We start from the raw sequence: 144,179 nt of genomic DNA, 5'->3' as shown, positions 1-144,179 counted from the left end.
TATTGTGTACTTTTATATGTTTATTGATTTGGCTATGTATGTGTATGTATGTATGTTGTTGTCTTGGGTGATGTGGGATGGTATGAAGTTGCCCAGAGAATCTAGAGGATATATTGATGTTATGTGTTTCTTAGTGAATCTCGAGGATATGCTGATGTTATAATGTTTCCTGATAAAATTGGAGGATATGTTGATGTTATGTATTGCTCGGTGAATCTGGAAGATATGTTAATATTATGATGTTTCCCGGTGAATTCGGAGGATATGCTGATGTTATGATGTTGCTCGATAAATTCGAAGGATAGGTTAATGTTTTGATGCTTCTAGGTCAATCCATATGTTGATGATATGATATTTCATAGAATATGTTGATGTTATGATATTGCCTGGTGAATACGGAGGATATGTTGATGTTATGATGATACCTGGTGAATTTGGAGGATATGCTGATGTTATGATATTGCCTAGTGAATTTGGAGGATATGTTGATGTTATGATATTTCCCAGTAAATTCAGATGATATATTAATGTTATGATGATACCCGGTGAATCCAAAAGAGGTATTGATGTTATGATGTTGTGTGGGGTAAATTTACATAAATATTTGGTTATATAGTGAGGTTAGGTCATGTGGGGACAAACCACTTATATGCTTAAGACACGATGTCCCCCTTGGTAAAATGATACCCTTTCCTTATTCCTATTCACTAAATGAGAAGTGTGGCCATTGTTAACCTAATTGGTAACTGGAAGTAATTTATTCCTATCATTAGGTTAAGGCTAATTGGTATGTGTAATCTTGAATAGACCAAAGGCTCACTTAGTAAACTTACTTGACTTGAATTAATAATATGTTATGGAATTTTTCCTAGTAAAGTGGCATATGTAATTATGAGTTTTCTCTAATACATGTCCATGACTTGAGGAATAGAGGCATTGTTAACTAGTCGGTGGATCTTACTTATCTAAACTATGGAAACTAGTCCCTAGGGTTTAACATGCTTAATGATAAAAGACTTGGTATTGTATGATGAATAGTTGAATTGTCATGTAGTATGTGATGTTGTGGTGGTTTACTTAATGACTCATATCATGAGAACCCTAGCTAGAGAATGACCTTGTAATAGGTGATTCATTATTAGCCTTGGTCACTTGTAGATTTCCTAAATTAATGACTAGTGACTATAAAGATTGCAAAACTAGTTCTTATGAATTGAAGGTTAGCTAATATAGACTAATCATGGAGTTTATTGATGAATTAGAGGATAAGTAACCATATACCTATGCTATGGCAATATTAATTTCATTGCAATTAAGTTGCGGTATTGATGTTGATAGCCGACCTTGATAAGAGGATATGGTGGAGATAGGAACCCGCGGTTTTGGTTGACTTGATGTGTGTGTGGTTATGCCTTAATATATATATATTGATCGATTAATATTTTGGTGTACTCTCCGATTGTATGGGATGCCATGATGAGTTCTTGCATTGGATTCTTTTGGTGTACTCTCTGGTGGTATAGGATGTCGTGATGAGTTCTTTGTTCTGTTATTTTATGTGTGCATCCCAACGGTATGGGACATCGTGGTAAGTTCTTGTGCTTATATGCAAATAATTGTTGGTGTTGGTTATGGTAATTATATGGTTCCCATTGTATATATGTGGTTTTACATTTCCGAAACAATTATTCATTTGTATGATGGTTATGATACATGTGGATATGATACATTATGCTATTTCCAACAATACCAATTTCTACCAAATCTGGTATAGTAGTAAGAAGTTATGGATATTTTTACAGTGGACTGTTGGAACTGCTCAGAAGAGACGGTTCGACCGACAGATCGTCGAGTTAGTGATGGACCGTCGCCCAAACCATCAAAGGTGAGGCAGTAAGTCAATCTTCTAGCTAAGGTATGATGGATAGGTTGATGGACCATTGAGCTTGCGACAGACCATCTCCCAATCCGTTGAAACTAATGAACTAAGTCACTATTCTGGTCCAAGTGCGACGGTCAGGCCGATGGACCGTCGAGCCAGCGACGGACCATCGCACGAGCCATCACAGATCCCATTCAGGAATTTTTAGGCCATTTTTAAAAGTGTATTTGGGTCTTTTTCCACCCATTTTAACCCCTAATTATACCACACCATAGCTCATAACGTCATTATTCATTCACAACATCCAATTAGAGTTTCTCTCAAAGATCAATCCCCAAGAACAAGAAACCCTAGGTGCTTAATTGTAAGTAAAGAATTCAAGGTTTCCTCCACAAATCTTTAAAATAACATACACCCATGTATGTCAAGTATTTATTCATGGATTCCCTTCGTCCATGAAGTCGAAGAATCCAATTTTAAATTATAAATTGTGATGTTTAAGTTGTGGATTTATTACAATCATGTGGAGGTTGTTTATGGTACCCAAGTTGGAATCGTTAAATGTGTTTTCATTAATTTATGCTAGCATGTGGATTGAAATTTACTAAATTATGTTGATTTATTCAACCTTGATGAATTAGTTTAATGTCCAAGCCTAAGCTTATAGTTATGCATGCAAGGTGTTTGATAAAACGCCTAAGAGAATAGGAAACATTCCCTATGACTTAATTTTTAACAAAATGGTAAACCTATGTTTCACCCTTAAGTTCAAATGACTCCAATGTTATTGTTATGCTTTGTTATGGATTGATGTAATGCTCATGAGATTAGGCTTATGAAATTATGACGTGTTTACATTCACTTCTGTTCTTGTGTGAGCTTGTGGCAAGCAAATACTTCATGAATATCCCTAATGATGGTACTATGAATTATTGACTATGGTCATATGTCAAGAAGTGTAATGTCTTATCAGTTTTATGCTATCGAGTCCTGGGATACTTGTACCCGACGATTTAGCTATGTGCCTAGAGCCAGTGTCATGTTTTCAAGATACTCCCAGTCAATGCATGTTCAATAGAATTTACTTAGTCTCATGACTTAGGAAAACTCAATAATCTAAGTAGTCTCAGTAATCTCATCCAGTTATTAGATCTCAGTGATACTCCATCAGTTAATAGAACTCAATAAACTTAGTACAGTGGATCAGCTATAATGATTTATTTGGGGCATGTCGGTTAGATATCTACTTCCCACAGTTACAGTCTAAGACTCAGTAATAAAACTCAGACAGTTCAACAAAATTCAGGACTCTCAGATATAGTCAACTCAAAATAGTACGAAACTCAGCTAGTTCCATTAGAACCTAGACTGTTAGACATAATCGCTTAGTTATATCAGTTATAAGTAGCTCATGTCATCAGCATTCAGACTCAGTAGTTAATAGTTTCATGAATTTAGTTACTGTTACCTATTCATGCATGTATTCTCATGTTCATGTTATACAGTCGATTAGCATTGTTCGTACATATAAACCCCTTGTATTCAGCTTGCCTCACTTGTATATCAGTATATTCAATCGTACTAATGCATTTACGCTATGGTGTTTTATACCATAGGTTTAGAAGTACGAGCTCCAGAGCATCACTAGCATTCCAGTCTCAGCAGTCAAAGTTAGCAGTGAGTCCTCATCCTTCGAGGACATAATCAATACTTTATTATGTCATTACTTAGTTTATTTTAGTAGTTAGAGTTAGTAGGGGACATGTCCCATCAACTCCTTATTCAGACAGTTTAGAGGCTTTCAGACTAGCATGTTCAGATAGTTATTTTAGTTGTTTTGGTATTGATATACCATATCTCCAGATGTTATGTTTTATCAGATCTTTGAACCTTATGGCCTTTTATCCTTTATTTCCATATTTATACAGTATATTATGCACTGTACAGGTATAGATATTAGTCATGGGTTAGCTTATGGTCCTTCGGGGTAATGAGCATCATGTGGCATTCCGGGTTCCAGATTCAGGGCATCACAAACTTGGTATTAGAGCCTAAGGTTTAATAGTGTTCTAGGAAGTCTGAAAGCCGCATCTAGTAGAGTCTTGTACAAAGGTGTGTTGCGCGCCACATTTATGTGCAGGATGCTAGAAGATGTTTTAGAAATAATTTACCTTCTTTCAGTATTCATATCATGCGATTGAGCATAATCTCATGTCAATCTCTCAATCTATTCCATTTCTATATTTCTTCTATAGAATATGCATTCCACGAAGAGAATTGGAAATTAGTCAGCCCCTCAGCCTGAAGATCCTTTGGGCGAGCATGTTTCTTATGTGGAGTTAAGATCTGCATTCACTACTCTTGCTCAGTTAGTCGTTGCTCAAAATGAACGACTAGCTATCGTTCTGGCCAATCCAGTGGCCAAATCAGCTGCAGCCAAGATTCAGGACTTCACCCAAATAAATCCTGCATCCTTTTTCGGGTCTAAGTCAGGTGAGGACCCTCAAGAATTAATCGATCAGGTTTAGAAGGTTACTAATATTATGGGGGTTACTCCTAATAAGAGTGCTGATCTATCTATATATTAGTTGCAAGATGTTTCTCACACTTGGTTCAAATAGTGGAAGTCAGAGAGGTCAGTAGATGTCGGATCCATAGAGTGGGAGAAGTTTGTCACCACCTTCTTAAAGAGGTTATTTCCCATTGAGCTGAGAGAAACTAAGGTGTTAGAATTTATCAACCTCAGGCAGGGAAACATGATGGTGAAAGAGTATTCTCTTAAGCTTATTCAATTAGCTAGATATGCTCCTCATGTGATTGCAGATAGTAGAGAGAAGATGTGCAAGTTTGTTTTTGGGGTGAATAATAGTGTGGTCAATGAGAGCAGGTCCGCAATGTTGAATAGTGAACACAAACATAGCTAGGCTTGTGACTCATGCTCAACAGATAGAGGGGCAAGAGATTAAGATGAGGGAGAAGCAAAATAAGAGAGCAAGGACAGGTAGTTTTAGCTTTGCTTAGCCTAAGTCAGAGGGAGAAAACCATTATCAGTTTTGTCAAAAAAGTTATCACACAATCGCTTGAGAAAATCTTTTTTTTGGCCAACTAGATTCTAAAACTAGTAATTTCTATTAGGTTACACATTTTATCCTTCCACACTGCCCCATCCTTGTAGCTAGATCAAGAAAGAACCTTTGTAAGTCATCCGTTCTAGCTCCTTCCTCAGCCAGTGCTCCAGCTCCTAAGTTCAAGGATGGTAATAGAGATAGGGCGCTAGGCTCTATGTCTCAGGGCAGTGTTAGTAGTGCCGGCACCCATCCTTTTTGTTAGATATGTGGTAAGCACCATCAGGGTACTTGCATAGCTGGTAGTGATGTTTGTTTTGAATGTGGCAAGCCAGGCCACAGAGTTAAAGATTCTCTCCAGCCAGGACATTAAGGTTAGCGTAACTGTTCCCCAACTCATTTCGGCTGCCCAAATATGCAGGGTACCAATTCCAGTGCTACTAGTGGGCAACGTCCAAATAGAATTTATGCTCTCTAGTCCTGATAGGATCAGGAAAATTCTCCTGATATGGTTACTGGTATGTTATAGATCTTTTACTTTTACGTTTACACTTTTCTAGATCTAGGAGCTTATTTGTCTTTTGTTACTCCCTATATAGTAGTTAATTTCAGAGTCAGTCCCAAAATTTTAGCAGAGCCCTTCTTAATCTTTACCCCAGTGTGTAAAACCATCATAGCCCGATGGGTATACAGGAACTGTCCAATTATGGTATCTCAGAAAGTCAGCTCAGTCGACTTAGTTGAATTAGAGATGATTGATTTTGATGTCATTATCGACATGGATTGGCTTCATTCCTGCTATGCCATAGTCGACTGCAGAAATAGAGTGGTCCAATTTTAGTTTCCAAATTGAGCCTATCCTAGAGTGGAGGGATAGCACTTCAGCTTTCAGAGGTCAGCTTATTTCCTTCCTTCGGGCATGGAAAATGATATTTATATGATGTGTCTATCATCTTGTTCAAGTTAAGAACACTAGTTCAAAAACTCCCAATCTTGAATCAGTCCCAGTCGTGAATGGATATTCAGATATCTTTCCTGAAGATCTTCCAAGAATTCCTCTCAAAAGGGAAATAGACTTCAGGATCGATTTTCTTCCAGATACTCAGACTATATATATTCTTACATACATAATGTCACCAAAAGAACTTAGAGAATTGAAAAATCAGTTGAAGGATCTCTTAGATAAGGGATTCATCAGACCTAGTGTGTCTCCATGGGATGCACCAGTTTTATTGAAGTAAAAAAAAGACGGTTCTCTCAGAATGTGTATAGAATTCCACCATCTCAATAAAGTCACGGTCAATAATAAGTATCCACTTCCCAAAATTAATGACTTAATTGACCAAATTCAGGGTGCCAATTATTTTTCTAAGATAAACCACAGATTCAGCTATCATCAGCTCAGAGTCAGAGAATGTGACATTCCAAAAAAGGCCTTTCATACTCGGTATGGTAACTTCAAATTCTTGGTCATGTCCTTTAGTCTCACCAATGCCCCAACAGCTTTCATGGACTTAATGAACTGCGTGTTCAAGTAGTACTTGGACATATTCATCATAGTCTTCATAGATGATATCCTTGTTTATTCCTACAATAAACAGGATCATACAGACCATCTCAGAATTATACTTCAGACCCTCAGAGATCATCAGCTGCTCGCTAAATGTAGTAAATGCAAATTTTGGATAAGGTTAGTGGCATTCCTTGGTCATATTTTTTCTGGTAATGGCATTAGGGTTGATCCTCAAAATACTAAAGCAGTAAGAAACTTGCCCAGGCCTATCTCTCCATCAGATATCAGGAGTTTCTTAGGATTGGATGATTATTACAAATAATTTTTTGAGGGATTTTCTTCTATTGCATCCCCTATGTCCAGATTAACTTAGAAGAAATTCAAGTTTCAGTGGTTAGATCTTTGTGAGATGAGTTTTTAAGAGTTGAAGACATGACTCACCTCAGATCCAGTCTTAGCTCTTTTAGATGGTCTGGATGGGTTCGTAGTGTATTATGATGAATCCAGAGTAGGTTTGGGTTGTGTCTTCATGCAGCATGGTAAGGTCATAGGCTACGCCTCCAGACAATTTAAACCCCATGAGAAGAATTATCTGACTCATGATCTTGAGTTAGCAGCCATAGTATTTGCCTTAAAGATTTTGAGGCATTGTCTATACAAAGTTCATGTGGATGTGTTCACAGATCATAAGAGCCTTTAGTATCTCTTTTCCTAGAAAGATCTCAATCTTCAGCAGAGAAGGTGGTTAAAGCTCTTGAAAGATTACAACATGAGTGTCTTTTATCATCTGGTCAAGGACAATATAGTGGTCGATTCTCTCAGTAGACTGTCTATGGGTAGCGTTGCTCATGTTGAGGATAATAAGAAGAAGCTAGTTTAAGAAGTCCATCAGCTTACCAGACTAAGTTTTTGCTTAGTCGATACAGAAGTGGGTGACATATGGGTTCAGAGTAGTTCACAATCATCTCTAGTTTCTGAGGTAAAAGAAAAGCAAGATAGAGATCCTAGTCTGGTCAAGTTGAAAAAATCAGTCAAAGGATTAGAAAGTAGAGGTTTTCTCCCAGGGGGGAGATAATGTTATGCATTTTTAGAGTCGTCTATGTGTTCCAAGAATAGATGACTTAAGGTAGTAAATTCTTTTTGAAGCATATGTTGCGCGTTACTCTATTCATCCAGCAGCCAAAAAGATGTACCACAACTTACGGGAGGTCTATTGGTGGAGTAGGATAAAGAGATATGGTGCAGAATTTTTGGCTAAGTTCTCTACATGTCAGCAAGTTAAGATTGAGCATCAAAAGCATAGTGGGTCCATGATGGAGTTCAGTATTCCTAATTAGAAGCGGGAAGAAGTGAACATGGAATTTGTGATGGGTTTGCCTCATACTCATCACCAGCATGATTCAGTTTTGGTTATTATGGATAGGATGACCAAATCAGCTCATTTCCTTCCAGTCCATACCTCTTATTCAGCCGAGGATTATGCCAAACACTAAATTAAGGAGTTGGTCAGATGGCATGGTGTTCCATTATCTATTATCTCAGACAGAGGTACGCAGTTCACCTAGAAATCTTTCCAAAAGGGTCTTGGTACCTAATTTCATCTCAGTACAACCTTCCACCCTATGAGGACCATTTATACTTGAAAAGATATGCTAAGGGTGTGTGTAATTAATTTCAAGGGTAGTTGGGATACTACTTGCCTTCGATTGAGTTTGTATACAACAATAGCTATCATTCCAGTATTTGGATGGCTCCATTTGAAGCTCTATATGGTAGTAGATGCATATCTCCAATCAGTTAGTTTGAAGTAAGTAAGGCCTCAGTTATAGGGCCTGACTTAGTATTCGATGATTTAGAGAAAGTCTAATTGATTAGAGAAACACTTTGGGCTACTTAGAGCCAACAAAAGTCTTATGCAGATGTGCGCAGAAAGGATCTCGAGTTTGAGATTAGTGATTATGTCTATCTAAAGATCTCTCCCATGAATGGAGTGCAGAGATTCGGCAAGAAGGGAAAACTTAGCCCTCGATATGTCTGTCCCTTTAAAATTCTTAGTTGCTTTGGTAAGGTAGCTTATGAGCTTGAATTACCTTCAAATCTAGCCTCAGTTCATGTAGTGTTCCATGTCTCTTTGCTCAAGAAGTGCATAGATGACCCAGTAGTTGTAGTCCCTATTCAAAGCATATGTGTTTAGAATAGCCTCTATTATAAAGAGATTCCAGTGGAAATTCTTGACTACAAGACTCATAGACTGAGGAACAAAGAATTCCCTATAGTTAAAGTTCTTTGGCGAGATCAGTTTGTTAAGGGAGCTGCATAGGAAACAAAAGTAGACATGTGGATCAAGTATCCTCACCTCTTCTCTATAAACTCAGATCTAGCTCAAGGTAACAGTTCTCCTTAAGCTTTTCAATTTCATGTTCAGGTTTCAGTTATGAGCTTGGTATCCATTTTATGTTCAAAATTCCATTATAAACTTGGTATTAAGTACCATTGCATAGTCATTCATGCATTCATGTGTTAGTTCAGTCATGTATTCATGCATCAGATATGCATGCGAAATTTGATGAGAAACTCATCTCATCAGTAATTCAGTCATGCAGTCATAAATCAGTTACTCATACATAAGATATGCATGTTTAGTATGATATATCTTTAATTTATCAGTCATGTTAGTAATGGAGTCATGTTTCAGTCATTCATATTCAGGATGTGCTTCAGTCTACCATTTCTCCTCTCTCAGTCAGTCTCATTCAAGGATGAATGTTTCCAAGGAGGAGATATTGTAATACCCCAAACTTTCTTTAAGTCAAATCTAGTCTCCAGAAGAGTTAGTGAAAAATTCCTCAATGATTAATATTTAAATCAGAATAAATTTCCCCAATTTTGACTTTTTATCATTTGGAAAACTGAATTAGCTTTCCAACAATACCAATTTCTTACAAATCCGGTACCGGACTAAAAAGTTATGGATGTTTTACAAAGGACTGTTGGAACTGCTCAAAAGCGACGATCAGGCTGACAGACCGTCGCACAAATCATTGCAGGTGAGGCAGTAAGTCAATCTTCTAGCTATGTTGCAATGGACAGGTTGACGGACCATTGAACTTGAGGCAGACCATTGCCTAAGCCACTAAAACTAAAGCAGTAAGTCCCTATTCTGGTCCAAGTACGACGGTCGGGTAGATGGACTATCGAGCCAGCGACGGACCATCGCACGAGCCATCGTAGATCCCGTTAAGAGATTTTAAGCCCATTTTAAAATGGTATTAGGGTTTTTTTCCACCTGTTTTAACCTCTAATTATACCAGACCATAGCTTATAACTTCATTATTCATACATAATATTCAATTAGGGTTTCTCTCAAAGATCAATCCACAAGATAAGAAATCGTAGGTGCTTAATTCCAAGTCAAGAATTAAAGCTTTCCTCCACAAATCTTTAAGAAATCATCCACCCAGGTATGTGAAGTGATCATTCATGGACTCCTTTCATCCATGCATCCCAAGAATCTAATTTTAAATTATAAATTATGATGTTTATGTTGTGGATTAATTACGATCATGTTGAGGTTGTGTATGATACCCAAGTTGGAATTGTTAAATGTTTTTTCATTAATATATTTTAGCATGTGGATTGAAATCTACTAAATTGTGTTGATTTATGCAACCATGATGAATTAATTTAATGTTCAAGGCTAAGCTTATAGTTGTGCATGCAAGGTGTTTGATAAAAGGCCTAAAAGAATAGAAAACATGCCTTATGACTTAATTGTGACCAAAATTATGAACCTAGTTCAAATTACTCCCATGTTATTGTTATGCTTTGTGATGGAGTGATGTAATGCCATTGAGATTAGGCTTATGAAATTATGACATATTTATATGCAGTTCTATTAATGTATGAGCTTGTGGCATACAAATACTTCTTGGATATCCCCAATGATGGTACTATGAATTGTTGACTATGGTCATGTGTCAACAAGTATCATATCTTGTCTGTTTTATGCTATTAAGTCCTAGGGGTACTTGTACCTAACAATTTATCTATGTGCCTAGATCCAGTGTCATGATTTTATGATACTCTTAGTCAAGCCATGTTTTGTAGAATTCAGTCAGTATCATGACTCAAGAAAACTCAGTTATCTTAGTAATCTCATTAGTCTTAGTAATCTAAGTCAGTTATCAGATCTAAGTGATACTCTATTTGTTAATAAAACTTAGTAAACTCAGTCCAGTTAGTTTTGTATAATTAATTCAGTATCTAATCAGATGGGAGTAGGATTCAGCACCGAGTGAGCCCAAGGATAGGAACTTACCTACGATTAGAGGGTGTGATTCTTATAAGTAATCGTTGCACTTCAGAACTACATAGCCAGTGTAGGTTGAGACATCTAACCTATTAGATGAGGGTACCACCATTTTCTTTAGAGTACCTATTAGATAAGGGATCACTCATACCTTGTCCTTACTAGTGGCGCAGTATTTACACCCTCCCAATTGAGATTATAGATTGGACCCCAACACAGCTATAATGCTTTATTTGGGGAATATTGGTTAGATAACTACTTCCCATAGTTATAGTCTCAATCTCAGTCTTAGTAATAGAACTTAGATAGTTCTACAGAATTCAAGACTGTCAGATATAGTTAACTCAGAATAGTACAAAACTCAGCTAGTTCCATCAGAATCTAGACTATCAGACACACTCACTCAGTTATATAAGTTATCAGTAACTCATGTCATCAACATTTAGACTCAATTATTAGTAATATTATGAATTCAATTACTATTACTTATTCATCCAAGTATTCTCATGTTTATGTTATACAGTCGATTAGCATAGTTCATGCATATAAACCCCTTGCATCAACCTACCTCACTTTCATACCAGTATATTCAATAGTACTGATGCATTTGTGCTATGGTGTTTTCTACCATAGGCTCAGAAGCACGAGTACCAGAGCATCAACAATATTCTAGTCTTAACAGTCAGAGTTAGCAGTGAGTTCTCATCCTTCGAGGACATAATCATTACTTTATTATGTCATTACTTAGTTTATTTTAGTAGTTGGAGTTAGTTGGGGACATATCCCATCAACTCCTTATTGTAATAGTTTAGAGGCTTTCAGACTAGCATGATCAGAGAGTTATTTTAGTTGTTTTGGTATTGATATACAATATCTCCAGATGTTATGTTTTATTAGATCTTTTAACCTAATGGCCTTCCAACCTTTAATTCCTTAATTATATAGTATATTACGTAGTGTACAGGTATAAATATTAGTCATAGGTTAGCTTATGGTCCTTCGTGGTCATGATCACTGTGTGGTGTTTTGGGTACAAGATTCGGGGCATTATAGAATCATTCTACTTTAATCTTTAGGTGACTTGAGATCAGTTTAGTACTGTTCATATTAATGAGATTATGGTGTGCTTTGATGTGCTTTAATCAGTTTAATTTTGCTACCTCTATCTATCTTCTAAGAAAGTTTTAGTGTGCTAGGTTTTTTCTAAAATATCCATCAGAATCTGTGCTACCACCAACTCTGTATCTATATGTAATCTCCGATATAGTTTGCAATTATGGACTCCCCAGGTATGATGAAACATTCCCCTCCATATAGGAGGTAATAGCTCCTTAAATTATGGGGAAAATTTACAATGAATTACTATTATTTTAATGGTCATGGCCCTCATCTAGTTCTCTTGGTATACGATGACGCTAATAATGTTTTAATATTATTGGTGAGATGATAAAGACTATTAAGGTTATTGTTGCATTACTTGAAGCAGAAACTAATCCCACAATTTACTGCTAGTAGATTGAAGAATAAATGTGTTTTCCCAATTTTTTGTATGTATTATAATTGTATAGACATGTATAATTAACATATAACTTATGATATGCTGGCATCTTCAACATCGGGGAGAAAGGCAAGCTTATTATATAGAGCAGTTGGATTTTTTTTGTTTTTTTTTGGACAAGTGTTACCTAGTAAGTACAGTGTTTTTATAACTTTTTTATTCCAAGAGGGTTGTATCTCATTGTACCTTATCACGGAAACTCTATTCTTAATGTCGTTTGGGCCAGTTGCCCAAACTAGACTTAATAATTTGACTTCTAACAATAAGAGGAAGAGAAGTCTTTTTGAGTTAGAGTTCAAACACACCTTCTTCTATTTCATAGCCTTTTTTGTATTCTAAATTGGGGTATAGTCATTAAGGTATTATTAGGAACTAAATCAGAAGTGCTTTTAGCTAATGAAATCCAACATCTTGATAGGTCTGTGCCCTGTTTGGAGAGATAAGTTTTCGTTGGTGACTTTGAAAGTATTAAGTCTTAGTGAGTACTTGATACTGAGTTGTTGAGAATTAAAAGAAACACAAGGGTCACCAATTGTTAAAATACTTTAAATATAATAGAGTATTCAAGAGTTGTAGTCTTCTTGATAACAAAATATAAAACAATACAACTTCCAATGCTTGGTCATTATGAAATCCCAAAGACCAAATATCTCAATAGCCTAAATCAACGAGATATTGATTTCTGAGTTCATCAACATAGTTATTAACTATACCAACTTTTTGCTTGCTACTTTGGCTCATTGTTGAGATGAGTGATGTTATGATTAGGAAATTTTCTGATGTCCATCATCCATTCCTTGTATCTCTTCTTGTTAGGTTAATCCTTTCTCATTCCACATCTCATTCTATAGAACAAAATTGCTACTCTATTTTCCAGAAATATAAATTAGCTTTCTTGATTCCTTGAATTTTTAGTTTGAATTTTTGGCACCATGGTTGTATGTACTATTGGTTGAGTAGTCTATACATGTTCTAAATTGTAGTAATTCACTTGCTATTGAGATTTTTTATTATCTAATTATAGGTTACCTTCCTATGTTCTAAATGAAAATTAAATATATTGTCATTTAAGTGTTAATTGAGATTATTTATTTTCTTTTTATAGGTGTCAAAAATGAAGAAGGAGATGAAGAAAGTGACGAAGATATTTACCTTACTTGAGAAAATATTTGAATAGTTCATAGATGTTTTAGTATTGATCTTTTTGATATTGAATTTTGTGAAACTTATCGCCACTAGAACTTGAAACTATATGGGAAAACTAATGATTATTTTACCTTAACATTTTGCTTTTGTGTTTAGATTACTTGTTTGTTGAATATTTTAATTTGGATTATTATTAATGAAAGATTTTTTTATGATGTATATATATAATGAAGTATTAATATAATTATATATATATATATATATATATATATATATATATATATATATATATATATATAATTGTGCAATATATTTTTGCCATCTATTGCAACTATTTTAATTAGCCATTGCAATGGTTTTGCCACCTATTACTACAAGCACTTCAAATACTAGTTAGAGTTTATATAAAATAGTCACCCCTATATATGACTATTTCATATAAACTGTTAATGGTATCTGAAGTAGCTACAGTAATTGGTGGTAAAACCATTGTAATAGCTAATTAAAATATTTGCAATAGGTAGAAAAAAATGTTGGAAAAGATTCAAAAATCATTGCAATAGGTGTCAAAAGTTGTTGCCATAGGTAGTGAATAACAGTTGCAAAAGACCAGTAACTGTTGCAGCAGATTTTCAAAAAATTATTGCAATAAGGCTATTGTAATGCTATTCTATCGTTGCAATAGAGTATCTTGCAATGGTTATTAACCATTGCTATAGACAATATGAACCGCCTTAATAGGAGTTAAATAACTAGTTGGAATAGGTCTGTCTATTGCAACGGTTGTAGTAACCTTTGCAAAATTCATTGCGATACATCTATCGTAATTCTCATATAAGAAACACATGTAAAATAACTGTGGAACCCCTATTGCAATAGTTTCTATATCTATCGCAATGATTTTGGAATCATTATCGTGGGGGTAATTTCTAGTAGCTCTAAGTTTTCAAGCTTTAGAAATATCAAAAGTTATTACATTAAATTACTTTTTCAATTCCATTAGTCTTGCCTTATTCCAATATCGTGGAGAAAAGTTATGAAAAATTTCCTAAGGGTTAATTGCTAGTGACAACAACTCAGGAAATGACCCATTACCAGTCCTAACAAGTCGTTGTGTAGGGTCATTGCCAAGGCCATGAGGTATCCTAAAAAATTCTCCTAGTGGTTATGAGTCCATCAAATGACTCATTTTAAGTCCTAACAAGACGTTAGGTGGACCCGTCATCATAATAGAAAGAAATCCAGAAATTGAGTCTCTGACCATGACTTCTCCTAATAACCCCTGATAAGACCTAATGATTTATTATGAGTGGAGTCATTTTCTTAATAGAAAGGAATCAGAAATTCAGGACTCTATATAACAAATCTAAACACGACTCATGACCATTCATAACGAGTTGCATCCTGAGTCGTTATGAATAGCACCAATAATTTCTTGCATGATCTAAAAATAGCCTTTTCGTTAATTTCCATTCTATTAAGTCATAAACCTCACCATTTAGGCTTTCCCAAGAGTGATGTAAAAGCCTAAACATCCCCAAATTCACCATTTAATTATAAAATAAATCAAAAAAAGAAATAGAGGTGATTTTCTCATCTCTAAAAGAAAGTTAGGGTTTCTACATTTCAACTCCAATTCCAAGGATTTCTCTAAGGCTTCCACCTTTAGTATGTGGGGTTTTATCAATTGATTTCCGCCCATTGGCCTAAAAATACTTTTAACCATCATGTTTACTTTCCCATCATGTTGGGTTCTAGGCCAAATATGAAGTTTTCTTTAATTTACTCAAATTTCTTGTTAATCCTACCATGAATATATTTCCACCCACGTGATTTTCATCTTTCATGTCAAAACCATATATTTATCTATTATATATAAGTTATTATTTTGGGGTATGTTATGTAAAATGCTCTACTATGATCATCTTTAAACTATCATCATTCTCAATTAGATTAGATGAAGCTGGTGGATTATGAACACCCAATTCCTAGGAATTCTGGCATACATCAATTTACATGATTATGAGTATTTCAAATTATGCATGTATTTCTATATTTAAAATGATATCAGAATAAGCAAATTCAGTACATGATTCAGTGTCATTCAATTGTGAGACATGTAGTACTGAGTGAACATAGGGATGATGATTCACACATCAATTAGGCAGTGACAATTATTAGCAGTCCCTAAGATCCAAAACTACCACACTACCATAGGTTAAAATGGGTTACCCTCTCAGGTGTGGTATGACACATTACTCCTTCAAGATGTTAGCTTAGTTCATCCATGATAGACAGTGTTGGTACCCTTGGCAAGGTACCAAGACCCTTCCAACTAGGTCCTTGGTTGGAACCTGATTTGCATAAATTAGGGTATGTTGGTTATTGTTATCTCCTACAATCTTTTGTTTATGCTTCAATTAATGTTGTTCAGTCTTGCATTGACCTTGTATTCATATATTCAGTTTTTATTTAGTACATGATAATACTTGGTCTTGCATTCAATTTTTATATTCATGCATTCATGATCAACCTATACTAGTTAGTTTCCCATTTCCCATTCTTAGTTGATTCAAAGTACTGTTTTCACACTTTATGCACTATATTATCTAATAATGTAGGTTTATATGCTCAGTACCTAGACTTCTATTAAAACATTCCCATACCACTCTTGAAATACGCTGAGTTTTTATTCTTGGAAATTTCCTGAGTTTTGAACTGACTGTCCTTGTAAAAACTCACCATATAAGTCGTATTGTATGGGTACGGGTCAGGTTCCCGTATTTATAGGAAGTCTAATAGATGGTGGTTGGGATTATGTTATGGTTTTAATTGGGGTGGTATGAGTTGTTAGGGATGGTGATAATTCATATGGTTTGTCCCTTAATCAAATCAATAACTTGGGGACTTGACTTAGCTCTAATTATTAGTGTCTCACTAAGAGCTACGAGGATAGGGTATGAGTGGTATTGTTTAATTGTATCTTTTATAGTGTCAATCCTTTTGGATTCAGTCTTGGATATGACTAGGCCATATGAGTTGTATGGTTTGGTAATAAGTGGGATTTAGGGTATCGTATGGTGGGAAGTGTGCGGGTTTCTAACTCACTATATTGGTTTGACTCAATGGTACACGTCGTATATTTAAAGTTTTAAGCTGGGGGTATTCTAGACATTTCTCCTATTTAACTCTATTTGATACCACAACATAAAACACCTTTTGGGGCTCCATTAACCTATTATTCTCAATCAAACACTCTTAAAATCTCTCTTAAACTCTCTTCCAAGCAAAAGGCTAGGGTTTCATCATGATAATAAATTAAGGCTTTCAAGGGTGATTTCTCTTTGTCTTCTTGGTGTCTAAGGAATGTCATTCCTCCCTCATTGTTATTTTATAAAGAGTATGTATTTTAATGTATGATTTTAGTGATATTGTTATGGTTTGAAATAATGGTTGGGGGATTTGGATGTTCATGGTTGAATAATAGTTCTCATAGTTGAATTATGTTTTCTTTCATGCCTTTAGTATGATTTTGACATTATAGGATGCATGTTAATGGTAAATGGTTTTAGGGGTATTATCGATTCCTCAAATTACTTGGTTATGGTTATGTGCCCTCAACCCATTTTTAAAATGCCAATGAGAAGGATTTTGTCACATTACTTAACTATTCTTAATATATTTGCATTACATAAATACTAATGGAACATAAATTGGTTTGGTTGATTTTAAATGGTTTGCTAAGGCCTTTATGGCCTTGATTTTGGTTTAATTGGAAACTTTGGAGTTAACTTAATTTAATAGTTTTTGTATGGCATAAAAGGATAGACTTGCAAGCTCTAATTTTGGTATTATGATACCAATGGTTAGTGCCTAAGTAAAAGACTCCTTACTAAATGGTTGGAATGTTTAATTTCTTTTAATATGGGCTTAAAAAGGGTTGTGTTAGCAAATTCATGGAAGGTGGAGGTCCCAAGGGATTAATACTGGAAACTCATGTTTGCCGAAGTGATGTTTGGTTATGGTTACCGTGTGCATGATGTCACACTTTATATTTTTAAAGATATACTAGTCATCTTAGGTTTTTCTCTCTTTTGTGTGGCTAACATACACCGGTGCCCTTTCAACAGAGGAAGTTGAACCCATATAGCTCGTAGGTGAACATTTAGGATGACATAGCTACACATCCCAAGTTAAGGTTTTAAATTCATGTTAAACCCTATTACCTATCCTAACACGATATAAATATATGTATATGTGTGATTGTATATGTTTATTTGATTTACTTTTGAATAATGGAAGTATTCTATCTTTATCCCTGACTACATGCTAATGTTCACTCTGTTAACCGTCTTCAAACATTATATCCCCATTTGATGTAGGAACCGATCATACTACTATTCCTTTTCTTTAGTGACATAGATTTAGGGATAGCTTTGTTTCTTCGATTTTAATTTTGGCTATGGTCGAGGGTATGTCCTAATTGAATTTTACTTGATTCTTGTTAGAGTCTTTGCCAGAATACTATAGGTATGAACATTATCGGTATTGGTGTCAGCCTTGGTATTGGTATTGGCTTTGGGGTTGGTACCAGTTGGATATTTGACTAAGGTTGTAGGATTATGAATCTACAATTTATTTAATATCCTTGAATTATTATTGATTTATCTTATTATATGTTCAAAATTTATCTGACATAGGGTGTGGTATAGTTATGGTTCGGTATTGGGGGTAGTCTCCAATCCTGGTTGGAATTGAGATGCCCGACATGACTACACCCTGGTTTGAGTCATGTTAGATTAATATCAAAGCCCTAAGTTTATGGTCATTTGGGTGTTCGACAAAGTCGTGTTGAGTAGAGTATCTTTTAAGGGTGTGTAGTGTGCAACACTTATAAGGGAGAGTCTACGAGCCATTCAAGAATGTTTCTCCTTCTTATGTTCTATTTTTGAGCTATAGACTCTAAGTTCCTAAATTTTTCTCTAATTCCTATTTGCTCGCCTTTCAGATCATGCTGCAATGATTTAAAGCTCATGAAAAATCCTCTGTCCTACTTGGGGACAATGTTAATTGGACATACTCTACTTATGGGGTTCAGACCCAATCTAGTTGTCCAGTTCCTGATTGTCCTCCTGGAATTTCACCAATTCCCTCCACTCCTCCTTGAGCTCCATAGGAAGATATGATAAATGTTGAGTTTTGTCAATCTATCCATATGTTGGCATAGTTTGTAGCTTCTCATATCAAGCATGGCTCTTCCGTTACTCCATTTTTTAAGGCCACAAGGATTGGCCAATTTATGAGGTTGAGCCCTCCAGTGTTTATCAATGTTAAGGTTTAGTAGGATCCTCAGGGTTTTATTAATGTGATAGAAAAAATCTTCCATATTATATATGCTACTAACATGGAGGGTGTAGAGTTTGATGCCTACCAACTGATGGATGCAACATACCAATGCTATGAGGAATGGGAACAAACTAGGGGTGATAGTGCTGAGTAGCTTTATGGGATTATTTCTCTAGTGCTTTTCTAGATCTCTTCTTTCCTCAGAAGTTGAGAGAAGCAGGGGTGGTATGCTCCAGAGTTGGTTTCTATTATGAGGGTTTGAATAAGGAAGTTCACTTTCGGGTTATCCTGAGACTTGATTTTGGAGAGTAAGGTTTCATTGTTGAAAAATGATATAGACATCTCCAAGTTAGTTGTGTATATGCAACGGGCCCATTCAGGATCTATCTTGACTGCTGGTGCTCCCTACCCAAAGTGGTTTGGTGATAGATATTTTCACAGTGGCGGTAATAATAGGGCGTAGGGTGCTCAATCTCAGGATAGTAGGGCCCAATCAGTGCCATCATCCCCTTCCTGTAAATTTTATGGTTGATTGCATCGGTGTTATTGTGATAAAAAAAAAGTGCTTCAGCTATGGTCAACCACGACACATGATTAGAAATTGTCTTTTTGGTAAGGTTGCTTTTGGGAAAAAAATGTTCATTTTTCCTCTTATTTATCTCTGGCATCAAAGGGTGCACTAACTAGCTCTGGCACTTGTCAGAACTGACTCAATGTTGTCACTACTCGTCAGGATTCTGAGGCATTGCTAGGTTTCATTAGTGGTATGTTAAAAATCTTATCTCGTGATGTGTACTATTTACTTAATTCGGGGTCCACTCTTTCTTATGTCACCTATTTGTAGCTGTGCATGTTGGTTTTGATCTGGAGTGTATTCCAAACTCTTTTTCTATTACAACCCCAGTGGGTGATTCTTTGGTTTCTAGAAGAGTCTATACAGGTTGTGTGGTGTCTGTGGGTGGTCGGGAGACTCAACTGGATTGGTTTGAACTAGATATTGTTGATTTTGATATCATATTGGGGATGGATTGCTTGAAATCATGCTATAATTCTCTAGACTCTCAGACCCATACGGTTGTCTTTTAATTCCATAATGAGCTGGTTATTGAATGGTAGGTTAGTTCCCTAGCTCCCAGGGAAAAGTTTTTATCGTATCTTAATGCTCAGAGATTGATCTCTAAGGGATGTCTCTACTATCTAGTCCCGGCTAAATATTCCAACTCGAAGGGTCCTTTTCTACATTCTGTCCCGATGGTGAATGGAGTACCTGAGGTCTTCCCTATCAACCTTCTAGTGTTTCTCTTGATAGGTAGATTGATTTTGGGATTGATATTATTTTGGACAACCGAGTTGAAGGAGTTTAACAAGCAATTAAAGGATCTTTTAGAAAGGAGTTTCATCCATCCTAGTATGCCTTCATGGGGTGCACTAGTTTTGTTTGTGTGTAAGAAGGATGGTTCCCTTCTAATATGTATTGATTATGGTCAACTGAATAATGTGATAGTAAATGATAAGTACCCTCTTCTAAGGATAGATGATTTGTTTGATCAGCTTCAGGGTGCTAAGTTTTTCTCCAAGATTAATCTTCAGTCTGGGTATCATTATCTAATTATTAGGGAGGTGGATATCCTTAAGACTATTTTTTGTACCCGGTATGGGCATTTTGAGTTTCTTATTATGTCTTTTGGGTTGACCAATGCCCCAATGACATTCATGGAATTGATAAATAGACTCTTCTAGCAGTTTTTGGAATTGTTCGTCATTGTGTTCATAAATGATATTTTTCTGTACTTTATGAGTGGGGAGGAATCATGCCAATCATCTCCGCATTGTATTACTGACCCTGAAAGAGCAGTAGTAGTATTCCAAATTTTCAGAATGTGAGTTTTGGTTTAATGTTGTCACATTTTTAGCTCATGTCATTTCAAGTGAAGGGATCATGGTGGCTCCGCAAAAAGTTGCAGTGGTTTAGAAGTGTCCTAGACCCATGACTCCAATCGATATTTGGATCTTCTTGGGTTTAGCTATATATTATAGGAGGTTGGTGGAGAGTTTTTCTTCGATAGCTACCCCATTGAGTAAGTTGACTCAGAAGAAGGTAGTTCTTATGGTTTGATGCTTGTGAGGATTGTTTTGAAAACCTGAAGGATAAGATAACTTCGGCTCCATGTAACACCTTGCATTTTTGAACTAAACATTGAACTGTCGTTCTTACATATGTAAACTATAATCCCATGATTTGCTTTAGAATTAATGTGTCATGATCTTTATATTAGTATGTGTGGTGCTTTCTAGGTGAAAAATGTTCATAGGAATCACTTAGAACAAAGTTGAGCTAAGAGCCTTTGATGCGTCCAAAGTTTTATATTTGTTTCTATAAAGGTTTACTTTGAACGTGTATAACTTTCGATTGCGTTGGATTTTTCAGCTAAAGACCCATCAAATGATAGATAATTGAGTTAGCTTACCAAAGATACTAATTTTGCCTTAATCTGATACCTGAGTGAAAAGATATGGCTTTTTTCGTCAAAGGTAGTAAAGGATCGTGATAGCCCCATGCTGCAATGGTATTCATCCTGATTAGGGGTCACGTCGTAAGGACTGCTTAACCCAACTAGGGGTCACATAGCGATAGTGATTTCAAATGGAATAAAAGGCCAAGGGTAGTTTAGTCCTTTCCTTTCAACCCCAGTCGTCCAAGCATGATTTATAACTAAAAAAGGGGTATTATTTGCCCATCTTTGTAATACCCCAAAAAATGCAAATCAATATTAGTTCCATATTTCAAGATTATGCATAGTACATCATGTTTCTTTGGTAGTTTCATGATCAAGTTTGATCTTAATTAAGGTCTCAAATACGTCTTAGCTATTAGGTGAATCAAAACATTCCTTACCTATTGAATTCTTGGGAAGGATATTGGTATAGTCAACTTCAAATGAACATATGTCTTCTTATACTATGGATTTTTGAGATCATGACCCACCAACATATAGATAATTGAATTAGTTTTCCAACAATATCAATTTTGCCCAAATCCAAAATCAGAAGAAAACGTTATACCCATTTTACTCCAGCATGTTAGCCTGGCAACTAAGTGACGACATTAGCTGATGGCTTATCACATAATTGACGACTTATCAGTTAATGTCATCAGCCTTAGGCATAAAGTCATAAATTTCAGCATCAATTGACGACATGAGCTGACGGCTTATCACATATGTGACGACATCAGCCCAATGTCGTCAGCCGTAGAATTCAGCATTTTCCAAATAGATTTGGAGGGTTACTTTGGTATTTTCCCTTCACCCCAAAACTCTATGAACACGGAATTCAGCCTCCATTTCACCAAAATACATTCTTTTATCTAAATTTCTTTCAAGAACTAGAAGAGGGGTTTCCAATTCAAGATCCAAATCTCAAGGATTCTTCCATCAATCTTCCCAAATCAAGTATCAAGGTATTTTATGTGTTGATTCATGGTTCCTTTTAACCCATGAAACTAAAGAATCTCTTTTCAAAACACAAGATTTATGTATTTATGAACGTACATGATTCAAATAGAATTGAAATTCATGTTCATGATGTTGTGGGGTTTTGATTCATGTTTTAAATTACATATTCCAATGATTGACCCTAGTATATGAAGATTTGCTTAATAATCATGATAACCCCCCTTCAATTTACAACTTGATTGATGTATCCATGATTATTAGATGTGTTGATGATGGTATAACCAAAGCATGCTCCCCATGTGTTTTACTAAATGCCTATGTGAAGGAAAAGTGTCATACTAGTATAATAATACAAAATCTCTATTCATGTACAAGTTTATGCTCGTCAAGTGTTTGATGAAATTTCTTATTGAATGAAGTATGGATATATGTGTATCCATTATAGTGTTTTAGAACTTGTACTTCATGAAATCCCCAACTTATTGTATTATGGATTGTGATGTTGGTCCTGTATTCAAGAAAGTCATGCTTTGTCAGTCTCATCCCATCGATTCCTGGTGGTACTTATACCCGAAAAATATAGTTAAGGTATGTTATGTGTTGATTCATGGTTCCCTTTAACCCATGAAACTAAAGAATCTCTTTTCAAAACACAAGATTTATGTATTTATGAACGTACATGATTCAAATAGAATTGAAATTCATGTTCATGATGTTGTGGGGTTTTGATTCATGTTTTAAATTACATATTCCAATGATTGACCCTAGTATATGAAGATTTGCTTAATAATCATGATAACAACCCTTCAATTTACAACTTGATTGATGTATCCATGATTATTAGATGTGTTGATGATGGTATAACCAAAGCATGCTCCCCATGTGTTTTACTAAATGACTATGTGAAGGAAAAGTGTCATACTAGTATAATAATACAAAATCTCTATTCATGTACAAGTTTATGCTCGTCAAGTGTTTGATGAAATTTCTTATTGAATGAAGTATGGATATATGTGTATCCATTATAGTGTTTTAGAACTTGTACTTCATGAAATCCCCAACTTATTGTATTATGGATTGTGATGTTGGTCCTGTATTCAAGAAAGTCAAGCTTTGTCAGTCTCATCCCATCGATTCCTGGGGGTACTTATACCCGAAAAATATAGTTGTGTGCCTAGAGTTACTGTCATGTTTTTACAATATCCTCAGTCAAGCCATGATCCATAGAACTCAATCAGTCATGTGACTCAGGAAAAGCTTAGTAATACATTAAACTCAGTACTATTTTGTCAGTCAACAAAAACTTAGTTAATTTTATACAGTTCAGTTCAGTAATCCATGTTCAGTGTCTATTCAGATGAGAGTAGGAAATAGCACCGAGTGAACCCACGGATGGAAACACACATTGTCAGATGAGGGTGTGATTCTTAGAAATCATCCTTGTGTTCCAGAACTATGTAGTCAATATAGGTTGAGACATCAACACTGTCAAATAAGGGTTGGTGAGGTGGATAAACATAGTCAGATAAGGGTCCCACTATTCTCTTTTGGGATACGGTCAAATGAGGGTCACCTATAGCTTTTCCAGACCAGTGGTGCGATATTATCACCTTTCGAATTAGGGTTATAGATTGGACCTCAACACAACTATATTCTATTATTTGAGGCATATCGGTTAGATAACTAATTTCCACATTTTCAGATACAAATCAGGACTGTCAGATAGAGTCATTAATCTCAGTAATAGAAATCAGATAGTTCAACAGAATTCAGGACTATCAGATGCAATCACTTCAGAATAGAATGGAATTCAGCTAGTTCTATCAAAAAATAGACTGTCAGATACAGTCGCTCAGTATTAATTATTTTAATTATACGGTTATCAGTATCTCATGTTATCAGTACTTAGATTCAATAATCATGTTATCACGAACTGAATTATAGTTATTATTTATTCATACATGTATTCTCACGTTCATTTTGTTTAGTTATTCAGTATAGTTCATGCATGTGAACCCTTTGCATTCATCCTACCTCACATGCATACTAGTACATTCAATTGCACTGACGCATTTGCACTATGGTTTTTTATACCATAGGTTCAGAAACTCGAGCTCTAGAGCATCAGTAGTATTCCAATACTTAGCTGTCAGAGTCAGCAGTAAGTACTTATCCTTCAAGGACATGAGCATTATCTTATCATTTGAATATTTAGTTTATTTCAGTAGTTAGAGTTAGTTGGGGACATGTCTCATCAACTCCTTATTCAGGCAGTTAGAGTCTTTTGAGAATATCATGTTAAGTCAGTTTATTTGTTTGTTTTAGGTATTTCATACCCCACACAGATGTTATATTTTATTAGATATTGTGTATCTGTTTTGAACCTTACGGCCTTACAACCTTTATTTCTGCATTTATACAGTATATTATGTAGTGTTCAGGTACAGATATCAATCATGGGTTAGCGTATGGTCCTTCGGGGTCATAAGCATCGTGTTACATTCCTGGTACCCGATTCGGGATGTTACAAACTTATTATCAGAGCCTAAGGTTCAATAGTGTCCTAGGAAGTCTGAAAGCCGAATTCAATAGAGTTTTGTACGTGGGTGTGTTGCGCACCACATTTATGCGCAGAAGGATATAAGATGTCTTAGGAACAGTTTCCCTTATTCAGTTTTATGTCATGCCAGTGAGCATAATCTTAAGATAATCTCTCAGTCTGATCTTTTTCTCCCTTTCTTCTACAGAACATGCCTCCTAAAAGAAGAAATGAGAATTTCGAGCCCTCACCCCAAAGATCCTTTGGGAAAACATGTTTCTCATGCAAAGTTTAGAGCTACATTCACTACTCTTGCTTAGTTAGTTACTACTCAAAATGAATGACCAGCTATCGTTTTGGCCAACCTAGTGGCCAATTCAGCTACAGCCAGTATTCGGGACTTCACCCAAATAAATCCTCTGTCATTTCTCGGGTCTAAGTCAGATGAGGACCCTCAGGAATTCATTGATCAGGTTTAGAAGGTTACAAACATCATGGGGTTTACTCCTAGTGAGAATGCTAATCTAGATGCATATCAGTTGTAGGATGTTGCCCAAACTTGGTAAAAACAGTGAAAGTTAGAAAGGTTAGTTTATGTATGACCTATAGAGTAGGAGGAGTTTGTCATTACATTCTTAGAGCGGTTCTTTCTCCTAGAGATGAGAGAAGCTAAGGTGTTAGAATTCATTAACTTCAGGTAAGGCAACATGACGGTGAAAGAGTATTCTCTTAAGTTTACTCAATTAGCCAAATATGCCCCTCATATGGTTGCAGAGTGCAGGGCCAAGCCGAGTAAGTTTGTTTCTGGGTGAATGATAGTATGGTCAATGAGTGTAGGTCTGTGATGTTTAATAGTGACATGACTTCAGCCAAGCTTATGACTCATGCTCAGCAGATAGAGGAGGAAACTATTAAGATGATGAAAAAGCAAAATAAGAGAGCAAGGATAGGTAGTTTCAACTTTGCTCAGCCCAAATCAGAAGGAGGAAACCATTCTCAGTTTCATCCTAAGTCATCAGTTCACGCACCTTTTTTGGCTAGTGCTCCAGCTCCTAAGTTCAGGGATAGTAATAGAGATAGGGTGCCAGGATTTAAGTCTTATGGCAGTGTCAGTAATGCCTAAAATAATACCCTTTCTTAGAATTGTAGTAAGAACCACAAGGGTGTTTGCAAAGCTGGAAGCAATGTCTATTTCAGATGTGGCAAGCCAGGCCACATAGTCATAGATTGTCCCCAGTTAGGTTATCAGGGTCAGCAGAATCGTTCCTCAGCTCAGTCCGGTCACTCAAATCAGTAGGGTTCCACTTTAAGTGCTACTAGTGGGCAACCCCCAAACAAAATTTTTTGTCTCAAGTCCCAATAGTATAAGGAAAATTTTTTAGATGTGGTTACTGGTACATTACAAATCTTTCACTTACATGTTTACGCTTTCTAGATCTAGGTGCTTCCTTTTCTTTTGTTACTCCTTATATAGTAGGCAATTTTGGAATCAGTCCTGAAATTCTAGCAGAGCCCTTTTCAGTCTACACCCCAGTGGGTAAGACAATCATAGACCGATGGGTATACAGGAACTGTCCAGTTATAATATTTTAGAAATTTACTTCAGTAGACTTAGTCAAATTAGAGATAATTGATTTTGATGTCATTCTCGGGATGGATTGGCTTTACTCCTGCTGTGCCACAGTCGACTTAAGAAATAGAGTAGACTAGTTCTTATTTCCGAATAAACCCATCCAAGAGTGGAGAGGTAGTACTTCAGCGTTCAGAAGTCTGCTTGTTTCCTACCTTCAGGCATGGAAAATAATGTCTAAAGTATTTGTCAATCATCTTGTTTGAGTTAAGGACACTAGTTTTGAAACTCCCAGTCTTGATTTTATCCCAGTCATGAATGAATATTCTGATGTCTTTCCCAAAGATCTTCTCAAAATTTCTCCCAAAAAGGAAATAGACTTCAATATTGATCTTTTTCCAGGTACTCAGCCTATATCTATTCTTCCATATAGAATGGAACCAACAAAACTCATAGAATTGAAAAAATAGTTGAAGGATCTCTTAGCTAAGGGGTTCACAAGGCCCAGTGTGTCCCCATGGGGTGCACCAGACTTATTCGTGTGCAAGAAAGATGGTTCTCTCAGAATGTGCATTGATTACCATTAGCTCAATAAAGTCATGGTCAAGAGAAAGTATCCACTTCCCCGTATTGATGACTTGTTTGACTAACTTCAGTGTGCTAGCTATTTCTCTAAGATAGACCTTAGATCAAGCTATCATCATCTCTGAGTCAGGGAATGTGATATTTCGAAAACAACTTTCTGACCTCGGTATGGTCACTTCAAATTCCTGGTCATGTCCTATGGTCTTACTAATGCCCCATCAGATTTCATGGACTTGATAAACTGGGTGTTCAAATAGTACTTGGACATGTTTTTCATAGTTTTCTTACATGATATTCTAGTCTATTCCTGCAGTGAGTGTGATCATCCAGACCATCTCAAAATTGTACTTCAGACTCTCAGAGATCATCAGTTGTTCGCCAAATTTGGTAAGTGCGAGTTTTGGCTAACATCAGTAGCATTCCATGGTCATATAGTTTACGGTGATGGCATTAGGGTTGATCCTAAAAAGATCAAAATGATAAGAAACTTACCACACCCTGTATCTCCATCAGTTATTAGGAGTTTCTTGGGTTTGGTTGGCTATTACAGATGGTTTGGTGAGGGATTTTCTTCTATTTCATCCCCTATCTCCATATTGACTCAGAAGAAGGTCAAGATTCAGTGGTCAGATCCTTGCAAGAAGAGTTTTCAAGAGCTGAAGACTCGGCTCACTTCAGCTCCAGTCCTAGCTCTTCTAGATGGTTTAGATGGGTTTGTAGTACATTGTGATGCATCCAGAGTAGGGTTGGTTTGTGTCCTCATACAGCATGGTAAGGTCATAGCCTACGCCTCCAGACAGCTTAAACCCCATGAGAAGAATTATCCGACTTATGATCTTGAGTTAGTAGCTGTAGTATTTTCCTTAAAGATTTGGAGGCATTATCTATACAGTGCTTATGTAGATGTGTTCACATACCATAAGAGCCTTCAGTATGTATTCTCTCAGAAAGATCTTAACCTCCTCCAAAAAATGTGGTTAGATCTCTTAAAAGATGATGACATAGTGTCCTTTATCATCCAGGAAAGGACAACATAGTGGTCGACAGTCTGAGTAGACTATCTATGGGTAGTGTTACTTATGTTGAGGATAGTAAGAAAAATTCAGCTCAGGAAGTCCATCAGCTTGCCAGACTAGGTGTTCACTTAGTTGATACAAAGGGCGGTGATTTATGGGTTCAGAGTAGTTGAGAATCATCTCTAGTTTCCAAGGTGAAACAAAAGAAAGATCGAGATCCCAGTCTAGTCAAGTTGAAAGAGTAAGTCAAGGATCAGAAGGTTGAGGTTTTCTCCCAAGGGGGAGATGATGTTCTGCATTGTTAGGGCTGTCTGTGTGTTCCAGGTGTAGATCACTTAAGGTAGTGAATTATTACAGAAGTGCATGGTGCACACTACTCTATTCATCCAGGGGAAACAAAGATGTACCGGACTTGCCGGAGATCTTTAGATGGAGTGGGATAACAAGAGATGTTGCAGAGTTTGTAGCTAAGTGATCTACATGTTAGCAGGTAAAGATAGAGCATCAAAAGCCTAGTGGTCCCATGCAAAAGTTCATTATTCCCACCTAGAAATGGGAAGAAGTGAACATAGACTTTGTGTTGGGTTTGCCACGTACTCACCATCAACATGATTTAGTTTGGGTCATTTTAGATAGGATAACCAAATCAACTCATTTCCTTCTAGTTCATACTTCTTATTCATCCGAGGACTACGCCAAACTTTATATTAAGGAGTTGGTTAGAGTACACGGTATTTCATTGTCCACTATTTTAGACAGAGGTACTTAGTTCACCTCTCACTTTTAGAAAGCATTCCAAAAGGGTTTTGGTACCTAAATTCATCTCAATACTGTCTTTCATCCCTAGACAGATGGTCTAGCAGAAAGGACCATTCAAACCTTGGAGGATATGCTAAGGGCGTGTATAATTAATTTCAAGGGAAGTTGGGATGACCATTTTCCTTTGATTAAGTTTGCATGCAACAGCAACTATCATTCAAGTATTTAGATGGCTCCATTTAAAGCTCTATATGGTAGGAGATGCAGATCTCTATTTGGTTGGTTTGAAGATAGTGAGACCTTAGTCATAGGGCCTAACTTGGTATTCGATACCTTAGAAAAAGTTTAGTTGATCAGAGAGGGACGTTGGGCTTGTCAGAGCCGACAAAAGTCTTATGCAGATGTTCCCAGAAAGGATCTTGGGTTCGAAAGATGTCTCCCATAAAGGAAGTGAAGAGATTCGGCAAAAAGGGAAATCTTAGTCCCAGCTATGTCGGTCCCTTCAAAATTCACAGTCTTTTTAGCAAAGTAGCTTATGAGCTCACATTGCCTTCAAATCTAGCCTCAGTTCACCCATTCTTCTATGTCTCTTTGCTTAAGAAGTGCATAGGTGACCCAACAGATGTAGTCCCTATTTAGAGCATAGATGTTCAGATCAGTCTCTCTTATAAAGAAATTCCAGTCAAAATCCTTGACTACCAGATTCTTAGACTAAGGAACAAAGAAGTCCCTCTATTCAAAGTTCTTTGGCGGAATCAGTCCTTGACTATCAGATTCTTAGACTAAGGAATAAAGAAGTCCCTCTAGTCAAAGTTCTTTGGCGGAATCAATCCGTTGAGGGAGCAAATTGGGAAGCAGAAGCATACATGCAAACCAAGTACCCTCACATCTTCTTCAGAAACACAGACTCAGCTCAAGGTAATAATTTTCCTTAAGTTTATACAGTTTCATGTTCAGATTTCCATTATAAACTTTATACCAAGTACCATTGCATATTCAGTCATGCATTTATGTGTCAGCTCAATCATATGTTCATGCATCAGATATGTATGTTCAACATGATAGAACGAGCTTATTAGTCATGTTAGTCATGAAATCATGCTTCAGTTGAGCATGTCCAGTATGTACTTTCAATTATCATTTCTCTTAGTCTAATCAGTCTCATTTGAGGACGAATGTTCCCAAGGGGGAGATATTATAATACCCCAAAAAATGCAAATCAATTTTAGCACCATATTTCAAGCTTATGTATAGTACATCATGGTTCTTTGGTAGTTGCATAATCAAGTTTGATGTCAATTAAGGTCTCAAATACATCCTAGCTATTAGGCAAATAAAAACATTCCTTACCGATTGAATTCTTGGGAAGGTTATTGGTATAGTCAACTTCAAACAAGACTATCTCTGGTTATACAATGAATTTTTGAGATAATTACCCACCAACAGATAGATAATTGAATTATCTTTCCAATGATACAAATTTTTCCAAAATCCAATATCAAAGCAAAAAGTTATACCCATTTTACTCCAGCATGTTATCTTGGCAACTAAGTGACGACATTAGCTGATGACTTATCAAATATGTGATGAATTATCAGCTAATGTCGTCAGACTTAGGCAGAAATTCATAAATTCAAAAATTAAGTGAAGACATGAGCTGATAGTTTATCAAATATGTGATGATGTCAACCTAATGTCGTCAGCCGTAGAGTTCAGTATTTTCCAAATGGTTTCGGAGGGGTATTTTGCTATTTTCCCTTCACCCCAAAGCTCCATAAACGCTTAATTCAACTTTTATTTCACCATTATACATTAGTTTCTCTCTAATTCTCTCAAGAACAAGAAGAGGGGTTTTCAATTCAAGATCCAAATCTCAAGGATTCTTCCATCAATCTTCTCAAATCTGGTATCTAGGTATGTCATGTGTTTATTCATGGGTCCCTTTCACCCATGAATCTTAAGAGTGTCTTTTCAAAATACAAAATTTGTGTATTTATGAATATTCATGATTTAAATAGAATTAAAATTCATGTTCATGATGTTGTAGGGTTTTGATTCATGTTTTAAATTACATATTCCAATGATTGGCCCTAGTTAATCATGATAAACCCCATTCAATTTAAAAGTTGATTGATGTATCCATGATTATTTGATGTGTTGATGATTGTATAACCAAAGCATGCTCCCAATGTGTTTGACTAAATGCCTATGTGAAGGAAAAGTGTCATACTAGTATAATAATATAAAATCTCCATTATGTACAAGTTTATGCACATCAAGTGTTTGATGAAATATCTTAGTCAATGAAGTATGGATATATGTGTAGCCATTGTGGTGCTTTAGAACTTGTACTTTATGAAATCTACAACTTATTGTATTATGGATTGTGATGTTATCCATGTATTCAAGAAAATCATGTTTGTCAGTTTCTTCCCATCGAGTCCTGGGTGTACTTGTACCCAAAAATATAGCTTTGTGCCTAGAGTTAGTGTCATGTTTTTACGATATCCTCAGTAAAGCCATGATCCATAGAACTCAGTCAATCATGTGACTCAGGAAAGCTCAGTAATACAGTAATCTCAGTACTATTTTGTCAGTCTACAGAAACTTAGTTAATTCAACCCAGTTTAGTTTAGTAATCTATGTTCAGTGTCTATTCAGATGGGAGTAGAAATTAGCCTAGAGGGAACCCAAGGATGGGAACACACACTGTCAGATGAGGGTGTGATTCTTAGAAGTCACCCTTACGTTCCAAAAACTATGTAGCCAGCATAAGTTAAGACATCAACACTATCAGATGAGGGTTGTTGAGATGGATAACACTGTTAGATAAAGGTCCCACCATTTTCTTTTGGGGACACTGTCAGATAAGGGTCACCCACAACTTTTCCTTACCAGTGGCGATTTATTATCACCCTACCAATTGGGGTTACAAATTTGACCCCAATACAGCTATATTGCATTATTTAGGGCATTTTGGTTAGATGACTACTTTCCACAATTTCAGTTATAGATCAGGACTGTCAGATATAGTCATTTAGTCTCTATAATATAACTCAGATAGTTCTACAAAATTTAGGACTGTCAGATGCAGTCACCTCATAAATAGAATGGGACTCAACTAGTTTCATCAGAAACTAGACTGTTAGATACAGTCGCTCAGTATAGTTATTTTAGTTATTTGGTTCTCAGTATCTCATGTTATCAGTACTCAGATTTAGTAATCATGTTATCACAAACTCAGTCATAGTTATTATATATTCACACATGTATTCTCACATTCATGTTGTTCAGTTAGTTAGTATAGTTCTTGCATGTGAACCCTTTGCATTCAGCCTACCTCACATGCATACCAGTATATTCAATCATACTGACACATTTGTACTATGGTATTTTATACGATAGGTTTAGAAGCATGAGCTCCAGAGCATCAATAGTATTCTAGTACTCAGTAGTCAGAGTCAGTTGTGAGTCCTCATCCTTCGAGGAAGTGAGCATTATCTTATTATTTCAGTACTAAGTTTACTTTAGTAGTGGAGTTAGTTGGAGACGTATCCCATCAATTCCTTATTCAATCAGTTAGGGGCTTTTCAGACTATCATGCTCAGTCAGTTTATTAGCTTGTTTTGGGTATTTCATACCCCACACAGATGTTATATTTTATTAGATATTGTGTCTTAGTTTTGAATCTTATGGCCTTGCAACTTTTATTTCCGTATTTACACAGTATATTATGTAGTTTCAGGTACAAATATTAGTCATGGGTTAGCTTGTGGTCCTTCGAGGTCATGAGCACTGTGTAGCATTTCGGGTACCAGATTTGGGGTGTTACAATCTTCCTCACAACAACTCACATGAAAACCCTCCTCTTTCCTCAAAAATAATTTCAAGCTTTTGCCTATCAAGAACACAAGGATTCTAGGTCCAAATTTAAGATTTCTTCAAGAATCCAAGAGTTCAACTTTCCCAATTTCAAGTATATTCGAGAGATCATCTTATTAAGGCTTGTGGGAGTTCATCCATGGGTCCCTTTTCACCCATGGTGCCCAAAAATCTTTTGTTTAATTAAAGATATGAACATTTTCTTTTGTTTATGAAGTATCATGTGTTCAAGATGAATTTAATCATGATTTCCATAGTAATTTGACTAAATTTATGTCCAACGATGTTTTCATGAAAAGGTAGGTTATCTAATGCTTTATGTTTCGATTCCCATGATGTATCCAATTGAATTTCAAGTTATAATATCAAATTATGAACTTTGTTATGTCCAGAAGGGTTTCCAAGTGACTAAATCCATTCATGCTTTGAGTTTCAAGTTTCCATGTCCTAGTCCATTGATTTCATGTTAAATCCCCAACTTATGAATTTATTCATCAACCCATGTCATTTTCATATGTACATCATATTCCTATGTTCAAGTTCATGATCCCTATGTGTTTGATAAATTGCCCATGTTAGGGTCTTTGATCCATAATCACTTATTTCATTGTTTCAAGATTGATATCATATTTTGTACTCTTTCAGTGCTGATAGGTTAAGGACATCCGATAACTATGTATTTTACATGATTTTCATTGTCAAGTAAAGAGTCAGATAGAAATATGATTTTATCCCAATATTCAGATTATCACCTTTATATTGAAAGTTCCAATTTTACTTTATTTTATAGAAATTAGTTTATATCTTTACAATTATATCAAAATCTATACGCACTATTATTTTCAAAATACCATGACCTGAGTTTATCATCCCTAGTGCACACACTAGTCAGTGTCCCAGTTTCATTCAGTTAGGAGTAGGATTTAGTACCGAGCAAACCAAGGAATAGGGGATCATCTGCCAGTAGAGGGTGAATCCTTAGTAGCAGTCTTTGAGTTCTTAAACTACGTAACTAGTGAAGGTTTGATATGTCTACCTGCCAGTTGAGGGTTGAAGCATATATCACAAGAGCATCTGCTAGTAGAGAGTGACTCTTTAGTCCTCCAGGGTGCCATTTTAGTGGATCCACAAAGGCAATATTAGTACCCGTGTCATGGTAATGACACCCTTCTAACTAGGGTTGTAGTTTGAACCCTAATTAGCTCAAATGGGGCATATCAATTCCATTATACCTCCCACAGTCTCAGTATAGTATTCAGTATATTCTCAATTTAGGTTTACTTGACTATAGCATACAGACTGTCTGTTATTCAATTATCAGATTTTAGTATTTTAGTTTACAGATTATTTTAGATTCCAGTTATCTCTTTTCTTAGATTTCGATCATTCTGTTACCCATGCATCAATTATTCAGTTAATCAGATTAGCTCAGAACATATATGTTTGGTTTTGTAAGTTCCTGTATCTATGTTTTACCATAACCTAACTTCAGTTCTACTTATCCTACAAAAGTAAAGTCTTAAGAAATAAAAGGTAGTGATTCACCAGCTTATCATATTAGCTTTGTTACTTATGTTTTAAGATATTTCAGCTTTCAGTCTATTTCAGTCTCTTGGTGAGTTTACTTACACTCAGCATGCATGCTTTAAAATTTTATGTAATAATAGTTTTTCTTTACTTTCACCCTTGCTTACTCAGTACATTCCAGAAGTACTGATCCATAGATACGTCTGTGTGGCTACATTATTTTATAATGTAAGTACTAGTTATAGTCCACACATCATGGATAGATAGTTGAAGTTTCCAGCCAGCAGGTGATGAGAACTCCTACTTCGGGGACTTCTGTCAGATGTTGTTCATGTAATTAATTTATTACTCTTATGTATTAATTGTGGTAATTGAAAGCATGTCCCAACTATTTATAGTCAGTATAGTAGAGGCTTCTTAGCTGTCAGTTTGAGTCAATTACATAATTTTAGTTTTCTCTTCAATTTTTTTAGATTATAAATTATATCAATATTATAATTCTTCCCAGATTTTTTCATTATCATATTTCTACATAGTAGAACCAGTTATTTAATATATTATAAATTAGTTGCTTAATAGTATGCCAGTTTATGGGTTAGCTTAGGATCACTTGTGGTTCAAAGCACCGTATTACGATTAGAGAGTAGTCTCAGGTCATGAGAAACTTGGTATCAGAGCATAGAGTTCAAGTATCCTAGGGTGTCTATAAATCTATATCTAGTAAAGTCTTGCAAAATAGTACAAAGATGTATGTACTTTTCTTTAAGAGGATACAGGGTATTTAAGGAATATTTCCCTCTTTTCATGTCTTAGTTCATGCAGTAGAAGTGTTCTTTAAGGAACTTATGTCAATTATTACATTAATCCATTCATTTCAACTCTGCCTTATTCTTGAGGCAACAAAAATAGTCCAACTTAAATCCTTACAGATAGTGTTTTATCAAACAGACCCCACAAACAGTTATGGGATTTCACGTAGTCTTGAAAGTGCCCCATCAGTGCTTTGAAGTTCCAAAGTTTGAAATATTCATTCATTTTCATCAAAATGATGCACTAAGCCAAAGTCAAATATGCTTTCAGATCCCTTCTCTGAATTCTTTGATAGCATATGAACTAGAATTAGAAGCATGAACCCAGAAGTTTAGTAGTAGAGAAATAGAAATAGTATTATCTGAATTTGGTGGATTATGTATCCATGGGCTAGTGGTATTAAAGGTGAATCAATATTCTTGTAATTTTGTATGCAAGAATTAAAGTTTGTTGATTTGAATTTACATGTTATTGATGTTGTGTATGTTGGTGTATTAGTAATTCTCATGGTTAGGGAAAATTATAAGTTTAGAGCTGTGATATTAGTAAGCTATGATGTAAGTTAGTGTGGTCCATTAAATTTTTAGGTATATCCATGTTAAATGTTAGAATCTAAGTTTGAATCTTTAAAGTTTGAGCTAATAGAAAGTAGAGTTGAAGCACTAGATGGTTTGAACTCATAGTACGGTGATACTCCTAAAAATTCTAAGTTAGTTAGTATTTAAGTTGTTATATGATGATTGTTGGGGCTATATAAATATAAGAGTTTTATCTCAGAAGGAAGTATTGGTAGTAGGATTTACACTTTCAGGTGCAGTCTTTCAGGGCAAGTTTTGTACTTATGTGTATTGTATATCTCGGGCTCTAGAAGTAAAGTGGTTGTAGTTTATTTTAGAGTTTATTAAAGGGGTTCACAAACTTATAGTGATGGCTAAAAGCTTAGGGGGAGATGATAAAACAAGTAACAAGTCAGGCTATCAGATTCTAATAGTGATGCCAGTATGTTATAGAACAACAATAAGGGAGGAGGATGCCTCACCAATTCTTATCTTAATGCAAAGTTTTGCTCTTCAGTCATCATGATATATACTAATGCCTTATATGTTAACTCCATAATAATAGCTCATATTTATGCACTTTCCATAGAATTATGTATGCTTCTAGTTTCTAGTTTGAGGAGTTCCAGATCACTCAAAAGTACAAATCATTTTCCATGAAATTTATGAACTCAAATCTCAGGTCATGCAGCTCATGACTCATGTACTCGTTCTTTACGCTATGTTCAGTTCTGGTTACCCATGCAACACTCTTAATAATCAGTGAAATTAAGATTATGTCATATATATCCTTAGTTTTGATCTCTGTAATGAATCCATATCATTGATGCCTTATTTCTCAGTCCTCAGTTAAGTGTCCAAGTTATGCATAGTATCCTTCCATGCTTCGGGATGTCATGTTCTAATCTTTTAGTGAACTCTCCTTATGAAATAATAGGTATGATGAGTAATTTGTGTAGTTGTAAGAGAGTAAATGTTCCAAGTTAAGGAAACCTTATTTTATTTAAGGCTATAAGAGTGAAGGAAGATTGAAGATAGGCTTGAATTTTATGTTTGTATATATGTGGATAAATGCATTTGCGATAGTGATTTCCTACTAACAGATTGAATGTAGTTGTTGAAGTTTTAATAAGAATTATTCATGAGATGAGAAGTTATGAAAATACATGAGGTATTGAATTCATGGTACAGACTAGCACTATAGTGTTATGTGCAGTACCTTATGATTTCGAGTTAGGCTTGAACATAGTAAGAGTATGTAGCTCAACTTAGAATTTGACTAGAGTAGTTATATGTACCCATGCAAGTATTTATAGAGTGGTTTGAATTGGTCAGTTGCATTGCCTAAGGCATAGTAATTCTATCACGGCTTCTGTTTCATAGGCCAATGTTCCATTTTATAGAGTTGTAGCCATGTTGCAATTCTTTATTCAGATATGTCACTTAGATCATGATCAAGAATTCTTTGCTCCCTAATCTTATCAGAACCTCTTAGAAAGAGTGTTGAAGAAATACTCCATTTCAATATAAGCTTTCAATATAATTCAGTTAGAAAAGTTCTTAGGGTTTTCCATCTTTCCATCTAGTTTTACTATATGAAGTCTCATGAATATGGTTATTCAAAGAGGTAATTTTTTTGCATCCATGTAATTTGTAAATCCAGTTCAGCCTATGTATCATGTCCATGATTCAGATATTTAGTCACGATTCAGTTCATAACTGTTCAATGGATGTCCTCAGTTTTCTAAGTATTCCATCTCAGACATTGTGATCCCTTACTTTTTCTCCAGAAACCCAAATACAATTTGAGGTAGTGGTTGCTCATAAGTTAATTCTCTCTCTTCTATATTGGCCTTATAACCATTCTCATATTATTCCATGTATTAATGAAATTAGTTTAGTTCATGTATCATGCTCAAACTCAGTTATGAAATGATGTTAGAAATCATGCATGTTCAGCATATGATCCCAGCTACCTTAGTATAGTACTCTCAGTCTATCCAATCTCATTTGAGTACGAATAATTCCAAAGAGAGATTATGTAACTCTCCATATTTTTGGGCTAAACTTTGAACGTCATTCTTATGTAAATAATCTATAATCTAATGATTTACTTTTGAATTCATGTCTCATGATCTTTATCTTAGTGTGTGAAGTGTTTTCTAGGTGAAAAATGTTCATAGGAATCACTTAGAACGAAGTTGAGCTAAGAGTCTTTGATTCATCCAATGTTTTGCATTTGATTCTATAAAGGTCTACTTTGAATATGTATAACTTTTGATTATATTGTATTTTTCAGCTAACAGCCCATCAAATGATAGATAATTGAGTTAGCTTTCTAATAATACCAATTTCAGCTTAATCCGATACCCGAGTGAAAAGTTATAGATTTTTTCAAGAGAGGCAGTAAAGGGTCGCAATAGCACCACGCTGCAATGGCTATTCAACCCGACTAGGGGTCTCGTCATAAGGGTTGTTTAACAAAACAGGGGGTCGCATTGCGTTGGTGATGTCCATGGGAAAAAGAGGCCAAGGGGCAGTTTAGTTCTTTCCCTTTAACCCCAACCATTCAAGGTTGATTTATAACTCAAAAAGGGGTATTATGTGACCATCTTCCTCATAATAACTCATGTAAAAAACCCTCTTTCCCTAAGAACAATTTCAAGCTTTTTCCTCTCAAGTCAAGAAACTAAGATTTCAAGTTTCCCAAGTTCAAGAATCTTCAAGAAATCATCTTATTAAGGTATGCGGGAGATCATCCATGGGTCCCCTTTCACCCATGGAGCCAAAAAAGATTTTGTTTGATTAAAGATATGAACTTTTTCTTTCGTTTATGATTTATCATGTGATCAAGATGAATTAAATCATGATTTCCTTAGTAATTTGACAAAGTTCATGTCCATGGATGTTTTCATAAAAAGATAGGTAATCTCATGCTTTAAGTTTCGATTCCCATGACGTATTGAATTGAATTTTAGGTTATAATATAGAATTTGAACTTTGTTACACCTACAAGGGTTTCCAAGTGAATTAATCCATTCATGCTTTGATTTTCAAGTTTCCATTTCCTATTCCATTGATTTCATGTTAAATCCCCAACTTATGAATTTAGTCATGTACCCATGTTGTTTTCACATGTACATCATATTCCCATGTTCAAGTTCATAATCCCTATGTGTTTGATGAATTTCCCATGTTAGAGTCTTTGAACCATAATTACTTATTTTAGTGTTTCAAGATTGATATCTATTTTGTACTCATTTGTGCTGGTGGGTTATGAATACTTGATACCTATGTATTTTACATGACTTTCATTTTCAAGTAAAAAGTCAGATAGAATTATGATTTTATCCCCATAATCAGATTATCACCTTTATTATGAAAGTTCCAGTTTTACTTCATGTTAAAGAAATTTTCTTACATGTTTACAATTATATCAAAATCTTTATGCAGTTTTGTTTTCGAAATACCATGACCTGAGTTTATCAGCGTCAGTGCATACACTAGTTAGTGTCCCAGTGCCTTTCAGTTAGGAGTAGGATTTAGCACCGAGCAGACCCAGGGATGAGGGCTCACCTGGCAGTAGAGGGTGTATCCCTTAGTAGCAATAACTGAGTTCCAGAACTATGTAGCCAATACAGGTTCGATAGTTTTACCTGCCAGTTAAGGGTTGAAGCATATTTCATTAGAGCACCTTCTTGTTGAGGGTGACTCTTTATTCCTCCGGAATGCCATTTTAGTGTATCAACACAGCTAATATTAGAACCTGTGGTACAGTACTGACATCCTTCCAACTAGTGTTACAATTTGGACCCCAATTAGCTTAGATTAGGACATGTTAGTTACATAATACCTCCCACAGTCTATGTACAATATTCAGTATATTCTATGTCTAGGTTTGGTTGACCATAGAATACAGACTCTCAATTATTCAGTTATCTGATTTCAGTATTTTAGTTTACAACTTATTTCAGAAATATGCTCATAATTGTTCTTGCATTCTCATATTTTACAATTTTCATGCATTATGCTAAGTTATCTCATATTTTTCAGTAGTATGTATTCATATATCAGCTACTCAGTATATAGATTCTAGTTATCCCTTTCGTTAGATTTCGATCATTCTATTACCCATGCATCAGTTATTTAGGTAATCAAATCAACTCAGTACATGTATGTTTGGTTTTTTATGTTTATGTATCCATGTTTTACCATATCCTAGCATCAGTTCTACTTATCCTACAAAAGTAATATTTTAAGAAACTAAGTGTAGGGATTCACCATCTTATCTTATTATGTTTGTTACTCATGTTTTAAGATATTTTACATTTCAGTCTATTTCATTCTCTTGGTGAGTCTACTTACACTTAGCATGCATGCTTTAAGATTTTATATAATATTAGTTTTTATTATAGCATTCACCCCTGCTTAATCAGTACATTCCAAAAGTACTGATCCACATATACGTCTGTATGGCTACATTGTTTCTTAATGGAGGTATCACTTGTAGTCCATAAATCATGGCCAAATAGTTGCAGTTTCCATCCAGTAGGTGATGGGTTCTCCTCTTTCGGGGACTTCAGTCAGATGTTGTTCATGTACTTAATTTATTAGTCATATGTATTGATTGTTATAGCTGGAGGCATATCCCAATTATTTATAGTCAGTATTGTAGAGGCTTCATAAATTTTAGTTAGAATCAGTGATGTAATTTTAGTTCCCTCTTCAGATTTTATCAGACTGTAATTTATATAAATATTATAATTCTTCCCAGATTTTATCATGATTATATTTCTACACAGAAAAACAAGTTATTTAATAAATTAGTTTCTGAACAGTATGCTAGTTCATGGGTTAGCTTGGGATCACTTGTGGTTCCAAACACCGTATTATGACTAGGGGCTAGTCTCGGGTCGTGACATTATAGTTCTGACCTATTCTATAGGCACTGATGATTTTGTAGTCAATTGTGATGCATCTCATGTCGGGTTTGGGTGCATTTTGATGCATCATGGCAAGGTCACAGCTTAAGCCTCTAAATAGTTGAAGGTGAATAAGAAAATTATTCGACCTATGATTTGGAGCTATTGGTTGTGGTGTTTGAATTGAAAATTTTGCATCACTACCTATATGGCATGAATGATGATATCTTTTCCGATTATACTATCCTTCTATTTGTGTTTACTCAGAAAGAGCTGAACCTCAGGTAAAGGAGATAGCTTGAGATGCTCAACGATTACTTCACGAGTCTTCCCTATCATCCAGGTAAAGTAATGTGATTGTTTATGCTCTTAGCAGGTTATCCATGAGAAGTCTGTATCATATGGATGAAGTGAAACAGATGTTGGAGAAAGATATTTACCATTTGGCTAACCTTTGAGTTTGTCTTTTGGACTCTGAGGTTGGTGGTGTGTTTGTGTAGAAAGTGGCCCAGTCGTCTATTGGTGATGAAATAAAAGAGAAGCAAATGTTGGATCCCACCTTGATGAGGATCAAGGGTGATATAGGTGGGTAGAAAGTAATGGCCTTTGAGGTCAGTGGTGATGGTACCTTGCTGTACCAAGGGAGATTGTACGTTCTAGATGTGGAAGGATTACAATAGAGGATTTAGGCTAAGGCGCATGATTCGTGCAATGCTATTTATTCTAGTTCGACAAAAATGTATAATGACTGTAAGTAGATGTATTGGTGGAACAATATGAAGTGGGATGTGGCTAGTTTTGTGGCTAAGTGCATGGTGAGCCAACAAGTGAAAATTAAGAAGATGAGGCCCAAATAATTGTATCAAGTAAATTAGTTTCCTATTTTGAAATGGGAGTTTATCAATATAGATTTCGTTACCGGTCTTCCTTGGTCCCGGAATCAGTTTGATTCGGTTTAGCTCATTATGGATAGGATGATAAAGTCTTCTCACTTCTTGCAAGTGCTGCCAAATTTTTCGATAGAGGATTATGCGAGATTGACTCCATGAGATTGTGAAGTTGCATGGGGTACCTATTTCTATCATGTCAGATCGTGGCACACATTTTTCATCTCACTTTTGGCGGTCATTTTAGAAAGGTTTGAGGACTAGGGTGAGTCTTAGTATTGCTTCCCTCCCGTAGTCGGATGAGCAAGCAGAAAGGACTATTCTAACAGTTGAAGAGGTGCTATGTTCTTGCATTATTTACTATGGTGGTAGTTGGGTTGATAATTTTCCTCTTATAGAGTTTGTATATAACAATATCTACCACTCAATCATTGGAATGGCTCCGTTTGAGGCGCTGTATGGTAGAAGGTGTAAGTCTCCTATTAGGTGGTTCGAGGTTAGTGAAGCAGAATTTTTTTTTCAGATATGGTTCTCCAAGCCATGGAGTAGGTGAAGATTATCCGGGATAGGCTTTGACTCGACCCAAACATCGAACCAAGTCATATGGTCAACTCAAGCTCACATGAACCAGAGGTCGCTCCGATAACGCAACCCAAACACTCATTAGGCCATAGGAGTCGAAGGAACTCCAACTCACATATCAGAATAGCGGAAATAATATCATAAGTCATTATTGGATTGATTTTAATAACTAAGCCCAAGTTCACAGTTTTTCACAATACCTTTATACAAAACCATAGTTAATAAGTGCATGTCTATGGACAAGCCCCCGACTATAGCCAAACCAAGTCTAAAAAAGACTAAGTATAAATATAGAAAACCAAGAGGTGAATGCCCTCCAAAGAAAGGAGGCTTAACTATCTAGGTCAATGCACAAACTGCTTCAATCACCAAATCACTACATAGGAAAAGAAAAAGATGCTCCGGCCTCTACGTCGCATGGGGACGTAGCATCCAAGGATGGTTAACGGTTGGAACACTAGCATGTAACTTAAGTATAAGGATAAAATAGTACATTTGATCAATCTATGTCAATCTATTGTATGCAATCACATTTACATAAGAATAGGCATATTGAAGAGACATATACATTGAGTGACACAATAAGTCAAATCATGGACCAAGTTGTAACATGGATTTATAACATATTCTTTCATGAGACAAGGGTTGAAGGACTACCAACCTTCCACCCTTATATTTTAGACCCATAGAATCCTTTACGCTACAATAGGCAAGGGGACATGAGCCTCAAGCCAACACATCTTATATGGTAAGCGGACGTGGACCACAAATCAACACGCTTTGCACGGTAATCAGACTTGGACCACGAACCAAAATTCCTTATATGCTAAGAGGACTTGGACCATAAACTAACACACCTTATATAGTAATCAAACTTGGACCACAAACCAACACGCCTTATATGGTAAGCGGACTAGGACCACAAACAAAAATTCCTTATGTGGTATGCGGACTTGGACCATAAACCAACACGCTTTGTATGTTGCGCGAACTTGGATCATAGACCAACACGCTTTAATGGTAAGCGGACTTGGAAAACGAACCAACACATCTCTACACACATACTAGCACCCATTAAATTCATCACATAGGAACTCAACCCATCTCGAGGTATTCAAGCCATCAAGGCTACACTTCAACACCATAGACACTCACATGATCTCTTCCGGCCCCTTTGGTCATTGTTCACATAGTTAGGCCCAAGACCTAAGTTCATAACATAATGCAAGTTCATTCATGGTCATCAATACTTCTACCAACAATCATTCATACTTATTAATCTTATACGGACCTTTTATCAAAAACTATTCGAGTTCATACTTTAGGGACTATGACCATTTAGTCAACCAATCATCAAGGATATGCAATTAATAATCATGTGTCAAACAATGCCTTTACCTAGTATTTACCAAGAATTCACATACATTCAGTTCCACATATAAGGGCTTTAACACATTTAGCCAAATTCAACACTTTACATGATCATATGGCCCTCATGGGGGCCTTCATTGGTCAACCGCTTTCAACAGGCCAATTCGTTAATTTATTTCATCACCCATTTCAAGTTATGGTCATCATGACCCATACAAACTAGTCACTTTTTATTAAAAAACTTAGACCACCTTCATAACACATTTAGACCCAACACACATGCCAAGTCCATTGTCATGCTTTGAGTTTTAATCCCTTATTAATCATTAACCCAACAATATCATCTATTACACCATACATGGATCCCAATATTATTACAACACCATTTATCAATCAATCATACTCATTTTGGCCATTGCCCTAACTCGATATACTATCAACATGTAACTAGTCATTTCACTTTAACATTGTCTCAAACGCATACATTAAACAAGCACATTTTCTTGGTAGAAATCCTTATAACTAGGGTTCCTCAGTACTCTCATGTTAAATAACATAAAACAAGCACCCACATATGCAATCTACAATCCATAACACGTATCAACACAAATATAAGCAAGATTCATCATTATTCATTGTTAGGTAACAAAACCCTTTTCATTTGATTCAAACCCACAATGTACACTTACTAATACAAGTGTGAAATACATCGGTTTAGAGTTATTTAAATAGGAGAAGAAATACATGACTTAAACAAGATGACACACCAACAATCTTGACTGTCCTTTTTGCCACTAGATGAACACCTCCAAACCCTAGCCTATAATCTTGCTTCCAAGAGCCTTTAGAGTGTTTAGGAGCGTTTAAGTCTTGTAAAATAAAGAATTAGAAGGATATAATGCCTTATATAGTGAGAGGTTTTAGGTTTTTAGGCATGGGAAATGACCAAAACGTCCTTGATTAAAATCTGGAAAACATACATGTGCAGGGGTACGACTATCCCTCACAGTTTACTTCATAATCGTTACCTAGCGTACGAGTGGCACCCTAACTCATACCCTATCCTTATACTAGGTCAACCACAATGTTGTGGGTATAAAAGGGAACTTTGATTCATAATTAAGGGTACGACTCAGCCTCCAATCGTGAGCTCAACTCATCACTAAAACAGTCCACTCTAGGTTTGAGACTTTACTCTATATGGTTGGCTAATATACGACTCATAGGGTTGGTTACGACCAAATAATGGCCTTTTACTATGGAGGAAAGTATGTTTCCTTAATATAATTCTTAGATATGAAAGTGGAGGGTATGGTTGGTACGAGTCTTGACCTAGTGTACTACTCAGGTACCCCTAACCATATCCACTCCAGAGGTATCAAAAGTTAATGTTTTATCAATGGTTCTAAGGTATTGGTACTTCAACTCTCTTCCACTTTGATATGTAAGTAAAGATACTAGTTAACACCTCAACATACACCAAAGACATCTTTAAACTAGTTAGAAATAAAACACTACGAGGATGCAACATAACACACATATCATGATCACTACTAATCAACTAAAATTTTGCAAGGCCACATTCTCGGGTGTTTCATTCTCCCCCACTTAGGATCATTCATCCAAAAATGAAGGATAAAGAAAGAACAAACATAATTTATCACATCAACATGTATCAAACCAACCATTACAGAATTTAGAACAAGTATACAATAGTGATACAACACAACACATATCGTGACCATCATAAATTAACCTTTTAATTTTATCCACTAAGGAATCCAATCGCAATATTTGTCAACGCTACATGGCCACTTCAAACTTTAGGGACTCGAGCCCATTATCAGAGGGGACTTGAACCCAAGACGTACGTCAAATCAAAGAGATTAACATATACCTCAATCACAAGCTTCCGGAATGGGAAATAAATACGGATACTTGGACTTCAAGTCCTCCTCTTTCTCCCATGTAGCTTCATTAGACTATTGGTTCCTCTATAGAACCTTCACCGAAGATAACTCTTTCATTCGCAATCGGCAAACTTACCAGCCTAAAATTATCATTGAGATTTCCACATAAGACAAGGAAACCAAAAATACCAATGTCCTCTAAGGGAACGGCCAACAAAGAAACACCTATGCACTTCCTTAATACGATCATATGGAACACTAGACGAATGGGACTCGTGCTACAGGGTATGTTCAATTTAACTTGGACCCTTATAGGGAAAACTATCCCTTTAGCTGCTCAAGGTACCTTCTTCCTATACAATGACAATCTTTTTACGGAAGACACAACCTTAGGGCCCAACAATCTAAGGACACATATCATGATGCAATCGATTCACCCCCAATTGACATCAAACACAATTATGTCCACCTCTATCAATCACCAAGATTTTTTTTATCATTACAAGTTATCACATTCTCTCAATGGACTTCTTACTACAATAAAGTCTCTTATCAATATAGAAATAGGGAAAGAATCCCAAATAACTCAGAACCAAATTCAAATACAAAATCACAAATGAGGTTAAACATACCAAGCAAAGCATAAGAATACATAATACGGAGATGGAGTTTTCAACATAACAATAATAATAATTGGAGATGCCTCAAACCCCTGGTGAGTAGAAAGTGCATCAAGCGACTTCGTCCAGCGCCAGTACTAAAACTGGAAGCATAGATATCAACCTTTGGTGTAGGAGTAGATGAAGTAGCAATAGGGGCTCTGTGGGTTTGAGCAGCCACTCGGGAAGGGCACTTTGGTTGCATGTGTCCAATCTGGCCATAATAGAAACATATGTTCTTCCCCTTTTCTCATTCACCATGGTAATGCTAACCATAGAATCTACAAAGAGGGTAATTTGACTCTGACTGGGACCCACTGGCCTGAAAATCACCACTCACCCAGTTCTTCCTCCTAGACTACCAACCACTAGACTACTGGCCCTCACTTAGCTCAAATGGCTGGGACCTCTTACCTTGTATCGCACTAATCTCACCCTGCTTCTTTTTATCTTCTTTCACTTATTGCATATACACAACCAACGTAAAGAGGTCCATGTCTCTAATCATTAAGGTTGCCTTACTCTCAAGGATCAATTTAGGAGACAATCCCAAAACAAATTTACGCATCCTAGTTCTCATGCTAGCCATAATCGCAGGGGCATACATTGAAAATTAACGAAATCTAAAGGCATACTTCTTAACAAAAATCCTACCTTGGCTCAAATTCACAAACTCTTTTGCTTTTGCTTTCCTCACCTCTTGAGGAAAGAAGAGATCAAAAAAGGCACTAGATAAATCTTCCTACTCCGCTAGACTAGCACCCACACACTTAGACATCTCTCACTCTTCATACAATTGGTATGCTACATCTTTTAATTAGTAGCAAGTAAACTCGACACCCTCTACCTTTGACGTATGCATAATCCAAAAGATCTTTTCCATTTCATCAATGAAACTCTAGGGACATTTCTCAACTTTCACATCTATAAACTTAGGATTGTTAAACTTTATGAATTGACCAACCCTTTTGGCCTCAAATAATGGATCAAAGAGGCACCACGCTCGAATTGAGAAGCAACCAGTTGGGTTAAGAGGTTGATAGAGCAACGAAACTCTACATGAGTAGCATTCTCTTGATGTGATGATAAAGGAGCATCACACTTATAATCAGGGTTAGTGAGGATATAAGGAACCCCAAAAAGATGCTCAGATGCCATAACTCTAGCATGGGTTTGAACTCCCAAAGTTTAATGAACTTCGTCCATATTGTCCATAGCCTGGATAGAATTGTTTGCTTGAGTATTAGACTTTCTTGGTGGTATGCTCTAAAATATGGAAAATAGGAATCGGAGGAATCTAAGATCTTAGACTCTATAGCTTGACATTGAAACACGAGAAAGGGAAACATTTCTAAAATGTTTCATAGCTTCTATTTTATAAGTGTGGTATGCTTCATACCCATAAAAGAGACTCTACTCAACACAGCATGGTGAACACACAATTGACCATGATCCTAGGCACTGATACTAACTTGACATAACCCAAACTTCAGAATATATCGTATGGGCACCTCAAGCTCACATGAATCAGAGTTTACCCTAATAACCCAACCCAAACACTTATTTTGCCGTAGAAGTTGAAGGAACTCCAACTCATATATCAGAATAGCAAAAATAATATCATAAGTCAATTTAAGATTCATTTTAATAACTATGCCCAAGTTCACAGTTATTCACAATACCTCTATACAAACCATAATCATTAAGTTTATATGTCGGGATAAGCCCCCGGCTATAGCCAAACCAAGTCTATGTATAAAGATAGTAGAATAAGAGGTGAATGCCCTCCTAAGTAAGGAGGTTCACCACTCCAAGTCAATGCGCGGACTAGTTTAATCATTGAATCACTTCATAAGAAAAGAAGAAGATGCTCTGATCCCTGCGTCTCATAGGGATGCAACATCCGGGGATAGTTAGTGGTTGGAATGCAAGAATGTATCTCAAGGATAAGGATAAAATAGTATAGTTGATAAATCCATGTCTAGCTATCGTATGCAATCACATTTACATCAGAATAGGCATATTGAAAATACATACACATGTAATGACACAACAAGTCAAATCATGGAACAAGTAATAACATGCATTTATGACATAATCATTTATGAGACAAGAGATAAAGGACTACCAACCTTCCACACATATATTTTAGACACATAGAATCCTTTATGCTACAATAAGCAAGGGGACATGAGCCTCGAGCCAACATATCTTATATGGTAAGCAGACTTGGACCAAAAATTAACACGCTTTGCATGGTAAGCGAACCTAGTTCACGAACCAACACTCTATATATGGTAAGTAGACTTGGACCACAAACCAATATGCCTTATATGGTAAGTGAACTTGGACTACAAACCAACACACCTTATATAGTAAGTGGACTTGGATAACAAACCAACACTTCTTACATGGTAAGCAGACTTAGACCACAAACCAACACGCTTTGAATGATAAGCGGACTTAGACCACAAACCAATATGCCTTATATGGTAAGCGGAGTTAGACCACGAATCAACAAGTCCCTACATACATACTAGGACCCATTAAATTCATCACATAGGAACTCAACCCATCTAAGGGCATTCAAGCCATCAAGGCAACATCTCAACACCATAGAGCATCACAGGGTCTCAACCGGCCTCTTTGACCATTGCTCACATTGTTAGGCCGAAGTCCTTAGTTCATAACAAAATGCAAGTTCTTTCAAGGTCATTAAGACTCCTACGAATAATAATTCATACTTATTAATCTTATACACACCTTTTATTCAAACACAATTCGAGTTCATACTTTAGAGACTATAACCGTTTAGTCAACCAATCATCAAGGATATACTTTTAGTTATCATGTGGCCAACAAGGCCTTTATTGAATATTTAACAAGCATTCACATGCATTCAATTCCATACATAAGGTCTATACAAAATTTAGCCAAATTTAACACTTTACATGATCATATGGCCCTCATGGGGGCCTTCATTGTTCAACCCCTTTCAATAGGCCATTGCATTAATTCATTTCATCACACATTTCAAGTTATGTCCATCATGACCCACATAAACTATTCACTTTTAATTAGCAAGCTTATACCACCTTTTTACCATATTAAGGCCTAACACATATGTCAAGTCCATTTTCATGCTTAGGGTTTTAACACCTTTTTAGTCATTAACCCAACAATATCATCTATTATACTATACGTGGATCCCAATATTTTTTTCAACATCATTTATCACTTGATCATACTCATTTGGCCATTTCCCTAATTTGCTATACTATCAACATGTTTTTAGTTATTTTGCTTACATATTTTCATAAATATCTTATATGGGTCCTTTCAATAATGTTATTTTCATGGTAGAAATAATTAGAACTAGGGTTCCTTAAGACCCTCATGTTAAAAATCACACAAGCAACCACATATGCAATCTAAAATCCATTACATATATCAACTCAAATTTAGGCATGATTCATCATTATTTATTTTTAGATAACAAAAACATTTAATTCAAAACCACTATGTAAACTCACAAATACAAGTGTGAAAAAAATGGGTTTAGAGTTATTTAAAGAGGGTAAAGGTACATTCCTTAAATAGGATGACACACCAACAATCTTGACTCTCCTTCTTTCCATAAGATGAACACCTCCAGACCCTAGCCTTAAATATTTCTTCCAAGAGCCTTTAGAGTATTTAGGAGTGTTTATGTCATGTAAAATAAAGACTTAGGAGGCTGATATTCCTTATATATTGAGAGGATTTAGGGTTTTAGGCATGGAAAAAATGACCAAAAGGTCCCTGGTTAAAAGATGGAAAACACAAATGTGTAGGGGTATGACTCCCCCTCATGGTTCACTTGGCAATGGTAACCTAGGGTACGAGTAGTACCCTAAATCAAACCCTAGCCTTTTCCTAGATCAACCACACTATTGTAGGTATGAAAAGGGACCTTTGAGTTATAAACAAGGGTTTGACTCACTCTCTAATCGTGAGCTCAACTCGTCACCTAAATAGTGAACTCTAGGTTTGAGATTTTACTCTATACGGTGAGCTAGTATACGACTCATAAGCTTTTTTAAGACCAAGTAATGACCTTTTTAAATGGAGGATAGTATATTACCTTAATATACTACTGAAGATATGATAGGGGAGGGCATGGTGGGTATGACTTGTGACCTAGGGTATCAGTTGAGTACCCCCAACATTATCTACTCTAGAGGCATCAAACGTTGATGTTTTCTCAATGGTTCCAAGTTCTACATGGTTCAAATCTCTTCCAATTTGATAGGAAAGTAAATATACTAGTTAACACCTCAACATACACCAAAAAAATCTTTACACAAGTAAGAAACAACACACTATGAGGATTAAACACAACAAACATATCATGATCACTACCGATCAACCAAAACATTTCAAGGCTATATTCTTAGGTTTTTCAAGCTTATATTTACACAAAGTTGTTAAAATTTCTATGAGAATGTGAGGAGTAGGGAGTTAGAGTTTGAGGTTAAGGATAGGGTGTTTGAATGTGTCTCTCATGAAGGGAGTGATACAGTTTGGGAAGAAGGGGAAGCTTAGTCCCCCTGTATATTAGTTCATACTTGGTTTTTAAATGGGTTGGAAATGTTGTATATGTGTTGGAGTTGCCTTCTATTTTGATCTCTATTCACTCGAAATTCCATGTTTCCATGTTGAGGATGTGTGTGGGTGATCCGTCGCATATTGTACCTATAAAAAATATTGGTATTTTGAATTCTCTTTATTAAGAGAAGGTCCTTATTGAAATCTTAGATTGGCAGGTTCTTCAGTTTCATACCAAGGATGTATCTTTGGTGAAGATTCTATGAGGAACCACAAGGTGGAAGAGGCTACATGGGAAACGGAAGAGGTCATGAATTCCAAGTATCCATTCTTATTTCCCATTCCAGATAATCGTGCCTAAGGTATAAATTGATCTTAACATCTTTGTTTTCTATCTTATAGGTAAGAGTGGATTTTGAATTCCTTGGTAATCTATTTTCAATCTTAAAGGTAAGTGTAGGTGTGTTTGGGACAAGCTGATAATCCCTTCTCTAAAAGTATAGGTATTGAGACAAGATTGTTTTTGTTCCTTATTTATGTATTTATTATGAAGGTTACTAAATATGGTCCCAAAAATTTTTTGTATATGGTCCCAAATAATATACAATTGAAGGCATGAGCGGGAATGTTTTGTTTTTGTTCTTTTACCAAAAAATAAAGCGCCAATTCCATTTCTTTATCAAAAGTTAAAGCACCAATTGTGTATTTGCTGAAAGTGAATAATTAAAAAAAAATTTCTTCTGAAAATTAAACTATCGATAATTGAACCCTAATTACTCCAACACTTCCAATTTCCACTCTCGATCTGCTCTTTGTTATCTTAATGAGAGAGAATTTTTCTCACAGCTCTACCCTAAATCAAAGAATTTCAAGGTATGCCTCAACTTCCAATTGATCAATGTTGTTATTTTTCATTAATAGGATGCTCGATTTTTGTATTAATATCAAAATTTTTCTTGTTTTTCAATTCTGACTGATCAGCTCTGCCTAATCTCAACGAGAGATAGTTTTTTTCACAACTCTAACCTAAATCGACAATATAGTTTTTCTCGTAGCTCTAACCTAAATCAACAAATTTTAGGTATGCCTCGCTTTCGAATCAATTGAGTTATTGTTTTTCATTCATTGGCTGTTGAATTGTGATATTAATTTCACAATTTTGCTTATTTTCTAAATGATTGAGTTGTTGTTTTGATTATCTTTGTTACTTACTTAGTCATATAAGAAGTTCCAATCTTTAGAATCTATCTGTCTGGTTACAAATTTTGGAAATTTGGTGACATTTCTGTAGATAGTACAGGCCTATACTAGCTTTTTGGTGCAACATAGCCTTACGAAATGATGTTGATTCCATGTTAGATATGACCAAGGATTTGCACAGTTTGTAATTTAACCCTCTCTTAGTACTGTTATATCATTTTTAAAATATCATTATTTATAAAAGCAATTAGATACATAACTTTCATTTATGTTTGACTCATTTTGTTCTATTGATACACATTTGATGTGAGAATTGTTATATCTTGAGCCAGACAAGGTTGAATCATTGATATTAATAAAGTCTAGTTCATGTAAACTTGTAGTTGTTTATTATGTTGATTGAGCAGTACTTTTTGACAACATATTGAAATTGTTGATAATGTGACTTATGGAAAAAGATTAATTGCACTGACAATTGGTTATTTTGATGTTGCTGAAAAATGAAGGGGCTTCTTATTCCGGAGATTTGGAACTGTTTCTATAACCTTATTAAGACAATGTATTTGTGTGCAGTAGAACTGAATTTTGTGTCAGAAAAGAGAGCTGAGATTTTTTTAAGATTTTTTGGAGATACAAAATATTACATGCTACAATAAGCTTCCAAGATTTTAGATTCTCTATCTCTTGTCCTTGTTATCTGGAGTTGGGAGTCTATCGGAAACAACCTCTTTAGTAATAATGGTATGGACTGCGTACACTCTACCCTCTCTGTTCTATTTAGCCAACCTGCTGGATCAATGAGACTACCTAGGTACGATTGCATCACTATAGTTCTTGAATATTCTTTCCTTGGACTACCAATGTACATTTTGAATTTATTTTTAACTGATTCAACGTCTAGACTTACTATTATGTCACAGAATTGAATTGAACTCCCTGTAGCCTGATTTGGGTTCGTCCTTGTGCAGTCACCATGTTTTTTTGATTTTTATTCGGTTTTATAGCTATGATCTTGCATTTATAGAACACAACAGCTGTATTTCAAAATATAAAATTGACAGTACCTATCACATAGGAGTCTCGATAGAACTGCCTTAGAGAATGAGTGTAAAGGGTGTCTTGATAAGCATCGATACGACAACAATTTATGACAGACATGTCAGCTCCAACTCAAAGAGCCACAGCTTGGTGTTTTTCTGATCCTACTATTTTTTGTATACATATGTCCTATAGTATAAATCCTTTGCCAATTGCATCCAGAGTGGCGGAGCAGAAGGTCTTTGATCCATCCATAACATTGGGACTATCAGTTATTTTGCTGGAATAATAAATACATGCCATCACCAACAATAATCAAGTTCATTTTCTTCATAGTAACCTCAACATTCTCTTCATAAACCCCCTTCTTGACATAGATCAAATACCGCCTGTTTGATAATCCCCAATACCCTCCTGTGCAACCACTATATTTGCTTTAATGTCCTTACTCTTCACTCTCTATCAGATTACTATCTCGCAAATGGATCCAAGATGATATTCTCCCTAAATGCCGCGTAAAAAATTCCTAATTCTTCACCCTTACAGATGCGAGCATCGCCATTGCTGCCTTAGGTCTCAAGAACAACTTGTCAAGAATCATTTTGTTCTCAGTGGTTTTAGTAACCTATTGACACTATTATAGCTCGGGATGTTAATTGGTCAAGTTTTTATTGTTTAGCAAATATTGAAATTATATTTATTATACTTTGTTATTTTCAGCAATAATTTTATATTTAACAATCAAATATATACTTTTATGATATTAAGTTTAAGGACGTACCATTAGTAATAAATTATAGATACAAATATAATATTGTTTGGTCTAAACATTAATTTAGGACGAGTTAGTAGCTTATCTCTAAATGTTAATCAAGGATGGGTTAGTTTCTCGTCTCTAAAGATTAATCAAGGACAAGTTAATTACTTGTCCAAATAGAGTAATTTAGGACAAGGTAGTTACTCATCGCAGAAAGGTTTTAGCGACCATAAATAACTACTTTTAAAAAATGAAAATCATATATTTGGGATAACATATATGGTCTCTAAAAGTGTTTTTGAGACCGGATATGTTACCGTCACTAATGACATTTAACAACCAGCTAGAGCACCTTGTCGCAATTTACCTTTAGCGAAGAAGCCTATTAGGACGAGCCGCGACGAGCATTTTTCCATCCTAAAAGGTCATTTGCGACCAGAATTTAACTTTTAGGGACCAGATTTCCCTTCTCTAAAGACTATTTTTCTTGTAGTGAGGCATATCCCAGTTATTTATAGTCAGTATAGTAGAGGCTTCATAAATTTCAGTTAGAGTCAGTTATGTAATTTTTGTTCCCTCTTCAGATTTTATCAGATTGTAAATTGTATCAATATTATAATTCTTCCTAGATTTTATAATGGTTATATTTCTACACAGAAGAACCAGTTATTTAATAAATTAGTTTCTTAACAGTATGCCAGTTCATGTGTTAGCTTGGGATCACTTGTGGTTCTAAGCACCATATTATGACTAGGGGCTAGTCTCGGGTCGTGACATTATAGTTCTGACCTTCCCTATAGGCACTGATGATTTTGTAGTCAATTGTAATGCATCTCGTGTTGGGCTTGGGTGCATTTTGATGCAGCATGGCAAGGTCATAGCTTAAGCCTCTAAATAGTTGAAGGTGCATGAGACAATTATCTGACTTATGAGTTGGAGCTATTGGTTGTTATGTTTGAATTTAAAATTTGGCATCACAACCTATATGGCACGAATATTGATATCTTTTCTGATTATATGATCTTGCTACTTGTGTTTACTCAGAAAGAGCTGAACCTTAGGCAAAGAAGATAGCTTGAGATACTCAAGGATTACGTCATGAGTCTTCCTTATCATCCAGGTAAAGTAATGTGATTGTTTATGCTCTTAGAAGGTTATCCATGGGAAGTCTGTATCATATGGAAAAAGTAAAGCAGAAGTTGGTGAAAGATATTTACCATTTGGCTAACCTTAGAGTTTTTATTTTGGCCACTGAGGTTGGTGTTGTGTTTGTACAAAAGGTGGCCCAGTCGTCTCTTGGTGATGAAATAAAAGAGAAGCAAATGTTGGATCCTGCTTTTATTAGGATCAAGGGTGATATAGGTAGGTAGAAATTAATGGCCTTTGAGGTCAGTGGTGATGGTACCTTGCTGTACCAAGGGAGATTGTGTGTTCTAGATGTGGAAGGATTATGATAGAGGATTTTTGCTGAGTCACATGAGTCATGCAAGCTATTTATTCTAGTTCGACAAAAATGTATCTTAACTGTAAGGAGATGTATTGGTGGAACAATATGAAGTGAGATGTGGCTAGTTTTGTGGCTATGTGCGTGGTATGTCAACAAGTGAAAATTAAGAACATGATGCCGGAAGGATTGTATCAAGTAAATGAGTTTCCTATTTTGAAATGGGAGGTTATCAACATGGATTTTGTTACCGGTCTTCTTTGGTCTCTGAATCAGTTTGATTCGATTTAGGTCATTATGGATAGATGATAAAGTCTTCTCACTTCTTTAAAGTGCGGGAAAATTTTTTGATAGAGGATTATGCGAGATTGATTCCATGAGATTGTGAAGTTGCATGGGGTTCCTATTTCTATCATCTCTAATCTTGGCACATATTTTTCATCTCACTTTTGGCGGTTGTTTTGTAAAAGTTTGGGGACTAGGGTGAGTCTTATGAGAATGTGAGGAGTAGGGAGTTATTGTTTGAGGTTAGGGATAGGGTGTTTGAATGTACCTCTCATGAAGGGAGTGATGCAGTTTGGGAAGAAGGGAAAGCTTAGTCCCCTAGTATATTGGTTCATACTTATTTTTTAAAAGGGTTGGCAATGTTGTGTATGTGTTGGAGTTGCCTTCTATTTTGATCTTTATTCACTCAGTATTCCATGTTTCCATGTTGTGGATATGTGTGGATGATCCATCGCATATTGTACCTATCAATGATATTGGTATTTTGAATTCTCTTTCTTAAGAGGAGGTCCTTATTAAAATCTTAGATTGGCAGGCTTGTCGGTTTCATACCAAGGATGTAGCTTTCGTAAAGATTCTATGAGGAACCACAAGGTGGAATAGGCTACATTGGAATTGGAAGAGGTCATGAATTCCAAATATCCATTCCTATTTCCCATTCTAGATAATCATGCCTAAGGTATAAGTTGATCTTAACATATTTGTTTTTTATCTTATAAGTAAAATTTGATTTTGAATTCCTTGGTAATCTATTTTCTATCCTAAAGATAAGTGTAGGTGTGTTTGGGGTTTAAATCATGTAAGTTAATGCCTTATTCCATCATTCGGGGATGAATGATCAGATTGGGGGAGAATTGAAACACCCCAGGTTTTGGCCCTTGGAAATTTCTCGAGTTCTGAACCTACAGTCCTAGTAATGAATCACCATATGAGTTATATGGTGTAGGTATGGGTCAGGTGATCCTAGTCATAAGGAGTCTAATGGGTAGTGGTTGGGATTCTGTTGTTGTTACAATTGGAGTGGTATGAGTCATTAGGGGTGGTGACGGTTCATTTGGTTGGTCCCTTAATCAAATCAGTAACTTGGTGACTTGTCTTGGCTCTGAGTATGACTGTCTCACTAAAAGTGTGAGGATAGGGTATGAGTGGTATAGCTGAATCGTATGTTGTCTAGTTTCAATCCAGTTGGATTCTGTCTTAGGTATGACTAGACCATACGAGTTGTATGGTTTGGTAACAAGTGAGATCATGGAGTCATATGGTGGGTAGTGTGGGGGTATCCATCTCACTATATTAGTGGCGACAATGGTATGAGACATATGTTGTGGTCACGAGCATGAGGTCGACTAGTAACCACCTACGGTATTTTTACAATTTTATGTTGGGGGCATTATGGATATTTCTCTTATTTAACTCTATTTGATACCACAACGTAAAAACACCTTTTGGGTCTTTATTAACCAATTTTTCTCAATCAAACTCTTAAAATCTCTCTGAAACTCTCTTCCAAGCAAAAGGCTAGGGTTTCATCAAGATAATCAACTAAGGCTTCCAAGGGTAGTTTTTCTTTGTCTTCCTCGGTGTCTAAGGAATGTTACTCCTCCCTTATTGTTATTTTACAAAGAGCATGTGTTTTAATGTATGATTTTCATGATATTTTAATGGTTTGAAATAATAGTTGCAATTTTTGGATGTTAATGGTTGAATAATGGTTCTCATGGTTTAATTATGTTTTCTTTCATACTTTTAGTATGATCTTGACATTGTGGGATGCATGTTAACGGTAAATGGATTTTGGGGTATTATGGATTCCCCAAATTACTTGGTTATGGTATTGAAGCTTATGTGCCCACAACCTAATTGTTAAAATGCCAATAAGAAGGATTTTGTCACATCGTTTGACTACTCTGGATATCTTTGCACTGCATAAATAGAAATGGAACCTAAATTGGTCTAGTTGATTTTAAATGGTTTGGATAGGCCTTGGTTGCAATGGTTTTGGTTTAATCTGAAACTTTGGAGTCAACTTAGTTCAACGGTTTTGGTATGGCAAAAAAAAATATACTTGCATGCTCTAATTTTTGTATGATGATACCCACGGTTAATGCCTAAATAAAAGACTCCTTGGTAAATGGTAGGAATATATAATTGGTTTTAATATAGGCTAAAAGAGTGTTGTGTTAGAAATATCTTTCAAGGTGGAGGTCTCAGGGGGACAAATACTGGAAACTCACGTTTGTCGATGTGAAGTTTGAGCATGGGGATGGAGTGCATGATGTCACACTTTATAATTAGGTAGATGTACTAGTCATCTCAGGTTTTTCTCTATATCGTATGGCGAACATGCATCGGGGCTCCTTCAGCAGGGGAAGCTGAACACATATAGCCCGTGGGTGGACATTTAGGACTGTAGATCTACAAAACCCAGGCTAAGGTTTTAAATGCATGCTAAACTCAGTTCTCTATCCCATATATATATATATATATGTATATGTAAGATTGTATATGGTTATTTGATTTGTTTTTTAATAATGGCATTAATTTTTCTTTATATATGCGTATATGCTAGCATTCACTCCACTAACTATATTCAGGCATTATATCTCCATGCGATGTAGGAACAAACCATCTTACCATTTCTCCTACTTAGTAACTTGGATTCGGGGACATCTTTGAGTCAGATTGAAGTGGTGCGCTTTCATACTCCGAAAGACTCCATTTCATGATATGGACTTCTTTTCATTATTTTTGTTTTTTGGATTTAGTTTTGGTTATGGTTGGGAGCATGTCCCAACCGGAAGTTCCTTGATTCTGTTAGAGGCTTTGTCAGACTACTATGGGCATGGGCGATGTCAGTATTGGTGTCATCCTTTGTATTGCTATTGGTATTGGGGTTGACACTGATTGGATATTTTATTAAAGTTGTTGGATTATAAATATAGACATTATTTAATATCATTGAATTATTATTGATTTATCTTATTATATGTTTTGAATTCATCTGATATAGGGAGCAAAGAGATAACGATTGGGTATGAAGGGTGGTCTCCAGTCATGGTTAGACTTGCGATGCCCGACACGACTAGGCCTTAGTTCGAGTCGTATCAGCTCAGTAATAGTTGTTGATGTGTCCTTATCATGATAGGGTTATCTATCAGTTATTTATTTTCTTTCACTCTATTTCATTTCAATCAGTTAGAGTTAGTTGGAGTCTTGTCCTAATTGCTCATTATGTTTAGAGGCTTTCAGACAGATGTGTAGATTTTTAGTTTATTGAGTTGTCATACAGTTTTATTTCAAGCTTTGATTGATATTCAGTTTACATTATTATGTCTTTCACTAGTTATTTTAGTTATCTTCCACTAGTATTTTGATACTTTCTTCAATATCTAAGTGCATTTAAGGCCATGGGTTAGATTAGGGTCACTTGTGACCTTAAGCACTATGTTACAACTAGCGGGTAGTCTCGGGTGGTGACACCTATCCTTAGAAGCAATTAGAAACTATATTTACCCTCCTTCGAGGAACCTCAAAATCTAGTCAAAGACAATCTTGATAATCTACCCAACATCTTCTACTCCTACACAGACATAGAAGGCTGGGCAACTACTAGCTAAGAAACTATCGGCACTAGAGGGACCTCAACTCTGGTAACCACAACTATAGCTTGCGCCCCTATCATAGTATGACTCTGATCTGTATACTTTGCAACATCAGATGGTGTACCACCAAACAACACAAAAAGATAAACCAAAGCATCCCTAGGCACTGATAAAGAAATAAACCTCGCTGAAGCCTAGGATGGTCCCTAGCCCACCGCTAGCTGGGGCAGAAAAAACCTCTAGCTCAGAGTAGGAATGGGGTCTGGTAAAGGTCCCCTATCTTGGCCCCTAGCTGGGACATATCTCGAGACTTTCCATGGACTCTAGGTCATCCACAAATTATGACCGAATCCCTATGCTCAGTTTCAAAACCCTCATCTCGTGTAGCAGTGGCACGTGTCTATATATCTGCAAAAGAGTGAAACCTTGGGAATATAATTTAAACCAACTCAAACTCATAGTACAAAATGAGTAAAAAAAAGAGAATAACTCCTAAGAATGCCCTATAGCTACCGGAATCAAGAAACGGACGTTATCATTCCAACTGGTGGGACTCTACTAGAAATTCGCTCTTGTACCAACATTATCGGGGAAAACTATGCTCTAGTACCAATTTTTTACAACTTGATTTACTAGTCATAATGGCACCTACTTTATACCACCAGTGGGTAAGCCGAACTATCACCACGAGATATATTCAATTGGTTAACTAGGTGGAAAATGCCCCAAAGTGCGAAATAGACAATACAATTCAAAATAAGTAAGGCAATGGAAATAGTCAAAAAAGTAGCCGTAATATAGAGAACCATCCTACCACCTAGTAAAGTTAGTACAAATGCTACTATAAATGCAAACCAAGTTCTAAATTAGTCAATACAATCCTATCTGAAAATAAAGAGTAGACATAGATAGATAGAAGGAAATGGGGCAGCTCAACTCCAAGAGGTCACCCTATCTATGAAACCTAACACAACATGATCCTCGAATCAACGACGGTAACTAGTATTCAAATTTGGACCAAAAAGGTACAGACGTATAGTATGAATACCAAAATAATGGGTACTCGGTAGGCATCATCAGCGAATTGAGATATATCACGATATAAATATGATAAAATGTAAGATAACATAACAAAGTCAAGGTAGAGCAAAAATTAAATCAAATCAAATATTGTTGTACATAATTAAACAAATATCTAGAATAATAACATAAAATAATGAATCAAATACATGAAATTATACCCACAAAATTGGGTCCCATAAGTAAATAAGTACGAAAAAGTAAATAACCCAACCCAGGCCCCCATAATCATGGAGTGTACAATCAAGTAAAGCATAAATTAAACCACCATCATATTCTATCTTCCTTATTACAACTAGAACCCATTCATGTTATGCCACACTGTAAATAATTTCCCATATTTAAACTTTGGCAGATACCTATAAATCAATATCATACTCCATTGTCGATCTTGAACTGCTATTAACAATTAATATCATAGGTAATAGTTGGACTCGAACCGGTAAATAAATAATCAATATCACAATTATTATCATCAATGTCTTATTACTAATATCATGATCAATATCATATCAAATGTCCAGACTTAAATTGATAATGATATAATCACTATCATAATAATCTTCCAGACTTGAACCGGGTATGTATGTCATCAACAAGACTATCAATATCCTAACTTGAATCGGTAAATATATATATACCATGAATATCATCCTTAGTGTCATAATCAACAACATAGTCAATAGCATAATCAATAAACATCAACTCTCAATATCAACATCATAATCATAGAGTGACAAATCCCCTCAATATCACCTTAGTAAGCATTTTAAGGTGTATAACAATCGTATAAAAGGGCTATAAGAATTAACTCAAATTTTGGACTAAAGTGGTTCGAAGAGCCCACTTCTATGTACTCAAAATTCATTACATGGAAATTTCTACTCTGGTCAAGGCTAATATATCTAAATCCACTTTTAGATATTAACTAAGCCACAATAAACCCTAAGATAGAAAGGTTACCTAAAGCATGAGCAACTAAGTCATTTATTCCTAAATTACAATTACCAAATAGCCTAATGGTCCAACTAACCCAAGTATTGCCAATCATAGTACCCATACCTAAATCCAATCTTAAATCAAACATGATATCATAAACATACAATGAACTAGCTCAATCTATCAGTAGGGAGAATCATAGCCTACTTAGATACCAAAGAAAGCTCAAAGAATATGCTATTCACTAATTTTCCCTTATCAGAAGCTTTCAAAAGGTGCCATACTATCAAAATCACATTCTAATCATTAATACGAGAACGATAATATCCATATTACATAATTTAGCTTTGGGTCCAAAATTACGTAAAAATCCAATGTAGGTCTCATTTACGGAAATTGTATTTCTGGTCAACCCAACATTTCCCTATGATCAACGAGTAATTACTCTCAAAATGGTTGAAATTTAATCTACATTTGTGTTGAGATCAAGCCACCAAGTTTTTGGGTTTTTTAAACTTGAAATAGAAAAATCTACCATGAATTCAATGGAATCTTACCACCAATTCGAAAGAAAATTGTGAAATAATCATTATCCAACCTCCCCAAATCACCTAAAATCTCTATCCCTAATATATCTTGATAGTTAGGATTTTAATCTCTTGGAAAGAGATAAAGAAGGGTAAAATACGAGCTGTAAGGGGGATATTTATACCCTTCCCAGGTGCTCAGGAGTTGCTATCATGAGCCGATCCTCATGATCGCAGAATTTGGTGGCTGATAGGTCAGTAAGTATAGTGATACATGGTATAGAGATCGTGAGCCATACTGTGTTCTTCAACATTTGTATTCACGATTCATGGCCAGAAATCACGAGTGCACTAGAATACCTTAGACTTGGAAATTTTCAAAGTCCTTGCCAACTCTTTGAGATTTATCCAAAATCCCATATACATAAACAAAATGTGGTAAACTATCAAATTTGATGTTCCAGACTGAGTGGTTCAGTTAAAATTTCCATCTGAGTTATTTAGAAAAAAGTGGGTCCCATGCCTAATTTCAATTATCTCAACTTTTCAACCAATAGGTTAAAATAAGCCTTCCTTACTTGAGATTTGAACCAAACATCCACGTAGCCTAAAATCAAAATTTTAAATTCGTTAGAACTATCAAATTTTGTATCTAAGCTCATTTAACTAAATTTTTTGCCCGATAGCCAATTTGAACAAGCAAAGACTTCAAAAAAGAAAATTGGCTCTAAATACCAGACTAACTGACCGATAACCAAACTATCAGTCATAGAAAGTCATAAATGCCTTGGGGAAGCTATAGGAAATCTCTAATGGAAAAAATATATGGAGATATGAAGTATAACCTAAAGGGTCATTATAATTGATGAGTAGATTATGATTTCGATAGTGTGGCATCTCGTTGAAGCTTCTCAATAGAGGAAACCAATGATTTAGCATGTTTCACATGGATTTTATCCACATCTAGATAGTCTAGGTATACCTTCAAATTAGACTGAGCTAATTCATAGTATATTCATAATGTTATGCTAAATATGGGGTCGGAATTAGGTTTAGAGGTAAAATTCGTATAATTAGCATTATTTTGATTTTTAGACTATTATCGAACCAGTTAGTTACTTAATTATAGGGAAATTGCATACTTAGGACTAATTGTGGCTTTTTTAAACATCTAGAAGTAAACTTTGATACCTCAGCCTAGTCCACGGTAAAATTTGCCTTCTAATGGATTTTGGAAATTAGACTAATTGGGGATATTATATATTGAAAAGGTATATTTTTGAGGTATAGAGGATATATTCTTGATTTTTATGTTATATTGGTACTTAAGAGTTGGTGCTAGCTTCAGACTATATTCAATGGTTTATTGATATCGAATTCTAATTCATGTGCGACAATTAAAGACATAAGCTTTGGTTTAATCCAAAAAATTATGATGATGATGATATGAGTTTAGAGTCGAGTCTGACATTGAGGGGTTGTTTATGGAATAGATGGATTCATGTTTATGGCTTGATATATGGTTAATTAATAAAATTTTGGTCATTTACTTTCTTTGATTGCACCCTTCGGGCTTATGGGGGCCCGTATTGGGCTATTTACTTTTCGCACTTACTGAGTTATAGGGGCCAGTCTTTTAGTATTAATTATTCATTTTTTGATATTATATTCATTTTGATTATTTATTTACAGTGTTGGAGCATTATTCAAGGTTTTTCCTTTTACCTTGAGTTAGTTTATTTATATTGCATCTTTATTGTACATATATTATGCCGGCTGATGATGCCTGTTGAGTTCTCGTGGTTTCAGTACTCATACTAAACTTCTATACCTTTTTGGTGAATATTTGAGTACTAGTGGCCACTATTGATATGGCGATCGTGCTGTGTAGAGTTCGGAGGCAGGGAGAGCTATCGAAGTCAGAGTTTCCTTTTTCTCCTTCTTCTACTTTGCATAGTCTTTCATTATTCGAGACTGATGTATATTAACCATTACCATAATTTAATTCCTTTTTATAGAAGTCCTTGCACCAGCACTACTAGGTCATGGGATTGTTATTGTTGTCTTATCTATCTTTCAGACTATTATTATTAATCAATTATTGTTGTAAGTCTTTTCTTGAAAATTTATGGCTTTTATTTCCTCTTTCACCAAACTAGCCCATTGATTATAGCTCCGAATTAAGATTTATATTACCTAATGGTGGTATAAAATAGGCGCTATAATTACTCCGAAATAAGATCGTAACAATATACTACAAGTAACGCACTACAAATCTTACCTATTCCAGAGTTAATTCACATAACTGTAGCAACACAACTACACATGGCCCTAGAGGATCCATATATAATTGCCACCCATAGTTAAATATCATAACATGAAAATAATGATGAATGCAATACATTGCATATCCATGGCAGTACCACTTACATCCCAAAGACACCTCATAAAGCCTAAAATGCAATAGTTATAGCTCATAGGCATCTCATATATTGTCAAAAGAAAAATAATAAATTTGTGTCTGTATATATTTAAGGTATCTTGCATAGCCTAAGAGAAAAAAGTAGTAAATAAGTAATTCACATAATATGAATACATGTCATGTAGTCCCAAGCGTGAAAGTAGTAAGTACATATTGGGTTCAAGTTAAAAGTGTGAATGGAAAATGGAGGGAATTAAGTGGAGAGAAAAATCAGATATCAATTAAAAAGAAAAGTGTACTCTAAAATAAGAAAACTCTACTAATACTCTCACATTGGTGGGATAATGAAAATTGTATGTGTTTATATTAAGAAACAAAAAATCCAAATGGTATGTGAGGAAAGAACAAAGAGGTGCCTCATGTCTCGCCATTATCGCTCGCTCGACTTAGGTTCAGCTTCGACGTTGGCTTCAAATTTGGATTAGGAATTGGAAAATGATTGATTGATGAGATTAATCTCTTTGGAAAAAATTTAATTGAAACATGGGAAGTTATCTAGCCCAAAAATCCAAAGGAAAATATGCAACATTTTTTGCTCTCCATTAATGTGTGCATACTTCTACATGCATAAATGCAGAAAGTTACATCAAAGTAACACAACTCTTTGAGGAAATGACACACTCTTTTGAGAAAAGGGATGACTGTTCAGATGGTTGTGACTGTTCAAAAAAAGATTCAACGATTCGAATGAACAGACATGACTTTTTCAAAGGATACACCTTTTCAAATAAACCATTAACTCCTTTTCGAAGGGGCACTTGTAAGACCCCGAAAAATTCTTCACTTAACTTAGTCCTTTAAGGTTTCCAAGGGGTCCTAAGCGTAGAATATTCTGGCTAAGTATTCAGAGTTAGTGTCATTTTCGCCTTCGAAAGTTGGATATATTATTTCATGGCCTTCACGTCTATTAAATATGGATATTTAGGTTGATTCATGATCAAAAATGTCTGTAGGTGTTTTCGAACAAGTTTTGGATTTTTTAGACTTCGTTTGAAGCTCTTTTGAAATCCCAAAATATTGGATCAACGCCATCTTGGCGTGCCACATTGACTATCTCATTGATAAATGTTTTCCCTACCTCCTAGTGTCAAATTATAGTGAATCGATGCGGACTCGATGAGGTGCATTGGACATTTTGTCAATGCCAACAACACGGTGCATCGGCCTGTGCATCAAAAATTCAACTTTCCGTAATAGAAAAGAAGCATCCAGGGGGTATTTAGGATATTTTCCCTACCCCGACCCAAAAAATAAAACATGAAATTCAGCCTCCACAAAGTAAGTTACACTCTTTTCTCTCAAATTGATCATGAAAACAAAACCCTAGAAGATTCAATTTCAAATCTAGAACTCAAGATTCCACCATCAACTTTTAGAAATTCCTTAACTAAGGTATGTGAAGTGTTCATCCAAGGGTCCCTTCAACCCTTGGAGTCCAAGAAACTACTTTTACAATTTAGTTATATGAATTCCATGTTAGGTTTGATAATATCCATGTTTAAAATGATTAATTAGGTTTCAAATCCATGTTTCATGATCAATTTCATGTGGGGTTAATTGATTTATATGTGTTTCCTTGTGAAATCATGCTAAATCCTTCGAATGGTGAATATAATATTGAAATTGTGTGCTCACATATTGATTAGTACTATGTGTATAATTTATCCCTTTCAAGTAATTGATGAGTTAAGAATGATATAGTGAAGTTATATCATGATTAACATGTGTTTAAGTTCATGACATACAAGTATTTGTTAATTATGACCCAATGAATGAAGAATGATCAAATGATTAGTTTACATATTTCAAGTTTATGCCATGTCTCTAATTTTATGCTATCGAGTCTTGAGGGTACTTGTACCCAACAATTTAGCTGATTATTTAGAGCCATGGTTAGTCATAGTGTAGTAACAACTATGTCACTATCAGTAGTACTCTCTGTCAGTTACATAACTCAGGAAAAAATCTGTAGACTCAGTATTGTTCCAGCCTAGCTCAGTATTTAGTCCAGACATTAGTAAACTCAGTTAGTTAAAAGAATTCAGTTGATTTCGTCAGTCCATGGAACTCACTATTCCCAGTTTAGTTAAATACCCATATCAGTAACAACTTATTCCAGCCTAGTACATACTAGAAATTAGTTTAGTGTCTATTCAGTTGGGAGTAGGAAGGGATAAAGGATCTTTTCTTTCCATTTGTCTAGTACAACCCCTAAGGCCAATCCACTAGCATCAAACAAAATCTCTAAAGTTGACGACTAATCAGGATACATAATTATTGGAGTAGTCACTAACTTCTCTTTTAGGATTTCAAAATCCTTCTTACATACATTATAAAAATTAAATTTTATCTCCTTATCCAGCTGTTTTCAAAGTGGATTAGAAATTTTCGAGAAGTCTTTGATAAATCACCTATAAAAACCTACATGTCCTAGAAAACTCCAATCAACCTCTACGCCTCTCTTTGAAATGTTGTTCCAAAACAAAATTCCATCTTTGACCATAAAATGACACTTTTCCCAATTAAGTACCAAGTTGCATTTTTCATACATTTGTAGAGAATTTACCAAGTGCTTTAGGAAATATTCAAAAGAATCACCGATAACTGGAAAATCATCCATAAAAACTTCAATGGTGTGTTTGACCATATCAGAAAAAATAGACATTATACATCTCTGAAATGTGGCTTGGGTCATTGCATAGATCGATTGGCATTCGCTTGATTCAAAGGCTCCCCAAGTACATGTAAAATTAGTCTTCTCTTGTTCCTTAGGTGCTATAGTGATCTAATTTTAGCCTGAGTACCCATCAAGAAAATAATACCATCCTCTGCCTGCTAACCTATCTACCAGCCTCATAGGCACTAGCTCATTCTTCTCGTTAGGCACCATAGTAATTCCGCCTTTCTTCATAATGCATTGTACCAAACTGACCCACATACTATCAACAATGGGATACACTACACCACCATACAAATTCTTTATTATTTCTATCTTAACTACCTTCTGCATAGGAGGATTAAGTCAACGATGATGTTTAATAGGTGGAACATAATTCGGTTTAAATTGTATTTTGTTTTTACAAAAACCAGGAAGAATACTCATGATATCTTCAATAGACCATCCAATAGCCCTCTTGATTCTCTGTAATACTGACACTAATTCTTCTACTTCTGACAGTCTCAGATTAGCTACAATAATAATCGATAAAGTATTGCTGGCCCCCAAAAATACATATCACAAGAGAGAGTGGAAGGCCTTTAACTTTAACACCGGTAGTTCCTCAATAGACGGGCGAGCAGGTGGTGTGGTTCTATTCATTAAGTTTAAATTAGGATTTTTTGGTGTAAAATTATAACCAATTTCTAGACAGTGTACTTACAAGCTCCTCATACTCCTCGATACAATCAAAGTCAAAATACATGATCACAACTGCTAGTATTTTGACACCTAGTCTCTTTTTAATAGGAACAACCACATCACAAACATCATCCCAAAAAGTAACTACATCAATATCATCGAATTAATATACATCCTTATCATATACATCAATCACATATATCACTCTCAATTCATCAGGCTGCTTCATAAATTTCCATACGTTGAATATCACTTATTCACCATAGAGTCACAACATCAGATGTCTTTTATCCAGATCAATTAATGTCCTACCTATAGCCAAATATGGTCTTCCCAAAATTATTGGAACCTGAAAGTCCACTTCACTATCTAATATAAAAAAATCAATAAAAAACATAAAAGAAGACACTTTTACCAAAACGTCATAAAGGATACCAACAGGCTTCTATACTGTTCTATCAGCTATCACTATAATCATGATAGTTGGTTTGGGAGCTCCCAACACCAATTTCTTGAATACGATAAAGGGAATGAGGTTGATGCCATCCCTAAGGCACATAATGCTCGAGTAAAGTTGAAAGACCCAGTAGTGCAATGTATTGTGAAAGAACTAGGATTCTCTTCGTTCTATACCAAATATATAGTAACTACAACACTACAATGATGAATATTATTAACTGGCTCATCACTGAATATCCTTTTCTTGGTGATCAAATCCTTTACGAATTTTGCATATCTTGGCATCTACTCCAATGCCTCTACAAGTGGTTTGTTGACAATTAACTTTTTAAACATAGATAAAAATTACTGATACTTCCCATCTTCTTGTTTTTTTCATTATTTGTGGATAAAGAGGCAGTGTTCTTGGAATGGACTTCAACAACGGCTCTGTAACTTTCTCTTATCCTCTATTTTGCTTTTTACTACTCCTAACATCAACCAGCTCAACCTCAATCTTTTGCTCAACAAAAGTTGTTAAAAGTGGATCTGTAGTAACCTTACCACTCCAAATGGTAATGGCATGGTATTGACTATCATTTCTAGGATTTACCACTATATTTCTAAAAAGAGTCCCAGGTTGTCTCTTATTTACTATGGTTGATATGTGACCAAATTACTGCTCCAATTGATTAATTGTTGTAGCATGTGACTTAACTTTCTGGTTCAATCTTGATAAATTAGTTAGATATCCTTTTGGCAATTATTTTGACTTTCTTTCCCTTTGACCAAACTAGATAAAAAGTCCTTTATTCTAGACTCTGTATCTCGACTACCTGATGGAATATACTTGTCACTCTTTTTTTAAGTCGTTACATGACAAATCACTATATTTTTTCTATTCCTATCTCTGTATCTATTACTATAATAGTTCCGACCTTGATTCACTTACCCTTGGGCTCAAAAATTTGCCAATCTACGATCAATATACTTTGCCTCTTCTTCAGATTCGATCTCAAATTATTTGAAAGTAGACCCCTATGCCACAACTGCACTCACTATCTCAGCACTCATAGATGCCAATTTCTTTGTAAGTAATCCAATATTTGTGTGAAATTGTGCAACCTCTTATGCTACCATATTATTCACTACTCTATAAGTGTTTGTTGATCCAATAGCATATGTACCACCACCGCGCTCTGAATCTCTAGTATGTCATCCTCTATTGGTTAAAACTATGTCATCTAGCATTTTCTTTGCAGTATCCCAACGAAGATGCATAAATGCTCCTCCTAAAATTATATCTGCCATAACTCTCAAACTGTCATTCAGTGCTCTATAGAATATTTTTAACAAGTTAGATCCTCTGATTTTGTGATTTGGTACCATTCTCAGCTTGTTTTTAAATTGAAACCACACCTCATACATAGACTCCATAGGTAAATATCTGAAATTATAAATTTCATCCTTCAACTATAGCATCCGTTCAAGAGGGAATAATCTATTCAGAAACTATTTCTTCAACTCATGCCAAACATTTATAGATCATCTTAAAAGTTCCCCTAAACATAATGATGCTTCTCTTTTCAAAGAAAATGGGAACAACCTCAATAGCAATGCTTCCTGATCAACCCCTGGAATAGTTTAAGATGTGCAGATCCTAAGATAAATTGCAAGGTGTATATTTTCATCATCCTTAGCTGCACCTAAAAGTACACCCTTCATATTCAATAATTGGATCATAGCACTAGTGATATCAAACTTCACATTAGGGGTTAAAGTAGGAGGAATAATGGCTCAAGACTTCATAGAATCAACATAACCTATTTCTTTATCATCCTCCTCGTATGGGTCTAAGTGTTGATATGATTGAACAATAGATCTTTCCCTCTCTAAATTTGATGATCAATAACCTATCTAAGCCTGACTAATCCACCTTGCTGAGCTAACTACGCCTCTATAGCATGTTTGGCCTTTTAAACTTTTCTACATTCTCACTTAAATAGTTGTTGTGTCTGTATGCCTGCAATATTTGTAGATCTAAAGGAACACATGGGAGTTCCACATTCAGATCAACTAGTGGGGGATTTTGAACCCCTTCATAAACTTATCCTAACATTTTTCTTGGTGTTTAAAGGATTCTCTCTGGTTTTACATCAAAAGGGAGAAAGGGATTACCTCTACTCCTAGTACTTGTCATACACCAGCATATGCAAAAGCAAAAAAAAATTTAAAACCCACAAACTTCAACAATTAAATAAAATACTAAAATCGTCTTCCCCGACAATGGTGCCAAAATTTGATGTCATCTAAAACAACACTCCAATTAGAAGTATAATATAGCCGATTGTAAATATAATAACCCAAATAGATTAGGGTCGATCCCATAAGGAAAACGTGGATAGTTGCTTGACTTGATGTAATCCACAAGTAATATAGGAAACTAAATGGAGGGATTATAGTATCAATTGTATGTAGTCACCAAATCTTGAATGCTTTTGGGTTATAGACAATATAATATGAATGCTAGGTTTGTGTTCCCCCTAGCTTCTCGACATTGTAAATTTCTCATGATCAACCCAACTGTTCTATTGTTCTGGATACAAAGTCTTCAAGATAGGGATTATTATCTGTCGGGTAAACCAAACGATAAATTTCATCCTTTACCGGGTAAGTCTTAGGGTGTCACCTTGTTGTCCCTTGCTACGACCTTATTTTACTATCTTTGGGTAGGATCAAGTGATTAGATGAGATTACAGGAACTAAAAGGTGGAGATGAATCCCAAATTACTGTCCTTATCTTCTTTTCCCAATCACAAGCTCCCTTATGGGGATGGATATGAATACAGGCTATCTTAAGTTACTATAGATTTTTGAGATTAATTATTGTGAATAAGAAAGATCCATGAATAAAACCCAGAACTGATGAGTTTCACACTTTCTCTATGTAGCTAATCCCCCAGGGTTCCTCCAACTCTAGTCAAGGAGATTATCCGCTCAAGTTTGTGAAAGAAACAAAGATCATTAATGAAGAACACATAAAATCAATTTCACAAGAATAAGATGAATATACTCTAAAATCTTTAATTGAATAACAACCCAAAATCTCAAGAGAAATTGTAAAAGTATTGTAATGTATTGTAATCATCTGTAAAAGAAAATAAAAGAACGTAACCTAAAAAAAGATAAACCCTAGGGTAACTATAGTATCTCAAAATATAATTAAAATCCTTATAAAAATGGGAAAGTTAAAGTTAAGTTGGTAGTCAGTACAACTCGATCTTTACTCGTATCGGTATCATACGAGTCATACCTTATCTTGTTGTATTCGTTCTAGTGTATCATCTCCTAAGGATTCAACTTTCTATTTAGCTTACGACTTTTTCTTACGAGTAGTACCTGAGTGTATGACTCATTTCCTTCACTCATATCAACCTAGGACTTTTGTCCTTCTAAGGCTTTAACACTGATTTGTATACAACATCCATATATGAGTTGTACTCAGACTTCCAACTCATATATTTCTGATGCTTCGATCTTTGGATAGTAACTTAGGTTTTATTATACTCACGACTACTTTGTACGTATCGTATCCATAGTGTATGACTCGTATTAATGAGTCATATCTTTTCTTTAGTTACTCTTTTACTTGGGTCCTAGATTTTTGAATTCTTATGATTGGTTTACACAACTCGTATACTTATCTTAGAAATTGTATACATTATTTTTATCTTTCCCTCACTTGGTATTTTGCCCTGGTATTTGCTACGGTTATGGGTTCAATCCTCCTACGAGTTGTATATTCAGTATACGACTCGTGAGCTGATTCATATCTTGATTAGTTTGGATCTTTTTTAAATTTTTTTATCCTATTTTCATTCAGAAACTACTGAAGACCTATTTTACCTATAATATAATCCAAAGTACATTATATCTAACAAAACACCCTAAGTTAAAGCAAAAATTTATGATTTTAAGCATCAAAAGTGTCATGTTTTCATGCCACATCAGTAGTGTCTATGAATATTATTAGTATAGGTACTATCTCAATATGTCAGTAGTCAGATTTTTCATTATTTGATTTTGGCTCCACTAATAATTATGTGTCTTTTTATTATTCACTGCAATTAGAGTTATCTTGATGTTTTTATGAGTGCCATTATGTGTATCTACTCCAATGGGTGCTTTCTTAGTTGTGAATTAGGTTTTATAGATCATATATTATGACTATTCTAGAGTTTGATACTCAAGATGATCATACTGTAATAATATGGTGGATTTTGATGTGATTCTTGTCTTGTATTGATTATCCCCTATCATTCGATCTATGATTGTGTTCCAAAGACCATTACCTTAGCCATGCCCAACATACCCTGGTTGTGGGGTAGGGATCTTTTTTCTGCCATTCGATAGGGATTATTTCTTATATTAGGGCTAAAAAGGCTATAGCGAGGGATTGCGATTCTTATCTAGCTTATGTTTATGATGTCAGTATAAAGAGTCCTATATTTTACGATGATACAATAGTTTATTATATTACCGATGTTTTCCCAATTTATCTACCTGGTATTCTACCTGAGCATAATTCTAAGTTGATTTTTGATCTTGAGCCGGGCATCTGACCTATTTGTATGACACCTTATAGTATACCTCCTATCGATCTTAACAAGCTAAGTTCTTGTCTTCAAGATCTTCTAGGAAAGATTTTCATTATGCCTAGTGTGTTGCCTAATGATGCTCATCTTTTTCATTGAGAAAAAAGATGGTTCCTTGCATATGTCTATAGATTACAAACAACTTAATAAGGTTAGAGTGAATAGTAGATATTATATACATCATATTAGTGAATTGTTTACCAGCTTCAGGGAGTAGCAATATTCTCTATGATTGTCCATTTACCCTCAATTGATAATTTGGGCCAAGGAAATCCCTAAAATAGCCTTCAAGACTTCTTATGGGCATTACAAGTTCCTAGTGATGTCTTTTTGACTAACCAATATTCTAACATCGTTCATGGATTTAATGAACTACATGTTCAAACCTTATTTTGAGTCCTTTATTATTATGTTTATCAATGATATTTTAATTTATTCATGGAGAAGGAAGGAGCATATGCAGAATTTGAGGACTATGCTCCAGATGCAATGACATCAAAGTGTGAGTTCTGGCTTGGTTGGTGAAACTCCTAGGACATGTGGTGTCTATAAATGGGATTATCGTAGACCTAACGAAGATTGAGGCTTTTCATGATTGGACCTGTCCTACATCTTCAACTGAGGTTTGTAGCTTCATTGATTTGGATAGTTATTATGGCGATTCATTAAGGATTTTTCTACTATACAGAGTTGATCATCAAATTGACCCAGAAAGTGGTTTCTTTCCATCTGCAGGGATGACTTATTTCCTATGCATAAAGAAAGTTGATGGTGCACGAGAACAACCTCTACTTATGATTTAGACTTGGTGGTGGTAGTTTTCATACTTAAGATTTGGAAGCATTATTTATATGGTGTGAATTGTGATATCAACATAGATTATAATTGTCTTTAAAATCTTATAACTCAGTGTTAGACTAATTCTAGACAACAAAGATAGATAGAGTTGTTGAAGGAGTATAACATTTCTATTCAATAACTTTTTGGCAAGAAAAACTTGGTAGCTGACACCTTGACCCAAAAGGTATTGAGTTTGGGTAGCTTGGCTTTGATTTTGATTTATGAGAGACCATTTACATTGACATTTAGTCCTTAGATAACTTGATGGTGTGACTTGACATTTCAGATTCCAGAAGGATTATTTCTAGTGTTTAGGTGAGGTCTACCTTATTTTAATAGATTCAAAATAACTAGTTTGAGTATAGTGGGCATTGTGTCATCTGTGATTCGGTGCTAAGTGGTGAGTCCAGGAGGGATACCATAGATTCTGAAGGTATTATAGAATTTATTGCCATATTTATGATTTGCAAATTTATGATTTAATTCAATCAATACTGTGTGAGCTCACAACTTTATATACTCCAAAAATCCTAGGATAAATAAAATGTAAAAAATGGGGATAAGAGGAAACATTACTAGTGGATTGGTAGGAAGATAGACATGGAAGAGTTTGTAACTTATTTCATGTGCTGTCAGTAGTTGAAGGTCGAACATCAGAGGCCTAGTGGCCAGATTAAGATATTACCCATTCTCGAGTGAAAATGGTAATGGATAACCATGGAATTTCTTAATGTGTTGCCTCACACCTCTTTTGATTCTTATGTAATTTGGGTCATTGTAGATAGGTTGATCAAATACGCATATTTCTATCCTTTTCTAATGTCCTTTAGTGCCAAAAGGTTAGCTTTTATCTATGTTTGCGAGATAGTTTGTCTGCATGGGTTTTCAGTATCTATTACTTCAGAGCAGGGCTCAATATTCACTTTTAGCTTCTATAGATCTTTTAAGGAGTATTTAGTGACTAAGATGTATCTTAGCACAATCTGTCACCTTCAGACCAACGATAGTTAAAGCAAACTATTTAGGGTCTTAAGCATATGCTCCGATCTTGTGTTATGGATTTGGGAGGTCAGTGGGAAAAACACTTAACATTAGAAAAATTATGTATAGTAATAGTTATCATTCAATAATTAAGATAACATCATTTGAGGAATTATATGGTTGGAATTATTGATCTCTTGTTGGATGGTTTGAAATATCTGAGGTTAGGCCTTGTGGTAATGACTTGCTTAAGGAGTTGCTAGATAGAGTCAGGATGATTAAAGGTTGGTTATAGGTTACTCAAAGTAGGTTGAATCTTATGCAGAGCGTACACTTCATGCCTTGAGTTATGGGGATAGAGACCAAGTTCCTTCAAGTATCATAATTTAGGGTATGATAAGGTTTGAAAAGAAAAGCAAGCTCAGCCCCATATATATCGGACCTTTTGAGATATTTCTTACTTTTTGATATATGTTTTATGATTTAGCCTTACCCATAAATTTTGCCATTGTTCATGCAGTTTTACATTATATTATGCTATGGCATTATATTACCAATGAGTCATATGTGCTTTGGTGGGACTTAGTATAGCTAGATGAGATATTGACCTTTATAGAGGAGTAGATTTTCATATTAGTTAGGATGTCAGGTGGTTCTGCTCTTGGAAGCATTAAGTAGTTAAGGTTTAGTAGATACACTAATGAGTAGACGAGGATACTTAGGATATTGAAAAAACATTGCTCGGCCAGTATACCCTCCTATTTGAGCCTCAGGTACATCCTACCCCCTTATATTTTAAAATGAATATCCTTATAGTAGTTTATAATGTATTGACCCTCAAGGTCATTTTCTGCATTTCCATACATTTTTGCCATTTAGAGCTTTTCTATAGCTTCCCAATTCATTTATGACTTGCTAGAGATGACAATTCAGTTACTAGGTATTTTTTGGTGTTTTAGATCCACTCCCTATTTGGAAGTCTTCATTGTAAAGGATTGGCTATCGGGTGTAAACATATGGTTAATGATCTCATATTCAAATTTTTTTATTTCCAATAGCTATAAAATATCAATTTAAGGATAGAAGATCTTTTAGTTTGTGTCCTAAGGCTTTCAGACTCATTTTGGGCTATCAGATGAAATTTGAAACAAATGGCCCTTGGATGTTGGGCTTACATTTAATCATAATGACGTCAAATGGAAATTTGATGATTCCATTAAGTACAGAATGTCAAATTTTATAGCGCAACATAGTTTGTTTGCATTCCTGGAATTTTTAATGAATCTCGAGATATTGGTGGAAAATTTAAACTTTTCCAAGTTTTATCTAGTACAACTTTGTTTGTATATCCGCTAAAAAGGACCATTGGTCACTTTATAAGAGTCTTCTTAAGCGAAAAACTGGTCACTTTAGAGACCCAGCCTTTCCTAGTTGGGTCGCTCAAGTGAAAGTTTATCTGCTAAAACGGAGGCTGTTTATGAAGTAGCTTGTCCACTTTGGTGGAATGGTTTAACCGTCCTGGTACCAATTAGTAGTACTAATTCGCTTTGGCAGTCATCACTTAAGTGGTTAAGTGGGTCGCATATGTGGCACCTGGAGGGCATTAAATTCAACCCTTTTTCTTCATTTCTTCTTATTTTCACAAGTCTCAAGAGTATTAAAGCCCCAGAGAGTTTGGAAAATTAGGAGAGTGATCATTAGGATATTTTGGGGTGTTATACAACTAAAAATAATCACTTCCTTATTGAAATCCTTGTAAGTTTTAGACTAATTTGGGGTTTTAATTCTTCAATTTAATCACAAATTACTAGATTCTTGTTGGGTTAATTTTAGAATCACTAGAGATGAGAATTCACCTATTCTTGATGGCAAATTATTCTTGTTCATAAAGGTATGTGTTGATGATTACAAAAGTGCAATTCCACAAGTAGGACCCGCATGGGATTTTTACTTAATTTTGGACCCAAAGCATAAAAATGCAATATGGGTACCGTTGTTCTCTTATTAAGGAGTAGACTATCTTATAAATGATAAAACTATATATTTGGAATGTGGTATCGTTCAGAAGTTCTTCGAAGGATAAATTTCCTATTTATCAGACTTTATCGAGCTTGAATTTAATAGTACCCTATTTTTTATTAGAGGCTCTTGTACCGACCTTACTATGTCTTGGGATAACATTATTCTTCTCTTTAATGCCCTTCATTTGTGTTATTGCTCTTATGATTTATGTCTTGTAATTATATTACCTTGCATAATTCTTTTATTTATGCCTTTTTTCAACCAACTAGCCCATTACTTATAATTTTAGGCTATAATTTGGCTTACCTACGGGTGGGGTAAAGTAGGTGCAATCATTACTTGAGAAATTGGGTTGTGATAATTTTTCTCTTGGAGGATGATATTATGACTGGGATATCTTAATCAATGGTCATTTAGTTTTATTTTGTTGATATAATCTTTCATGAAATATACAATTTCATAATATCAAATTTTTATATCACATATAGGCTATTGGAACATATATGAACTATTCCAGTAGTTAAATAAACTATTGAAATAGCATTTCAAAAGAACTAGCTCTAATTATTGCAACATATGAGAATTGTTACAATATATAAAAGATAACTATTGTTGAAGTATTTTTATCACTATGTAAAACACAATAAAATAACAATAAAACTATTCTAATTGACAATTAAGTTCATTGCAACATAGACAAGAGAATTTTGCAAAACATTAATCATAACCATTAGAAATTGTTCCAAATGATATAGGTAATAATCATTATTGATGAATGAATAATCATTGCAATAGATACTTTAGGCAATGTTTCTATGAACTATTACATGACCCGTTGCCATAGATCTATGGTAATGCAAGCTAGTGTGGCGACATAACCCTTGTTTCCATAGTCTGATTGCCACTATTTAGGGCTGACAATAATGATTTTCATCCTGTTTCCATAGGCTCATCTTCTAATAGTGTCATATTTTCTCTACATATATAGTTATATATGTGATGTGTATTGTGGTGCATATTTTGTGAAGGTTTTTATACTACCCATTGTCTTGATCGTTGCAATCCCCATATTTATCAATAGAATGAAATTAGTTGAGCTAGAGTTAGTAGGATAGAGACATGGGTATATATATTGTAATAAGATAGTAAGATAGACCAAATTATTATAGAATAAAATAGGAAAGTGATAAATGATAGGTTGTTTGTGGAGAGACTAAGTGTAAGTATCAGTACTTGTTTGAATGTGTATTAGAAACTAAAATTAAAGTTATATCTCATTTCATTCCTATTTTTTATCATTATTATTTGTTTCTAATCCTGCTTTGTTGATGATACCTACTAGAATGTGTGGTTAATACTGATATTAAACTTACTATACCTCTAATTAAGGGTATATCCATGGTGTTTGTTAGACAGAGTTTCTTTGGCAGCAATGCTGCTCACTCTGCAGAAGCTCCTACGCTCTCTATATTGCATAAATATCATGTCATGGATGTTCCTACTCCTTATTTATTTCTCATTTACAAGTTTAGGCTAGATTTTGAGGAATTTCTTATTTTGTATTCCTTTGTCAAGTATAATGATTAGAATTGTATAAGGAGTAAATTGAGTAATTATAGTTTATTTCATGTTGCAATTAAGATAACTATATTTTAGATGTTTTTTTTAGAATCATTAGGCATTCATATGATGGGTATTTAGGGTTCTCCTTTCTAGGTTGATGTAGGTAGGTGGTTGCATGATTTAGTAGGTTGGGTCGACACCAGATAATATCGGCAACCAAGTTACTCATCTTTTAGTACAAGAGAAAATGTTAAGTATAGTCCTACTGATTTGTGTCTTGACATCCATAAAAAATATAATCTATAAGGAATCTAGGAATCTATCAAAATTTCATCTCAAATATCATGCCATCTCAGTGTTCTCGCCTTCAGTTGAGTGAGATTAGTATCTCATATATTCTAATTGGTATATCAACAATCACAATTTGGAAAGGTTTATCCTAATTTGTATACTCCTAATTATTGAAAGGTTAGACAAGTTTATTCCAACAAAAAGAGGTCAATAAGTATCATAAGGGTTAAATTTTCGTATTGTAAAATTTTCTTCATATTTTATTAAAATACTTGTTCTTTAAATATTTTGGATTGGGGTATAACAGAATCAAGGTGTGTTTCTTATATGGGTGGTTATTCTTTGATCATACTATTACCTGATGGTTTAATTATAAATCTTTTAAAGTGTAAATAATTATTAAAAGTAATATTAGATGAGTTTTTGTATCATGATATTTGCGAATCTTAAACCTGGTTATAATTTCGCTTATGTTTCATTTTTGTAATTTGAGATATGTATTGACTTTCCATTATTTGAAGTATGTATTATTTTAAATTGTCCTTGACTATAATATGGATATCAATGTATAGTCTGATCATTGATGATAATAATATATGAGATCCTTGTGTGGTCAGGTATTGACAATGATATTTTGGATCCTTGTGTGGATTTATAAATGATAATGAAATTGAGATCGTTTTAAGGTCCGATTAATGAAAATGATACTAGGTATCCCCGTGTTCTCTGATCTTTGATGATTATATTTGACATGAAGTGCTATTGGGTCGTCCATGTATAAATAATCTTGTTAATGAGTTGGCTTGTTAATGATACCTTAATAAGTGATTGGTTTAACTTAGATGAATTTAAATATTTTTACAACCTTAGTGACTTGAACATAAGGTGAGTTGCATATTTGATGTCACTAACATAATGGATCTACTTAATACTGTTAACTTGAGACTTAACTATGTGATTGACAGTTGTATAGCTTAATTGGTTGAGTGACTTGAATGATATTATGAGAATAAGGGTGTTGATTTCCTTAAACTAGACTAACTGGTGGTACAAAACCCATATGAATTAAAATATGGATTACATGTTAAGGATATGAATAACGTGATAGTAGGACAATGTTCATAGTATTAGTGAGTAGACAAAGCTACTAGACAGACCATGTAGCTGGCTCATTATGACTTGATATTGGGTATATACTTATTGTATGGTAATAAATATCAGTTAATAGTATCCCTCGATTATGGTGTATTTAAGTTTATAAGTTTTATGTAATGAGTTAGCTTGAGTATGGTTGATGGCCGTTCCTTGTTGGGCCGACTAGTATTAGAGTTATTAATTTTTGTTTATACATATTCATATCCCTCTCATCGATGCACGATAATTTTTTTGTTGGTTTTTTCTATTGAGTGGTTGAGCTATGTTGTTGGTTTGAATAAATTAATTTGAGTTGTGATAGTAAATGTATGTGAGTGTAGAAATCCACACTGGTGTATTGGTATTTTTGGGTTAGTTAGAGCATTGGTTAGGGTGTTATTACTACTTTAAACTTGTTTCTCAGATTAGAATGCCAACCACTTATTATTTTGGCTTTGGTTAAAAATTTGTCATAATGTGGATAAGAGTTAAATTGTACATCATGGTGTGTTGATTGGTGGGTTAAATAGGTTAAAGGCTTAGCGGACAAGTTTAGGAACCTGTAGAAACATTTGATGCATATAATGGTTGGTAGAATTCGGTTTAGTGAAATTGGCGTGGAAGGATTAGTTCGTGATGTCAAATTCCCATACTTTTGATATGAAATGTCAAAAATCTGGACAATGTACCATTTAGAGACCGCAAGACACAGTAGTGGAAAATTCGTTATAGTATCAGTGCACAGTTTTATCCCCCGGCTCTCTTAATTTTCGCCTCAAAAGTTTGTGTATCATAATATTATGTGGTGTTTTTGGTATTAAATATGACACATTACATACATTTATTTAGAAATCGTATTCCTTTGTTTATAGTGATAATGATTTATCCCTAGATCTTAGTGGCATGTGGTGAGTAGGCTAGTTCAATATGTTAAATTCTGAAAATCATACCCGAAACTCAATTTATCAAAAATATTTACCATAAAATAATAAGAACGACCCAACCTAACCTAGAGCCTTGTCGTAATAAGCATCCCAAGTCCGATCAGGAACGGAGACCACCCTCACTACCTAACCCAACCTCCAGCCGCCTGCCCTGAGTAGGCTGAATTTCGAGCATATAACAGGATATTATATCAACTCATATAATGACTCTGGGATATGATCACATCCGTGACCGAGCCAATTGAGTCTATCCTTCCTATACCAACCGTCCAACAATACCAAAACAAACAGAAACCAACTGATCCATAATCCAAACCATGACCACACGAGTTCCATATTAATTATATATAATCCCAAAATGAAATATGATGGAACAGTGAACATTTTGTCCAATGATGGAAGTCCCAACACCAATAATAATACTAAGGCTGACACAATATCGATACCACCCATAGTAGTTCAATAAAAGCCTCTAACCAAAAGAATACAAATATCCAGCTAGGATATGCTCCCAAGTATAAACAAAACTACTATCAATAAATAATTCAGATTATGAAATAACATCCATGAAATGGAGCCTTCCGAATAGATGAAAGCTCACCACTCGAATCCAAAGTTGACCCCTGAGTGTCCGAATGCTAAGCTGGAGGAGTAGAATGGCTAGTTCTTGCATCGTATGGGGATACACCTACCCGAAGATGGGTTAGTGGGTGAACACTAGCATAAAATTAGGATAAGGATAAAATAATATTAATTATAAAACCAAGTAAAACCATCCATCTGCAAACTAACCTAACATTTATATATATAACCATACTGGGAAAGGGAAACGGGTTTAGTATGCCATTAAAACATTTACCTGGGCTGTGTAGCTTTACCATCCTTAAACTACCTAGGGGCTATATGGGTTCAACTCCCCATGCTGTGTGAATTCGCATGACCAGAGAGAAGAACTTGGGATTACTAGTTCATCCCCAAAAATATAAAGCGTGACATCATGCACATGGTCACTAGGATAAAACCTCACATTGGCAAATATGAGTTTCCAAATTTGATCCCCCCGGGACCTCCACCTTCCACAGCTTCGATACAGACCCTCCTTTAAATCTAATTAATACCATTACCAAACAACAAAACCATTTTACATTTATTATTAACCAATGTCATTAGTAGTGGTATCGTCATACTGACTATAACTTGCAAGTATTGTTCTTAGCTAAACCTTTTTGAGATCAAGGGATTCCCACGCACCCATAGATCATATTATCCAATTAACTTAAGGGATTCACATGTAACCCATCAGTATGTTTATTTAGCCAAAACTTTCCAAAACCATTTAAACCATTCATATCATTTAAGGTTCTATTAGAAAGCTTAAACCATACATAAGTTCCATTGAAAAACCAATACTATAGTTAAAGTATTGTTATAGGCATTTTATCAACTACATTGGGGGCATAGTATTTCCAAAACCAAAGTCCATTACCAAATAACTATTTCCATGCAACCAATTATACAAAATAACCATTAATGCATATAAAAGCAAAATAATAACATAAGAAAACCATAACAAAGCATTTATAACAAAAATCTCAAATTATATTTGAAAACCCAAAAACATATAGTGTTTAAATTATGAAAACATTGCATAAAATCATGACTTTTGTTGGAACTAACAATGAAAGAAGAAAACATGCGTTTAACTAAAATGATGATCGAGAGAAATCACCAAGACAAACCCTAATTTCCTCCTTAAGATGAAACACTAGCGTCCTTTGCCCAAGAACTCTAGAGAGGACTTGTTAGTGTTTTCTAAGTGTTTAAGAATGGAATAGTAGGGAAAATAACCTCCTAATAGAAATATTAGTCGTAGTACCTCATTAGGATAAGTGAGGTCACTTAAACTAAATTTAATTCTCATCATAAGGTACTACTGACCCTTACAAGTTGTACCCATTGTGTATGAGTGGTACCCATCTATCGTACCCTAGGCTTTCCCCTTTGGACCCAACACTATTGTAATACCCCATAAATTTTTCTAGCTTAAATTCTCTCCTAGAATGTTAAGGGATACAAAATTCGCTCAATTTCGACACTCGGTGAAGGAGTTATGACATTTAATGTTGACAGTGTGCAACCTAGTAGTCACCGCATCGCAAAAGTGGTTAAATTCATAATTGTCATTTCCAGTGGACCTCCATGATATTTGAGTGTTACGTAGAGGTCTTTTTTCACATTTGTCAATTTTCAATAGTCCAATGATATAGTGGTGCATCGCGCCGAAGGTCAAAATGGCATTTCTATAGGGTACAACAATAGTAGCACGTCGCGTTGAAGTTCCAGGTCCTAATTGTCAAAATCCAGTGGGACAACATCATAGATTCATATCGCAGAGGAACACAATTTACCAATCATCAAATTTTAGTGAGCCACCACTATAGAGGCTCATCACGGTGGCCTAATAAATCGGAACCGCAGTTACATTTTTTTAACTTTGTTTAGGAGTTTAAAAGGGGTATTTTGGTCTTTTACCAAGACCTCAATCCATCCAAAACACAAGATTTAACATATCCTAAGGCATTTTATGCTTTATTCATCCATTCTTTTTCAATAGAAAACCCTAGACCATCAAAGCTCCTTATCTAAGAAATCCAAATTCTCCATAGATATTCCAAGGAAGCTTAAACTGGAGGGATCCCAAGGCAAGGTAATCAAGAACCCATCATCAAGAACTTAATAGAAATCCAAAAATTCAAGGTTTCTTCATCTAATAATCCAACAAGGTATGTGGGGTTTATGAACAAGGATTTTCTTTCATTTTTGTACCCAAAACTTGTTTAAATTTCAAAGTTTTATGATTTTATATGATTTTGCATGAATTTGAAATTAGACCCAATGTTGACATTTACGAGATTATGAGATTTCAAGTTAATTATAAGTTGAGCTTTATGTTTATTTTCATATTTTCATGTTTATTGCAGTAATTTCCAGATTTTGAGATGAATTATCATTGTTTTCATTATCAAGCATGATTATTATGATATTTTGACATGAGTTTAACACATGGGTTTTAAGTCCTCAGTTTATATGTTGAGATTTTGAAAAAAACGATGCTTTAAGCATCTTATGAGCTAATTATATTAGGTTTACAATAAAGTTTTGATCTTTTGATCCTCAGATTTGTTTTGGAATCAAATTTTCAGATTATTAAAGATTTTATCAGAGTAATGCATAATTGGTTTTAGATAAACACTTATGATAGTTTTAAAGTGGATTTCCAATAGAATGAGCGTAGAAAATAAAAAGAGAGTAGTATTTAGCACTGAGTGGGAAGTGTGGGTTTAGCGCATCCTACTTTCACAGAACTACGTAGCCAACGTAGCTTGAAATTATCATATTATTCCCATTTCTATATAGATGACAGATTTAGCTTGTGATTGATCACATGGGTAGGTTATATTCCCTTGAAAGAGTATGACGCCTCTCCCTAATATGAGGTTTCTTTCTTAGGAGGAAGAGATATTGGACTGCATGTTAGCTCACATAGTTTATGTCGGTTAAGAGAACCTCCCTACAGATTAAAATATATATTTCAGACCCTACTAATCAAAGTAAAACAATGAAACAATTGCTTTTAGAAAACTATGTGTAAAGACTCATAGTTTTATTTAGAATATACTTTACAGAAAGATAATAACTTTAGATTTTAGCTTTCAGATTTAAGATTTAGAGTGAGCTCTTTTACACTTGGACAGTAAGATTTAAAGAAAGAGATTCAGTATAGCTTTTAGAACTAAATGTTATGGGTCATAATACTTATAAAGTATGATTTTCTTCGTATTGCAACATATCTCAGTATTTTTAGAAACACCAGCTTACGTGAGTCATTTATATTTAGCATACATTATTTTATAAATGATGATTATATGATTATGTTTTACTTATGCATATCACCCCCATATACTCAGTACATCCTCAAAGTACTAATCCACATATATGTCTATGTGCTATATTGTCTCATAATGTAGGTTCAGGTGCTCAGTGTTAGCAACATGACTAGTTTGGGCATCTCCATATACTTCAGACAGTTGGTGAGTCCTAAAAGTTTAGGGATTTATTCATTTAGAGTTTGCAGTTTATCAGTTTATGAGATTTAGCATTTCCTTTTAGACAGTTCGAATTAGCCTGCAGTTTGTCCTAGTGACTCTCTAGTATTAGTAGTAGAGGCTTGTCAGGCTACAAGTTTTGATGCAAATTATTTAGTTTTGATGTTTCAGATGTTTTGTTCAGATTATTCTCAGATATTACAAATAGTTTCCGCATTCTAGCATGACTTTTACGTTTATATTTCCATTATTATAAGATCAGGCTCAGTAGTATGTAGGAAAGGTTAACTTATGGCTACTCGTAGTCTTGAGCACCATGTGACGTCTCAGGAGACAATTTTAGGGCGTTAAAACCATCGAAGGTATGACACACCTAAACCTAAGTCATATCCAAGTGTACAACTAGTATCTATAACCCGTACAGCTGGAAAAATAGAATCTAGGATGTTTGAACACAAACCACCATACGATTCCTGGGTATGACTAGCACCTTGGCTTACAACTTATGGTGAGCCACTCATACTTAGATATAACCTAAGTTATCAAGTTTAAGGTTAAATACAGAAACCAAACAACCGGTATCCATCGATACAACTTGTACCACCCAAGTCATACCAATTCTAGTGACGAAATCTATCCTGCCAACCAACACTGGTCAGCGTACAACTGGACTATACCACCCATACCTAAGTGTACAACTTATTACCTAAGTCGTATCTTTCCCAAAAACAAGAAATCAAGGAAATTTCTATGGTTCAGAAACCAGGATGTTTCAGTTTTCCCTACTAGGAACATTTATCCTCAGACGACGAAAAAGGTAGGGGTAACCACACACACATGTCATTCGCATTATCAAATATATTTCCAATCTTTAATACAGTTTGAAAACAAAGATACAAAGATATTAATCTTTCCTTTAACAAAATAAAAAAAAAAGATGAGTTGAAGAACACATACCTTCTGCATGAATCCCAGGAGAAAAAAAACAAATGCAGATACTTGGAATTCATGTACTCCTCCGCTTCCCATGTAGCTTCTTCCACCTTATGGTTCTACCAAAACACCTTAATCGAATCCACATCCTTGGTTTGCAATCGACGAACCTGCCTATCAAAGATCTCAATCGAGACCTCTTTATAAAACATTGAGTTTGAGATACCCAACCCCTCTGAAGGAACAATCGAAGAAGATCACTAATGCTCTTCCTTAACATGGAAACATCAAATACTGGATGAACAACGCTCAAACTAGAAGGAAACTCCAATTAATAAGCCACATTACCAACCCTTCGTCGAACCACATAAGGACAAACAAACTGGAGACTGAGCTTTCCCTTCTTACTAAACTGCATTACTTCCTTCATGGAAGATACCTTAAGGAACACCTTATCCCCAATCTCAAACTCTAAGTCTGTATGCCTTACATTAACATAGGACTTTTGGTGACTTTAGGAAGCCTTAATCCTATCCTAAATTACCTTCACCTTTTGTATTGTCTGATAGACCAAATTCGGTCTGAACATATCTGCCTTACCAAGGTCGAACCAGCCAATAAGTGTTCTATACCTCCAACCATACAATGCCTCAAAAGGGGCCATACAAATACTAGAATGATAACTATTGTTGTAATCAAACTCTATCAAAGGTAGATGCTCAACCCAATTGCCACCATAATTAATCACACATGACCAAAGCATATCCTTTCATGATTGAATAGTTCTCTCCACTTGCCCAACCGAATGCGGATGGAAAGTAGTACTCAAACTAACCTTTGTACCCATCCCTTTCTTGAAAGACCGCTAAAAATAAGTTCAAAACTTTGTACTATGATCAAAGATAATTAAAATAGGTACCACATGCAGCTTCACAATATCCTAAAGGTACAACTTCGCATAATCCTCCACCGAAAAGGTAGTCCTTACTGGCAAGAAGTGAGCAGACTTTATTACCTATTCACAAAGTCCCAAACCGAATAAAATTGGTCCAGCAATAGAGAAAGACCAGTAACGAAATCCATATTTATTACCTCCCATTTCCATTTGGGTAAATCAATTTCTTGATACAACCCACTAGGCCTCATGTGCTCAATTTTAACTTATTAACACCCCATGCACTTCACCACAAAATCAGCCACATACCTTTTAATACCATTCCACCAATATATCTCCTTCAGATCAGGATATATCCACATCGAACCAAGATGTACAATGTACCGCGATCCATATTCCTCTGCCAAGATTCTTTGTTGCAAACCATCAACATCAGGAACACTCAACCTCACTTGGTACCTTTAAGTACCATCTCCACTAATCTCAAAGACCATTCCCTTTTGTATACCCACACTGCTCTTAATTTTCATCAAGGCAGGATCTAGCACTTTCTTTTCCTTAACCTCTACACTAAGAGACGAGGGAACAACTTCCTGTACCAACACTCCACCATCCTCTGAGTCAAAAAGATAAACTTTAAGATTAGCCAATCGGTTAATATCCATTACCAATTCTCGCTTTCCTTTCTCCACATGAGGTAAAATCCCTATGGACAATATTCTAATAGCATCAAAAACCACATTAGCTTTAACTGGTGATAATAACAACTCATATCATAGTTCTTGAGAAGCTCCAACCATATCCTCTGCCTGAGATTTATCTCCTTCTGAGTGAACACATATGATAGACTCTTATGATCAGAAAAGATGTCAACGTTCACTCCATACAAGTAATGCCACAAGATTTTCCAAGCAAAATTTGATACCAAGAGCTCCAAATCACGAGTAGGATAATTCCTTTCATGCACCTTAAACTTCCTAGAAGTATAGGAATTCACCTTCCAATGTTAAATCAAGACACAACCAAGTCCCACCCGAGATGCATCACAATAAACAACAAACCCTTCACTGCCCTCAGGCAATGTCAACACAAGAGAAAAATTGTGCTTATCTTTCAACTTCTAAAAACTCCCCACACAAGAATCCACCCAAGAAAACATCACCTTTTTCTAAGTCAAATTAGTCAAAGTACCAGCTACAGTCAGAACGCTTTGCAGAAACCATTGATAATACCTATCCAAACTTAGAAAGATCTGAATGTAGGTTGGATTCGAGTGTCTAGACCACCTTTTAACCACAACCACCATTTGACGATCCACCATGATCACCTAACCAGAAATAATATGTCCAAGAAAAGTCATAATACTCAATAAAATCACACATTTAGAGAACTTGACTTATAACTGCTATTTCTTTAAGGTCTACAATATCACACGAAGGTGATTAGCATGATCTGCCTTACTATTGGAATAAACCAGAATGTCTTCCATAAACACAATGACAAAGAGATCCAAGAACTTCTTGAAAACCCTACTCATCAAATCCATAAATGTAGTCAGGGCATTAGTAAAATCAACTGACATAACAACGAATTCAAAGTGACCATACCAAGTATAAAAAGTAATCTTAGGGATATCCTACTCCCTAATCTTAAGCTGATGATATCTAGACTGATGATCTATCTTAGAGAATAACTTTCCATCCTGCAACTGATAAATCAAGTCATCTATCCTTGGAAGAGGATCTTGTTCTTGACTATCAACTTATTCAACTATCGATAGTCAATGCACATTTGAAGGGAACCATCCTTCTGGTGCACGAACAATACTGATGCACCTATGGGGATACACTAGGGTGAATAAAACCTTTATCCAGAAGATCCATAAGTTGCACCTTTAGTTCCTTCAACTCACCTAGAGCCATTCTATAAGGAGGAATAGATATTGGATAAGTGTACGAGACAAAAGCAATACAAAACTCTATTTCCCTATTCAAAGAAACACTAGGAAGATAATCTGGAAAAAACTCTGAAAACTTATTTATTACCAGAACCAACTGGAAAAAGGACCCTCTGAGTTAGAAAATTTAACTCCAATAAAGTGATAAACACAACCTTTAGAGATTAATCTTCAAACACTATGATAAGATATAAACCTCACCTTAGGAGCTAGGGAACCACCCTCCTATTCTATAACTGATTCACCATAGAGCCTACAGATAACATTACAGTTCTGAGAATCCAAAGACACATAACAAGAGTGTATTACATCAAAATCCATCCAGCTCAAACAAATCAATCATGGTCTGCTTACAACAAACAAATACCACACACCCCCTCTAGACTCTATCAATAATAATCGAGTCAGCTACCAGGGTTAAAATAGAAAAATGATCCAAAACAACATTAGGATGAAAACCAATACATACAAACATGAATGGGGTTATATAAGAAAGAGTGGACCCTAGATTAAGTAGATAATATACGTCATGAAAAAATAGTTATAATATACCAATAATGACATAAGGTGATACCTCAGATTCCTATCAAGATAAAAGAACATACAACTTATTTTGGGCTATATTGGTATCAGATGCAGGATTAGACACCAAAGCCGCACCACTAGGGGTAGGAGCAAAAGATGAATTTACTGGAGCTTTGACTACTCTCAAAGCTCCCTTACCAACTAAATAATTCTTGAGCATATGGATTGTCTGGCCATATTTAAAACAATTATCCCTACCTTTGTCACAATAGCCTCAATGAAGACAACCACAGAACCATCAAGTATGGAAAGAAAAAGTCGACTGACCCTCACTCAACTAAGATTGTGAACCCTACGCTAAAAAATTATCACAACCTTATGGACGCCTATCACTCAACTACCTCGGGTAAGGAGCACTAGCAGTAGAGAAGGAAAAAGAACTTACCTACTTTTTCTTCGACCATTTACCTTCATCCCAACCACCTTGCTACTGAGCATCACTCTACTCAGAGAATCTACTCCTTTTACCTTACCATACCCCAAACTCCACCCATTTTCTCTTTTAATCATCTACTTGCTACATGTGGATAACAAACATCAAACTATCTATATCCTTAGTTAGCAAAATAGTCTTGCTTTCAAGGATCAAATCTTGAGATATCCCATAAGTAAACTTTCTCATCCTCGCTCTCATGTCCTCCAACAAATTAGGAGCATGCCTTGACTGCTGATGAAACTTTAAGGCATATTCCTTGACAGCTATTTTACCTTGCTTGAGATTTACAAACTCCTTTATCTCTACTTTCCTCAGCTCTTGAGGAATGAAATGATCCAGAAAAGCATTAGAAAAGAATCCCATAAGGATAACTTCTCTATATTAGCTCTACCCTTATCCCACTCCTTGTACCATTGGTATGTAATATCCTTGAGCTGATAAGCTAGAAAGTTTACACCTTCCATATTAGTAGCCTGTATAAGCCTCAATATCTTCTCCATTTTATCAAAGAAACCCGAAGGATCCTTTTCCATCTTATCACCAGTAAAAGTAGGAGGATTTAGCTTCATAAACTGGCCAACCCTTATGGGCTTAGAAGGAAACCCACCAGAAGCATCTAGCTTAGCCTGAGCAATAACCAACTGAGCAATAGTATAAATTGATTGACAAAATTCTACATTAGTTACCTCCCCGTGAGAAGGACTAGTAGCAATCAAAGAAACTCTAGAATAATATAGGATTGACCCTAAGAATGAGTGCAAACTCCAGATGTAGGATGTACCCCATCAACATCATCCCTAGATAGGATAGAAAAATTTCCTTGTGTTCCAGATTAACGAGGAATAATCTAAAAAGAGAACAAACAAGTATTAAAGAAGATTCTAGAAATTAGGCTCCAAAATTGGAAATAGAATATCAAGAAATTGAAACGTTTCTTAATGCCTTGTAACCCCTCTCTTATAAGTGTGGTGCGCTATACACCTCTGAAAGAGACTTTACCAGACAAGGCATTATAAACTTCCAATTGACGATGAACCTAAATCTTTGATACCATCTTGATATGAATCGACTTAGAGACTTATTATAATGGGCTTCTGTAGTCTGATCGGGATCGGAGACCACCCCTACTACCCAACCAAACCTCCTAATGCCTGGCTAGAGTAGGCCTAATTTTAAGCATGTAACAAGATACTGTAATAGCTTATATAAAGACTCTGGGATAGGATTACAATTATGATCGACCTAACCGAGTCCAACCATCCGACCATTCCAAACCAAAATCAACCGATCCATAATCTAAACACCGGCCACACCAGTTCCATAATAATTATATATAATCCCAAAATGAAATATATTTAAATAGTGAGAATTTTTGTCCAATGGTGTCAGCCCTAATACAAATACTAATACTAAGGCTGAAAATAATACCGATCTTGCCCATTTCAACCCATAGTAGTTTCACAGATGCCTCTAACCAAAAAATACAAATATCCAATTGGGACATACCTCCACATAACCAAAACCAATACTCATAAATAATCCAGAGTATAAAATAACATCCATGAAATGGAGCCTTCCAAATAGATGAAAGATCACCATATCAATCCAAAGATGTCCCCTAAGTGTTCTAATGTTATGCAGGAGGAGTAGAACGGTCGATTCCTACATTGAGTAAGGATAAAGCAACCAAAAATAAGTTAGCGGGTGAACGTTAGCATGAACTCATAATAAGGATAAAATAATGCCAATTATTAAACCAAGTGAAACCATCCATATGTATATAAACCATACATATATATATATATATATATAACCATAAAGGGAAAGAGAATTGAATTTAGCATGCCATTAAAGCCTTTACCTAGGGTGTGTAGCTTTACTGTCCTAAATCCACCCACCTTATATCTGAGTTTAGATCCCCCTGCTAAAAGGGCCTCGATGCGTGAAGTCACATGACAAGATAGAAGAACTTAAGATGACTAGTAAATCCCTCAAAATATAAAGAGTGACATCATCCATACGGTCACTAGGACAAAACCTAACATTGACAAGTATGAGTTTCCAATTTTGATCTCCCTGGCACCTCCACCTTCCACGGATTTGCTATAGACCATTCTTTAAGACTAATTAAAACCATAACCAAACAACCAAACCATTTTACATTTATTATTTACCAAGGCGATTAGTAGTGGTATCGTTATACCGACGATAACTTAAAAGTATTATTCTTGGACCAATCTTTTTGAGATCAAGGGATTCCCATGTACCCATAGATCATGTTATTGAATTAACTCAGGGGATTCCCATGTACCCTACAAGCATGTTTATTAAACCAAACTATTCCAAAACCCTTAAACTATTCATACTATTTAGGATTCTATTACAAAGTTTAAATCATACATAAGTTCCATTGAAAAACCAATATTATATTGAAAACATTATTATACTCATTTTATTAACCATATTGGTGGCATAGTATTACCAAAACCAAAGACCATTACCAAATAACCATTCCTATGCACCCAATTATCCAAAACCACAATTAATGCATAAAAAAGCATAATTAAAAATAGGAAAAAGTATAACCAAGCATTTATAACAAAAACCCCTAAACAATATTTGAAAACCCAAAATCATACAATTTTTAAATTATGAAAAAATTGCATTTAACCATGCCTTTAGTTGGAACTAATAATGAGGGAAGAGAACATACCTTAAACCAAGATTATGATGTAGACAAATCACCAAGACTAGCCCCAATTTACTCCTTAAGATGAAACCCTAGCTTTCTTTGCCAAAGAACGCTAGAGAGAATTTGAGAATGTCCTTTCAATGCTTCAGAATGGAATAGTAGAGCAAATAACCTCCCAATAGGAATATAAGCCATGGTACCTCATTACGATAAGTGGGAAAATGTCCATTTTTCCCTCGCTTAAACTATATTTAATTCCCATCATATGGTGTGACTGACCCTTATGAGTCATACCTATCCTATATGAGTGGTACCTACCTCTCAAACCTTAGGCTTTCCCCCTTGTAGCTAGCACTTTCCAAGGTACGACACACCAAAACCAAGTCATATGAAAATGTATGACTAGTGCTTATAAACCGTACCTCCGCATAATAGAATCTATAAGATTTGAACACTGCCCACCATACGAGTCTTTGGTACAACTCATACCTTGGTTTATGGCTCATGCTGAGCCACTCGTACTAAGATCCAACCTAAGTTATCAAGTGTAAGGTTAAATAAATAAACCAATCAACCTTTATCCACAGATACAACTAGTACCACCTAAGTCATACCCATTATAGTAATGAAATCCATCCCACTAACCAACAGTGGTCAGTATAAGAATTGACCATACCACCTATACTTAAGTGTATGACTCATTCAATACGTAATATCTTGGCCAAAAACTAGAAATCAAGGAGATTTTCTAAGGTTTAAAAACTAGGGTATTTCAAAGAACCAGTCTTGTCCTAAGTTGTTGGAAAAATATATTAGTATGAGAATGGATTAGGGATTTACAAAGATCATTCAATACCTCAAGCACCATGTTAATATGGAAGTTTTCTTACTGATTGAATTTCGAGTTATGTTTACACTAGGGTTAATTTTAAATGAGTGTATCTGTTGGAATATATTAAGTTACGGGTCAAAATACCAACCAAATGAAAGATGTTTGAGTCTTCTTTCTAACTCATCTAACCGTTTATTTATCTAGATTTAGAGTAAGAAGTTATGATTGTTTCATTAAACATTATTCATGTTTAGAAAGTAACCACTACAATGGTAACTAGGTAATATTTTAGAACATTTTTATGGGGTTTTGGGGTTGTAACTCAAAATTTCATCCAAAAGCCCTAGAGGGGAAATTTTCCAAGTTTTTTGATGGAAATTCTTTGTTAAAGTAAGTTTCTTACTTCATCATCTTCATTTTCCAATCCATTGACCCCATAAAGGAAGTAGAACAACCTTTAATGGTGAAAGTTCTTAGGATTTGAACCTTATGTTCACGACATTTTTGGAAAACCAATGCGTACAAGTAATATCACCTAAAATTACTCAAAGATTTTTAATTCATGAATCTTGGCATGAATTAGTGATTTAAAAAATGAAATTGATAGTGGGGACCTAAAATTTATTAAAAATGAGACCTTTATCCATGAAAATCCTTTAATGGTGATAGGTGAATATGATAGAGCTTTTTAATGTGTAATTTACCCTTGGTTAATGTTTTATAATGTGAATAATGGTGGTACTAGAAGGTTGAATTCAAAAATTTGGTATTCAAAGAGTAATTGCTTAATTATTCAAATAATTGTGTGATATCTAGGTTTCTGGGAAAATGGAAGCCTGAAGGAAAGGAAAAGCAATTTTTGTGAGGCTAGCTTGTTTTGTGATCTTTGGTATAGGTAGGTTGAGTTTAACTTATAGTAGACTTGGGCTAGATACACTTAATTTTTATAGTAACATTGGGGATTTTAGATGTCTTAAGCGTTTGGACATGGTGTTTGGATTGATTAAACTATTAAAAATCAAGTAAGTCTTAAAAATTATCATAGATTAGTGATATACTTAACTGATAATACTTGTGGAAATAAAATTTATAAAATATGGTGAGAATGATACCTGGTTAAAAGTAACATAATAATAAGATAATTCTATGTTATTGTCTTTTGTATGGATCCCTTGATGAGACTTGTGTTTGTACTATATTGATAAATTATAAAGTTATTATATGCAGGTGAATAATAAAAGAAGAATTATGTTACCTTCTCATATCTAGACTAGTCCATATGTCCTTAAAAGAGGTCAAACTAACATTTTGTATGCTATAAATAAGAGACATGAATGCTAGAAGATAGTTAGGAAGATTAATTGTGTAAAGAGTATATGACTATATCATTTAAGAAGATTATGTGGTCCTTGATGATATATTTAGATATCCATGTATAGTCCGATCAATGATGATAATAATACTAGGATTAGGGGTGGTCTATTTTGGAAAATGATATTTGGGATTCTAGTGTGGTTAAACTAATCACGATGATACTTGAGATCCTAGTGTGGTGTAATTATTGATAATTATATTGTTGAAACTTTTTAGGCATGATCTTTGATGATTATATTTGAGCATTAAGTGATATTGGGTTATCCGGGTCATCCATGCTTGAATAATCTTGTTAATGAGATGGCTTGTTAATAATGACTTAATAAGTGATTGATTAAATTTGAATGATTTTTATTATTTGCACTACTTTAGAAACTTGAACTTCAGGTAAGTTGTGTAGTTGATTGTAATGCCCTAAAACCTGGTCCTAAGATATCACACGGTGATCAAGACTACGAGTAGCCTTAAGCTAACCCTGTCAACTTTCTACTAAGTATGAATCATATAATAGTAGAAATATAGGTATAAAATCATACTAAATATGGAAATCTGTCTGAACTAACTAAGAATATTTGATTCATAATATCTGAGATAATAGACTTAAGAGTCTCGATAATCAAAACTGAATAATCTGAATCATATCTAGCAGTCTGAAAAGCCTCTAGTACTAATAACTAGAGAGTTATTAGGAAAAACACCCAACTGACTTGAACTGTCTGAAAAGAATGCTAAATCATATAAACTAATATGATGATAAATCTAAATGACTAAGTCCCCAAGCTATAAGGACTCACCAACTGTTGGATGTAGATGGAGATGCTTGAAATCACTCATGCTATGGATTAGTACTCTGAGGATGTACTGAGTACATAGGGGTAAAATGCATACGTAAAAAAGTATATCAATCATCATCATTATTTGTAAAATAATGCATGCAAAATATTTATGGCTCACATAAGCTTGAGTAACTGAGAAACTGAAGTCTGTAATCATGAATAGTAAAATATATTGAATAAATCTAGTGAGTCATAACATTTTGTTCTAAAATATGTACTTGTACTCTCTCTTTAAGTCAAACAATCTAAATATAGAAAGGACTCACTCTAGCATCTGAAATGTTAAATCTGTAACTAATGTCATTTGGTAAACCATAATCTAAAATAAAGTTTTCTAAAAGCTTTTCTATTATTATTTTCTATTATGATGTAAATCTTGAAAATTTAGGGAGGTTCTTCTAACTAAATTAAACCATATGAGCTAACATGGAGTACAACATCTTGTTCCCCTAAAGGGAAAACCTCACGGTGGAGAGAGGTATCATACTCTTGCTAAGGAGTAAACCTAATCTAAGTGATCATATATATAACTATCATCCATATAGGAATAGGAATAATTTGATAATCTGTGCCTTGTTAGCTACGTAGTTCTGTGTAAGATAGGGCACGCTAATCTCATACTTCCCGCTCGGTGCTAAATACTACTCGCTTTAACCTGTATGCTCATTCTGTTGGAAATCCACTTTAAAATCTAGCATAAGGTTTTATCCTAAAACACATTTATTCATTTAACTAATTAAATCTGTAGGTAAAGCTAATCTGATTTCTATAATCTTTAATAAATCTATGAAGTATATTCCAAATCTTATCTGATGATCAAAAGATCAAATCTTTACAAAAAATCTAAAAATAAATTGGTCATTTGTTGCTTTAAGCATAATAGTTCTTGAAATAATAGTATTCAATCTTGGTATAATAACCATGCATCAAGCTCAAGTGAAAATATCATAATAATCATGCTTGAAAATGAAATAAATAATAATTCATCTCAAAATCTGGAAATTTATGCAATAAGCATGAAAATATGAAAATAAACATGCAATTCAACTTCTAAATCTCCTGTAATCTCAGAATCCTACAATTTGCAACATTGAGTATGAACCCTAATATAAAACTCATGTATATTCATATAAAATCATGTAAATTTGTGGTTAAACGCTATTTTTGGGCACAAGGAGGAATGAATATCCTTGTTCAGAAACCCCACATACTGTCATGGATGATTAGATGAAGAAACTTGAATTTTCAATTCCTATTTGAGCTTTTGAAGTTGGCGTCTTGATTATCTTTAATTGGGAACCCTTAATTCTGAGCTTTCTTGGAGAAACAATAGAGGAAACTGATTTCCTAGAGAGTAAGCTTTTGACCTCTAGGGTTTTGCTTTGAGAGGTAATGGATGAAAATAAGCATAAAGTGCTTAGAATAGGCTTTAATCCCTTATTTTTGATGAATTAGGGGTTTGGGAATTGGCCAAAGTGCTACTTTTAAATTTAATCGAAACTGGACCAAGGGAGAAATTCCCAATTTTGCATGCCACCGCAATTTGCCACTATTGCATTAGGTCACTGGATTTTGACAACTGGGAAATGGGACTCCAACTCGATGCGGTGAAATCGCATTGGCCCTCTGGAAAAGGGACGAGTCCCATTTTGGCCATCACCGCGATACACCACCATTGCGGTGAGCCACTGGAAAAGAAAGGCTGGAACCTTGAACTTGTCCACGATGCGGGACAATCTAAGAGGTCCACTGGAAATTGACAATTGTCAAATTGGCCCTCTCCACGACGTAGTTCTTGCCTAATTGGAACACTACTTTACTAAAAAGGCCATAACTTCACAACTGAGTATCGAATTTATCCAAAATTTGTATAGATGGAAAGCTAATTCAATTTCCCTCATAATGGAGAGTCTACATCTGGAAAATTTCACATGTAATAAAAGTTAATCTTTGAAGCCTACCATTGATATTCTAGAAGCAAAGTTAAGCTAGGAAAAGTATAGGGTATTACAATATCTCCCCCTTGGGGACATTCTTCCTTGAATATTGTTGGTTAAACTAATAACACTGAGGAATCTGAGGCTATAAGCTATCATCCACAACTTAAATAAACTGTATGACATAATCTAAAACATACTGAGCTTCTGAGATGATCTGCGAGTGCATGAGTTTACATGAAGACAACTATACAGCTGAATCTGAGACTGGGAAAAGAAACTGAATGAAGGAATCCTATTACCTTCTGCTGAATCTAAGTTAGTAGAGAAGAGATGAGGATACTTGGTACGCACGTCTGGTTGTACTTACCAAGTAGCACTCTCAACAGACTAATTTCTCCACATAAATTTGACCAAGGTATCTTCTTTGTTCCTTAGTCTACGGATCTGATGATCAAGAATCTCTACTGGAAGCTCTTTGTAACAAAGGCTATTCTGAATATCTGTAGTTTCTTGAGGAACTATAACAGTGGAATCATCTATCCACTTTTTCAACAAGGACAAATAGAATACTAGATGAACTGAGGATAAATCTGTGGGTAGCTTAAGTTTGAACACCACCTTCCCAACACGACTTAAAATTTGAATCGGGCCTATATATCGAGGACTAAGCTTCTCCTTTTTTCCAAATCTCGTCACCTCTTTCATGGTTGAAATTCAAACATACAAGATCATAAACCAAAAAATCAAGATCACTTCTTTTTACGTTCACATAAGATTTCTAACTTCTCTAAGTTGCTTTCAGTCTCTCTCGAATCAATTGAACGTTCTCCATTACCTCAAACACCATGTCTGGCCCAATCAAAGCAGCCTCACCCACTTCAAACCAACCAACTAGTGGTCCTTATCTCCACCCATAAAGAACCTCAAATGGAGCCATCTAAATAATAAGATGATAATTGTTCTTATAAGCGAACTCAATCAATGAAAAATACTCATCCCAACTAGCTCTGAAATCAAAAACACATGCCTTAAACATATCCTTTAGAGTCTGAATGGTCCTTTTTGCCTGATCATCTGTCTATGGATGAAAAGATGAACTAACACATGGCACATACAATATACTCTAGTATCTCAACATACCATCTCCCCCTTGAGTGAAAACCTCTACCTTTTGGTCTTTATATGACTCTTTTAGTTTTACAAAAATAAGATCCTTATCTTGCTTGTCTTTCACTTCCAAAACTTGGGAAGATTCAAAACTACTCTAGACCAAAACATTCCCTTTAATTGAATCAACCAATCTCACACCCAATCTAGCTAATCGATAAACTTCCTAAACTAACTCCTTCTTATCATTCTCCATATGAGTAACAATACCCATAGACAATCTACTAAGGGCATCTGCTACTATATTGGCCTTGCCTGGATTTACAAAACACTTATATCATAATCTTTCAACAATTCTAGCCACTTTCTCTGCTAAAGATTTAACTCCCTATGGGTAAAGACATACTGGAAACTTTTGTGATCCATAAACACATCAATATGCACTCCATTAAGATAATCTCTCAAGATTTTCAAAGCAAACACAACAACAACTAATTTAAGATCATGGGTAGGATAATTCTTTTCATAAGGCTTAAGTTGTCTAGAGGCATCTACTATAACCTTACCTCTCTGCGTCCAAATGCAACCCAGAATCTAGAGGCATCACAATACACCACAAAACCATCTTTACCATCAGGTAACACTAAAACTGGGGATGAAGTGAGTTGAGTCTTTAGCTCTTGAAAGCTATTCTCACAGAAATTCGACCACTGAAACTTAATTTTATTTTAGGTCAATCTAGACATAGGAAATGCAATAGACAAGAAACCTCAACAAAACGTCTGTAATAGCCAGTTCAACCAAAGAAACTCCTAATGTATGACAGAGAAATAGGTCTATGCCAATTTCTTACAACTTTTGTCTTTTGGGGATCAACTCTAATGCCCTCACTGGAAATAATATTACTCAGGAAAGCTACTGACCTTAGGCAAAATTCACATTTGCTAAATTTGGTAAACAACTGGTTATCTTTATGATTTTGCAACACAATTCTAAGATTGTCTGCATGACCATCCTCACTACGAGAATAGACAAGAATATCATCGATAAAGACTATGACAAAAATATGAAGATACTGTCTGAACACTTTAATCATCAAGTCCATAAAGGCTGCTGGGGTATTTGTTAGCTCAAAGGACATGACTAGAAAATCAAAATGACTATAACAGGTTCTGAAGAATGTCTTTGGAATATCACATGCCCATACCCTAAGCTGGTAATAGCTGGATCTAAGGTCTATCTTTGAGAAAAAACTTGCACCTTGGAGTTGATCAAATAAGTCATCAATTTTAGGAAGAGGATATTTGTTTTTGACTGTGACTTTATTCAGGTGATGATAGTTAATGCACATTCACAAAAAAATATTTTCTTTTGCACGAATAGGATGGAAACACCCATTGAAGAAATACTAGGCCTTGTGAAACCTTTATCTAAAATATCGTTGAGTTGCTCTTTCATTTCTCTAAGCTCAACTAGAGCCATATGATATGGTGGAATAGAAATAGCCTGAATATTTAGGAGAAGGTCAATCCAAAATTCTATTTTCCTATCGAGAGGTACCCCTATTAAATATTTGGGAAAAAATCAGGAAACTCATTGACTACACTGACTAGCTAAACTGTTGAAGTCTCATACTTAGTGACTTTGACTCAAACTAAATGATAGATACACCGTTTAGAAATCAACCTTCTACCTGTAAGGTAAGATATGAAGTAACTTTTAGGAGACACTGAATTTCCTTCCCATTCAAAGATTGGCTCATCAGAAAACTAAAACTTTACCACTTGGGTACGACAATCTTTAGAGGCATAACAAGAATGGAGCCAATCCATACCATGAACAAGGTCAAAGTTAGCCATATATAACTCTATTAGATCTGCTAACATAATTTTATAAAGGACAGTGATAGGACACTTTTTATAGATTCATTCGATAATAGGTGGCTCACCCACTAGGGTAGAAACCAAAAAGGGCTCAGGTATCCTTTCAGGACTTATTTCAAAATTTACTGCAACTAACGGGGTCATATAAGAGAAATTCGACCAAAGGTCTAACAAAATATAAATATCAAGATGAAAGACATGAAGAATACAAGTGAAAATATTAGGTGATCCTCCTGCTCCTGATGGGATGGTAGTGCATAAAATTAATTCTAGCACTGACCACCACCGGTACTAGATGACGCACCCTAAGGAGGGATTGGGAGACCTAGAGGAGTTGGTGCACTAGTATCTTGAGTCTAGGGACGAATATATTTGTTTCCCAGCTTAGCATACAGACACTCTCTGATTTCATGACCCAACTTACCACAACCATAACAAACCTTTGTCCCATCAAACACTCACCAAGATGATTTTTACCACACTTAGAATAGGGAGGATAACTGGGCCTTCCACTCACATTATACTGAGATCTGTACATATAAGACTTACCCCATTACTCCTGCCTAGCTATTAGAGCAGAAGCACTAGCTGAAGATGGTGCTGGTATCGACGAACAATTTTGAAACTCCAAGTAATTTCCCCTTTGAGACCTAGCCTGGCCATACTCAAACAACCCTATCCTGGCCCTCATTTTGTTTTTATCTCTCCCCTTTAACTTCTCGGCCTCAATCTGTTGAGCACGAAGCATCAACCTAGCATAATCTATGCCTTCAATAAGTATGGTAGACCTATACTCTTTGAATACCAAGCTAGATAATTAATTAAAAAACTTACTCTTACTTACCCTAGCATCAACCATCATATCTAGGCATACTTAAACAACTAATTGAACTTAAGACAGTACTTCTTCACTGTCATCTTGCCCTGCCTCAGGTTCACAAACTCCTCTATCTTAGCTCCTCTTATTTCACATGGAAAGAACCTGTCTAGAAAATCATCTCAAAATACCTCCCAACTCATAGGAGATGCATTCCCACCTCTATCATTCCTCCACATAACTACCCAATCATACGCTACATCCTTTAACCTATAAGATGCCAACTCTACACTTTCTTCTTTAGAAACATACATATTCTAGGTAATCTTCTTTACCAGATGTAAATAAAGTTATGGGTGCTCACCTGCCTTCAACCCAAAGAACTCTGGTGGATTCTTTCTCATAAGATCTTTAATTTTTGTTGCTGCTAAATAAAAATTTGGCTAAGGTAGGACAATAGCCTGATGGTTACCCTAAAAATTAGCAATCACTACCTGGTCCAACGCCTGAAAGGCAATCCCAAACTCAGTATGGGATACGTTCTCATTAAGAGGATCAGTGGGCTGGGGTGGCCGGTTATCATTTCTGCAGGCATTAGCTCAATGAGGAGGCATATTCAACTGTCACATAAGATCACAAGTTAAAAGTAGATAGAGATACTGTAAGCATGATAGATCATGAAAAAAAGAGACTATTTCCAAAAAATGTCCTATAGCCTCTTATTCATAAGTGTGGCACGCTTCCTACCTATGATGAAGACTCTACGTAACATGGTTTGTCTGACTCCCTAAGTATCGAAAAAACTTTAGGCTCTAATAACAAGTTTGTAACACCCCAAAACCTTATCCCATGATGTCATAAGATGCTCAAGACTACGAGTAGGCTTAAGCTAACCCTTTTAGCCTTCTACTAATTCTAAATGTCATAATAGCAAAATATAGGTATAAAATCATACTAAATATGAAAATATGTCTCAACTAACTGAGAATATTTGAATCATAACATCTCAGATAATAGACTTAAGAGTTTAGGCAATCAAAACTAAATAATCTAAATCATATCTTATAGTCTGGCAAGCCATCTACTACTAATAACTAGAGAGTCACTGGAACAAATACCCAATTGACTTGAACTATCCGAAAAGAATACTAAATCATATGAACAAATAAGCTGATAAATTTAAATGACTAAGTCCCGAAACTATGAGGACTCACCAACTGTCAAATATAGATAGAGATGCTTAAAATCCTTATGTTGCATAAACTGAGCACTTGAACCTACATTATGAGGTAGTGTAGCACATAGACATATATATGGATCAGTATTTTGAGGATGTACTAAGTATATAGGGGTAAATTCCATACGTAAAATAGTATATCAATCATCATCATCATCATTTGTAAACTAATATATGCCAAATGTAAATAACTCACATAAGATTGAGTAATTGAGAAACTGAAGTTTGTAATCATGAGTAGTAAAACATGTTGAATAAATCTAGTGAGTCATAATATTTATTTCTAAAAGATGTACTTGTACTCTCTCTTTAAGTCAAACCATCCAAGTGTAGAAAGGACTCACTCTTACATCTGAAATTTAAAAGCTAAAACCTATAACTAATGTCATTCCGAAAAGGAGAATCTAAAATAATGTTCTTAGCCTTTACACTTAGTTTTAAAAAAGCTTTTTTGTTATTTTTTCTGTTGTGCTATAAACTTTAAAACTTTAGGGAGGTTTCTAACCGACATAAACCATGTGAGCTAACATGGAGTCCAACGTTTTGTTCCCCTATGGGGAAAACCTCATGATAGGGAGAAGTGTCCTACTCTTGCCAAGGAGTATAACCTAATCTAAGTGATCACATCTGTAACTATTATCCATATAAAAATAGGAATAATTTGATAATTTGTACCTATATTGGCTACGTAGTTTTGTGGAAGATGGGACATGCTAATTCCACACTTCTCGCTCGGTACTAAATACTACTCTTGTTAATTTGTATGGTCATTCTATTGGAAATTCACTTTAAAAATCTAGCATATGGGTTAATTCTTAAACCAATTAGGCATCAATCTTATTAAATCTGTTAGTGAAACTAATCTGATTTTTGTAATCTATAAAGTAGATGCCAAACCTTAGCTGATGATCAAACTATCAAATCTTTACTAAAAATCTAAAAATAAATTGATCATTTGATGCTTTAGGCATAATCATTCTTGAAATAATAGTATTCAATCTTGGGATAATAACCATGCATTAATCTCATGTCAAACCATCATAATAATCATGCATGATAATGAATACAATGATAATTCATCTCAAAATCTAGAAATTTCTGCAATAGATATGAAAATATGAAATAAATATGCAATTCAACTTCTAAATCACTTGAAATCTCAAAATCTTACAATTTGCAACATTGGGTATGAAGCCTAATATAAAAATCTGGTATATTCTTATAAAATCATGTAAATTTATAGTTAAAAGATAGTTTTGGGCATAAGGATGAAATAACATCTTTGTTCATAAACCCCACATACCTTAATTGATGATTAGAAGAAGAAACTTGAATTTTTTTTTTTGAGCTTTTGAAGATGGCCTCTTGATTATCCTGAATTGGGAACCCTTAATTCAGAACTTTTTTGGAGAAATAATGGAGGAAATTAATTTCTTGGAGAGTAAGATTTTGAGCTCTAGGATTTATCTTTGAGAGATAATGGATGAAAATAAGAATAAAATGCTTAGAATAGGCTTTAATTCCTTGTATGGATGAATAGGAGGCTTAGGAATTGACCACATTTCCTCTTTTAAAATTTAATCGAAACTAGACAAAAGGAGAAATTCTCAATTTTGCATGCCAGCACGATGTGCCACTATTATCATGGCTCACAAGATTTTGACAGCTTGGAAATGGGACTTCAACGCGAAGCGGTGAAATTATGTTGGCCCTCAATAAAAGGGACGAATCCTATTTTGGCCATCACCGCGATGCGCCACCATCACAGTGAGACGCTGGAAAAGGACGACAGGGACCTTGAATTTCTCAATGACATAGGCCAATTGCGGAGGTCTACTAAAAATTGACAATTGCCAAATTGGCCCTCTCCGTGATGCAGTTCTTGACTCCATAAATTCTCAACTGAGTATCAAATTTTGGAAAAATTGTTATCAACGGAAAGCTAATTCAATTTACCACACAATGGGGAGTCTAAATCTTTAAAATTCTACATGTAATAAAAGTTATTCATCTTTGAAAAAAACCTTTGACATTCTAGAAGTGACATTATGCTAGAAAAAGTACGGGGAATTACATTGATGTTACTAACATAATGTAAATTAAAAAAGTATATAAAATGGGATGTTTTTTATAGTGGGAAGTGAGGTGATGATTATAATAGTTTTACTTGATACTAGTAAGATAAACCTTAGCTATTTGATTAATATTTGTCTAGATTATTTTTTTAAGTATCTTGAATGATCTTTTGAGGATAAGAGTGTTGATATCCTAAAGGTAGAGTAATGAATTGTACAAAACCCATCATGCCTATTAATTAATATAATGGGTAATGATTTAAGGATGTGAATTAAGTGATAGTAGGATAATGATCAAAGGATTAGTAAGGAGGTTGGGCTACTAGATATAACTTGTAGTTGCCTTGTTATGATTTAATATTATGTATAAATATATGGCAATAAATACTTATTTATTGTATCACTCGAAAAAAGGCATACTTAACTTGATAAGGTTGGTGAAATGAGTTAATTTTTCAATAGTTGATTATTATTTGGAGTAGGGTCTACTGAGCGGTGAAGTTGTTATATGTGTGTATACATATTCATATATCTCTCCTCAATACTTGATAAAACTTGGTTGGTATTGTCCTTTGAGGGGTTGAGGTATAAGGTAGGGTCTAATAAAGTAAAATAAGTTCTGGTAATAATATATATGATAGTAAAATCCATTATGGTGTGTTGGCGGTGTTATGTTAGCTATAGCATTGGTTAAGGTTTATGTAACCTACTAAACTAGTTCCTAGTGTTGGAATGACAATCGAATATAATCTATCTTTGGTTCGCATTATATTGATTTATGTTTAATGAGGGATTATGATGTATTTATTGGTGGGATTAATAGATCAAAGGGTAAGAGTTATAATTTAGAAACCCAAAGAATTTTTTAGTTCGTAAAATGAGTTGGAAGAATTCTGTTAAGAGTGAATATCATGAAAAGGTTAGTTTGTAATGTCAAATTCCTAGAAGTGTGTTGTGAAATGGATAGCTTGTGACAAAGTACAAAGTTATTACTTTGGACCACTGTAGCGCAAAATTCACCACAACAATATTGAACATTCTTATCCTTCCTCCGCTATATCCATTGTCATCCTAAATATTCTTGAGTCATAATATTGTGTGGTGTTTATGGTATTATGGATGACTCATTGCATAAATTTCATTACAGATCATATTCCTTGTGTTATAGTTATTATGCTATTTTTCTAAAGATTAGTGGCCTGTGGTGTGTATGCTGGTTGAACATAAAGAATTCTAAAAATTATGCTATAAAGTCTCCTTATCACCACAGAACAATGGGAATATTAGAATCTAATGTAATGACCCATTTAATCAATATCACAACAATTATGTAACAACAAAAACAACAAAAGTCTTAGTGTATTCTCATAAAGTGAGGTCTGGCGAGTGTAAAATCTATGCAGTCCATACTGCTACCTCCAAAGAAGTAGAGAGGCTATTTTTGATAGACCCCCAGCTCAAGATAGAGAATAGTATGCCAAGGCAGTAATGAAAAATGAAACAGGATGGATAGCTGTAAGACCCCGCGAGTTCCATCATAGTATGAGCCCTCGAGCATGTCAAGTAAAGTGTAATTCTAACCCAAAAAGATTGAGAATAGGCTTACCAAGTGAATAGCCTAGGTGCAATGGATGATTCAATGGACCATAGAGTCTGGTTGGACCATAGCTTGGCACACCACGACCAAGGCAGTATCTCTCTTTTCTATCCCAAGTGTGACGGCCAAAATAATGGACCATCAAGGCTGTTACGTACCATTGTTGTGACCATCGTGCTTAGGCAGTGTGACCTCATCGAGGCAGTGTGTCCCTTTTCTGGTCATCTTGTAACGGACGAACCGACGGTCGCACACCCCATTTAGTATTTTTTGCTCATTTATTAAAAGGGTTTTTCAATCATTTCCACTCTTTTATCAACCATATATATTCCAAGTAAAGCAAATAGTTTCATTCATTATCCAAAACACAAGAGAGGTAGGGTTACTCCCTTAAGATCAAATCTAAAACCCTTCTCCAAGAAATCTAAGTACTCACCTTGGATTCTACAAATTTAGTTAAGATTTAAGTTCCTCAAGTTCAAGGCTTGTAAGAACCCACTCTCAAGAGTAAGAAGAAGAGTTGAAGCTTGCTTTTTCATCAAATTTCATAATCTAAGGTATGTGGGATTTTGAACAAGAGTACCTTTTGTCTATATTTTTCCAGTAGTGATTCCTCACGTTTCATGGTCCTACCTTTAGATATTTCAATACTTTAGTGTTTATGTCATTACTTTCAGTTTAATTTAAGTTAGTTGGGGACCTGTCCCAGTGGCTCTCTAGTTCATAGAGTAGTAGAGGCTTTATCAAACTAGTGAGCTGACTGTAGTTGTGTTGAGATTTTACAGTGTTGTGGTCGTGTGGACAAAGTATCACTTTCGTATTTCCATTCATTTGACAAGACACTGCCAGTGTTTTGTATATTACTTTTTGAATCAGTTATTATAAGAAGTGATAGGATCAAAGGGTTAGCTTGGGGCTACTTGTAGCCCTAAGCACCGTGTGATGTCTTAGGAAATTATTTTGGGGCATTACAAACTTAGTATCAGAGCTAGGTTTTAAAGGAGTCCTAGGGATTCTGACAAGCCGAGTTGAGTAGAGTCTTGATCATTGGTGTGTAGCGCTCCACATTTATGAGCAAGAGGATACAAGAAATTTTAGGAAAAAGTTATTTCTTTCTTTTAGATTATTTTGTGGCTACAGTTGTCCCTTTTATCTAATAATTCGTGCTCTCCTATTTCAGAAAATGCCTCTCTGAAAAGTAAATGCCCATAAAAATAAAGATAAGCAACCCCCTCCTATTGATCCTTTGAATGAGACAGATTCTCATGCTGAGTTTTGGGCAGACTTTCAGGCGTTAGCCTAAGTAGTCACTGCTAATGTTCGAGCCAATAACCAAGCCTCAGTTACAAATCAGCAGGGAGGTGATGTAGCTGTGGCTAGGAAGGTGATGACCCACAATTGTACCTTGAGGAGGTGAGGAAGATCACACAGGTAATGCATATTTCTAAGGAAAAAAGTGTTGAGTTGGCATCTTATAGGTTAAAGGGCATAGATTATGACTGGGTTGTATCATGGAGGAAGGGAAAAGGGGAGGATGTTGCTCTTATGAATTGGCAGGTGTTCCAAGATGCATTCTTGGAGAAGTTCTTTCCACTTCAGAAGAGGAAAGCAAATATTGATGAGTTTATGAACTTGAGGTAGGGCCCCATGACTATTAAGAAGTACTACTTTAAGTTCAACTAGTTGTCCAAGTATGCTCTTAATTTAATTTCTGACACCTGAGCTAGTATGGGCAAGTTCGTGATAGGTATTTCTTGTTTGGTGTTTAAAGAGTGTAGGACTGTGATGCTTCCTAGGGATATGGATATGTCTAGGTTGTGATGTATGCATGACAGATAGAGAAATATAAGATTAGAGAGAGAAAGATATTGAGGGGTAACAAGAGGGCTAGATTTGAGCAACGTGAATATAGTTAGCCTAGGTTCCATAGGGGAAATTGCCTTTAGTTTCAGAAACGTCTGCTATTCTAGTGCCTTCATCATCTAGTGCTCCCATATCTAGAAGTAGGCAGGAGCAAGGGAACGGGTCTTTTATGTCTAGTTTGCAGAACAGTGTTGGTAACAGGCCCTGTTATCCTCCTTGTGCTAAGTGTGGTAGGGATAATCCCAGTGAGTGTTTACTAGATTTGAAGGGTTGTTTTGGTTGTGTCAAGTAGGGCCACAGACTTAGAGATTGGAATCTAGGATCCAAGTAGATTAGGTTAAAGAAAGTATGAGTTCAACCTTTTTCTCATCGGGCTAGGATCCATAAGGTAGGGTCGATGCCTACCTCCTATTAAAGAGAAGTAGCTATTATTGATTGAATTTATCTCTTAGTCTTAGCAAGAAAGCATGCTAGGCAGGGGACCAGAGATGCCCGACCTCAGGCACAGACTACTAGTACACCAGCTCCTGTCCCTCATCCCGCCCCTGTTTAGGGAACTTCATCTAGTACTACTGGCGGTTAGCACCAAAATAGATTCTATGCCTTACCATCCCATCAGGAGCAGGAGTACTCTCCCGATGTTGTTACTGGTATGCTCCATGTCTTTTGTCTTGATTTTTATGTGTTGTTGGACCCTGGGTGAAGTCTCTTCTATGTGACCCTCCTTGTAGCTATGAAATTCAAAATGAATCCTAAAAAGATTCCTGATCCTTTCATAGCTTCTAAACTAGTAGGGGAGTCAGTTTTTGTTGAACAACTATATAGAGATCGTCTTGTTACTGTTTTTCATAGAGTCATACTTACTGATTTGATAGAGTTAGACATGGTGGATTTTGACCTTATTCTGGGTATGGATTGGCTTCATTCTTGTTATGCATCTATAGACTATCGTACCTGTGTGGTCAAGTTTTAGTTCCCTGATGAGCTAGTTTTTGAGTGGTCTGAGAGTTTGGTATCTTTGAAGAGTCATTTTATCTCCTATCTCAAAGGCAAAAATCTAATATCCAAAGGTTGCATCTATTACCGAGTTAGAGTCAAAGACATTAAGTCTGAGGGTTTGACTATTTGGTCAGTCAATATTGTTAATGAGGTTTTAGATATCTTTTTGGAAGATCTCTTAGGGGTACCTCCCGATAGAGTGATAGAATTTATGATTGTCCTTTTTCTCATCACTCATCTTATTTTTATTCTGCCATACTTTATGGTACCTGCTAAACTTATAGAGTTGAAAGAGCAACTCAAAGATCTTTTAGACAAAGGTTTCATAAGGCCCAGTATTTCTCCTTGGGGTGGAACTGTTCTATTCGTATGGAAGAAAGATGGTTCTTTGCATATATGCATTTTCTACCGTCATCTTACCAAGGTCACAGTAAAAAATAAGTATCCTTTCCCTAGAATTGATGACCAGTTTGATCAGTTGCAAGGTGCAAGTTATTTCTTCAAGAAAGAGCTTAGATCCGGCTATCATCAACTTAAGTGAGGGAATGTGATATTCTAAGACGGCCTTCCGAACCCACTATGCTCACTTTCTAGTCATGTCTTTCGGGCTAACCAATGCCCAAACAGCTTTTATGGACCTCATGAATCGAGTGTTCAAGCAATATCTTAATATGTTTGTCATAGTTTTCATGGATGATATCCTTGTATACTCCCTTTGAGCATGATCATGCAGATCAACTTAGAATTATTTTGCAAACTCTTAGAGGTCACCAGTTTTTAACCAAATTCAGTAAGTGTGAATTTTGGATAAGGCCTATAGCCTTTCTATGTCATATTACTTCAGTTGAAGGTATTAGAGTTGATCTCGATAAGACAAAAGCTGCAAGAAATTGGCCTAAACCTATCTCTCTATCTGACATTAGAAATTTCTTGGGTCTAGTGGGCTACTACCACTATTTTGTTAAAGGTTTCTCTTCTATTGTGTCTCCCGTGACCCGGTTGACCCAAAAGAAAGTTAAGTTCCAGTGGTCAGGTTCTTGTGAGAAGAGTTTTCAGGAGTTGAAGACTCGACTTACTTTAGCCCCTGTCTTGACTTTTCCTGATGGTACAGATGGTTTTATGGTGTTTTTTGATGCCTCTAGAATTGGTTTGGATTGTGTGTTGATGCAAAGAGGTAAGGTTATAGCCTATGCCTCTAGACAGTTAAAGTCGCATGAGAAGAGTTACCTAACCCATGATCTTGTGTTAGCTGCTGTGGTCTTTGCTTTGAAAATTTGGAGACACTATCTTTTTGGTGTTCATGTTGATGTGTTTACTGATCATAATAGCCTGCGGTATATGTTTACTCAGAGGGAGTTGAATCATAGGCAGAGAAGGTGGTTAGAGTTGGTAAAAGACTATGATATAAATGTATTGTATCACTCGGTCAAAGCCAACGTAGTGGCAGATGCCCTTTATAGATTGTCTATAGGTAGTGTTGCTCATATAGAGGAAGCTAAGAAAGATTTAGCTCGTCATGTGCTTTTTCTGGCTAGATTGTGTGTTAGGTTGCTTGATTCAGCTGAGGGAAGTACTTTGGTCAAATGTAGTTCCTAATTCTCTTTAGTTTTGAAAGTGAAAGAGAAGCAAGATAGAGATCCTAGTTTGATCATACTGAAGAAGTCAGTTAAGGACCAAAAGGTAGAGGTTTTCTACTAAAGGGGAGATGGTGTTTTGAGATTGTCCGATAGGTTGTGTGTTCCATTTGTTGATGATCTGAGGTACAGGATTATGGCTGAAGTGCATGGCGTCTGATATTCTATTCATCCCGGCACAACCAAGAGGTACCGTGACTCGCGGGAAATCCATTGGTGGAATGGTATGAAGAAGGATATAGCTGAGTTTGTAGAAAAGTGTGCAACATACCAATAGGTTAAGGTAGAGTACCAGTGACCTGACGGTGTAATGTAATAGCTTGGTATACCTACTTGGAAGTAGGAGGTAGTGAATATGGACTTTTTGATCGGGTTACCTCTTTTTCCTCGTCATTATTATTCTATTTGGGTTTTTGTAGACAGGCTGACTTAATCAGCATACTTGTTTCCCTTGCATACATCTTTTATAATGAAGGATTATTCTAGATTGTATATCCGAGAGTTAGTTATACTGTACGAAGTTCCCTCATCTATCATTTCGGATAGGGGTTCCAAGTTCTTTTAAGCTCCACTTTTCATCTGCAAATAGATAATCTGGTTGAGAGGACCATTCAAACCCTAGAAGACATGTTAAGGGCGTGTGATCTTTATTTCAAAGGTAGTTGGGATCAGTATTTGCCATTGATAGAGCTCGCCTATACACTAGTTACCATGCTAGCATCGAGATGGCAACATTTAGCCCTTGTATGGTAGAAGATGTAGATTAGACACAGGTTGGTTTGAAGTGGGTGAAGCTACCATGATTGGGCCTGATGCAGTGTTTTAAGCTATGGAGAAATTTAAGTTTATTAGAGAAAGGTTGAAGAAAACTCAGAGTCGTCAAAAGTCATATATCGATGTGAGGAGAAGAGATATTTAGTTTGAAGTGGGTGATTTCGTGTATTTGAAGATTTCACCCATGAAAGGGGTGAAGAGGTTTGGTAATAAGGGAAAGCTTAGTTCTCGTTATGTTGTCCCGTATAGAGTCTTGAGCCGTGTTGGCAAGGCAGCCTATGAGGTTGAGTTGCCCGCAGATTTGTCAGTTGTTCATCCTATTTTTCATATCTCCATGCTTAAGAAGTATATTGGTGATTCCGTTATGGTAGATCCTTCAGAGAGTGATGATATTCAGAACAATCTTTCATTCGTTGAGATTCCCATTGAGATCCTAGATTTTCAGATCCGTAGATTGAGGAGCACAGATCTTCCCTTGGTCAAAGTATTGTGGCGGAACAAGTCATTAGAGGGTGTTAATTGGGAGGCAGAAGCATACATGCAAGGAAGTAGCCGAACCTTTTTTCCTCAAGTTCATATCATTCCGAAGGTATTATTCTTCCTTAATTCAACCCTTCTAATCTAAAGTTCATCTATATATCTATTCTTTCATAAGTTCTTACAATTTCCCAGATATTCAAGAACTTAGAGAGAGATTTTGAGTCATTTAGCAAATTCCTTCAGCTATGTACACTCTATTTTTCCTGTGTTCCAAGTCTAACTAGCGACATTCAAGGACGAATGTTTCCAAGGGTGAGATATTGTAAGACCCCACAAGTTCCCTCGAAGTCCAAGCCTTAGAGCCTGTCAAGCGAAGTGTAATTCCGGCCCAAAAAGATTACGAATAACTTCCCAAGTAATTGGTGTTTAAACCGAATAGAATTTTCTTAAATTTGAATTTTTTTCATGTAGATAATTGAATTAGCTTTGCAACGATACTAATTTTGTCCAAATCCAGTATGAGGGTGAGAAGTTATGGCCATTTTATTGAGAGTTGTTGGAACCACCCAAGTGCGATGGATGATTTGATAGACTGTTGAGTCTAAAATAGACTATCGCAAGGCCCATTGTAACCAAGGTAGTAACTCTTTTTTCTGGCCCAAGTGTGACGGCTAAAATGACGGACCGTCAAGCTCGTGACATACCATCGCTGTGACCGTCGCACTAAGGTAGTTTGGCCTCATCCTGGCCATCGTGTGATGGATGATCCAATAGACCGTTGGACTTGCGATGGACCATTGATCTGACCATCGCATCGAGGCACTGTGTCCCTTTTCTGGTTATCTTGCGATGACGACCCGACGAACCGTCGGACTTGTGATGGACTGTCGTTCCGACGGTCCCACACACCGTTCAGTATCTTTAGCTCATTTTTAAAAGAGGTTTTCAATCTTTTTCACTCTTTTATCAAGAAGATATATTCCGTGTGTAGCAAATGGCTTCATTCATCATCCAAAACACAAGAGAGCTAGGGTTACTCCCTCATGATCAAATCTAAAACCCTTCTCCAATAAATCCAAGAACTCACCTTGGATTCTACAAATTTAGTTGAGATTTAAGTTACCCAAGTTCAAGGGTTGTAAGAACCCATTCTCAAGATTAAGAAGAAGAGTTGAAGCAAGCTTGTTCATCCAATTTCATAATCTAAGGTATTTGGGGTTTTGAACAAAGGTAGTCCTTTCACCCTTGTACCCAAACACTTATTTCAACTATAATTTTTATGAAATTTATGAGATTTTACTTGAAATTGAATTGGGGTTTTTCACCCATTGTTATTGGTTGCAAGCTTTTGATGTTTTTCATGAATTAAGAGTCTAATGGCATGATTTTTACATGTTTTCTTGAGAAATTGCAGCTGGGTCTATACCCCATGATTTTAATCCTTAAGAAGTTAATAGTTGAAATGTTTGAGATATTGAAGTACATGAGTATTTTGAGGTTATGAGCAAAGTTGCTGTAAATTCCAAATTTCTATATGATTTATGATCTATATGCTATCTAATATGCATTTTGATGAGTTTTAACTTGAGATTGAATTATGGGTCACTAAGCCCTACTTGAGACTTGCAATTTTTTGAATTATTTTTTCTATAATCACCCATGATTTGAGTATGTTGAGATGTATTGACAAATACTTTGACATAATGGCCATAGATTTTTGAAATCCGCTCTACTACATGAGATTACAGATTTGATTGTTGGGTTTTTGTGAGCCATGAGATTATTTTTGAAAGTGGACTTTTGTGAGAAGAGCGAGATAACCGAAAGGAAGTAGTATTTAGCACTGAGTTGGGTATGTTACTATAGTTTCTTACCCCAAAACTACTTGCCTACATAGGTTTGAGATTTTGGCCCTAAGGCCGAGATGATTGGGCCCGAGGTTGAGATAAGTAACCACTGAGGTTATACTCCTTGGCAAGAGTATGACGCCTCTCCCCAACATGAGGTTTCTTCCTTAGGAGAACAAGACTTTGGAATCCATGTAGCTCGCATGGTTTATGTCGGTTAAGAGAACCTCCCTAAACTAAAGTATTTTCCATTGAGATAGAATATTTTTCCTTAAAGCTTTGAGATGAGATATTTTCTAAAGTGAAAAAATTGGTTTTGAGTGTTTTCCAAAGAAGGAAGTACTTTTCTCGACTAATAAGAGTTGATCATCAGCTTTTAAACCAAAGTCATATGATTCCGAGTTCCAAGTGTTTGAGTTCAAAATAGTTATAAGTTATTGAGCATTAAAGAAGTTCTACTCTCCATGATATATATGCATGAGTTTGAAAGTATTATTAAACGCTTTCTTTAGTCTTCGAGTAATGAGAATAAGAGAAGAGTTCAGATTTTTAAACCTAAAGCATAATGACTCACGAGATTTGTGTTACTTGCTTCATTCGACATGATTTAGGAGCTTTACTTTTTGACTAATTCAAGTCGTGTGAGTCATTCCTATTTGTATGCATGATTTGATTAAAGATTATTGATATTGTTTTATGTAAATTCATACACCCCTCATATACTCAGTACATTCCCAAGTGCTGATCCATATATAGGTCTATGTGATACATTGTCTTATAATGTAGGTTCTGGGGCTCAGTCCCTGCCTTGTCAGTGATTCCCGAGTACCTTTTATCTATATTTATCCAGTGGTGAGTCCTCATGGTTCGAGGGCCTACCTTCAGATATTTCAATAATTGAGTGTTTATGTCATTACTTTCTGTTTAGTTTGAGTTAGTTGGGGACCTATCCCAATGGCTCTCTAGTTCATGGATTAGTAGAGGCTTTGTCAGACTAGTTATCAGACTGTGGTTATGTTAACATTTTCCAATATTGTGGTCGTTTGGACCAAGTATTACCTTCATATTTCCTTTTATTTTATATGACAATGCTAGGGTTTTGTATATTCCTTCTTGAATGAGTTACTATGAGAAGTGATAGGCTCAAAGGGTTAGCTTGGGGCTACTTTAGCCCTAAGCACTATGTGACGTCCCGGGAGGTGATTTTGGGTCGTTATAATAGCATAAATGAAATACGAAATAAGAAATATTAAACATAAAATACAAAATAAATATCAAAGAAATATGAAAATAAGGGAAATACTAGCAATCCAAAATAAGACATAAGAAAGAGGACACCAACCTAGTTGTAACATACACTCCTAGACCAAAGACAGCCACCACACCCAAATTCTCCTGACTAGTGGCTCATACTTAAGGACACAGACCTACGAATACTAACCCGGCTATACAAGATCTCTCCTACCACCTTGCTACAACCCAAATACTCACATTACCCTTCTACCCTAATTCGCGACCTCCACACATTCCCATCTAGGGCCATGTCCTCTGTAAGTTGTAGTTGCTCTATGTTATGTCTAATCACCTCTCTCCCATATTTCTTTAGCCTACCTCTACTCCTTATGAAGCCATCCGAAGCTAGCCTCTCATACCTCTAAAAAGGGGCATCCATGCTCTTCCTCATCATATACCCAACCCATCTCAACCTTCCTTCTCGTATCTTGTCCTCCACCGAAGCCACTTCCACCTTCTCTCGGATAGTCTCATTCCTAACTCTATCCCCTCTAGTAAGTACACACATCTAATAAAACATTCTCATTTCCGTCACCTTCAATCTTTGAATGTGGTAGTTCTTGACTGGGCAATACTCCGCTCTGTACAGCACGGCTGGAGGACTGCCACACTGTAGAATTTTTCTTTAAGCTTAAGGGGAACCTTCTTATCACACAACACTCCCGACGCAAGCCACCATTTCATCCAATCTCATTCAATATGTTTAGATACATCCTCATCAATCTCGCCATTCCCCTGAATCAAATACCCCAGATACTTAAAAATATCCCTCTTGCAAATATCTTAGAAATCCAACCTCACCACTACTTCGTCTCCTAACTCGAGTCACTAAACTTGCACTCTAAATGCTCTATCTTGGATCTACTCAACCTAAAACCCATAGACTGGAGGATTTGCCTCCAAACCTCCAATTTCTCCTTCACACCTCCCCACATCTCATCGATCAACACTATATCATCCGCAAATAATATTCATAAAGGCACCTCCCCTTGAATACTCAACGGCAATACGTCAATTTTCAATGCAAAAAGGAATAGGCTAAGAGTCGATCCCTGATGCAAAATTGTCTCGACCAAAAATGCCCTGACTCTCTTCCCGTCGTCCTTACGTGAGTCTTTCCTCCATCGTACATGTCTTTAATAGCTCTATCATATGCCACTAAATCTCTACTTACCTTCAAGCATCTCCAAAGAACGTCCCTAGGGACTTTGTCGTACGACTTTTCCTGGTCGATGAAAACCATGTGAAAGTCCCTCTTTCTTTCCTTATATCGATCCACCAATCTTCTCACTAGATGGATTACTTGAATTTTTGAGTTACCAGGCATAAAACCAAACACATTCTCCAAAATAGACACGACCCTTCTCAATCTCCGCTCAACCACCCTCTCCCAAATCATTATAGTGTGAATAATAGCTTAATACTACTATAGTGGTGGCAACTCTGAATGTCACCCTTATATTTATATAATGGAATCATCATACTGTATCTCCAAGACTTGGGCATTCTCACCATCTTGAAAATGACGTTAAATAAATCCATCAACAACCTTAAACTTGCCACACCAACATACTTCCAAAAACCCATAAGAATCTGATCAGGCCCCATTGACCTACCCCTTAGTATCCTATAAATAGCTTCTTTGACCTCCTCAACTGTAAAACATCTACAGTAACTGAAATCATTGCTCTCCGTCGAGCGCTCCAGCTTCCCTTATACAATGCCTCTGTCTCCTTCCTCATTTAAAAGTCTATGAAAATACTCCTGCCATCTCTTTTTAATGTGAACATTCTATACTAAAACTCTACCATCCTCTCCCTTAATGCACTTCACATGATTGAGGTCACGAACCTTCCTCTCCCTAGCCTTAGCTAGCCTATACAACTTTTTTTCCCCATCTTTCTTCTCTAACGCCACATACAAGCTCTCAAATATTGTTGTCTTAGTAGCCGAAACTACTAACTTAGCCTCTTTCCTTGCTACTATGTAAACCTCTATATTCACCCGCTTCTTCTCTTCGTCTTTACTCTCCATCAACTCTATATATGCCCCCTTCTTAATCTCCACTTTCTTCATAACTTTTTCATTCTACCACCAGTCCCCCTTATGACGACCTGCTCGACCCGTCAAAATACCCAATACCGCTCTAGTCATCTCCTTGACGTAGCTAGTAGACTTATCCCATATAACATTCACGTCCCCCTACACTCCCACACCACCATTCCCACCACTTTCTCCCTAATCTCCAGTGTAGTAACTGGTGTCAGGCCACCCTACTTAATCCTGGGTTGACCCTTTCTAGGCCTACTCTTCTTTCTCTTCTTGATAAATAAGTCCATCACCAAAAACCTATGTTGCGTTGAAAGATACTCACTCGGCATAACCTTACAATCATTACATATAACCTTATTCCCCTTCCTAAGCAGCTGAAAGTCAATCTGAGTCTTGGCTACTCCACTTTGGAAGGTAATTAGGTAATCCTCCTTCTTTGAAAAGCTCAAATTAAAAACCACCAGTCCAAAGGCCCTCACAAAATCCAACAGAGCATCCCCCTCACCATTTCTATTACTGAAACCAAAACCTCTGTGAACATCATCGTACCCTCCCGATAAAACCCCAATTTGCCCATTAAAGTCCCCCACTATGAAAATTATTTCTGAGCTAGGAATACTTCTCACCACCTTGTCTAAAGCCTCCCAAAATATCACTTTTACCTCCTTATCCAAGCCAACCTGTGGTGCATACACACTACACCTATGCAATGTAAACCCCCAAATGATAAACTTAATCATTATCAACCTATCACTGGCCCTCTTAACCTCTACCACGTGCCCTCTAAGCTCCCCATCCACTAAGATGCCCACTTTATTTTGACTACTCTTATAGACTTTGTACCACAGCTAGTACCCATCTATATCCCTAGATTTAGCCCCTACCTACATAGTCTCCTATACACACATAATATTAGTCCTCCTCTTCTTGAGAATCTTCACCTACTCTACAGACTTACCCTGAAGGATTCCTATGTTCCAAGACTCTACTATTAACTTATCTCCTTTTACCTCTAGCCTACCCCTTCCACCCCTCACCAAACTAGCCTGAACCCCTAGCATAGACCGTATACCTACCCCCGCCCTTCCCTTTTCACCAACTCCCAAACCCGCCCCTAACTACAACCCCCTCAAACATGACACTATTCCATCATCAACCCCTATAGACACTACTAAATAATCATAACCAAACCCTAAAATGACCAACAAACAGACGAACAAAGAAATAAAGCAATAGAAGTAAAATAGTAGGAAAACAACAAGCACACATAGGAATATGCTATCTGACCTAATAGCTAGGACAACATAATAATTTCCACCAATAAGCAAGCAAGACAGGCACAATTATAATCCTACGAAATGGAAAGAAAAGAATAAACAAAAAAACCAAAAAACAAAAAACATACATAGAAACTAAATTGTAAAGGGTAACTAAATAATCTGGTTCGGATGTCTCCGGGATACTCTTGCGATAGCTCGTAATGGAAATTTTGGTGTCAAAATTAGTTGCCAGAATAGGGTCACCAGAAATAGGCCGTTGGAATATCGTCAGAGCATCTCTTTGCTATTGCCTGAAGTTGGTTGCTAGTTATTGTCAATCCAACTATTATAATTGGTTCTGATTGGTGCTGCCCTCTATGACATCACCAGAGTCAAGGCAATGAAAACTCAAATTCTACCAGTGATAGTAGTAGCCAGGTTGAAAAGGACCTCTCTCTCTCGAGAGTTGAGTAGAGAGAGAATTGAAGAAAAAGAGAATGAAGCAGAGAGAATGGATCTTACCTATGCTGGCACGTCAACGCCATCGTTGAAATCAAATTCAAAGTAGTCGGTCAGTCCAAGTGACTATTTAAATAGAACGTTAGAGAGGGCAAGAACATTCAGAAGAGAGGATATGTCATAATTCATTTTTCTATGATTAAATAAGAAATTATTTTTAAAAAAAATTAATAAATATCTTGGTAACCTTTGAGGGATTTTGCAACTTTTCTAGCACAAGCTTCACAATGCATCATTCACAATAATTATCTAAGAGAATAAAAATAACTCATTCATTATACGTATTAGGATAAATTTTTTAGTATGGGAGTTCATTAGATATGTAATAAGGTCAAATAATACCCCTAACACCATGTTAATTTTAAAGTTCTCAAAGTGATTGAGTTTTGAGCTAAGATTGAACTAGGTTGCATTTTAAAAGATCTTATCTATTTGAATTTAAAGAGTAATGGGTCCTCATACCCACCAAATGAGAGATATATGAGTTTTTATTACTACGCGCCTAACTATTTATAAATCCACCTATGGAGTAAGAAGTTATGGTCATCTTACTTAACACTATCAGAGCTAAAAATCTAATAGTTCTAGCAGTAATTGGGTAGTATTTTATGTTAGTTTTTACTTTATTTAGGGTTACAACACAAACATTTTTTTGACATCCTTAGAGAAGCAATTTCCATCTTCTTAGGTGGAAATTTTTTATTGTGGTAAACTTCTTCCCTCATCTTCTTTATTTTTTAGTACATCAACATCCTAGAATTATTAGAAAAACATTAATGGTCAAATTTTAGGATTTGAACCCTATGTTCTTGGTATTTTGGAAAAAACCTATGGGTTGGGATAACATAATCAAGAATTACTCCTACATTGTTAGTTAATGATTCCAGGCATGAATTCATCATTCTAAAATATTAAATTTATGGTTTGTAACACCAAATTTAATAAAATAGAGATCTTTACCCTTGAAACTTCATTATTGGAGATGGTTGAATATGATAAAGCTTTTAATGGATAATTGACCCTTGTCTAATGTTTTATATAGGACTAAGGGTTGAACTAGTGGGTTAAGTTTCCAAATTAGTTATTTGAAGTTTAATTTCTTAGTTATTATTACAATTTTATAATTTCTTGATATATGGGCTAATGGAAGCAAGAGGGAAATAAAAGAGTAATTTTGATGCAGCTTGCTTGTTCTAAAATAATCGGTAAAGCAAAGTTGATGTTAACTTATAATAGAATTTGGCTATATGTACTTAATTTTCATAGTAACGTCAGAAGATTTTATGTTCTATCCATTCAACCACGGTGTTTTGATGGACTAAATTATTAAAAATCCAATTAGGCTTAAAGACTATCATGGATTATTGTTTTATTCAACTATTTTGAGAATGTGGCACAAAAATTGGTGAAATATGCTGAGACTGATAGTTAGTTGAAAGTAATGTAATAATAAGACATTTCTATGTTATTGTCTTGTATGGTTCCCTTGAAGTATATTTATGTTTGTATGACTTAATTGATAAATTATAGAGTTATTATGTGGATTTGAATAATAATAGGAGAATTAGGCGCCATTCTAATTTGGATACTAATAGCTAATCTTCTAATAATAGGTTAAATTAATGTTGTAAACATTTGAAGTTATAGTCATGTGGGCAAGAAGATAATTTTGTAGATAGATTATGCTAAGATGATGTGACAATATTACTTAAGATGATGTTCCTTTATAATCTTCATTTTCAAATCCTTTGACACCCTAGAAGTATTAGAACAACCTTTAATGGTGAATGTTTTGGGGATTTAAACCTTAAGTTCAAAACATTTTGGGGAAACCTATGGATCGCAGAAGTATTACCTAAAATTACTCAAAGGTTTTTAATTAATGAATACTAGCATGAATTAGTGATTATGAAAAATGAAATTGATAGTTGGAGACCTCAAATTTAATAAATGAGACCTTTATCCATTAAACTCCTCTAATGGTGATAGGTGAATATGATGAATCTTTTTAATATGTAATTTACCCTTGGATAATGTTTTATAATGTGAATAATGGTGGTACTGGAATTTGAATTCCCAAATTAGTTGTTCAAAGAGTAATTGCTTAATTATTCTAATAATTGTGTGATTTCTAGATATTTGGGAAAATGGAAGCATGATAGGAAAGGAAAAGCAATTTTGGTGCAGCCTGCTTGATTTTGGATCTTTGGTATAGGTAGGTTGATCTTAACATATAGTAGATTTGGGATAGATACACTTAATATGTATAGTAACCTTGGGGATTTTCATTGTTTCATTGTCTTAAGCCTTTGGACATGTGTTTGGATTGATTAAATTATTAAAAATCAAGTAAGTCTTAAATATTATCATAGATTAGTGTTATACTCAACTTATAATACGTGTGGAATGAAAATTTATAAGATATTGTGAGATTGACACTTGGTTAAAAGTACCATACTAATTAGATAATTTTATGCTATTGTTTTTCATAGATCCCTTGATGAGTATTTGTATTTTCACTTGATTGATAAATTATTGAGTTAATTTATGTAGGTGAATAATAAAAGAAGAATTATGTGACCTTCTTATCTCTAGATTGGTCCATAATGTCCTTAAAAGAGGTGAAACCAACATTATGTGTGTTTGAAATAAGAGACATGAATGCTAGAAGATAATTATGAAGATTGATTATGTTATGAGTATATGATAATATCATTTATGAAGATAGTTTAATCCTTGATAATATAGTTGGATATCCATGTATGGTCCGATTATTATGAAAATTATACTGGGATCAGGGTTGGTCAGGTTTGGAAAATGATATTTGGGATTCTTGTGTGGTTTAACTTATGACAACGATATTTGGGATCTTATGGTAGTATAATTATTGATAATGATATTGTTGATCCTTGTTAGGCATGATATTTGGTGATTATATTTGATCATTAAGTGCTATTGGTTCATCCATGCATGAATATATTCTTAATGAGAATGCTTGTTAATGATGCCTGAATAAGTGATTGGTTAAATTTAAATGATTTTTATTATTTCAACAACCATAGAAACTTTAACTTAAGGTAATTCGTGTAGTTGATGTTACTAACATAATGTAAATTGACAAAGTACAAAAAATTTGTTGTTTCATGTAATATAAACAGAAGAGATGATGATAATAGTTTTACTTGATACTTGTAAGTTGAACCTTAACCATTTGATTAATATTTTTCTAGATTATTTGGTTAAGGGACTTGAATGATCTTATAAGGATAAGCGTGTTGATGTCCTGAAGATAGACTAACTGGTTGTACAATATCCAGAATGGCTATAAATTAATATAATGGGTAATGTTTTAAGGATGTGAATAAACTGATACTATGATAATGATCATAGGATTAGTAAGGAGGTTGGGCTGCTAGACAAACCTAGTAGTTAGCTCGTTATAATTTAATATTGTATATATGTTTACTGTATGGGAATAAATATTTATTAGTAGTATCACTCGAATATGGTGTCGTTAACTAGATAAGGTTGGTGAAATGAGTTAGTTTTGCTATAGTTGATTATCATTTGGTGTAGGGTCAACTGAGTGGTGGAGGTATTAGATGTATGTATGCATATTCATATCTCTCTGGTCGATACATGATAATACTTGGTTGGTGTTGTCCTTTAAGGTGCTGAGGTATAATGTAGGGTCTAAAAACTTAATATAAGTTGTGGTGAGAATATATATAATAGTTGAACCCATTGTGGTGTGTTGGTGGTGTTGTGTTAGTTATAGCATTGGTTAGGGTGTATGTAACCCACTAAACTAGTTCGCAGTGTTGGAATACAATCAAATATCTATTGTCTTTTGTTAGCATTATATGGATTGGTGTTTAATGAAGGATTATGATGTATCGATTTGTGGGTTTAAGTTATCAAAGGGTAAGAGGACAAGTTTAGAAACCCAAAGAATATTTTAGTGCATAAAATTAGTTGGAAAAACTCCATTAGGAGTGATTATTGCGGAAAGGTTACTTTGTAATATCAAATTTCTAGAAGTGTGTTATGAAATGGAAAACTTCGGACAAAGTACCAAGTTAATGCCTTTCACCGCTATAGCGCAAAATTTACCACAACGGTATTGCATATTCTTATCATTCCCCCCACTATTTCCGCTGTCATCCCAAATGTTCATGAGTCATAATATTGTGTGGTGTTTATGGTATTATGGATGACTCATTACTTAAATTTCACTACAAATCATATTCATTGGGTTATAGTTATCATGCTTTGTTCCTAAAGCTTAATGGCCTATGTTGCTTAGGCTGGATGAGTATATAGAATTCTTAAAACTATATTATAAACTCTCCTTGTCCCCACGGAATAGTGGGTAAACTAGAATCTAATGTAATAATCTGTTTCGTCATTATCAAAAATGATTACGTAAAAGAACAAATAACACATTCATCATAAGTATTAGGAAATTTTTTTTAGTATGGGAGTGAATTAGACATGTATTAAGGTCAGATAATACCCCGAGCACCATGTTAATTTGAAAGTTCTCTCAGTGATGTAGTTTTGAGCTAGATTAAACTTGGTTACATTTTAAAGGATCTTATCTCCCAGAATTTAAAGCATAATGGGTCCTCATACCCACCAAATGAGAGATATACGGGTCTTCATTCCAATGCATCTAACTGTTTATTAATCCGCCATTGGAGTAAGAAGTTATGGTCGTATTACTAAACACTATTTGATCTAAAAATCTAATTGCTACAGAAGTAACTGGGCAATATTTTATAGGTTACAACATAAATATTTTATTCAAAAGCCCTTTAAAAGAAATTTCCATATTCTTAGGTAGAAATTCATTGATGTGGTAAGTTTCTTCCATCATCTTCTTCATTTTTCAATACTTTAACATACTAGAATCATTAGAAAAAACATTAATGGTCAAACTGGGCATTTGAACCCTATGTTCTTTATATTGTGTGGAAAACCTTTGGGTTTGGGTAACAACACCTAGAATTACTCCAAATTTTTTAATCAATGATTCCACGCTTGAATTTATGATTATAAAATATGAAATTGATTGTTTGTGACATTGAATTAATAAAATAGAGATCTTTATCCTTGAAACTCCACTAATAGAGGTGGTTGAATATGATAAAGCTTTTAAAGGGTAATTTAAGCTTTTCTAATGTTTTAGATAATGAATAAGGGTTGAAGTAGTTGGTTAAATTTCAAAACTAGTTATTTGAAGAGTAATTTCTTAGTTACTCTTGTAATTTTATGATTTCCAGATATTTAGGGTAATGGAAGCATGAAGGACATAAAAGAGTAATTTTGATGCAACTTTCTTGTTCTAAGATATTCGGTCTAGCTAGGTTGATGTTAACTTATAATACATATCAATGATATGCATTTCATTTTGGTAGTAATGTCGAAAGATTTCATGTTGTAGGCATTAAAGAATGGTGCTTGGATGGATTAAATTATTAAAAATCTAGTTAGGCTTAAATATACGAGGTAACCTTGAGTGAAGTACATATGAGGTAAAAATCTAAATAGAATCTTCTTAATAGTACATACGAGTTAACCCTAAGTGAAGTCAATATTCACCACCTCTCACTTCCAAGTTGGAATACGAATTCTGTGTCATACTAGCTGGTCTTCGATGCTCAACCTTAACCTGTTGGCAATTTGGATACTTGGCCTCAAATTCTATGATATACTTCTTTATTCCATTCCATTATTAACTTCTCACGGGTCATTACACATCATTATGGCTCCTGTGTGAAATATAATACTGAGAATTATGATTTTCTATAAGCAACCATCATCTTAATTCATCTACATCAATAGAACATTTTCAGCCATGAGAATGAAGAACACAATCTCCCCCTTAGGAGAAAATTTTAACTTTTTGACTTTGGACTGCTTCCTTTAACTTATTCCAAATTGGATAGCTATCTTTCCTCACTTTCACCTCTACCATTGTGGAATATTTTGAACCATTCAAAACTAGAATACTACCTTCTGCTGAATCAAGCAACCAATCTTCCATTCTAGCAATTCTGTGAAGATCACAAACAAATTCTTTCTTCTCAATCTCTACATGAGTAAAAATACCCATCGACATCCTTCTAAAAGAATCGACTATTAGATTAGCTTTACTCAGATGATAGACACTTATGTTATAACAATTCAACAACTCGAGTCATCTTCTTTGATAAAGCTTTAAATCTTTTTGACTAAACACATTCTAAAGGCTCTTGTGATCATTGACCACATCAATATGAACTCTCTATAAATTGTGCCACTAAATATTTTTGGCACAAACAAAAGCTACTAACTCAAGGTCAAAAGTCAGATAATTCTTCCCATGGAGTTTCAGTTTTCTAGAGGCATACCAGATGACCTTGCCATGCTATATCAACAAAAAAACTAGGCTAATTCATAAAGCATCAAAATAAATAATAAACTTATCTAGACCCTCTAGAAGGGTCAAAACTAGAGTAGAAGTGAGTTGACCCTTCTACTCCTGAATATTCTTTATACAAGTATTGGACCAATGAAATTTGACTTTCTTCTAAGTCAATCTAGAAATAGGAGAATCAACACTGGAAAATCAAATCACAAAGCATCTATAGTAACTAGTTAAACGTAATAAACTCCTAATGTCTCATGGAGAGATGAGTGTAGTCTAGTTCTTAACTTCTTTATTCATTTGAGGATCAACCTGAATTACCTTACCAAAACTTATGTGACCAAGCAATTTTAGTGGTTTAAAACAGACTTCAAATGAGATAAACTAAGTGAATGACGATCGATCTTTGGGAGTCTTCAGGAAAATCCTCAAATCCTTTGCATATTTATCCATACTTTTAGAAAAACAAGGATGTCATCTATAAATATAATGACAAACCATACACTACTTGAACAACCTGTTCATCAATTTTATAAGTTGGTTAAACAATTCATAAATCTTAGATATGGATATTATTATGAACTGTGACTTTGTTCAACTAGAAATAATCGATGAACAGTATGAGGGATCCATTTTTCATACATATGAAAATAAATGTAGCTTACCATGGAGGTATGCTAGGTCTAATGATACCTTTATCAAAGACGTCCTTTAGCTGTTTCTTTAATTTCTTAAGATCACCTTGATCCATTCTTCATGTAGAAATTCAGATAGGATTAGTATTTAGAAGGTCTATTTTGAAATATTTTTCTTGCTTAGAAGGGACTTCGAGAATACATTTGGGAAACACTTTTTGTAAATCATTTACAACTGCGATTATGTAAAGATTTATAATTTAAAAATTGGAATTGTTAACCCAAACTAGATGGTAAATGCAACCTTTAGAGATTATTTTTTGTCCTTATTTATGTTACAAACTAGCCTTTAGGCATTAAAGTACTATCCTTCTATTCTAATACTTGATCATTATAAAACTAAACATAATGACGATTTCTACTTTATACTGGGCATAATAGGTATGTAACAAATCCCTTCCAAGAATGATGTGAAAAGTTGTCATCCCTAACTCTACTAGATAAACTTAGATGATTTCTTGGGAAACTATGACTAGAAAATTTCTATATACCATTTCAGCTATGACGGAGTCACTAACATGAGTTGACATTGATAAAGGTTTTGAAAGGGCTTTATGGCTAATACCATAATCTAATATAATATAAAGAGTCATAAAGAATAGTGTGGCTCAAGGATATAACAAGAAATAGAAAAAAATATGAAAGACTAGTAATGTAAAAGTTACTATGTCAAGGGAACCCTCCTTATCCTACCATGTCGGTAAAGAATAAAACATATTCTAATAGGGTCCCCCCACCAGAATTATATGCGGCAGTTGGGAGACCTACTGGAGATACTGACAGAGAAGACTTGATTTTTAGATGAGTAAATATCCCAACCGTGATGTAATTTGGTAATCCCTCAGCATATGACCTAGCTTGCCACATCCAAGAAAACATTAATTTTAGGACTTACACTTCTATTGGATGTTATTACCACACTTCTTGCATACTAAGAATGTGTATCCACTAGTAATTATTCCCTATGAATTTTTGCCCAATAATATATCTCAATACTCTTGTCTTAACTTGGGTACTGGGCACTATGAGAGGATGGGGTTTGAGATTAAGATCTTTGATGAAACTAGGAGCTTTACAAATACTCAAATTGTACTAAGAATAATAAAAGTACTGTGTGCTTTCTCTATTTGTATCCATTTCCTTCTCCTTAATCTTTGCTTCTTCAATATGTTGAGCCTAAGTCTTAAGTCTTGATATGTTTCTTTATTGAACTGTATATTTTTCCTACACTTCTTGAAAACTAATTCAGAGACACCTTAAATGAACTTCCTCATATGGGAAATTGAACAAACTACACTCCCTAGACCTTACTGAAAAAGTTGAGTAACCTACAAATTATATACCTTCATGGCCATGTTATCCTTTTTCCAATAGATGAAATCATCCACCCTAACTTTCCTTAACTCAGGGGGAAAGATTTTATATAAAAAGCAATCATGAACTTATCCTAATATAACGGGCGAACATTAACACATTTACTCTATTTCCGCTCTTTGGACGAAATACTGAGACAATTCCTTAAACTGATAGGCAACTAAGTATGAACATTCTACTGAAGTAATACAAATAATTTGAGAGATTTCGTGAACTTTATCAAGGAAATCTTGTGAATTCTCCTCAACCATAAACCCATGGACTAAAGAGGTTTCATAAAACTGAAGTTCTAAACTCCCATTATTAGATTAGCTGGTAAATCAACCTCCTGGTTAACCTCAGTTATCAAATCCTGAGCAAGCACCTAAAATACAGGAGATCATTTGCATTTCTATACACCTGAGTGTCATTATTTATGCGCGTCTAGCTTAGTTTTGGGGAAAATTTTATGTAATTAATAAAGTATAAAGTGTGTATTTGTGTGTTTTTGTGTGAAGTTGCATGTTTAGAGTGGTTAATGTCCTTTCCAAACAAATAAAGAGATAAAATAATCTAGTAGAGTTTACATGGAAAAACTAGTTTTGCTAGTCTATGTTATACTTAATCTAGCATACATTAATCAACTTGACTATGTTGTATGGACTAATTTTTGTTATTAGATATTGTAAAAGAATACTGTACCTACTTTAGGTAATAAATAAAGCCACACATTTGTAATATCCGTGCTTATTCCTAGCTAAAAATCATCTCAAGGATGCTAGTACTTGCTTTGAAATACGAATCGATTTTTGTACCCATGGTATTTTTGAGATTTCTACTTTCTATCATGTTGAAAATTGAGTTCGTTTTCTAACGATACCAATTTAGTCCAAATCCAACAGCAGACAAGGAAGTTATGGATTATTTACTCAGAAATAACCGAAATGCCCTAGTGCAATGTCCAAGTTGATGGACCGCCAAACAAGTGATGGACCACCACTTTGACTGTCATAGCCAAGGCAGCAGGCCCACGTTCTGGATAAGGATTGAAGGACTAGCGGATGGACCATCATATTTTTGACGGACCGTCATCCAGTTCGTCAACTCTTATCCAGTGAACCCCATTTCTAGTCCACATAAGATGGTAATAAAGATGGACCATCAAGTTTCTAACAGACCATCAGTCGGGTCATCACACACCACGTTCAGATTATTTTTAGGCCATTTTAATCGGGGTATTTTGGTCACTTACCACTCACCTATATATACCTAGATAAGTTCGAATTCAACTATTTTGCTCATTATTATTTCACAAACAAAAACTATGGTTTCTCTCTAAATTTAATCTCCAAGAATAAGACCCAATCTTCTTAAAAAACATCAAAGGATTTCAAATCCTTCAAGTTCAAAAACATCTAGAACCTTAAGTCAGGTATGCGTAGTGTTCATCTATGGATCTATTTCATTCATAGAGCTCAAGAACCATGTTTTAAATATTATTTTATGATTGTCTTGTTTTGATATGAGCATGTACATGTTAATGATTGTTGTTTAAGTTTGAAGATGATATCTAAAGGTGTTTTAAATGAAGTATATATGTTTGTTAGTTGAAACCCATGATCTTTATGTGGCTTAATATGGTGAAATTCATGAAAATACTTAAGCTAAAAGAATGCATGAAAAGTTTTTGATAATATGCCTAGGATGATAGATTTCTTGTCCCATGATTTAATAGTACTTAAATGACAAGTCCATGCTCTATGCTTTATGATTTCCCATGAATTCCATCTGAGTGATATGTGTTGTTGTTGTGATATGGATTGACCATGATATTGAAGCTATGCAAGTATATACATATTGTATGAATTTTCCTTCCATGTATAAGATGTTGAGAACAATGCTTAGTGTGAAATCCCCTACTCATGATATTATAAATTATGGACTCTACTCTTACGATCAAGTCTGTCATGTTTGTCAATTTCCTTTCATTGAGTGTTGGGGGTAGTTGTACCCAAAAAATATTATTGTGTGCCTAGAGCCATATCGTGATATCATGATAATATCAGTCAAGACATGATCTATAGAACTCAATCAGTCATGTGACTCAGGAAACCTCAGAAATCTCATGATCTTTGTTAATTCTCATATAGTAGTACTATTTCATTAGTCAAGGGATGTCAGTTATTCGGTTCATGTACCGTTTGTTAAATCATATTCAGTCTCTTCAACTAGGAGTAGAACTTAGCATCAAGTTATCCCGAAGATGGGAACTCACCTACCAGTTTAGGGAGTGATTCTTAGTAATCATCATTGTGTTCCAGAACTATATAGCCAGCTTAGGTTGATACATCTTAACCTGTCAGATTAGGGTTGATGAGGTGGCTTAATATATTAGTTTAGGGTTCCCACCATTGTTATTTTGGGTACCTACTAGATAAGGGTCACTCACAGCTATCCTTACCAGTGGCGCGGTATTGACACCCTTCCTGTCAGGGCAGAGATTGGACCCCAACTTAGCTATATACATTATTGGGGCATGTCGGTCAAACAACTACCTCCCACAGTTTCAGTCACAGTATCAACAAAAGAAATTAGATAGTTCTTTAGATTTTAGTAATTTAGGACTATCAGATATAGTTAACTCAATTACAGTACAAAACTCAGGTAGTTCCATCAGATTCAGGACTATCAAAGACACAACCCCCTATGTTATCATGATTCCAGTGTTATTTATGTTAGATATCAGTAATCCATGTATTAATGTACATATATAATTATCATGTATTCATGATTGCAGTTACTATGTATGCATGTTTGTACTTTTACGTCAGTCAAGTTGCATTGTTCATGCATGTAAACCCTTTTGCATTTAGCCTACCTCACTCATATACTCAATATACCCAGTTGTACTGAACCATTTGCTCTATGGTGCTTTCTTTCATGTTACACCATAGGTTCATAGATAAGAGCTCTAGATCAGCAGTAGTAGTAGCATTCCAATCGATGAGTTGCAGTTGTTTTGGGTATTTATTACCCAATATGGATGTTATGATTTTTCAGATATTTTATTCAGTTGAACCTTATGTACTATTGTTCATGTTTTTTGCATAATTACATTATATATTCCAGTATACATATACAGATTCAGTCATGGGTTAGCTTATGGTCCCTCAAGATCATAGGCACCGTGTAGCAATTCGGTTTAGAAAACTAGGGCATTACAAACTTCGTATCAGAGCCAGGTTCAATAGAGTCCTAGGAAGTCTGAAAGCCGCATGTAGTAGATTCTTGTGCATGGGTATATTGCGTGCCATATTTATATGCAAGAGGTTATAATATGATTTGGAACAACTTCCTTTCTTTCCGTATTCATATCGTGCTAGTCAGCATAATCACAAGTTAAACTCTCAGTATAATCCATTTTTTTGTTATTTCAGAATATGCCTCTAAAGAGAAGAAACCAGCCAGCTCCTCAGCCCGAAGATCCTTTGGGCAAACCAATTTCTCATGCGGAGCTTAGGGCTGCATTCCCGACACTTGTTGAGTTTGTGGCTGCCCAAATTGAATGGCCACCAGTTATTCCAGCTAATCCAGTGGCCAACTCAATCATAGCTAGGATTCAGGACTTTACCTGAATAAACCCTCCATCTTTCATTGGGTCTAAGTCTGATGAAGACCCTCAGGAGTTCATTGACCAAGTCCAGAAGGTCATAGCTATCATGGGAGTTACTTTTTGTTAGAGTGCCGATTTAGCCTCCTACCAGTTACAGGATGTTGCTCACACTTGGTACAAATAGTAAAAGTTTGATAGGTTAAAGGATACAGGTCCTATAGAGTGGGAGGAATTTGTCACGAATTTCTTAGACATATTATTTCCCCAAGAGCTGAGGGAGGCAAAAGTTCTAGAGTTCATCAACCTCAGGCAGGGAAATATGATGGTTAAGGAGTATTCTCTCAAATTTTCTCAGCTAGCTAGATATTCCCCTCATGTGGTTACAGATAACAGGGCTAAGATGAGCAAGTTCATCTCAGGGGTAAATGATAGCGTGGTAAATGAGTGTAAGTCTGTAATGCTAAACAGTGATATGACTTTAGCTAGGCTCATGAATTATGATCAATAGATAGAGGAGAAAAAGATTAGTTGCAATGTAGCTCTGTTAAGCGGGTAGCGATATTTGTTTCGGTTGTTGCAAGCCAGGCAACAGGATTAGAGAGTTTCTGTAGTCAGGTCTACAGGGTCAACAGAATTGCTCCAGAGCCCAAATAAGTAGAGTGCCACTTCCAGTGCTACTAGTGGGCAATGCCCAAACAGACTCTATGCTCTTCTAACCTGATAGGATCAGGAAAATTCTTCTGATATTATTACTGGTACATTGTAGATTTTCCATGTTCATATTTATGATTTGCTAGATCCAGGAGTATCCTTAACTTTTGTTACTCCTTATATTGTAGGTGATTTTGGAATCAGTCCTAAAATTTTAGTATATCCTTTTGCAGTCTCTACCCTAGTTGGTAAAACTATCATAGCTCGACGGGTATACAGGAATTGTCCGGTTATGATATTTCAAAAAGCCACATCAGCAGATTTAGTCTAATTAGAAATGACTGGTTTTAATGTGATTCTTGACATGGATTGGCTTCATTCCTGCTATGCCACAGTCGACTGCAAAACTAGTGTAGTTCAGTTTTAGTTCCCGAATGAGCCCGTCCTAGAATGGAAGGGTAGTACTGCATCTTTCAGGGGTTAGCTTGTTTCCTACCTTTGGGTAAGGAAAATGATTTCTAAGAGGTGTGTGTATCATCTTGTGCATGTTAAGAATTTTAGTTCTGAATCTCCTAGTTTTGAATTAGTCCCAATTGTAAATGAGTATTCAGAAATATTTCTCGAAGATCTTCCAGGCATTCCTCCCAAAAGGAAAATAGACTTTGGCATTGATCTTCTTCCAGATACTCAACTTATTTCTATTCTGCCATATAGAATGGCACCAGTAGAACTCAAAGAACTAAAAGATCAGTTGAAGGATCTCTTAGATAAGGGATTCATATCGCCTAGTATATCCCCATGGGTTGCACAAGTCTTATTCGTGCATAAGAAAGACGGTCCTCTCAGGATGTGTATTGGTTACCATCAGCTCAACAAAGGTATGGTCAAGAATAAGTATCCTCTTCCCAGAATAGATGACTTGTTTGACCAACTTCAGGGTGTCAATTATTTCTCCAAGGTAGACCTCAGATCAGGCTACCATCAGCGCAAAGTTAGAGAATATGACATCTCAAAGACAGCTTTACGTACACGGTATGGTCACTTTCAGTTTCTAGTTATGTCCTTTGGTCTTACCAATGCCCTAACCGCTTTTATGAACTTAATAAACCTTGTGTTCAAGCAGTAGTTGGAAATGTTCGTCATAGTCTTCATAAATGATATCCTGGTCTATTCCTGCACAGAGTATGATCATTCAGACCATCTCATGAATGTCCTTAAGACTTTTAGAGATCACCAGCTATTTATCAAATTCAGCAAGTGTGAGTTTTGGCTAAGATCAGTAGAATTCCTTGGCCATGTTTTTTCCAGTGATGGCATTAAAGTAGATCCTTAAAAGATTGAAGCAGTAAGAAACAAGCCTCGCCCTATCACTCTGTCAGATATCAGTAGTTTTTTAGGATTGGCTAGTTATTATAGATGGTTTGTTAAGGGATTTTATTCTATTGCATCCCCTATGTCCATATTGACTCAAAAGAAGGTCAATTTTAAGTTGTCAGATTCTTGCGAGAAGAGTTTTTTGGAGTTGAAGACTTGACTCACCTCAGCTTCAGTTCTAGCTCTTCCAAATTTTTTAGACGATTTCGTAGTCTATTTTGATAAATCTAGAGTGGGTCTAGGTTTTTTCCTTATGTATAATGGTAAGGTCATAGCCTATGCCTTTTGACAGTTAAAGCCCTATGAGAAGAATCATCCTACTCATGATCTTGAGTTAGCAGCCGTAGTATTTGCCTTGAAGATTTAGAGGCATTATCTATACGGAGTTCATGTAGATGTCTTCACAGATCATAAGAGTCTCCAGTATGTCTTTTCTCAGAAAGATCTCAATCTTCTTTAGAGAAGGTGGTTAGAACTTTTGATAGATTATGAAACGAGTATTATTTATCATTCGGGTAAGGCCAATGTTGTGGCTAATGCTCTCAGTAGACTCTCTATGGGTAGTGTTTCTTGCTTTGGGAATAGCAAAAAGAAGATAGCTTAAGAAATCCATCAACTCCCCAGACTAGGCGCTCACTTAGTTGATTCTTCAGAGGGTGGTTTATGTGTTTAGAGTAGTTCAGAGTCATCTCTAGTTTCAAAGGTAAAAGAAAAGTAAGAAAGGAATCCTAGCCTTGTTAAGCTAAAAGAGTCATGTCAAAATCAGAGATTAGAGTTTTTCTCCCAAGGGGGAGATGGGGTTCTTCATTGTCAGGGTTATCTGTGCGTTCCAGGTGTAGATGACTTGAAGTAGGGAATTCTTATAGAAGCACATGGTGCATGATACTCAATTCATCAAGGGGCCACTAAGATGACCATGACCTGCGGTAAATCTATTGGTGGAGTGGGATGAAGAGAGATGTTGTAGAGTTTGTGGCTAAGTGTTCTACATGTCAGAAAGTTAAGATTGAGCATCAAAATCCTAGTGGACCCATCCAAGAGTTCACTATTCCTACTTGGAAGTGGGAATACGTAAACACAGACTTCGTAGTAGGTTTGCGCCAAACTCTTCATGAGCACTATTCAGTTTGGGTTATTGTAGATAGGATAATCAAGTTAGCTCATTTCCTTCTAGTTCATACCTCTTATTTAGCTAAGGATTACACCAAACTTTATATCAGGGAGTTGGTCAGATTACATGGTGTTCCATTATCTATTATTTTAGATAGAGGTACCCAGTTCACTTCTCACTTCTAGAAAGCATTCTAAAAGGATCTTGGTACCCAAGTCCATCCCGTTATAACCTTTCATCCTTAGACAGATGGTAAAGTAGAAAGGACCATTTAGACTCTTGAAGATATGGTAAGGGTGTGTGCAATTGATTTCAAGAGAAGTTGGGATGACCACTTGCCTTTGATTGAGTTTACATACAATAATAACTATCATTCAAGTCTTAAAATGGCATCGTTTGAAGCTCTCTATGGTAAAAGGTACAGATTTCCAATATGGTGGCTCAAAGTAAATAAGGCCTCAGTCAGAAGGCCTCACTTAGTATTCGACGTCTTAAAGAAAGTTCAGTTTATCAGAGAAAGACTTTGGGCTGCTCAGAATAGATCTCAAGTTTGAGATTGGTGCCTATGTCTATCTAAAGATCTCTCCCATGAAGGGAGTGAAGAGGTTCAGCAAGAAAGGGAAACTCAGTCACAACCATGTTGGTCCCTTTAGGATTCTCAGTCATTTATGCAAGGTAGTTTATGAGCTTGAATTGCCTTTATATTTAGCCTTAGTTCATTCGATCTTCCATGTATCCTATCTCAAGAAGTGTGTAGGTAACCTAGCAGCTGTAGTCATTATTCAGAGCATTGATGTTCAGAACAGTCTATCTTATGAAGAGATTCCAATCGAAATCTTAGACTATCAGACTCATCGATTGAGGAACAAAAAGGTCCCTCTAGTTAAGTTTCTTTAGTAAAATCAGTCCGTCGAGGGAGCTAGTTCAGAAGGAGAAGTAGATATGTGTACTAAGTATCCTTACCTCTTCTCTGCCGATTTAGATCAAGTTTAAAGTAATAGTTTGCCTTAAGCTTATTTAGTTTCATATTCATGTTCTCCTTTATAAATGTGGTATCTACTACCATCTTATACTCTGTCGTGCATTCATGTATCAGTTTAGTTATAAAATCATGCATCAGCTATGCATTATCATCTTGAGAAACTCAGTTTCTTAGTACACACAGTCACACATTCATGTATCAGTTAGCCATGCATCAGATATGCATGAGTTCAGTATATTTAGTATGTCAGTCATGAATTCATGTCTCAGTCACTCATGTTCAATTCATGTTCATTTATTATTTTACCTCTTAGTCAGTCTTATTTGAGGATGAATGTTCTTAAGGCGGAGATGCTGTAATACCTGTGCTTATTCCGAGCTAGAAATCATCTCAAGGATGCTACTACTTTCTTTGTAATAAAAATCTATTTTTTAACCCATGGTATTTTTGATATTTCTACTTTATATCACGTGGGAAATTGAGTTAGCTTTCTAACGATACCAATTTTTTCCAAATCCGACAACAGACGAAGAAGTTATCGATGTTTTACTCAGAACTAACCAAAATGCCCAGGTGCGATGTTCAAGTTGACAGACCTCCAAAAAAGTGAAGGACCGTACTTTAACTGTCACAGCTAAGGAAGTAGGGCCACGTTTTGGATAAGGATTGACGGATGAGTGGACGGACCATCAGATTTTTGATGGACCATCATCCAGGCCATAAACTCTTATCCAGTGAACCCCATTTCTGGTCCACTTATGACGGTCGAAATGAGGACTATCAAGTTTCTGATAGAACGTCAGTCAGTTTGTCTCATGCCACTTTCATTTTATTTCCAGCCCATTCTAACAGGGGTATTTTGGCCAATTACCACTCGCCTATCTATACCCAGATGAGTCCAAATTCAACCATTTTGCTCATTATTATTTCACAAACAAAAACTAGGGTTAATTTCTAAATTTAATCTCCAAGAATAATACCCAATCTTCGTCAAAAAAAATCAAATGATTTCAAATTCTTCAAGTTCATAAACATCAAAAACCTTGAGTCAGGTATGAGTAGTGTTCTTCTATGGATCCATTTCATTCATAGAGCTCAAGAACCATGTTTTAAATATTATTTTCTAATTTTCTTGTTGTGGTATGAGAATATACATGTTGATGATTGTTTTTTAAGTTTCAAGACGATGTCTAAAAGTGTTTTCATGAAGTATATGTGTCTGTTAGTTGAAACCAATGATCTTTAAGTGGCTTAATATGGTGAAATTCATGAACACACTTAATCTAAAAGAATGCATGCAAAGTGTTTGATCATATGCATAGGATGATAGAATTCATGTCCCATGATTTAATAGTTCTTAAATAACAAGTCCATGCTCTATGTTTATGATTTTCCATAAATTCCATGTGAGTGATATGCATTGTTGTTGTGATATGGATTGACCATGCTATTGAAGCTATGCAAGTATATACATATTGTATGAATTTTCCTTCCATGTATAAGATGTTGAGAACTATACTTAGTGTGAAATCCCCTACTCATGATATTGTAAATTGTGGATGCTACTCTTGCGATCAAGTCAGTCATATGTGTCATTTTACTTTTTTTAAGTCCTGGGGGTATTGTGCCCAGAAAATATAGTTGTGTTCCTAGAGCCATGTTATGTTATAATTATAATCTCAATCAAGCCATGATCTATATAACTCAGTCGGTCATATGACTCAGGAAACCTCAGAAATCTTATGATCTTAGTTAATTCTCAAATAGTAGTACTATTCCATCAGTTAATGGAAGTCAGTTACTCAGTCCATGTATCGTCAGCTAAATCACGTTCAATCTCTTCAGATAGGAGTAGAAGTTAGCACCGAGTGAATCAAAGGATGGTAACTCACTTGCCAATTTAGGGTGTGATTTTTAGTAATCATCCTTATGTTCCAAAACTATGTAGCCAGCATAGGTTGAGACATCTTAACCTGTCAGATTAGAGTTAATGAGGTGGCTTAATTTGTAAGTTTAAGGTTCCCACCTTTCTAATTTTTGGTACCTACCAGCTAAGGGTCACTCAAAGCTATCCATACCAGTGGCGTGGTATTGACACCCTTCCAGTCAGGGTAGAGATTGGACCCCAACTTAGCTATATACGTTATTCAGGCAAGTCGGTCAAACAACTACCTCTCACAGTTTTAGTTTCAGTCTCAGCAAAATAACTTAGATAGTTCTTCAGATTTTAGTATTTCATGACTCTCAAATATAGTCAATTCAGTTACAGTATAAAACTCAGGTATTTCCGTCAGATTCAGGACTGTCAGACATAGCTGCCCATGTTATCATGATTCTAATGTTATTTATGTTAGATAACCATAAAATATGTATTAGCGTATAGATCTAATTATCACGTATTCATGATTACAATTACTATGTCTGTATGTTTGTACTCTTACGTTCATATCAGTTAGTCAGTTAGCATCGTTTATGCATATAAACCCTTTTGCATTTAGCCTACCTCACTCGTATGCTCAGTGCTCCCAGTTGAACTAATGCATTTATTCTATGGTGCTTTCTTTCATGTTACACCATAGGTTCACAGATGAGAGCTCCAGATTAGCAGTAGCTGTAGCATTCCAGTCGCAGAGTTGCAGTGTGTCCTCATCCATTTGAGGATAATATTATTTTATTTCATTCATTAGTTCAGTTCAGTTTTGCTGGACGGAGTTAGTTGGAGACATGTTCCTTCAACTCCTTATTCAGACAATATTTAAAGGCTTTCAAATTTAGTTCAGATTTAAATCAGATTTTAGTTGTTTTGGGTATTCGTTACCCTATACAGATGTTATGATTTTTTAGATATTTATTCAGTTTAACCTTTTGGCCTATTGTTTAGGCTTTCTACATTATTACATCAAATATTGCAGTATACAGGTACAAATATCAATCATGGGTTAGTTTATGGTCCCTTAGGATCATGGGCACCGTGTAGTGATCAAGTTCAGAAAACTAGGGCGTTACAACATTAGCTGTAATGTGTGAAACACAAGGGGCAAGCTTGACATGTCCAATGGATTTGGAAGTGCACATGTAAAACTCCTCAAGCTGAAGAATGTGAAGCTATAAGCCAAAAACTCATCTAAATTAAGATGTAATGTAATAAACCCCATGGAACAACTTTAAATAAAATGTTTGGGAGAGTTTGGACCATCAAAGAAGTATCTTACCATAATATTAAGGTTTCACGATGCCACAAAATATAAAAAAATAAAGTTAGAATGAGTTTAGTCGACCAAGAAATAGCATTATGAAATAATAATGTGTTATATATCTAGTGCGACAAAATACCAGTGTCACAGAGCATAGGATCCATGTCAAAATACATGGCTTTTTTGGTATAAATTTTCCTGCACTATTTATAGGACAGTTATCTTCAATTCTAATCATATTTGGACAACTTGGAATGATTTTGAGGAAGCGAGAAACACAAAGGAGGCTTATCCTGGGATTGTTATTTTTTTCCATTATTTAGTTCTTGTATCGACTACATTAATTTTATAATTGCAAATTAGAATATAAGTGGCTGATACCCTCTTTTTATGATAGAGGCTTAGAACATGAATGCTCAATGTATATTCATGTCGGTATTCTATTGATTAAAACCCATAAGACTACATTTATGTATCTTTTTTAGCCAAGAAAAAGTAACATTAAACTATGAAACAATAAGAAATGTGTTCTTGTCTTTTAGATGAATTAGCGATAAGATTCATGGTTAGGATAGGAACATACCTAATATACTCCATTAAGCTCAAATGTGGGTTGATTTGTAAAGGCATTTCAATTTGTTCTCATGTACTCACTCAATGTTGTATATGTGAGGCTAATTTATATAGATAATTAGAGGCTCGAAAGACAATAATCATGATATTAACTCAAGAATCCAAAATCAAGAGAGATAACTTAACAAATGAGATTGTATAGCTTTGCATGATAGTTCAATATGCCCTGACCCTTGAATCCTCCTATGCTTTTTTTCCAATATTTTTAATTTCCATTTTTATTTATTATTACTTTTAGCATAATAAAACATAAAATAACTTTTATTACAATGAAGACTCGCTGAATCATAATAGTGATACTTGAATTGGATTGTCTGCCAAATGCCAAATCCCTATGGAATTGATATTCAGCTTCCAAGAGCTACTTTATTATTTGAAAAACCAGATACATTTATGTGTACACTTGGTAGCAACGTATTATTTCCACCATTTCTGAGGACTTGAAAAATTATCAGCACTAAAAGCTTGATCTTGACCTCTATATTTGTAGGTATATGTTTGAATCTTAAGAAAGTTAGAAAGGGAGAGGGAATTAATGGAATCAAATCTCTAATATGGGCTACAATTGCACCATTAAGGGAAGAAGTACCACATTTCTATCCAATCATGCAAGTTCAATAGGGAGAGAATATTCTTGCAGCTATGGGTAATGAACAACCATCCCAAAGGACAGTGCATGAAATGCAATCATTCTTGGAACAAATGTAACCTCTAACATTTGCATAATTGATGTAGGAGATAGATGTGAGATTAAATAGAACATTGTTCAATTGTTAAACACAAGTGGACAATTTACATGCTTGTCACATAAAGATCCATATCCATCTTTAAAATTTTATAAATATTAGTTACACATTCATTCCCGTGAAATTCTCCACAGATTACATGAGGATCCTTCTTTTCCCTTTAACACTCTTGGAGAATAAAAGAAATGGTTCAAGGTAGAACCTTCAAATTCAATCACAACTTGGGATGACTTAGAAAATAAGTTCTGATAACGCTCAATCTACAGCTCTCGTGGGAGTGTAAAGCGGTCGTTAGCAAATATAGAACCCAACCTGGGTTGGGTATCGATCCCACAGAGAATAGCTTGGCCAACAAGCAAGAGAAATTACTAGACTTTTAGTGCAAGTCTCGTAGGAAAGGGGGGATTGTAGTATGTAACCAAAACAAGAATGTAAGAACTGAAAATAGCAAAATAAAGAGAGATTGTCACGTGTGTTGTAAACAATGAGAATTGAGGCGTTGGGGTTATGTCCACCTTCTGAGGTATACGTCTCTATTGGCTATGAGTGTGTAGAGTCTTGACATGTAATTGCTTATAGAGAATTGTAGTCGATGGTAAATCCAAGCGTCTCTCGACCTAAACAAGGACTATTTCACTTTAACTCTCTCGAGCTTAAAGCGTGACTAACGGTACGAATTCTCCAAGAAGTTAGTCCAGGTACGGCACTAGCTTTTTAATAGGAAAGGGTGTCCTACTACCTTGACATTATCTCTTTTCCAGACAAATAACTTTTCTCTCGAACAAGTCAGATGTTAGACTGGCGTTGGTCTATGCGTCTTCTTTTCTAGACAAATAACCTTTCTCTCGAACAGGTTAGATGTTAGAATGGCGTGTTCTTGTGTTTGAACCGCAAAGAATGTAGATTTAAGATGAAGAGAATAATGATATAAGCAATATACTTGTCTTGAACTCACAAACTCATAGCTATAGATAGTAACTCATTCGGCTTCCATAACCCCAACTAAGAGATTTAGTTACCCATGAATGCGAAGGATATCACGCTTTGCATGGTGGATGGCGTGAATAGTAGGTGTTTGGCGTGTGGTTTTAGTGATTCCGTAGCAAGTAACGATTCTCTTGTTGTGGAATTTAAGAGTAGAAGAATGAAGAATTGAGAATGGGTTGTAGGAAGATGTCTTAATTGTAAGGAGATGAATGAATTGTCAGAATGTCTCCCCCTCCTTTTCTTCTTTAACATGATAGGGTATTTATAATACTCCTATCCTACTCCTACTAAACTAATAAAATAAATAACCAAATCCTAATATACTAATGAAATCCTTGACCCAATTGTACTAGGGTAAGGTTACAAAATTATAATCCAAATAGAATGATGAAACACATAACCTAATTGCACTAGGTTAATGTATTATGGCAAAAATCCAGCTTTGTGTCTGTAAGTCCCAAAGTCTTCAGAAATGCTGTTTTAGCCCGGGACAGATTTTCCATGCAGCAGATTTAGTCCTTTATGCGTCCAGCTCCTTTCCATCTCGTTTGTGAGCTTTCTTTTGCGTCAAGTAAGCCATAAATTGCTGTATTTTGCATCATTTATACCTGAAACTTTCCTAATCACATTTGTTAGCTCATTTACAGGAAAAAGGACTAAAAGTGTACGAAATAGATAATTAGTTCTCGAAACTAGGCTAAAATATGGGCAAAATATATTGATATAGGCGCGTAATTTCGCCTATCATCAAGTTCCTCAATTGATTATTTCTATCAGGGGATACTTCATGGTTGAGGAGTGAGATTTTAAGTTTCAATAAAAAGCCATACAAATATCTCTATCATGAATGGGAAAGATTCAACTCTCTTAGCTGATATTTCCATTATCACCAACAAACTAATAAGGTATTAGAGCATACTTTTTTCAAAAGTCTTGACCATAGCACAAGAAAAATTTCTAGATTCAGCTGGCATTGGAAAAAACCTATGATGAGTTATATGCTCTTCTAAACTTTATCACACAATGTAATATGGAGTGGAAAGGTTATGTGTCTATTAGAATGTAAAACAAAACCTGTATGTTTGATAGAGGTTGATAATATCACAATATTGATTGCTTTGTTTGCCTTTTTAGAACCAAAAGTGGCTCAGTTCTACAAGCTGAGTATCTCTAACCTTCAAGAATAAGTTAATTCATATTATACTATTCAAACTAGGTGTGAAATTTATGGTACTGGAGATCACTCTTTAGAGAAAATCCAATATTAGATGAATTTTTTGGGCAATGTGCAAAAATGTAATTAAACTATAGTAATACATACAATCAAAACTGGAAGAGTCAACCAAACTATAGTGTTTAGGGAGTTCACTTCTAGATCCCAACCACTATTCTAACCCAGGATCATTATTTGTTTCCACAATTGTGGAAAGGTCTCATATCTTTCTCCCTGTAGTTTCCAATTACAAAATTGTAAGGGAAAATCAGTCTTTTTCTACTCTTTTATTATTAAAACTATGTCATTTTGTGAGTTCCAGGGATTATTATTGGGATTAATGAGACTATAAGCTCTCATTACAAAAATTCTATTCGAGATTTAACTTTTAGAAGAAAAAAAGGTGATTCTCTTTTGCAATTCCATTTAAGGTTCATCTTTCTCGAGAATTAAACTGTAAGGAATTCTTCATAGTACTCATTTAGTGGTAAGTGGGATTTAATCATTGTGTTTTATTTGACCAATTGAATCTAAAAGTTAACTCAATTCGAAAGTTAAGTTCTTTCTCCGAATTTAGGGTTTACGAATATTGGTAAATTCAATGATATCTCATTCTTTTGGTGTCATTGAGTTATCATTATTCTTTAGCATGATGTTCCAGTGTTGTTATCTGACCCTGATCTTAAACCTTAGTCATATTGTTGTTAAATCCATCAGTATTTGATATGAGTCATTGAATTTTGTTAAATCATTCAATTTACAAATCTTACACACTAGTTGCATTCTTCAAAGATGATAGGTTATGAAAACTCGATGACCTAGGATTTCTTACATATACAATTGAATAGTATATTCACCCAGTTTAATTTTTTCAATGCTTTTAAAGAATATATTTATTTCAATTATCAAATAATTACCATCACTATGCACAACAAATTTAGCAGTGCCATTCATTTTTTATTAGTACTTAGCACCAAGCAAACAGAGCGATGAAGGCTTATTCGCTAGTTAGGTTGAGGCCTTTCTTAGAAGTCCCTGATTCCCATAACTTGAGTGCCACTATAGGTTCTAAAGGATCAACTCTTAGATCAGGCTTGACATCTTTTACTTTAGTACACTAGTTTAGTGGATCCACAATATTTAGTATTCGTACACTTGGAAAGGTAAAAACACCCTTCCAATTGGCTTAGAGGTTGGACAACAATTAGATTATATTAGGTTATATTGGTTATTATTATCTCCAAAAGTCCATAGTTATAAGTCAAAGTTCAGATTCTTATATTACCTTATATTTAAGTTAATCAGATTAGTTTACACCATGTGTTCATTACTTGGTTTGGCACTAGTTATTATTCTATAAATTCTATATTTATCTTATATATGTTATTTTCATATGTAACATACTTAGTACATTAAAAATACTAATTACATACTTTCTTTGAACTATATTTTCTTATAATATAGGTTCAGATCCTTAGCATCCTGATCTCTCTTAGGACAATCTCGTCCCATATCAACACTAGCAATTTGAATAAGTCCTTGACATGAGAGGACCATATTCCATATTTTATTTTATTTTGTCTTTGATATTCCTTGTTCTAAAACTGTTAGAGATAGCTAGGGTCATGTTCCAACAACTCAGCTTAGTAGAGCATTTCCAAAACTACTATTAGATGTTTAATTTTGATCTCAGAGTTATTTAGTGATTTTTTATTTCCCTTTGTATATTTATTATATTTTCAAATTTAGCTTTAGCATAAAGTGTTCTTTTATCTATAGTGAACTGTTTTTGTTAGTGTATTTCAAGGTCATGGGTTATCTTTGAGTCATGATTCTAACCATCGTGTTACTACTAGCAAGTATACTCTAGTTGTAACAACTTAGTATTAGAGAATTTTTTTAAGTGTCCTAGGGTGTTTGAAAATCGCGTAGAGTAGATTTTTACTCATGGATGTGAAGTGCGCCACATTTATGAGTGAGATGCTATGAGAAATTTTAGCAAAAGTTTCCCTTATTTCATTATTATGTCATGTGTTAGAGGGTTAGCTTTACTAAAAAATTCTTATAAATCATTATCTATACTTTTATAGAATATGCCTTCAAAGAGGAGTAATGGAAAAGAGTGGAAATCAAAGCAGGGTGGAGAATCAACAAGAACCACTTTACCCAAAAAAAACTCTCTTAGAGAGAAAGTCTCCTATTCCATATTCATAAATATTTATATAGCCAAAGCCCAGTCTGTGACTCCCTAAAATAACCAACCTATCCTAGTACCAGCTAACTCAGCAGCAAATAAAGCTGTGACAAGATTTCAAGACTTCATTTGAATGAATCCTCAAGTATTCTTTAGGTCCAACTAGTAGGATGATTCACTAGAGTTTGTGGATAGTATCTAAAGGGTTATAGAGACTTTGGGTGTTACCCTAACTGGGAGCACTGACTAGCTATATATCAATTGCAAGGGGTAGCTCACACATAGTACAAGTAGTGCACAAAGAATATGGTTTAAAACACAGATGGTTGAGTGCGAGAAGTTTATGGTTGAATTTTTTTATAGGTTCTAACTGCTTGAGTTTAGTGAATCGAAGTGTAGGATTTCATAATTAGAACTAGGGTAGAATATATGTGAAAGATACTTCTCAAATTTATTCAGTTCGTGAGGTACGTTACAGGTATAATTGTTGAGCCCAAGAGCATGTATAAGAAATTTTGTGTGTGGTGTTTCATATGATGTGGGCATGGTGAAAAAGATTTCTATGTTTGTAATGGATATGGAAATCTCTAGTCTAATGGTGTATGCTCAAAAGATATGTAAAGAGATAGTTAAGAATAAAAAAAGGGAGAATAAATGGGCCAAAATAAGTAGCTTCAATTTCTCTTAGCAAAGGTCTGATGGTGGAAATCATTCTTAGTTCAACAAAAAATATTCATCTCTAAACTTGTCTTTTTCTAGTTCTTGGTGCCCATGGTCAGGTAGGAACAATGTCATAGGGCACTCGGTCAATATCTTAGCATAGTCTAAATAGTGGCCGTACCAACCTAATATATAAGATGTGTGGTAGAAAGCACAAGGGTGAGTATATAGATGGAAGTGTTGGGTGCTTAGGGTATGGAAAACCAGGACACATGCTTATGGAATGTATAATCGCTTCTTAGAAAGGTAGAGATACTTTTCA

The 144,179-nt window shown here is 35.3% G+C and overlaps 1 protein-coding gene and 1 pseudogene across 1 annotated transcript; both read right to left on the bottom strand.

The window, feature by feature from the left end:
• Window positions 1-52,150: 52,150 nt before the first annotated feature.
• LOC107874218 lies at window positions 52,151-116,285 on the bottom strand (annotated as a pseudogene).
• A 197-nt stretch (window positions 116,286-116,482) lies between these two features.
• Window positions 116,483-118,065, bottom strand: LOC107874217 (craniofacial development protein 2-like). The gene is made up of 3 exons (XM_016721063.1): window positions 118,043-118,065; window positions 117,785-117,895; window positions 116,483-116,963 (listed from the first exon to the last, which is right to left on the bottom strand). Exons 1-3 carry the CDS (start codon window positions 118,063-118,065, stop codon window positions 116,483-116,485), a joined length of 615 nt encoding a protein of 204 aa, XP_016576549.1.
• Window positions 118,066-144,179: the final 26,114 nt, after the last annotated feature.

Source organism: Capsicum annuum, chromosome 6 (genome assembly GCF_002878395.1).
Source record: "Capsicum annuum cultivar UCD-10X-F1 chromosome 6, UCD10Xv1.1, whole genome shotgun sequence".
NCBI lineage: Eukaryota > Viridiplantae > Streptophyta > Magnoliopsida > Solanales > Solanaceae > Capsicum > Capsicum annuum.
This window is presented reverse-complemented; position numbering and strand designations above follow the sequence as displayed.

What these genes read in the sequence shown, in the direction of transcription:
- LOC107874217 (XM_016721063.1), bottom strand. Translation starts at nt 118,065, where the DNA reads ATGGCGTTGACGTGCCAGCATAG. An exon ending in GCGTTGACGTGCCAGCATAG is followed by an intron (nt 117,896 to 118,042) that starts GTAAGATCCATT and finishes GTGATGTCATAG; the next exon opens with AGGGCAGCACCAATCAGAAC. An exon ending in ATTCCAACGGCCTATTTCTG is followed by an intron (nt 116,964 to 117,784) that starts GTGACCCTATTC and finishes TACATTGCATAG; the next exon opens with GTGTAGTGTGTATGCACCAC.